The following is a 125,597-nucleotide window of genomic DNA, read 5'->3' on the forward strand; positions in this document are numbered from 1 at the left end:
ACTCACTCACTCACTCACTCACTCACTCACTCACTCACTCACTCACTCACTCACTCACTCACTCACTCACTCACTCACTCACTCACTCACTCACTCACTCACTCACTCACTCACTCACTCACTCACTCACTCACTCACTCACTCACTCACTCACTCACTCACTCACTCACTCACTCACTCACTCACTCACTCACTCACTCACTCACTCACTCACTCACTCACTCACTCACTCACTCACTCACTCACTCACTCACTCACTCACTCACTCACTCACTCACTCACTCACTCACTCACTCACTCACTCACTCACTCACTCACTCACTCACTCACTCACTCACTCACTCACTCACTCACTCACTCACTCACTCACTCACTCACTCACTCACTCACTCACTCACTCACTCACTCACTCACTCACTCACTCACTCACTCACTCACTCACTCACTCACTCACTCACTCACTCACTCACTCACTCACTCACTCACTCACTCACTCACTCACTCACTCACTCACTCACTCACTCACTCACTCACTCACTCACTCACTCACTCACTCACTCACTCACTCACTCACTCACTCACTCACTCACTCACTCACTCACTCACTCACTCACTCACTCACTCACTCACTCACTCACTCACTCACTCACTCACTCACTCACTCACTCACTCACTCACTCACTCACTCACTCACTCACTCACTCACTCACTCACTCACTCACTCACTCACTCACTCACTCACTCACTCACTCACTCACTCACTCACTCACTCACTCACTCACTCACTCACTCACTCACTCACTCACTCACTCACTCACTCACTCACTCACTCAAAATCATCAATTAAACGAGGCCACAGAACTCGTTACAAATAGAGGATTGTGGCGGCGGTTAGTTAATTCTCAGTGACTTACAGACTGAACGCTGAAATGCAATCTGAAGTTGGAAACCGTAAACGCTTTCCCTATCGACAGGGGGATTTATTAGGTATTTATTGACCGCATAATCTACTCCTTTGTGTGCGATCACTAAAAATTCTCCACAGAAAAAAAGAGTGTTGATCTGTTTCTTTGACAGCTTGTCGAGTACAGACCATTTGCTTGAAGATTTCTTTTTGGAAATTTGCCTTAACTACATGGTTCGAAGGTATGTTCGTACAGCTTGGAGAGAGTCAGCCAGAACCGCGTGGAGATGCGTGTAAGGAGACACAGTGATTGGTGTATTTCGTCTCCAAGACACATTAGTACTCCCACACGGTGTCAGCCGACGATCTAGTTACGACTGAGATTTTTATGTGGATCCATTAAAGCTAAGTATCCGTTGATACGACAGAATGTGGCGGACCGGCTCCAAAATAACTCTAGGAAGAGGAAACGTCTCACACAGATCATAGATGTGTGAACGAAATGTACATCTTTTCCACTAGTTTATTTTCTAGAAATAGTTCAAGGCTGTGTTATATCTCAACACATTACTGAAGAGTTTACAGTCAATCAACACTTAATTATCATGCCCAATTACCTTGAGTGAATACTTACAGTCATAATAAAATAATATACGAGGGTCGAGTCATAAGTCATGGCAACTATTTTTTTTCTCGCGAACAGGAGACAGCACGGAAAATCTAAGATATGCATTTGAAAATACAGGACATGTACTTATGCACAGAGCCTGAAGACAAATTCTGACTTCAGGAGATTCTCGTAGGAAAGTGACAGAACACAGGCCATTGGTAAACATTGTTTTTATTATGGTATAGACTGCATATACACAAGACTACGTACAAAGGAGAGCTCTCCACTGGTTACAGACCTTCGAAATAATCAACTTAGGTTTCCACTGTGCGTTGCCAGCGGTGGGGCAGGCGCTGAATACTATTCGCTGCATGTGTATCGCTAACGTGTGACACCTCTCTCCGAAATGCTGTTACGATGTCCTCTTTCTTAGCACCCACCTCGCCACTGTTCTATAGGGCATGGCATGAACACCTAGTGCTCCCGCAGCTCTGCATGGCATTGGCATGCAGAGCTGCCGCGGAGAACTGCTATTTAGTATACGATCGTTGCTCCTGCTTGTTGACTTCCATTTTGTGACGCTCTCACTCGCACACTGAACTTGGGAGCATGCTTAGACCCACACTGTTGTTTACATACTCCATCTAGTAGCTTCATGCGCAAGTACATGCCGTACGTTTCCAAATGCATATCTTAGATTTTCCGTGTTGTCTCCTGTTTGCGAGAAAAAAAAAACAGTTGCCATGACTCATGACTCGACCTATGTATATAAATCAGGACAACTACTTTTTATATCCCGAAAATGTGCCAGTGAAATCTAATAGACATTTGAAAGTGTGTGATGTATACTTCGTCACGTTCACACCAGAGTGTATCAGTCTTGTTGCCTCTTACGACAGGCAGGGGATTCCGTGGATGAATTCAACCACCCCCAGCCATGGAGGAGGCCATTCTGTCGCCTTGGTGTTGTTTATATACAGGATGTGGAGTGTTAAGGCACTGTAATGTTTGTTACACTGAACTAACATTTGTAAATACCCAGTAATACATCAAGTGAAAGAGCAACTCAAACAGTTTGTCCTACAAGTGTTCAATGTGAGCACCATTCGTCATAGCAGAGTTCTTCCCACACCTTGCTCAGTGTGCCAGGAGTAATTGTTGCAACAGCTAATTCAATCCTGTTTCTTAAATCAGTTATGTCAGCTGGCAGCGGAGGTACAAATACACGATCCTTGACGAATCCCCAAAGGTAAAAATCGCATGGCGCCAGATTGGGTGAAAGTGGAGGCCATGCGAAACAAGCTCTGTCATCCGGCCCCTTGCGGCCAATCCAGCGGTCGGGTACAACGTTGTTTAACCAATCGCGAAATGAGTTATGCCAATGATGCCGTGCACCAACTTTTATATCACCCATCTGTCTTCAATTTTCCAATATTTTCATATAAAAATATAGTAGTAAATCCTCATACGGCGCATGAAGTGGTAAGTGCCTGTTGTTTTGAGATGCAGGAATCTGAGAAAGCCTTCCTGAACTTAATATTAATTTCGCACTCCGGATTCCAAATTTGGCTCGTATATTCGAGTTTTGGCAGTACAATAGGACTGTACAAATGAATACATGTATTCATTTCCGCGAAAGACTTAATATTTCTGTGGTTTGCTTCTAAAAGAGCCAATGTCATTTTTAATCGAAATTGTGATAGTAAAAGATACAAACGCATTTTAGGGTATGATGCGCATAGGTATCACCCAAATATCACTATAAAATTTGTCACAAATGGAACATACAATTGCTCTTACACATATCAAGTGAAAAATCTCTGGCAAATTAAGAAATACCGTCGTTATTTGAGAAATATGAAAACATACTTAAGGCTTTAGACAGGACTGGTTTATGTCATATTCCGCTGCTGATGCCGTCCTTTGTTACTTTCTTGAGGTCCAGGGCTAGCACCGAGGAATGCGAGGGCTATGTCTGTGGATTCTCATCCTTGTCCATTCGCTGCTGGTGCCGTCTTTGTTACTTTCTTCAGATCCAGGGCTAGCACCGTGGAATGGGAGTGCTATGTCTGTAGATTCTCATTATCTTTGTCCATATGACTAGAGTGGCCAGTTCAAACAGCAAAATGGAGGTCAACAGAAAAATAGCATGATCCCTGGACCAATAAATATTTTTATTTCTGTTCGAACGAAAGTAGCTCGATCCCTGGACCAATACATCACCAGTCCACTGAATTTTTCTTATGTACATTGGCCATACCATTTTGTCGCCTATTAAATATTGTATATCGCGATACAATTCATGAAATGATGTCATTGACAAGTGAAGCAATGAAACGATAGCAAAGAACTTCAGTGAACACAGATATCACACACGAAATTGTTGAAAGTGTAAGACAAAAGACATACGTGTGTCACTGTGAGCACAACACCAAATGTACTTGTAAAGTGGAAGTACGTATACATAATATTCTCCAAAAATCAAATAACTTATTTCTTAATTTGCCAAAGATTTTTCACTTGATATGTGTAAAAGCAATTATTATGTTCCATTTGTGACAAATTTTATAGTGATATTTGGGTGATACCAATGCGCACTATACCCCTATTAAGCGGACAGTTAACGTTTAATTAAATAAACCCTTGCCAGTAATGCTAGATTACCGACAAAGATTTGAGACCTGGGAATTTTTAAAGAATACGATAGAAAAAAGAAGTATTTATTCAGTTGTTGCCATAAAGAAAGCGTAAACTTTTTAAAAGTTAGTTGTTGAAAGAAAGGTTCGAAAATTATAAGCAAAACTTCAAATGGCTCATAGCTCGAAAAAACAGATTTTTTTTTAAATTGGCCCCTTTAGAACTAAGGTACAGATTTATAAGTTCTAGGTACCCGTTACTTAACACTAATCATCTTGTTGTTTATGTGGCGATGAAGGTTAACTCATGTCTCTTCTTTCCGTTACTGCTTGCAGTGATTCCACTCCTAATTCGTACGAGTATCTGACAGGATTTTTATTACAAGTGAAATACATCGACACGAACTTGGGTATGTTAAAATGAAACTTATTTTCTACGTTCCATTACATTAATATTAATATTATCCATATCATGCTGGAGTTGAGAATAGTCTGCGAATATTGGTGTTTCAGGGTCACTGATATAAAATAGTATTTTTCCTTAAGCTCCTTCAAAAAAAAATAATTAAAACATAATTTTGTCAACAAAATTTATCTAAGTTATTTCTCTTTTTATAATCACTGTTCTACTTGTATACGAAGCTGGAAATAGGTCCTCGAGATTTAGTGTTGCATCTTTCATAACAAGCTCAGAATCACACATCTGTGTGTCTTGTATCTGCTGCTTAACTTTTCAGAGGGCTACAAATATTATACGCTGTCAGTGTGAATTGTTGCTTTGAAGGCCAAAAGAAAGATATCATCAGTCCTTCTTGATATTAATGAAATGAAGGCAGTTTTCTGACTCGTCAAGGAATGAAAATAACGGTGCTGCTGCTGGTGATGACTGGGGTTCGAATGGTAAGGAAATGTCATATTTTACCCCCCGTCATGCGCTTTGGCTGTTTGTTGGAATTAAGCACGAATTTGACGTTTATAAGCATATTTAGCCTTATTTGTACGGCATATAAATGCATTTTTTTACCTTTTCTATTGTTTTGGTCATTTTTTGGTCATTTCAGTTGTTTAAGGTCATATTTTGGTTATACAGGATGATCCAAAAGTCCGTAACATTTGACGAGACAATACTTCGCGGAATATTGGAGGTAGAGGGGTAATAATTGATACACATGATTGGCGTGATATGGGGTTTTATTGACATCAAAATAAAGTAAATAAAGCTCCACTAACAGTGGTTTGGTTCCGTTGAGGATTTTAGGCTATCGACCGATTAGGTCTTGAGAGCTATCTCCTTAACTGAGTAATACTAGACTGAATGGAGGATGGTGGAGGGGAATCCTGTTTCACGAATCATAATTGGTCAGAATATGACCTGCGCCCTTCGTTTAGGGGGCGACGCACTTTGGGGACCCTGTGTTGTACCAGGGTTTCATGAGTTCATTGATGATGGTTGGTGATTTGTTCAGAACTATGTTAGAGAAGTAAGCAGATGTGACGTGGGTCACCCATCCGGATGGACGCCACGCCCAATGTTGCTCAACTATCGGTGATGCTAAGTTGTTACGGTTCCTGAAGAAGAAGGTGGAGGAAGGGAGTATGATAGTTATTTCTGGGAGGGAGGGGGCTGATTAGGGCGATTTAGCAGGGGATAACCACGGTTACTTGACGGGATTTTTGGTACGTGGGCTAATGAACGATTAGCTGTCTACTGGGCATGAAAGGAAGTACTTGATTGGCTTGGGGGGGAGAGTATATTGATCAGTAGACGGAGGGGATTGATGGTTTCTTGGCTGGGCTGAGTGGGAGGGGGGATGGTACCATGGTAGGAGGGAGGAGTTTGAGGGTTTAAGTGGGGCGGGTGTTTAGTAGTGTTTATGTGTCGTGAGCGTTTGTAGTGCGCTTTAACTGCTTGTTTGATGTAGGGGCATCCAGGATATGAGGCGGCGTGACTGCCTTCACAGTTGGCACACCTCGCCTGGTCCCTTGGTATTGTGCAGTTGGTGAGGCGGTGAGGGCCTCCACACCTATTGCAGCGAGTGCCTTCCGTGCAGGAAGCAGCGGAGTGGTTGAGCTCTAAGCAGTTAAAGCATTGTGTGACAAGGGAGAAGGAAGATGTGTTGTGTGGCTTGGAGAGTGTAGGTGGGTTGGTGTGAGAAGTGAGCCTGGGGGAAGGTTTTCTACGCCTCCTCACGACAGCTCCTTTTATACCGTACACGAGTCTCGTGCGGCATCACTGACGTGTTGCTGTCCAGCGCCATCTCTTGGCCTGTTTGTGCATTCATTAATAGCGTCAATAAAACCCCATGTCATGCCAATCATGTGTGTCAATTATTACCTCTCTACCTCCGATATTCCGTGAAATATTGCCTCGTCAAATGTTAACTGACTTCGAAGGTGACTGCCCGATGTTGCTTGTGTAAATATGTTTGTGGCATTCTGACGAAACTTGAAGCTCAGACCTCAAATCTGAACAGCTGATGTTTACTGTATCGCGTCTGAGTTTACATCACTAGTTTTAGAATAACTTCAATCAATCAATGAACATTGATCTGTGTTTAGGGAGTTAATATAATGACAATAATATAGTCATAAAGACCACGGGACCTCAGCTGAGTCCTGGCATTGCTTCCACTTACTTGACCACGCTCCTCACTTTCATCTTTCCTATCCGACCTCCCTTCGTCAACACTTGTTCTTTTCCGACCCTGACGGTATTGCGTATGGAGGCCTAGGGAGTCTTTCATTTTCATGCCCTTCGTGGCCCTTGTCTTCCTTTGGCCGATACCTTCATTTTTCGAAGTGTCGTACCCCTTCCATTTTTTTCTCTGATTAGTGTTATACAGAGGATGGTTGCCCAGTTGTACTTCCTCTTAAAACAATAATCACCACCACCACCTGTCCTGCTCATCCCAAGGTGCTCGTTCAGGAGTAAAAGACAGTGCGCATGGTCATCTTGCCACCGAACTTAACATCCCAATTACAGCCCATGGACCAATGTGTGATTAAAAACTTGAAGCATTTCAATAGGAATAGGGCTGTTCAGAGAATTCTGACCGGGCGAGTTGGCCGTGCGCGTAGAGGCGCGCGGCTGTGAGCTTGCATCCGGGAGATAGTAGGTTCGAATCCCACTATCGGCAGCTCTGAAAATGGTTTTCCGTGGTTTCCCATTTTCACACCAGGCAAATGCTGGGGCTGTACCTTAATTAAGGCCACGGCCGCTTCCTTCCCACTCCTAGCCCTTTCCTGTCCCATCGTCGCCGTAAGACCTATCTGTGTCGGTGCGACGTAAAACAACTAGCAAAAAAGAGAATTCTGAGAGGAATTGAATCCGAGGAGTCATTAACGGACATTAATCTACTACAGTCCATAACAATGCTGAGTAAGTCGCGGGCTAATATGAAGCTGGAAACTATTATTGTAGACTGCTTCCGCGAAGCAGGATTTTTGAAAGATGACTCAGGAGCTTCAGAACACGAAGAGGAGGAAGTCGGTTACGTCTCAAAACCCACGAGTTTCAAAACTCACGGGCTAAAATTAGTTACAAATAGTATCAAAACTCACGACTACAAACTGGTTGCTAAAGTAAACATTCTAATGAGTCTCAAAATTCACGATTCCGGACAGCAGGTGCTTGCGATGACCGCAGGAGGGATGAGGTGCCCGGTGACTCACGCTTACTTTACGACAAGCAGGGGATACTGTGGATGTTATTCTGCCATCCCAACTCACAGGGGAAGAATAATAGCTGTTGTTTGAAAGAGACCGAGGTGTATTATTATTATTATTATTATTATTATTATTATTATTATTATTATTATTATTATTATCATTATTATTATTATTATTATTATTATTATTATTATTATTATTATTATTATTATTATTAAAATATTTTGCGGGGCCGATGACCTTCAGTGTTAGGCCCCTTAAAACAACAAGCATCATCATTATCAAAATATTTTGCTGTTGTCTTAAAGCTAACATAATGCATTTTTTAACTTTCACATACATTTATAATAATGACGTGTGGCCTCCGGGGAGGTCTGGTGCAGGTCTTTGGAGTAGACGCCGTATAGGTGACCTGTACGTCTGTGAGGATGACGCCTTTCCTAAGATGAAGGCTAATGCTGAAGACGGCACGAATACCCAGTCCCCGAGCCATAGGAATTAAGTAATGAAAGTTAAAATCACCGGCCCGACCTCAAATCGAACCCGGTACCCCCTGGGCCCCTTGGACCAAAGACCAGCAAGGTAACAATATTTATGTATGCAGACGGACGACATAAAATTAAAGTAGGTATATTGCCCATTGCTAGTTAAAAGAAACTGTTAGTTGGTAGTACTAGGACTTAGTTCCATTATGCGGCCAGAAGGCGGCATTTACTTCAATAAGGAATTTTATTTAGAGATATTAAAGATCAAGACAGTTAATTCACTCATTTAGTTTCAACACTAAAAAAGGCGTATTTCTATGTTTCGTAAGAGTTCATCTATTAGCTTATTTCAATAGATTGTCTAACCGACACACTTAAACCGAAAAAAATTCCTCATGACGCATTCGATTATTCTGTGCGATATAACTGAATGATGTTTGAAACTCATTCCATTATTTAAATAATCGGATGGAAGTTATTCGATTATTGACAGTATTCCATTATCCCATGACTAAAAGGGTGGACATTTATCCATTCAAAGAAGAACTGGCCCTGCTCGTGCGTTTTGGGACTCGTGAGTTTTGAGACGACACGGAGGAAGTCACCCTTGTTCCTGAAGAATGGGTGGAGTATCAGCAGCTTGCTAACTGCGAAGCTGATTTTGAAGGTTACATACACGTGGACTCTGACGTTACAGTGGCCGAGCCTTCCACAGATACCGTCAACACTGAAGAAGAAGATGTTTCCCAACCAGAAGTGTTGGAGCTTCCTTTTGTACCATCAGCAGACCAGGCGTTAAGTGCAGTGGCTATTCTTTGATCTTACATAGAGAGTCAGCTGAATGTAATTGACAGTGTTTTCACAGCAATAAACGTTGTTGAAAAGTGTGTGGAAGAAAATAAGTTTAACAGCAATAAACAGAAGAGACTAACGCATTTTTTCCAAAGATGTTAACGGAGGTATATTTCTTGTTTCACTACTTTATGTACTGTATCCTGTCTTCTAAAAAGTTACTACGTAGGTCGCAGTGGCGGTTTCTGGTATAGCGCAATGGAGCAATGAACCTCCAGTTTATATCAAATTGTACTCAACTACGTTATTTTCACAACTCCCTTGTCAATCTCGAAGCTCTTGCTAAATCCCTCTATCCGTAATATACTCCTACTGGCTTTCAATTCATGTGAGCTGCGCAAGGTCTGTGGCTGGATACTTGTCTGGAATGAACCCCCTTGCAAAGGCGATCTCTCCGTCCGTACATAGGCGAAGGGAGTGGCGAGGTGCGAGAGGACGAAAGCCAGCACTAAGGCAAGACCAGGATATCGCAGAAACGGATCTCTGTTCTTTACGCATGCGCAATAGGCCACTGTCTCAAGACTAGCTAGTCGTGTTGTTGGGGTTGGGGTATGAGCCTGCCATCTGTTGGCGTTACGAGAATTTTACTAGGCAACAGAATAGTGCACGTAACTAGCGCTAGTGTTGAAAAGCATCGTTACTACCAAAAGTCACATTAAACTGTCAAATTCCAATTAATATCTTGTCCCAAATATATCATTACTTACTAAACACCTATTAATTTGCCTTCTTTGGAATAATTACGTTTTGGAGAGAAACTTAACTCAAAAATCATTGAGGCAAAGAATAGCGGCAAGGCAATACCAATGAACATTTTTAAATATAGTTGTTACTATTCCCATTACATCGGAAGCAGAAAGGTGTTTCTCTACCCTGAAGAGAATAAAGACTTTCTAGCGCAGCACAATGACCGAGGATAGACTTATTGCTCTTGCTATGTTGTCAATTGAAAGGAACTTTGTTCGAGACTCTGCGGACTTCAATGAAGCAGTTATTTCTTATTTTGCATGTGGTAAAACTCGGCATGTAGGCCTACCGTATTTTCTGCTCCTCTCGTATTTGATCACATTTCTAGAACGTATGTCATCTTAGTTTAGGAGGTTACGGCCCACGACGGAAGAGAAGCTGGCGGAGTTGGGGAGAGGAGAGGTAGGGGGAGGCAATTTTTTCTTCTTTTGAACCCCCAGTGATGAAAGTCACGCGCCGCCACTGGTAGGTCGAGTCATAAGTCATGGCAACTATTTTTTTTTCTCTCGCGAACAGGAGATAACACGGAAAATCTAAGATACGCATTTGGAAATGTACGGTATGTACCTGCGTATGATGCCACTAGATGGTATACGTAAACAACAGTGTGGCTCTAAGCATGCCCCAAGTTCAGTGTGTGAGTGAGAACGTCACAAAATGGAAGTCAACAAGCAGGAGCAACGATCGTATATTAAAATAGGAGTATCAGGTGTTCTTGTGTGTTATCCACTGCGTGAGGGGCACACTGTCAATGCAGTTTGTTACAATTCCTTTTTGTTGTACCAATTGCGGCGTGCAGTGCGAACCAAACGTCCATATTTTTGGACAACGCCATAATCCCACACGATAACGCGACAGCTCACACAGCAGTCATCGTTCAGCGTCGCTTACAACGGTGGGGATGGGAGGTTCTTCCACACCCGCCTTATTCGCCTGATCTGAGCCCATGTGACTATGATCTAATCCCCAAAGTCAACAAGCCATTACGTGGACAACGGTTTGCTAACAAAGAGGACATCGTAACAGCATTTCGGAGAGAGGTGTCACACGTTAGCGATACACATGCAGCGAATGGTATTCAGCACCTGCCCCACCGCTGGCAACGCACAGTGGAAGCCTTCAGTGGTTATTTCGAAGGTCTGGAACCAGTGGAGACCCGTCCTTTGTACGTAGTTTTGTGTATTTTCTGTCTATACCATAATAAAACAATGTTTACCAATGGCCTGTGCTCCAGGCACTATGCATAAGTACATGCCCCATATTTCCAAATGGATATCTTAGATTTTTCGTGTTGTCTCCTGTTAGCGAGAAGAAAAATAAATGCCATGACTTATGACTCGACCCACGTATAATAAGGGTTATAATTAAAGTGATGCCGTAAAATCGAGTTTGTTTGTACCTATATGTTTAAATACTGTTAAAAATAATAAATTTTACGTTTACTTTGGACTTTTGTACATCCACGTTACAATAAAAGTGTATCATGAACATCAATGTTACTCATTTCAATGAAGTAGGGTCAACCTACCGTAGGTTAGTACAGTCCTTTAACTTACCTCCCGTGGACACAATAACATTTTTTTCCTTCGGTACAATTGCGGGTCTCAGGAAAGTGTTTATTTCTTTGCAAATAAACCTTCCACCTTCTTCAACACTACGCTGAATGTATTTTAGGGATGGCAGTTATTTTGTCACCGTTACAATATTTGTAACATTTAAAAGTAACATGTTAGTTACTTATCGTAATGAAAAATAAATTCCTAAAAATATGACTGTCTTTCCACGTCATGACTTATAACAGTGAAATTATGAATAGTTCTTTCCCCACTTCACCGTCCATTGTCAACTACATAGGGGCAAACATGTTAACCCGCTTCTCAATCATAACCGATCACATTCTTCTAAAAACCTTTAAATAAAAACTCGTATGTATAGTATTTAAACTGGAGCTAGTTAAACAAATATTTCGGTTACCAGTAAAATCAAGTGAAAACTACGTAAGGGGCTTCTAATAATAAATTTCTTCATCAAGTCCCAATATCATGTTACAAAAGTTATGGTGTCTTCAAATTTAGATTTGTTTAGTAATTAAGATATGAATATAGTATTCATTTTATAATAATAATAATAATAATAATAATAATAATAATAATAATAATAATAATAATAATAATGAGCAATTCAGTAACGATAACTTTACTATGAGGCATTTATAACATTATTTGAGCTTGTCCGTTATCACCTGTAACAAACGTTGGTTATAATTGGTTATAACTCAACATTGTAAAAAGTGTTATTTATAATCGTTATTTTTGTAACTGGGACACAGATAACGGTTACACGAAAATAACGTTTTCGGCCATCACTAATGTATTTCTTCCTCTTTACTTCGTCGTCCAGCAAGTCCCTGTGCAAAATAAAAAATCCTCCTACGATCACATGTAGACTGAACCCGCTGCTTGTTTCTTTCTTCCTCCTTTTCATCCACTATTTGGCAGTTTATCATGGAACAAGTAGCTACCGTATTAATTACATGGATTGCTGATTATGAGGTTGTCAGTCGCTTCGAGTATCTGGGATCTATTGGCACAAATACCGGAGACTGTGAACCTGTGATCCGTAAGCTCATTGCGATTGTGAGAAATTCAACAGCAAAACTTAGTCGCATCTGGAAGGACACCTCCATCACTTCCAAGGCAAAGCTCACCCTCATTCGAACTCTGATCTTCCCTATCGCAACCTATGCAGCAGCAGAAACTTGGACGATGAAGACGGCGGATCGCCGCAGGATTGATGCTCTAGAAATGTGGTGCTATAGGAGATTACTGCGAATACCACGGACAGCACACCGTACTAATGAATCGATCCTGCAACAGCTCGGCATCAGAACAAGACTGTCGACCCTTATCAACCAAAAACAACTGAGATATTTTGGTCGTATTGGCGGAAGACAGGAGGCAATGTAAATACTACTCATAGAGGGAAAAGTCGAGGGCCGAAGACCTAGAGGACGTGCACCGATACGATGGATGGACCAAATCAAGAGCTTGACCAGGATGAGCTTACACCAAACAAGTCGCCATGCCCACAACAGAGACTCCTGGAGGCAGATCACCAAAAGGCTTGTCGCGTGATGCCACTACACCCTTACGAAGGGTTGGACTTAAAGAGAGAGATAGAGATAGTGTCACAATAGACATGAAAAATTTATGTCGGAGAGGAAGGATACTGAAAACGCCGTCACGTCCTGGAGATGTGTAACTTGACTCGGCCCGCCTTATTCCTTCAGGGTAAGCCTTTTATTATCACCTATTAGCCTTTTGTAGACATTTTATGACAAATTTCCAGTTAAGGCGTACATACACAACATAATGAGGACGGTTTGCATCATAACAACTGAGCATATCTTCTTGCATTTTAGGCATTTTATGAACTTCGTGTAGAAGGTCAAATGCTACAGCTGTTTATTAGTAAAAGTGATCCTAGAAGCAAAAATGCAACATTGTTATTAAAATTTACTTACTTGATTCTGTCAGGCTTGACAGAATGTAGCTTGTTTATCAGTAGTAAAATTAACGTATTCCTCAATCCACTGCCTGTCAGATTCGTTTTTGGTAAGTCGAATATGTTACTATAAACTCCACACGCACTGCCTGAAAAAAAATTGTTAACTTTAAAGGCGTGAAAAGGTCTAACATAAAATATTTTTATTTCGTTACTTATTTAATTTTTATTTCATCATTCATTTATATTTCTTTATTTCTGTAAACAATAATTTTAAAATGAACTAATTGGCTTTAAGTAGCACCAACTACTTTTATGGTCTTTGGAGAAGCCGAGTTGCCGGAATTTAATCTGATAGGAGTTCTTTTACGTGTCAGTAAATCTACTGACACGACCTGACATATTTGAGCACCTTCAAATACCATCGGACTGAGCCAGGATCGAAGCTACCAAGTTGGGGCCAGAGGGCCAGCGCCTCAACCGTCTGACCCATTTAGCCCGGCTACATTAATTCATTAATTATTTCAACAAACATTTATTAAATACAGGGTACTGATCCGAGACGTTATGAGACATAAGGTTTAGTAATTACATGAATGTTTCTAGAAAATGTTAATCTGTATTTCTTTTGATCGCTACGCACTCGATTTTGGTCCTGCACAGCTATTTTCGGTCTCATTTTGTTTAGAATTCAGTTGTCATATTAATGGTAGAGTAATCGGACGTTTTCACTTGCTTTGTTGTGGTTTAAAGTTAGGGTGACCAGATGTCCTGCTTTTCGCAGGATACTCCTTTTTTAACACCCTATCCTGCGGTCCGCGAAGAGGCTCGAAAATTGTATAAATATCCTGCATTTTATAAAATATCCTGCAAAAATACTGCGAAATATTCTTGCATTATAAATGGTATCATTTCTTTTGCAGAATGTGGTATATGTAATTATTAATGTTTTAAACGAATCAAAGGGGACGAGAAATAACGAGTATTTAATTTAAGATGGCTACAGCTTCAAATATAAACACTCGTTTCCGGTTGTCGTTGTGGTCGTTACTTTCACGACGGGAAGAGTAGTTTGGAGCATTGTAGTTGTGTACTGGCGTTGTGACAACAGCTCTTTCACGGCTTTGAGTATGACGTAGGCAACGGTACTGGTGATTATCCAGATGATCGGATAGTGTGGTTTAAGCTAGCCGTGGTAATCATGCCTAAAGTTAAAGGTATTTGTGTACTAAATGCCAAATTGCAGTTTTTCTACCCGTTAATAGTACCAGATAGATCGAAAAGCGACTTTCGCTGCACCAAATGTTCAGCTTTGTTTTCAATAGCAAACGGCGGGAAAAGCGAGATTGTACGGCATTTGGATACTAAGAAGCACAAATTCGATGACAATGCTGCTGCATTCAACTCATTTCTCACTACTTTCCTTCGAGGAGCTGAACTGGGCTCAGCTGAACAGAAATTGGCAGCTTCTAAAGGCAGTTTTGCATTCCACACTGTTAAACACAACCAAACATTTCGCTCGGCAGACTGCACTTGTAAACTGCTTCAGAAGTGTTTCGAACCAAAATATTCGTGTGCTAAGACAAAGTGTGAAGCTATTGTCACTAATGTGAACTATGTCTCGGTCTACATAGACTCTTCAAATCATAAATCCACGAAAACTTTCCCTCCTTCTTGTTCGCTTTTTTATTTACAACAAGGGGGTACAGGAAAAATTGTCAGATTTTGAAGAACAGGTAGGGGAAACTGCTGACATTATTTCGTCATTTGTCCTGAAAACGCTAAATGATTTTCATCTTGAAAGTAAAGTGGTTGGACTTTGTGCAGACAACACTAATACTAACTTCGGTGGCTCATCTCGGAAAGGTTCTAAAAATGTTTATTGCAGCGTGCACAAGTCTCTTGAGAAATCGATTGCTGGTGTTGGTGGCAGTTCTCACATTGTTAACAATGCAATACAAACTGCTGTGGACTCTCTTCCAGTTTGACCTGGCGAGTTGGTCGTACGGTTAGCGGCACGCGGCTGTGAGCTTGCATCCGGGAGATAGTGGGTTCGAATGCCACTGTCGGCAGCCCTGAAGATGGTTTTCCGTGGTTTTCCATTTTCACACCAGGCAAATGCTGGGACTGTACCTTAATTAAGGCCACGGCCGCTTCCTTCCAACTCCTACGTCTTTCCTCTCCCATCGTCGCCATAAGACCTATCTGTGTCGGTGCGACGTACAGCCACTAGCAAAAAACTTCCAGTTTGTGCCCAAAGCGTAGTGCAGAAAATCTACTCATATTTCCACATTTACACTGTACGTGAGTACTCCTTGACTGAGTTTTTTGATTTCGTCGAAACTGAGTATTTCAGTATCAGCAGCTTAATGAGTATGGACGAGGCCGCGTAATAGGACTGCAAGAAGGTGGATGCTGTTTCCGCAATACTGCATAAAGACTGGGCGGGGATGTATCCACAGTCCATCGATGTTGACAGCAATGGTTACGGGAAGGCACTGTCTCAAGAAGGCCGTGGTCCGGCTGCGCACGGGCCACTATGGAAAGGGAAGACTGCCGTATTTGCCGTATGGCTGTGGTGGATCGTACGGAATCTACAATAGCTATTAGAGCTACAGCTGACATCAGCGTTCTATAGCCCCGAATTACTGCCATCTGCGACTTCAGCTGTGTCAAGCTAGAGCTTATTGGAGGGCAGAGTGGAGATATGTTGTATTGAGCACTTGGAAACAAGCTGTCTGAGGCGTCGACACACTGGAGCTACACCAGGAGTTATGGTCCGGGGATCGTTTTCCTTTGACATCAGGAGCACTCTCGTCGTTATCCCAAGAAACTTGACAGCGGATTTGTACGTGAGACTGGTGAGCGAACCGGTTGTACTGCCATTCATTCGCAGTATTCAAGGGGCTGTTTTCCAACAGGAGAACACTGGGCCTCATACCACTACTGTCACCCAACGTGCTCTAAAGTGTATCGACCAGTTGCTTTGGCCTACGATATCACCGGACCTTTCGCCCACTGAGCACTTATGGGTCATTATAGGACGACAAATCCAGCGCCATTCAATACCAGCACAAATCGTTGCTGATTTGGCTGACCAAGTACAACAGGCGTGAAACTCCATCCTACAAAATGACATACGGAACCTTATGACACAATGCATGAACGTTACATGTTTGCATTCACAATCCTGACGACTACAGCGCTTATTAAGGTACCATCATGGCACACGTTTCCTCGCGCGTACTTGAACCTGTAATTTGCATTAAGTCGCACAGATACAGACGATGGGGTAGGAAAGGGTTAGGAGTGGGAAGGAAGCGGCCATGGCCTTAATTACGGTACTTGCCTAGTTTGGAAATGGGAAACCACGGAAAACCATCTTCAGGGCCGCCGACAGTGGCGTTCGAATCCACTATCTCCCGAATGCAAGCTGGCAGTACGTGACCCAAACCGCGCAGCTACTCGCTGGGTAATCTAATAAGTATGCTGCCTATACAACTGCTTAGTCATGTTGGGATTTAATTTTCCGTCAGTGTAACTGTTGGTTCCACAAGGGTTCGATAAAAATATTAAGATTTTCCTAATGGATTCAGCGAAGAGTTGTTTTAGTCTTAAAGTTCAATTTAGCCCTTTTTAGGTTTAATAACATTCTCATGTTAGAATCTTGCAGGGATATGAAACAAAAACATAAGCTGAAATTTTCTTATTAGAATTCAACGAAAAATGAGATTAAAACCTAAGAATTCGGCTCCTACTGATTAGCCTGTATCTCAAACGCGTGAAAAATAAAGACTTTTGCCCCACAGCGAAAAAAGAGCTAAGAATTTACGCATCCGCGTACAGGATACAGTCTCCAGCTAGAGCTCATAAAATTGCTCACGTAGGTATTAACATGCCTGGTATCTTGAGTCATGGCGGTCCAGAATATGTCATGAGGTTTACGTGTGAATTACCAGGCCGTAAATTGAACGGGACATTAAGAGTGTGTAAAATCAACAGGGAAGGCTATGTTCGGGTCATTACGAGAGACTAAATATTTGAGGAACACGATGACGTCAGTTGTGTCGTTCCTAACTGGACGGCAGCCACTACAAAAAAAAAAAAAAAAAAAAAAAAGTAATGAAGGCAATTCTGGGAGTGTCTTGCTTCAAGTGATCAATATCTATCGATGGCATTACTATGTAAGCTCTTCTTAACATTATTTCATGTAACAGCATGTAACAGCATTTATGTGCATAGGCCTAGCATTTAGATTGTACTTCGTGATAGAATTGAAGTAACGTCATTATTTACCTCCGTACTTTTTTTATTACGTATTAGTATGTACCCGCGGCTTCGCCCGCGTTTATTAAATCTACCGCAAGATATTTTTAAATCATTTATTTAGAAGCAAAATAGAAAATATTGTATTTATTAACAAACACCGTTTTTACATAAAATGCATGAATTACACTATTTTAAATTACATTGTTACTTTCAATGCTTAAGGTACCGGGTTGGTGGATGGTACAAATAATATCAGAATAATATAAAAAGACCAGATTACATTAAAACACACTTTTTCCTTATAGAGCTCCCGGATAAACTATATTAATTGTCCTTCCTTTTGGAGTTAAGATGTATAGAGTGTTTGCCTTTTCAAATCTCAAACAAACCACGTAAGTTGACCATGGGAAAAGCACGGTTTCCAAAGATCTAGTCCTACAACTTCAAGCGACTGTCCTTGTGCCTTGTTGATGCACACAGGGAATCTGAAACAAACGGGGAACTGCAGACGTCTAAATTGAAACGGTATATCCGAAGGGGTGATTTGAATCTGAGGAATGAATACTAATTCGCCAGCGGCAAATCCAGTCAGGACGGTGGCTTCACGTCTTTACATGTACAAAGATTCATCAATGATTACACCTACGTTAAACATTTAAGATCTCGGCTCGCCGTACATTTGGCTGGGCATCGCACACATACAGACAGACAAAAACTTCCGGATATTGCGAACTGAACATGGCTCCTCGTACCGAAAATGGCTCATTTATTTATTTATTTATTTATTTATTTATTTATTTATTTATTTATTTATTGTCTTGTTTTATATGGCGGGACTCAGGCTATGAAGCCTGCTATTCTGTCCAACCATACATACACCTGCATGAAGAGTTAAATATACACTAAATTATCACAATTTAAGATCTTAAGGAATCAATTAAATGTTTTAATTAACCTAATAACTTAGCTATGATCTAATCCAACTATGTTGTGAATAATTATTATTATTGGGGAGGTGATTTGACACGCTCCTAATTTCAGCAGGTAGGGAATTCCAAATTCGGCTGGCGGCGATTACAAATGATCTACTGTAGCCAGTTGAGCGTGGAATGGGAATGTTTAGTACTGAGGTGGACGATGATTTGGTAGGAATACTAGAAGGTGATGCAAGGTAATGGAATTGTGTGGCAAGGTAATCAAGAATGTTAAGGTTCAGTATACGATGTAACAGAAAAATAGTGTGTCAATTTCGTCGCTCTCTTAAGCGTAGCCATGGAAGTCTACCAAATGCGGGAGAAATATGGCTAAACCTTGGTATATCTGAAATAAATCGAACACATGCGTTATGTGCCTTTTGGAGCTTGATGGAAAGTGAGGCGTTCAGGTTACTGTACACCAATTATTTTACTATAGACTGAAAATTAAACGAGCTGACATTTTATTTGAATAGTTAGACATGTACAAAAATGTTACATTCTTCATTTAATATGCAAAAATGTGTAATATTACTAAGAATATGTAAACATATGTAAAATGAAGCACAAGTGTTCACCGACAATTTTTAATTTTCAGTTGTCTACAAGTAAAGGAATGAGATATGTAATTACACAAGAATCAAAGCCCTAATAATCACATTTTCTTCTAAGACTTCTTCTTCTTCTTTATAATAATATATAAACAATTCCCGTATTTGTAACGCTTTGTTATATTTTTTATGAAAAGCGCTTCATAGATTTTTGCACCTCCAACGCCAAGTTGAAAAACGTGTTACGACAAAAGTATTCTGCATGCAATTTCCTGTTCTCTCAATCTATATATTGCACATAAAATTATAATTTTCTCTTCATACTTGATTTTTGTCTCATATACCGCTTTTATTTTTTATTAGGTATACTAAAGAAGAACGTCGGTTCTCTTCAATTTTGTATGTTTGTTAATGTGGCTGTTTGCGTGAATATCGCGGAAAAACGGATAAATAGAATTTTTTGTAACTCAATATTTAAATGTAGGGAAATCTAGAGTGTGCACTATGCTATATTCTGTTTGATTAGTACACAGTAGCGTAGCAATATTTATTAGATTACAACAGGAGATATTCGCGATAATTACATTTTTCACAAACTTCGAAATATCTCAGAAAATATTAGTTCTATCTAAAAACTATACACTACAAAAGTTATAGGCACTACAATATGCGACCATTTAGGTCCCATACAGTTTTACCAGACGGGTTATGATAACAGAGATATTCACAAATTTATATTTTTAGTGCGAAGTAAATCAGCACCGAACATTGCTGACACACACACGAACAAAAAGCACAAAACAGTGATTCCTGAGCAGCAATCAGATTGAAAGAGAAAGGCAGGCTATTTTTCCTTCAGTTTCAAACAGTTTTAGCGACAGGTCAGTCACTTCTTTCAGTAGGTGTGGCAGTCACCAAGTTGTTGGTGTTATTTTGTGATTCCTGTGTCTGCTATTAACGGAATACCTTCTCTCCGTTTGAGTTCCCTCTTCCCTAGTGTCGTTCCGGTAGACGACAGAGGAACAGAAATACTCTGCTCAGTGACGCACTAATTGTACAAAGCTGGATTTGTACTGATACACTCGCTTTCTGAAGAAACATACAACTAGCATTCAGTGATATATATACACACACACACACACACACACACACACACACACACACACCCACACCCACACCAATTTTCCACAGTTCCACATCAATAGCAGCTCAAGTATACTTAAAACTTTTTTAAGTACGTTCACTGACCGCCTTGATCGTGTCAATTTTCTCAAATAATAATAATAATAATAATAATAATAATACTAATAATAATAATAATAATAATAATAATAATAATAATAATAATAATAATAATAATAATCTGTAACAAAATACGGCACAATAAACAAGGTTAATCATTTCAAATATTTAGGTGAAATAATCGAACCTACAGGTACAGAAAGAATAGTACAAAAACACGTGAACTCAAAATGCGGATAGCATATGGCAAAACCGCAAACATCTACAACAAAAAATGCACAAGCATTAAATCTCAATTATAAAGGGGATCTCGAAACTATTAAAAAAGCTGAAAGGAAAATCATCCGAAATATCCTTGGCCGAAAACTTACAGATGAAGGATATCGTCTATAATCGCACAAGATCACAGAAAAATACTCAAACATTTAAACAGATTTCCGTAAACGACGATTGAAATTTTATGAGTACAGTATGAGGCTAGATGACAAGCGACTAACAAAGAAAATATTGATGTACTCACAAACATTAAGGACGACAACAGTTTGGATCAAACAAGTCCAAACTGATCTCAATAACGCCAACATCACACCTACAGATATCAAAGACCGCGAAACTTTCAAACATAAGGTCTACACTTGGGAAGTTGCTCCAGAAGATAAGCCCAGCAGATCTAGGAGGAAATGGACTGACGAACGTCGAGCTAAACATAGCGACATAATGAAAGAATTCTGGAATAACAAGAAAAACAACAACAAATCATAATTTGCTTTATGTGATCCTTTATGGGTCGAAACAAACTAAATAAATAGATAAATAATAATTGTTCCGAAGTATCTGTGGAACAGCAGATGTGAAAGAAGGTGCGGGCTGGAATGGGTCTAACTACAAGTCCGAAAGATGAATTAAAAATTTAAATAAAGGTTATATTTTCAATAGACAACAAAATTTAACAAATGTTACATATAATTTGAAAACTTAACGAGTACAACAAGTCAACAGCTATCCAATAATGAGGTACAAGACCAGAAAAGCAAGGATTTAGAGACAAATTAATGATCTAGGCTTCAAGCCCCACCTTTTACAATCTCTGAGCTCTCAGCTCACAACCACAAATTACCAAAGGGCAGAAAACCCCTCATTACATGGAGCACTTGCTCCCACATAGTAATGTCAAGCCTCCTAAAGGCACCTTTCCAAAACACCATAAAGAGCTGACCGCTCTCAATCTTTCAAGCCTATTAAAGGCCACAAAACTTTTGCATTGCCTGCCTCTCAAGGCACACTTACAAATGAACAGGGGTACCTTGTACCCATTCTACTGGACCGTAAATAAAATAAGGTTAATCTACACGGCCCAAAATACAAAAGCAATGGAGGCGAGAACTTGCACTCCTACATGAAACTAGTTAAAACCTTAGTGGCGCTAGGCCAATTCAACAGGGGCTATTCCCACACTAGGGAGGTGACTCGTATAAGAAAATTTTAATACATTAGGAAAGAGAAGAAAATCGGTTATGAAAACGTAGTCACCTCAGATCAAAATGCAGGGAAGCTCGAGAGGGTAAAGCACTCTCTATCCCCGATTTACAGTTAAAGTTACATGAAAATTTTACATGGAAATGCTATAGGTTACATCAAAATGGTTTCTGACCTTCCCCGAGGATTAAACTGCTGAGTTAGCAAGAAATTAAAGATGTTAAACGGCCATTACCTTTTTGAAGGGCTGCTTCCCGCCTCCTGCTATTCTTCCATATACTAAGCTAGATGTTGTACGAGTGGTCGAGAGACCAGAAAATCAGCAGCTTTTATACCCTCGCGGAAGATTCGAGACCTTTCATGAATAATTAAGACACACCCACATGCGTTTATTGGTCGGCTAAAAGTTACAAGACAAAAATGAAGAAGAAACCTGTGATTGGAGGGAAATTAATTACAGAAATTACTGATTGGGTAAATTCAAAACAGGCGGAAAGAAAGGATTAATATTGCCAACCCACCAACGAAAGAACGAAATTTAGTAAAGACAACAACTTATGAATACAAAATATCTTCAAGAAAAGTTCCTTCACTTCGTACCAGGGTGCATGATCATAGTTTTTGGTAGAGACATCTGTGAGAGAATGTCCACACTTCTTGATAATTAGTAAACAAAAACAATTCGAAATTAACACAGTGACATCTTCTGATAAACGGTTGAATTAATTCAGTATTAAAGTTCAGATTTCAGCTGTTGAGGAGTACTTTAAGGCGGAAAATTCAAATGTGCGGCGTATAAGTGTACCAACCGGTACAATAATAATAATCATTGAAATTCCCGTAATACGTGCAAACGGCTTTGAAAGATTAAGGAAGCTTTCTCCTCAGGAGCTCTTTAACGTGTCTGAAAGTAATGACATGGAGTTTTTGCATCTATACTAGCACAAATGCCATGGTGGAACCTGCTATCTCGCGAACAGAAGTACTAGGACTAATCAACTGTGGCGCGGAAGATACCTTAAGTGACTTACTTCAAAGAACATGAAATACACCATTAATTCATAGATATAACAAACCAGTATCATTTTCCTGATTTTTCCTTTCAAAAGATCTGTGCCAAATAATATATTACACTAATTGCTTTCTGTATGAAGTTAACATCAAAGCCATTATAACGAAGCCGTGCCAACTTGCACAGTTCATTCACGCCAGCCACATTTCCAAGTTGAAGTATATTAATTTAACAAATGAACATGGACAGATTTCGGTCACTAACAACCGGTTTCTCTCAAAATAAATAGAATGTCTCCACAGGACTTACAGTAAATCCCAATTTACTCCCTTTGTAACCACGGTGTGGCCATATTCAAGGTAGAACTTCTAATAACCCGATATTCCATATTTATTTATTTATTTATTTATTTATTTATTCACTGCGCACTATAGGCTTTTAAATCCCAATTATAGTGGCTATTGTTTACATGCGTTTATTTTTCTATGTTTCAAATCAGTCTAATAACCTAATATCTAAACTACTCTAATACATTTACAATGAGAAAGAAACAATATTTAATATCTAACCTTTACAAGAAACAAGTAGATAAATAACATTTTTTTACGATTTATTTTACGTCGCACCGACACAGATAGGTCTTATGGCGACGATAGGATAGGAAAGGCCTAGGAGTGGGAAGGAAGCGGCCGTGGCCTTAATTAAGATACAGCCCCACCATTTGCCTTGTGTGAAAATCGGAAATCAAGGAAAACCATATTCAGGGCTGCTGGCAGTGGGGTTCGAATCCACTATCTTCCGAATGAAAGTTCACAGCTGCGCGCCTTTACTCGCACGGCCAACTCGCCCGGTATAAAAAAAACACAATTACAGATCTAAACTAGTCTAATAACCTAATATCTGAACTATTCTAATAACATACGGGTAATACAATGAGAAAGAAACCGTATTTCATGTCTAATCTAATGTAATCTTTACAAGAAAGAGTAAATGAAAAAATGAAAAACGTAAATTCATATCTAAACTATTATTTTCTTCTAGTTCTAACACGTATAATTATATTTATCGGATAGGGCTTAATATAGGATTTTTAAAATAAATGTTGTGGTTCAAATTAGAATTACAAGTTATTTACAGAGTTTTCACAGAGATGATGAATTGTTTAAAAAACAGGTCTAGAGGTACATAGAAATCTAAAGAATTATTTTTGCATAGCCTGTAGAGTGGGGAATTTTTGTGAGCGGTTGTTCTGACATTTTTATTATGAAAAGTATGTCCTCGCAATAAAGCGGGGCACGTGAAAGCTCAAGAGGCATAAAAAAAATCAGGGTTGTCATCAATAGAATTTGCAGTCTTGTACAGAAACTTCATGGCATTCTTTTGTCTCCTCTGTTCCAAGCTTTCTATGTTAAAACTTAGGAGAACTTCCTTGTATGCTATGTGTACATAATTACCGTTTTTTTTAAATGTAAGTATTTTAAATATCTCTTTCGGATTTTGTCGATCTGTGCAATATATATTTTGTTTGCTGGATTCCATACAACGCTTACGTATTTTACTGTACTTTGGGCCAGGCGTGAGAGATACCGAGGTGTACACAGGTTTTTAGGCGTTTAAGGGTTTGACATTCCTCATCACAAATACTAATATACTGCATGACTCAGCAATTACCTTTTGTATATGTGGTGGCAGTTCCTAGTAATCATAAATACGTATAAGATATAGCCTATGTAGCATTTATATTTTGTAAATTGGTCTTTTAAGATAGTGATGCTCAGTAGCCTGGTAGGTTGGTGTTGAATAAAGATGTGTTTATAAAGAGCTGTCGGGGTACGCTCGCCACTACCAACCATAAGTATATTTGAGAACGGCTGCCAAGATCCAGAGCTGGAGCAACTTGAAACACTTCGTCATAGCTACTTGACTGTAGTATAATCCTGTAATCTACATTCGAAACCGTTTATAACTACACCGAACAGAACGTCAATTAACGGTAATTATAGGTGGTAGTCGCACAAACCGGTATTTTATTACTAAAAATGTCAGATCCGCAAGTTTTAGGCCGTGCAATTACATGGTAAAATAATAATAATAATAATAATAATAATAATAATAATAATAATAATAATGGACAGAGGAGCGTAAGCAGGCCCACTCACAAAGAATGAGGGAAATTTGGGCTCTAAAGAAGGCCAAGTTCAGTGTCAAATGCAACAAGACTTAACGTGGTCCTTGATGGCCCCAGCGAATTATATATAATAATAATAATAATAATAATAATAATAATAATAATAATAATAATAATAATAATAATAATAATAATAATCGTATGGCCGCAGCTACCGTGTGCAGACATTTCGATTTGACGCCATCTGGCTGTCTGCTCGTCAATTTCGACGTTCCGATTTACTCTAGGTCCGCTAGATGGCAGACAGAGTAAACCGGATCTCTCTTGGGCGTCTATGGCTGAGATTTACTTAATTTTGTCGGGTAAATACCAAATGTATCACCAGAGATCTTTCACATGCCGACATCGTACGACATGGAGTGTCGAATGGACTTTTTTTCCGCCCTTCAAAAATCCGACTACCTCTGCCGGGTTTGAACCCGCTATCTTGGGATCCGGAGGCCGACACTCTACCACAGATCCGCATGGTTAATTAACAGCATAAAGTTAAAAGTTCAGAAAGCATAAGTGAAGTGAGTACTGTATTTGCAATAGAGAAATGGATTGGGATTGAGAGGAATAATTATTCTCGTTTACACAGTACGTACACCAATAACAGGTCAGCAAAATACACCGAGTGGCCAAAAGTCATGGGAAGACACTGAATGTGACGTTAATAACGAGTTGCTCCTCAAATCGGCAGCACTACGGCGAGGTATCGACTCTACAAGGTGTTGGAATCGTTCAGGAGGGATCTGGATCCACGCATCTTGCACTGCCACCCATAATTTAGTTTGTGTAGTTGGTGCGGGGTTCGTGGACCGTTCACCAGCATCGACAGCACCCCGTAAATGCTCGATTGGATTAAGATCTGGGGATCTGGAGACCAATCCATTGTAGTAACTTCACTGGAGTGTTCCTCCAACCACCTGCGTGCCACCATAGAGCCGTGACATGGCGCATTGTCCTGTTGAAACATCGTATCTCCATCAGAGTACTCTAGAGCTAGAAAGGGATGCAGATTGTCTGAAAGAATGTCCACATAACGTGCACCTGTCAGCGCTCCTTGCAGCCAGACAATAGAACCTAAATGCGACCATGAGAACGCCGCCCAGATTGAGCCACCTCCCGCCTGAACACAACCTTGTTGACACGCAGGATCCATAGCTTTATGGAGCATACACCACACACTCACGCACCCATCAGCTTGATACAACTGGAACCGGGATTCATCGGACCATACCATACACCGCCATTGTTCCAGGGTCCATTGCTGATATTCGCGGGCCCATGCACGTCATTGGTCTCTGTGTCCAGGTGTCAGCGGAGGGGCACGGCTTGGTCGTCGGCTGGTGAAGTCTATGCGGTGCACCTGCCTCCTTAAGCCCCATTCACAATGCAAATGTAACGTAACGTAAACTTAAAATTAACGTTAATTTAGAAGTTAGCGGCCATCTTATCTAATGGATCCATTCACAAAGCGCCGACGTAAACTTAACTGCGAGTCCGTAAAATTAAGGGATTGCAAACTCCAAGCTCTTGCGGTTAATTTTACGTTAACTTTAAGAACCAGCCAATCAGAGCAGAGGTAAACATTGTGTGTTGTGCACGATATAATGACTTCTTTCGACGAAACACTTGTAATTCTCTTTCAAAATAATCTTTGTGTATAGGCTATGTATGATAGAAAGAAAAAGAATTACAAATACGCTGTACCGAAAAATAATAGGTGGAAATTAAATCCTGTAGTAATGAAATCTGACAATAAATGGCGGGAGATAAGCTCGCAGCGCTGGCAAACGGACGAGAGACAATCCCTGTCATAAATAAAACAGTGTCCCTGTATATTTCTTAACATTATGACGGACTACTAGTTTACGAAAACGATATCTTCCAAACAAATAGATCCAAATATCTCATCGGGGTGTGATAGATAGGGTCATAGATGTCGGTAAAGGAGACCTTTTACATTTCTTTTTATTACAAAAGGGGAAGCGAATCGTAAGAAAGGCGAACAGTTCAGGTTTCATCCGCATGTTCAAAACGAACTGATGAGGGTCATTTCTTACAGTAGATTAACGAAATCGCCCTGAGATAACCTTCTTTGATTCAAGGGATGAACCCATTTTCTGCACCGTTGTTTAGATCGCCTTTTCAGGTACCGTAGGCCTACACAGCTCCCAGGAGCAAAGCAATATATGTTAGAAGTAATATGGATTCCGCTACCTCGTTGTTTGATTCCATCGAGTTATTGAAATATAAAACTGCGAGATAGCCCAAAACCTGACTTCCGTACTAAATAACATGGCAGTGTTTTGATTGGCTGCTGTGTACTCTTTACGTTAATGTTACGTTCCTCCATTGTGAATACCACAAATTTTACGTTAATTTTACGGTTACGTTACGTCGTTAAGTTTACGGTTACGTTTGCATTGTGAATGGGGCCTTACAGTCCTGGTAGAAGTGGGTTCCCGACTCCCAACATTCAACTGGGCGGTGATCTTTACTCGCACTAGCCCATCGAGGGCCCAGCGCCGTAACTAAGGCCACGAGCGCTTCCTTCCCACTGCTAGGCTTTTCCTATCCCATATTCGCCATAAGAACTATGTGTCGGTGCGACGTAAAGCAAAAAGTATATATATCATAATATTCATCTCCAGGTTCTTAGGTGTAAATGAACGTCGGTTTTCACACAGCACATTGCGAAACATCGGGAAACTTATCTCCATATCAATGGATGTTAAGGTGTCATACGTGAAGCAAGAGCACTCACATCAAAATATTCTCCTTTCACTATTTTACTTATCTTGCACACAATTTGATACCCCTGTTCTTTTCAGCACTAGTTCCATTTTTCATTCCATTCCATTTCATTTTCTATCTTTTCAGATATGGTTCAAATGTTAAAGAAGTGATGGATGAACTAATGATGATTCGAACTGAGAATCGGCAGTAGAAATATAGTCGAAATGAGGTGAAGTTTCAATCAAAAAGCCGTTAAGACCTAAAAAAAAGGGGCTGAAAAGGAGCAATAAGCCAAAAACTCCCAAAAAGGAGAAAAAGGATAAATAAAACCCGCCATTTTCTGGCCTACAATGACCCACAATGGGCCTCGTCTTCGGACTTCTTCTCCTCCTTTTACTACCGCATTTTCCCACACCTGTGGGGTCGCGGGAGCGAGCTGCGTAGCACAGGACAAACAATCGAAGTAATCCGAACAATTCTCCCTGCAATTACACTTATTTTCATTGCTCTGCCATCACTCCGACTTCTTTATCTTCATGATGAATACCCTTTCTGGCTGGTTTTTATTCCAAGGATTTAATTTTAGAGATTGTTGAGTTCTGTTTTACGGCCGGATACCCTTCCTGGCGCCAACCCTATATGGAGGGATGCAATCACTACTGCGTGTTCCTCTAGTGGTTGGGAGTGTGGTATGTTGTCTGAATATAATGAGGAGAGTGTTGGGACAAACACGAACACCCAGCCGCGATTAAAATCCCCGGGCCGGGAATCCATCCCGGGACCCTCTGAACCGAAGGCCAATAAGTTGACCATTCAGCCAACGAGTCGGACTTGGGTCTCGTCTTCGGACATTCGAGGAAAAAAACGATTCTTCCTCCATTTCCCAGCCCTAGTAATGACAATAGTGCCGCAGTCTTAACAAACTCAGACTCACAAAATCTTCTCTATCTAGTGCTTTCACTCCACAACAAAGTCCAGCTCCACGGCTAAATGGTTAGCGTGCTGGCCTTTGGTCACAGGAGTTCGGGGTTCGATTCCCGACAGGGTCTGGAATTTTAGCCATCGTTGGTTAATTTCATTGGCACGGGGGCTGGGTGTATGTGTCGTATTCATCATCATCATCATCATCATCATCATCATCATCATCACTACGCGCACGTCGCCTACGGGAGTCAAATTAAAAGACCTGCACCTAGCGAGTCGAACATGTCCTCGGCCACACGCCATTTAAATTTTTTCTGCAAACAGAAGAGACATTCGTTACAGAAGAAAAGGACTATTCAGCTGTTGGAGTACTTGAAGTTCCTAGAGCATGTAGTTCCAGCATATTAAAACACAACATGCTTTTTTTACGAGTTCTTCTCACTTGATTTATATTGGAACAAAAATAACGAACATAACCTCTTCCCGCTGAGTATTATGTCTGAGATGAAGGAGGAGTGTGTCCATTTGGCATCGGTACAAGAGGCGGAGACATTCCTGTAAGAGTAGATAATTGATAGAGAGGACAGGTGCTCGCCAAACAATTGAACGTCGACTTGGCACAGGTATAGCATTGCTCGTCGGAGATATTCACAGAAGAGCCTACCACCCAGAATTGTCTGGTATTCAGCATCTCTCGCTTTTTCACTTCGTTTTCCCTTTACTGTACGAAAACTTCTGTACCGGGGGTGTATCTCGTACTCTCTCTTTATTGGTGTTTTTTTTTTTTCCTCATACAACATCCTTAACTCTCGGGTTTAAAAGCCTATAGATTTGCTGGTACAGGTCGGCGATTACAGAGTAGGTCTCGACCTAAACTCCCTGGCACGTAAGGGTACAACCTTACTCTCTCTCCCCTGTTAATATTGAAGGTAGTGATTTTTAGTTATTTTCTAACTGTTGGGTTCGATTCAGTGTCGTTAACCATATAGTATAGGAACTAGGGAGTAAAGAATACAGGGAGCTGCCCGCAACACTACTCTCTGTGGCTATCGCTTGAAGACAACGGCCACGCCCCTCATGGTTAACAAAACATGGCAATTCTTACGTTGTGTATATATACAAACTAAGACATTTTCTCGGGAGTGGGAAAACTTCGAATCGCTCAATTACGTACATCATCATTATCTAAAGGCTTTGCCTTGTCGCTGCAACCATTGATCTCTTCTTTCTGCGATCCTTTTCATCTCTCCATAACCTTGGCATCCCATCATCTCAACCACCTCTTCAATGATCTTCCGTGGTTTCCCTCTGCCTTTCTTTCCCATCACCTTGCCTTCCAACAAGTTCTTTATGAAGTCATTATGCCGGAGAATGTGACCAAAAACTGACGCTTTTCTCCTTTTTATCGTTGTTATTAAATGTTTCTGGGTGTTTATTTCTCTAAGCACTGCTTTATTAGTTTTCTTCTCAATCCAGCTAGTTCTTGTCATCTTCCTCCATAGCCACATTCCCACTGCCTCTAGTCGTTTCACGTCCTCCTTCAAGAGAATCCATCCTTCACAGCCATATAGCAGTACACTCCATATTAATGTTTTGATAAACAATTTCTTTTGTTCAGTATCTAAGAATTTATTAATTAAGAGCTGCTTCTTCTTCTCAAAGGCTTTCTTACACAGGGAAATTCTTCTTTTTATTTCCACAGTGCATCTGTTGTAATCGGTAATAACCGATCCTATGGTCCGCACGGCCTTACTTCTAAATTGAAGTTTCGCAAAACAAATGAGTATCGCCTTTCCTCTGTTGCCAGCGCGCTCCACCCGCGAGAACAGCTGATGCAATACGAGCCCGGTAAACAGCCCTTGTAAAATGCAATACCCTACTCAGAAAAACTACTGAATATGGATTGAAAACAAATTCACAAAAACTACACTAACAACATCTGACACTAATAAGAGAATATATTATTAAGAATAAAAGAGAATGAGGAAATAAAACATCACTCACCACCAATGGCTGACATAGGAAGGAGGTTACGGCTTACATAGGGAACACTCCACCGATCTCACAGTCACTTGAACCCTCCAGCAATATGAAAAACACACTAATTACTGAAGGAAAATGCAAAAGATCGCAAAGCGTACCGAATACCATACACGCTGAGCGAGATAGTTAACCACATGGCGAATGTAAATATTAGAGTTGGCAACTGGGTTTCGAGATCGTGCTCTGCCGATATAAATCGATATGAATGGCAGATTGGGATTGGTTGGATGTCTATGCTTCAACACATAACCACCAGACAGAGCCAAAATCTGACAAAAACGTCAATTTAGAAATAGAGCCGTGCGGAGTATAAGTAGCAGAACTTGTGCACCTGTTTTATTAAAATATTTCCAATTCTGAGCTGTGCCTCTGGCTTCATTTCAGATTTGCTTACAACCGTAACATTAGTTTTATTTACATTAATGTTAAGTTGGAAATCTTTTACGATGGATATTATTTTATTGAGCATGATCTGCATGTTCTTCTCATTGTCAGCCAGAAGTGCAATATCGTCGGCAAATCTAATACAGTGTACAGTTGTTCCATTTATTTTAATGCCGGGTGTTTTTGATTTAAAAATTTGCATAGCCTCTTCAATGTACAGATTAAATAGAAATGGTAATAACGAACACCCCTGTCTTACTCCTTTCCTGACCCTCACCTTGCATACTTTTTCATTACTTTCAATGTTTATTCTTTGACTGATTACGTACAATCGTTTTAAAATAACACTGCGATTAACTGTAACAAAATTTTCTGGCAAACAGACCTGTTAATGCTTTTATTATTATTATTATTATTATTATTATTATTATTATTATTATTATTATTATTATTATTTTTACTACGCTCTAAGGAAGCGTTTCTCATGACCCTCAGCCTAAAATCTACTCTCTCGCTAGTTGACTATCGGTACTATAAACAGAGCATCTTAAAAACAAGGGATGAAAATCTTCACCAGATATCAGTAAGGATAAGAAGTAGGCTATTAATAAGGGGCATACCGCAATCTGAATGCTTGAGGGGAATGCGCAATAAATCACCAAACTGGGCTTAGCAACATTGCTTACTACATATTTTGCAGTGGTGGTGGTGGTGGTGGTGGTGATTATAGTTTTAATAGAAAGTACAACCGTCACGAAAACCAACCTCTGCTACAAGTGGAAACAATGCAGGACTCAGTTGAGAGTCCCTTAGCCACCAATCCACACTCTGAAGTTAAGGGCCCCTTAGGCTACTTGAATGCAAAACCACACCCCGAAGCTAAGAGCCCAATTAGGCCTCCTTAATCGCCTTTTACGACACGTAGTGGTGATTATTATTTTAGGAGAGAGTACAACTAGGCAACATAGTACTCTAATAAATGAAATGAAGACATCGGCCAAAGAATGATAAGGGTCATGAAGGGCGAGAAAATGAAAGACTCCCTAGCTCTCGAATCCTCATTAGACTCGGGGTCGGAAAAGAACAAGAGTTGACCATCGGAGGTCGGGCATGACAGATTAAAATTAGCTTGGCACAAGTAAGTGGAAGCAATGCCAGGACTCAGCTAAGGGCCCCGTGGTTGCCAACCTACGCTCCCAAATTGAGAGCTCCTAGGGCCCCTTTCAGTCGCCTTTTACGAAAAGCAAGGGATACCGTGGGTGTTGTTCTACCACCCCCACCTCCACAGGGACTTTTACGACAGGCAGGGGATACCGTGTGCCTTATTCCACCGTCCTCAAACATAGGGGGATACATATTTTAGAGATGGCGATAGTGATTATTGTTTTAAGAGGAAGTACAACTGGGCAACCATCCTCTATTAACACTAATTAGGAGGAAAAACTGGAACGGATCCGACACTTCGAAAAATGAAGGTATCGGCCAAAAGAAGACAAGCGCCACGAAGGGCGTGAAAATGAAAAACTCCCTAGGCCTCGAGTGCTCTAATTCTGTGGGCAAGAAGGGAATCCTTCAAAAATAGTAGGTGCTGCATTCTCCTTCAAAACAACTTTCTTCATGGACCGATCAAAACAATTCCTGTTTGAAATGTGCTGAACATATTCTGGTGTAAGGAGAAGGTATCCAATTTTCCCTTCTAATGGCCTTAATCCACTCCGCTCTCCTTTCTTCATGAACAGGAAACCTCAGGAAAAATTGACGATAAACAACAAGTCTAACCCAAAAAATTCTTACGAAATGTGGACGGTGCTTCTGAGACTCCGAAATACTAGTAAAATAACAATGGAGGCAATACAATATACTGTACCACATATTACAAGCCATACTTACCTGTGAAATGTTATTCCAGAAATATGTTTTGTTTTTCCGATGCGTGCAACCGTATGCACAACATGACATTGTAAGAGCTACAAGGTCAACTAAATATTAGTATCTCTTTTACGTTTTAGCGTGTCTTACAGTGTTTGCATCTGAAAATTCCCGCGGTTACAATTTGCGTTCACCGTATTCACTTCAGTGAGCTGTGATAGATTTGACTATCAAAAAACAGCATGCGTTCTCGCGCCTATTTACGACCACGCTCCCTATGTAGACCACCTTTTCTTTTGCAAGTTGCTTTACGTCGCACCGACACAAATACGATGGTACAGGAAAGGGCTAGGAATGGGAAGGAAGCGGCCGTGGCTTGGTGTGAAAATGGGAAACCACGGAAAACCATCTTCAGGGCTGCCGACAGTGGGGTTCGAACCCACTATCTCCCGAATACTGGATACTGGCCGCACTTAATCGACTGCAGCTATCGAGCTCGGTGTGTAGACCACTGTCATTGGGCTTCACTCTCAGAGCTCCAAGGCATCTCCCTGTAATCTTTACTCCCCGATAGAAACTCTACTTGCCGATACGGCGTCTTACAGTTGGCACTATACAGTCATGGTCTATTTTGTGATTTGCGAGAATAACGTATTGCCACTTCCGAATTGTTAAAATCACTAGTGGGTTACGTAGCGCATTCCTGTCTACGAAATGTCACTGTAAAATTTGTCACAAATGGAACATAATAATTGCTTTTACACAAATGAAGTGAAAAATATGCGGTAAATTAAGAAATACCGTCGTTATTAGAGAAATATGAATACATACTTACGGCCTGTAGACAGGACTCCTTTATGTCGTATTCCGCTGCTGGTGCCGTCTTTTGTTAATTTCTTGAGGTCCAGGGCTAGCACCGAGGAATGGATTCTCATTATCTTTGTCCATATGATTAGCGCGGCCAGTTCAAACAGCAAAATGGAGGTCAACAGCAATCACGATGTTATTTCGTTACATGATCCCTGGACCAATAAATATTTTTTTAAATTTTTGTTTGAAGGAAAAAAGCATGATCCCTGGACCAATACATCACTTAATGAATCAGTTAGGGCAAAAGTCCACAACTCACCCGAACGATGTATCATAATATGTTCTTTTCCTCGAAATATCCATCCTTTTTCGTTCAACACATTTCTCCACCCATTTCCAGATACCTATAAATTTCGCTATTTTCTTAGGAGTTAGGACGTTACTCTTTCGTCTACAACCTTTCAGAAACCCTATGAAAAAGTCCATAGGACAACCATTTCTTAAAAAAACACTGTGATCGGTAATCTGTCTCTGTATTTCAGTTGACTAGTCCACAGAATTCTTCTTATGTACATTGGCCATAGCTTTCTGTCGCCAATTAAATCTTGTATATCGCGATACAATTCAGGAAATGATGTGATTTTTTCTTCCTTTACCGTGAATTGACAACTGAAGCTTAGCCTACAAGGAATACAAAGCCTGCCCAATAGCCACTCATAGCTGTCCGCCCTGTGGATGCTATATTTGCCGCTAGAGGCGCTGCAATTCAACCTCACATGAACACCTCGGTTGGCGGTATTTCTACACGTTGTATGCTTACTGGTGACGTTTACTACGAAAGTTGAATGTTAATACTGATAGAAATAATGAAACTCAATAATGATTTTGTTTTGTCCCAATCCTTGGCTGAATGGTCAGCGTTGAGGCCTTCGGTTCAGAAGGTCCCGGATTCGATTGCCGGCCGGATGGGTGATTATAATCACGTCTAATTAATTCTTCTGGCTCGGAGACTGGTGTTTGTGTTTCTTGATATAGTGATTACTAGACCCCGGATTTTTAGGTACTAAAATGTTATTTTAGCTGCCTAAAACAGACTCTCAAATAGGCTCTACAATATTTTTAGACAGCTGCAGTTTTACGTATCTTAATATGCATTATTTAAAACACTGTGTTGATTTTGCTAAATTGATAATAATTCGTTATGGGGAAATATAAAACAAGTTTCACTCACCACTTGCTGCAAACGTCACAGAATATAATTTTACCATCCGATGTGAAATGGGTAAACTCTTGTAAATTGAGGATGAATTGGAACCTGACACTTTCGGCTTAATTCACACACTAACCAAATGGGAATCAAGGTATTGTTAAAATACGTCAATCATATTACACTGGTGTACTGCTGCGTTCCGTTTTGTGAACAAGGCTCTAGAAATAAAGTTCTTGGAACTAGTTTCCATGAATTCCCTTGCTAAGAGCCAACTAGGGAATTATGGATTAAAGCAATAGGCCTAAGCAGACAAGGTATGGTACAGTAAATACACAGACCATGTGACGGCAAAAATTAGGTTACTTATTATTATTGCTCCTGTTCTGATGATAATAATTTCCTTATTCTGTTGTGTAAGTGGTACCAAGGATAAGTTATGGAACCCTAGTGACCGCTCCGTCGAGTGCTGCAATGGCATATATTGGAGGATATTTTGTAAGAGTTGTCAAAGACCAAATGCCATGTGAAGATTGTGTTGAAAAAATTAGTAGTATCCAGAGTCCATCTCCACTAACGTCATTAATAAAAATCAAAGTCTCAGGTATCCAGAGCCAAGTTTTGTTTCACTGCTGATGAAACTGGGGCAAGTAAGGGACGAAATGTTATCGGTAACTCTGGGCAGTCCAAAAATAGCACAAACATTAACCGAAATACTGTTGCCACGTGTTGCTAAAAGTCCTATTCTACAGTGTGGGATAAGTGATCATCCTGAGGAACAAAGCAGAATAATACTGCAGAAGTTTCTGCATCCCTCTGTCACTAACTACGCGAATGGCATGGTAGATGAGTATCGCCGAGAATACTTCTCGAGAAGAAAAACAATTTATGAGAAGAAAATATCAAGGAAAATAGTTAATGTCGTTCCTTTTCACTGAAAATCTACGGTGCGGTAGTAAAAATATCTAGTGCAGACCTTATATCCTTTTAAATGCTAGACATAAATTTCGACAGTTATGTGTGCCATCTGAAATGAAAATACACAGCTGAATTGAACTCCTAGGGGTAAAAGGTGAACATTTATTATTTTCTGCTCAGTAACGTATATAATACACAGGAAGTATAGTGTAGAGATAAGTTTGTGCTGGTTTTAACTGCCGTTAGCAATGCTAGTGAGTGCTGATGTGAGGTGGTATACTAGCGCTGCAGTGGTCAAGGCGCGCACTGCCAGGCGGACACTGTTTCTGAAGAGAGCACTGCGAATGAGCAGGCTTTGTATTCCTTGTAGGCTAAGACTGAAGCAATGAAACAAAGCAAAGAACTTCAGTGACACACAGACATCACACATACGTGTGTTATTGTAAGCGTAGCACCAAAAGTACTTGTAAAATAGTAAAGTAGGGATACATAATATTCTCCAAAAATAAAATTTGTCTTAATTTACAGCAGATTTTAGACTTCCATTTGTGTAAAACAATTATTATGTTCCATTTGTGACAAATTTTACAGTGACATTTCGTAGATGGGAATGCGCTACGTAACCTCACTGGTGTTACGTTTGCGGTTATAATTAAAACATATTTTCTTTTCCTGTGGGATTGTAAATCTTTTTGGGTAATACCAGGTAAGTAGAATTGTGGCGTGTTCGAATAATGCATTTAATAACGTAGTTGGTCTGAAATGACGAACGCAGCATCTTATTAATACTGCCTTATTTCGTACAATACTTACGTATATAATTCAATTAGGATGTCTAAGAAGCAAGAAAAATCTGCAAGAACTCCTCCGAAAAGAAAAGCAACATTACCTCATAAAGATCAGTTCAATTCAAATGGAATGAAATTTCATTACGAACCTAACCTAACCTAACTTAATCTTGTCTTGTCACCACTTTGGTTCTATTTGCAGATTTAGCCTGTGTGTATTCTTATTGACTTACGACATATGTACCGTACATGTAATATATTTGCTTGTGTGTACTATTGGAGTGTGGTTTCTCTTCAGCCCGACAAATAATAACAAATTTCATGAAGGGAGCTGAATTATTTACAGAAGGCAAACACCCGAGATACGTTATAGTAATGCGTATATCAAAATAAAGGCAGATATATATATATAACATTAAATTGAGTAAGGGTGAGAGAAAGAGTGTGTGTATTTCCTTAATTCCTGATTAAGCTTGAAAACCGACGTAATTATGAATATCTGGATTGATCATTTATTACAATTTACTTGGGTAAGGGAACCTCCATTATTGATACATTAAGGTTAGTTTGTTGATGGTTACGTCTTGAGATTTCAATATGTAACTAGTCAAGTTGACAGTAGTGATTAATCATTTTTTTTTAAAGGAGAATAGGGTGGCGATATTTGCCTTTTAGTGTACAACCTTACATGACGAACACTCCGACCAACCGAGCAGAGGAGGGGTGGCGGCTCTACCGTGGCTCTACACCTCTGGATTCGGGAAACAGAGAAGGGCTGGTAACCCCCGTCGGCTGCCCTGAGAATGGTTTTTCGTGGTTTTCCATTCTCCTGCACTAAGGCGAATACCGGGACGGTTCCTAGTATAGGCCACGGTCGCCAAACCTGTCACCTTCACCACACATCTCCTCCGATACAAATCTTCTGGCCTGAGGGACGGCGTCACCGTCTACGAGACCAGCCTCTTCCTTCAGGGAAGGAATTGTAGTAGTAGTAGTAGTAGTAGTAGTAGTAGTAGTAGTAGTAGTCTGGTACACGAAACACGCTCAGTCCATTTTGTTTTTAATTTTATTAAAATGCAATGAATGTATGAAAACCACCCACGTGGATTTGATACATATCAAATACTAATAATACTGTTATTGGCTTTACGTCTCACTAACTACTTTTATAGTTGTAGGAGTCGCCGAGGTGCCGGACTTCAGTCCCGCAGGAGTTATTTTATGTGTCAGTAAATCTACCGACACGAAGCTGACGTATTTGAGCACCTTGAATTACCACCGGACTGAGCCAGGATCGAACCTGCCATGTTGGGGTCAGAAAGCCAACGCCTCAACCGCTATTCAGCCTGGCTAGAAGAATTTTAACTGTTGTTGTTGTTGTTTGTACAACAGATGTGGAGAAGTTGTCTCATGATGAAAAAACGGGTACATTATATTTCGTCACCCAGTTCTATTGTATTATAAGTGAAACCTAAACGATAATGATAAAACTCGATAATTAAGGATAAAGGGTAGTTGATTATTGTCCTATAGAATCAGCATTTAAAAGGCTAATTATAAAGTGAATTGTCAAAAAAAGGTTTTTAGTAAACTTGGTGTAATAAAAAAGGATTAATCAACATCTAAAACGTAGTTAGACATTACATATTTGGTGTACGGGGTCCTAACCTAACATGTAAGATTTTTAAAATAAATTTTTTTATTTTCTACAGAGCAAATATATAATTTTATTCAATTGCACAGCTATTCCTAAATATTCAACTGTTTTGATCTAGTCTCTCCCAATACACACTTTTATTAAATTTGAAATTAATTGTATTGCGAGTCTCACTATGAATAACTTTGTTACTGACATAAGGAAATATTCATTTGTATTAATTTAAATTGCAACAGCTTTTATCTAAGTAAAATAGGAGAACCAAAATTGTGTTATAGTAATTTAAATTTTTTTGCATTTAGGAACGTGAAAAAATACTACCTATACTGTACAGACTTTTCAATCGATTATTTTAAAGATTTTGTTTCGATATTTGTATTAAAAACTGCTAAAAATATAAGGAAAGAAATAAATCTATAAATGTAAGGTAAGCTTAAATGAAGTTCATATTTTGGTTTGGAAACGTACATATTTTTGTTCTATAATGTTATTGTGTTTACGTCGCGATAACTACTTTTGACGGTTTTCCGAGACGCCGAGGTCCGGAATTTTGTACCGCACTTCTTTTATGTGCTAGTAAATCTACCGTCACGTGGCTGACGTATATGAGCACCTGCAAATACCACTAGAATGAGCCAGGATCGAACCTGCCAAGTTGGGGTCAGAAGGCCAGCGCCTCAACCGTCTGATATTTTTGTTCTGTATCTCTAAATACAAGTAAATATTCTCCGTATAAACGCTGTCTTGTTCTGTTTCTTCGTTTCACTGCCACGGTAGAGATGATGGTTGGTGGTAGTGATTACTGTTTTAAAAGGAAGTACAACTGGGCAACCATCCTCTAGTATCACTACCCAGAGGAAAGGAATGGGTACGACACAGCCCCTCACGCAAGCAACTCAATGTTGAAAACATCCTAGTGATATGAGCTACGAATTTTAGGTAAATAAAATTTAATAAAGTATGAGATTTGCCTGCTGCCATTTCTTGATGGATACAGTACTTTTGCATCCATCTCTTGGCACAGACCAGAGTAAGTGTAGCTTCCACTGAAGTCCCAGTCTCATCCATGGCTGTGACAATATGGAAGCTGCTGGGGTATGGGTGGTGCTGAGTAACGACATTCAGAGCACGACCTGTGCGTATGAATGTTATGAAAGGTGTTGCTCATAGGATCAGTCGTGCTGCAATAGCACTTTCTGACCCAGTGAGGAAAGCAATGGCAAACTACTTCACTCCTCATCTTGCCTAGTACGCCTCATTTTGGTGCTGCCATTGGTTTTTGGGGTTTCCTTATAACCGCATTATCTTTGGTGGTGCGATTTGAGAATCCAACCAGCCTCTGGGCTGATGACCTGACAGACAGACAAAGTATGAGAACATATTCTTTATTTATTCCGAGTCCGACTCGTTGGCTGAACGGTCAGCGTACTGGCCTTCGGTTCAGAGGGTCCCGGGTTCGATTCCCGGCCGGGTCGGGGATTTTAACCTTAATTGGTTAATTCCAATGACACGGGGGCTGGGTGTATGTGTTGTCTTCATCATCATTTCATCCTCATCACGACGCGCAGGTCACCTGCGGGTGTCAAATAGAAAGACCTGCACCTGGCGAGCCGAACCCGTCCTGGGATATCCCGGCACTAAAAGCTATAGGACATTTCATTTCATTTATTCCTAAAAATTACAATCCTTTTCTTAATCAACGTTATCCGGTCGATTAGATTAGCAGTTTGCCTTTTCCTACCACTACGAGCTCTAATGTGAGTCAATGCAGAGTAAGCCCTTATAACTTCATTCGGTGTGGATTTTTTCAAAAATCAAAAAACCGCCTGAGGGTATTGAACCAAGGAACACATTACAGAAAGAATTATGTAAATAAGTTAATTTGGCTAGGATGTGGATAAAAAAGAAAACGAGTGAAGAAACAAGTGATTTTAGGCTGCTTTTTCCGGAAATGCATTTAAGCGGGAAGTGATTTTTCGAAATTGTTTTTTTTAAAGTTTGATAGAGCTATCCAAGACTCACAATTTGAAAACTTTCCGGGCCCTTTTAGCCCTTCAACTTTCGGCAGAACTGAGGAAATTGCTTAATTTTACGTTTTTCGCAGTATGTGGATCCCTACTCTCTCTGCTGAGAAATTTTTTCAACATTAAAATGAAGATATCGGGCAAAGAAAGACAGAGGCACGAAGGGCGTGCAAATAAAAGACACCGCAGCCCTCGGAATCTAATAGCGTCGGGCTCCGAAAAGAACAAGAGTTGACCAAGGAAGTTCATATAGGACAAATGAAAGTAAGGAGCCTGGCACAATTAAGTGGAAGCAATATCAGAACTCAGGTAAGATCCCCGTGGTCACTAACCCACGCTCCCAAGTTGAGAGCCCCTGGGGCCCCTCTTAATCGCCTCTTACAACGTGCAGGGGATACCGCGAGGGTTATTCTACCACCCAACAACCACAGAGGAATGCCACGGTAGGCTTAGTGTGTCGGATATCATCTTCAAGAATAATGACTGCCGCAAAGCATCCGTTCGGGGCCAGGAGAGAAAAAGAGTTAGTTGATCAAGAGAACTCAGCTAAAAGACTCGTGTTTGCCAAACCAACCTCCAAAGTCGAAAGGCGCCGATGATGTTTATAAACTGACAATGGGATTATGCCAGTTAACGAAAACTAGAATTGTCTTTCACGGGGTAAATATTTCGTGAGAGGGAAGCTTGCTTATTATTTAAGTTCTACTAAAGTAATATAAAATTCTACTTTTGAGTTGTTACGGGAATCAAAAAGTCCAACGAGAGGAAATCAAAACCCTGATATTAATAATAATTATTATGTTATTTGCTTTACGTCCCACTGACTACTTTTACGGTTTTCGGAGACGCCGAGGTGCCGGAATTTAATCCCGCAGGAGTTCTTTTACGTGCTGGTAAATCTACCGATACGAGGCTGACGTATTCGAGCACTTTCAAATACCACCGGACTGAGTCAGGATCGAACCTACCAAGTTGGGGTCAGAAGGCCAGCGCCTCAACTGTCTGAGCCACTCAGTCCGGCAAACCCTGAAATTTACCGATGATATTATTTTATCTGACTCTCCGAAAGATGTGGAGAAATTGCTGAATGGTATGGACAGAGTCTTGGGGGAGGAATAAAAGATGAAAATAAATAAGTCCAAAACAAAAGTAATGGAGTGCGGTCGAACAAAGTCAGGTGATGCAAGAAATATTAGATTAGGAAATGAAGTCTTAAGAGAAGTAGATTAGTATTGTTACTTGGACAGTAAAATAACTAATGATGGCAGAAGTAAGGAGGACATAAAATGCAGACTAGCACAAGCAAGGAAGGCCTTTCTTATAAAAAAGAAATCTATTCACCTCGAACATTGATGTAGGAATTAGAAAGATGTTTCTGAATACTTTCGTCTGGAGCGTGGCATTGTACGGAAGTGAAACGTGGACGGTAATTAGTTCAGAAAGAAATAGAATAGAAGCTTTTGAAATGTGGTGTTATAGAAGAAAGCTGAAGGTGAGATGGGTAGATAGAATCACGAATGAAGAGATACTGAATCGAACTGGTGAGAGAAAATCGATTTATCTCAATTTGACCAGAATAAGAGATAGAATGATATGACACATCCTAAGACGCCCAGGACTTGTATAGCTGATTTTTGAGGGAAGTGTAGGTGGTAAGAATGGTAAGGGTAGACCAAGGTACGAATACGACAAGCAGATTATAGCAGATGTAGGATGTAGCCGTTATGTAAAAATGGAAATGTTAGCACAAGTTAGGGTGTTATGGAGAGCTGCATGAAGCTATGTTGTTTTATGGAGTTGAGACCTGGATTCTAAAGAAAATAGAATGGGCAGATTGGAAACATTTGAGCTATGGAATTACAGAAGGATTTTGTGATTGAGCTGGATAGATAAAGTCACAAATGACGAGGTAATGAGGCGACTGAGAGGGAGAAATGAAACACACTGGCGAAAATTAAATCCCAACACCAAGAATGAATTGTACTAGATAAACGAAATTCGGGAGGCGTGTTTGAACATCTGAAGATGAAGCCTGTTCAAATTTGCACGCTAGTCGACGAAGAGTGGTGGTAGTAGCGCCACTGTGACCTTGCAAAGCAAATTTGCTTTAAATACTTCCTGAGCGGAAGTCACCGAGCCTTCGAAGAAGACAGTATCAGCAGCTTACAGAGTTTGAACGAGGTCGTGTAACAGAGCTACGAGAAGGTAGATGTACTTTCCGCAATATTGCTGTATCCACACTGCATCGGTGGGTCAAGGAAAGGCGCTGTCACAAGAAGACCGCGGTCCGGCCGAACACGGGCCACTACGGAAAGGGAAGACCGCCGTATTCGTTGCACGGCTGTGGTGGATCGTACTGCATCTGCAGCAGCCATTAGAGATTCAGTTGGCACCACATTATTACAACAAACTATAACAAATCGATTACTTGAGGGACAGCTCCGAGCCCGACGACCTGTAGCGTTCACGCCATTAACTCCGAATCACCGCCATCTGTGACTTTAGTGGTGTCGAGCTAGAGCACATTGGAGGGCGGAGTGGAGATCTGCTGTGCTCTCATAGGTGGGCCGTTTCCGTCTAGGTACCAGTGATGGCCGTAGGTTGGTAGGGAGATGACTTGGTGAACGTTTCGAGCCAAACTGTCTGCGGTGTCGACATACTGGACTCACACCAGGAGTCATGGTCTGGAGAGCGATTTCCTTTGAAAGCAGGAGCACTCTCATGGTTATCCCAAAAACCTTGACAGCGTATCTGTACGCCAGACTGGTGATTGAAGCGGTTGAACTGCCATTCATTCCTAGTATTCAACGGGGTGTTTTCCAACAGGATAACGTTCGTCCTCATACCGCTGCTGTCATCCAACGTGCTCTAAAGTGTCAACCAGTGGCCTTGGCCTGCGGGATCACCAGACCTTTCGCCCATTGAGCACGAATGGGACATTATGGGACGACAAATCAAGCGTCATCCAGTACCAACATTAACCGCTGCTGATTTTAATGACGAAGTGCAACAGGCTTAGAACTCCATCCTACAAAATGACATACGGAACCTGTACGTCACAATGCATGAACGTTTGGATGCTTGCATTCAAAATCGTGGCGTCTATATCGGTTATTAATGTACCACCGTGCCACATGTCTTTTCCCGCATACTTTAACCTGTTATCTAGAAATTTTAATCAAATAAATAAGTTACCTAGACAATAGCTTAGCCTAAACTGCATTCCTCTAAACTAATGTCTTCTTGGTGCTGGGATTTAATTTGGCAGCGTATCAAATACTGCCAAAACCAGAAAACTCGGCCATGTGATGCGAGGAGAAACATATGATCAACTACAGCTGGTCATTCAAGGGAAGAACTTTCTTTCTCAATTCGTTTACCCTCCAGGGTTGGCTTTTCCCTCGGACCCAGTGAGGGATCCCACCTCTACCGCTTCAAAGGCAGTGTCCTGGAGCGTGAGGCATTGGGTCGGGGGATACAACTGGGGAGGAAGACCAGTACCCCTCCCAGGCAGCCTCACCCGCTAAGCTGAACAGGGCCTTGTGGGGGGATGGAAAGGTTGGAAGCGATAGACAAGGAAGCGGCCGTGGCCTTAAGTTAAGTACCATCCCGGCATTTGCCTGGAGAAGAAGTGGGAAACCACGGAAAAACGCTTCCTAGATAGCTGAGGTAGGAATCGAACCTACCTCTACTCAGTTGATCTCCCGAGGGTGAGTTGACCCCGTTCCAGCCCTCGTACCACTTTTCAAATTTCGTGGCAGAGCCGGGAATCGAACTCGGACCTCCGGGGGTGGTAGCTAATCACACTAACCACTACACCACAGATTACGGGAAGATACAAGGCAAAATGAAATTGCGTATGGCTTTTAGGGCCGGGAGTGTCCGAGGACATGTTCGTCTCGCCAGATGCAGGTCTTTTGATTTAACGCCCGTAGGCGACCTGTGCGTCATGATAAGAATGAAATGATGATGAAGACGTCACATATACCCAGCCCCCGTGCCAGCGGAATTAACCAATGATGGTTAACATTCCCCACCCTGCCGGGAATCGAACCCGGGACCCCTCTGACCAAAGGATAGCACGCTAACCATTTAGCCATGGAGCCGGGCATAAGGCAAAAGAAGACAGGGAAGAAGAATAATTTCCTGAATTGATAATCTGAAAACTAGGACCATCTAAAGCAAGAATCTCTGTGATGGAAACCAACCTTCTGAGAGGAGATGGCACTTTATTGTTGTTGGAATTAAGAGAATACCTGGTTCGACAGAGAGTGGGACATTCTTCAGGGGGATCATATACATATTCCTTTGGTTGATATTTTGAAGGACTGGTAATTTCGCGGTTTTTTGACTTGAACAAGACAATTACCACCTCATTGATTCACAGTGCATGGAAGTGGTGATGACAGTCTTCAGAGGGACTACAACTGGTCAACCATTCACTCTTAACACTAACAGGTGGAAAAAGAATGAAAGACGTTAGGCATTTCCAAAGATAAATGTAACAACAAAAGAAACGGAAGTGTCAAGAAGGGCAAAAAAATGAAAGACTCCCAAGGCCTCGCAAACCTAACACCTCGAGGTCGGAAGAGAACAAGACTTGGCCAAGGGAGGATGGATAGGAAAGTTAACCCTGCTACAAGTACGCAGAAACACTGTTAGACTCAACTGTGGAATCCTTGATTGACAACTCACGCTCTTAAGTTGAGTGCCTCTAGCGGTTGCCTTTTCAACCACAGGCTAACTGTATGTGGAAGGTTGCCATACAGTGTGTTTCACCGGCGTTGTATCTAGTCTTGATCAGTCAGTGACAAATAATGTTGGTTCCCAAATCACAGGTTCTGGCATGCGAACACTCTTAACTCGTTACCAAAGCATTTACAACAGATCTCTTTTGGCACGGATAATTGTTTGAAGAAGAATTCAAGAATTTATCCCTATCAGAGAGTTTACTGTAAACTGAAGGTCGAAACTTCCACCTCCAATACCACCTAGCATTGTGACCTTTTCAGCTTCCTAATCGGCTTTTCCTTGCAGTCATTTAACACAATGAATAACGATCTTATCCTATTCTTTCGTATGCTTTTCTTGGTCTCTACGGCTGTGTGTATTCGAGCCCATACGGTCAGGAGATCAGTTTAAATTAAACTGATAGTTGGGGCACCTCAATGTTTAAACCAGAGGTGCTCAGCTGGGCGTCGAGGCTAGCCCAGTGCAGCCGGGCTGGCCTGACGTAAATGCGGGCAGCTTACGTAGCAAGCATACGTCACAGTGAAGCGACAGCGGGAACACACTTGCGAAAGTAGTGGAGAGGTGAAGTTCTCCTCCAATACTCAAGCGAAAAGTTGATTGCGGTACCGTACAGTATTTAAAAAAAATACATTATAATGACCAGAAAACAGACGTTTTTCAACATATTCCCAGTTTTATTTATACTGCGCTCGATATGAACAGTTTTATTTTCTTATATTCATACATTCAAATAAAACTGACACGTTATAATTTTTATCTTGCAGTTTACAAAGATACAGGGTTTAAGCGCACAACCTACGAGATGGAAATGGCAGTATTTCCATTTAAAAAAGTAAAATTACCTTTATTTATTCAGCAAACCGTAATATATTTACACTTTTATTGCTTGAATTTGCACAGTGTTGCGTGACTTTCCCTGTTCACAGAATTTCTGAAAATAGTATCTAAATCTTATCAGGCGTCCGATGATAATAGTTAGCCTTTAAATTGAGAGGGATTTCATCACGAGTGAGGCCATAGATAGAGCCCTGCACGGATGCGGATATCCGCGGACTTAGTATCTTGGCGGATACAAACGGTTTGACAGTGCGGATAATTTTGCTGGTACTTGGCTTTGACAATATGAAAGTGACTGAGGTATGAGGGATGCTAGTAATGCCATTCCTTCTGCAGCCAGTCCCTGCTATGAATGGTGTGAAAATGTTGCTCATAGGGTCGGTTGGTGCATGCATTTCAGTGGGCTTGGCAGACTGATGTGTAATAGCAACTTCTGGCCCGGTGAGGAAAGCAACGGGAAACTACGTCACTCCTCATTTCCCTAGTACGCCTCTTCAGTGATGCCTAGGCCATCTATGACAGCTGATGGCGGAGCTGTTGAGGATCCAACCAACCTTAGGGCTGAAGACTGAACATACATACATACATACATACATACATACATACATACATACATACATACATACATACATACAATTTCTAAATAATGACGTTTATTGATATTCACTCAGGTATATTTTTCCTGGTGATTAAGCGACCCTCGACAGTGCTATGGAGGAATGGTGATATATAAAGAGCCTTGATACCATAAAACCATAAATCTGACCTAAGCCTATCAGGCTCCTGCCCGCAATTAATGAAGGAAGGAACAAAGGTCAATATGTCGGTAGTTGTTGCAACAGAAAATCCCTCATAAACCTGTGATTGTAGGAGTTCTGGTGCCAGGTGTCAGGCCTATTTTATTATGTTAACACAACTGTCAGTTTCAATACCTTGGGTGTAATACACTGTAGTTAAATATTTGCAATATCCGCGGATAACAATTCACGGATGAGGATGCGAGTATTATTTTGTATATCCGCGCAAGGCTCTAGCCATATATATATTTACTGTTCAAGATTAAAGTACAACAATGATCATGTATATACCAAATAAATGTACAGCATTCCTCCATATATATAATCTAACTGAGGTTATTCCCGATAAGCATATCGGATTATTTGTGAGTTTATCAGATCATTTAAACCCAAGCAAACACAAGCCACAGTTTTATCCACCTTAACTCCGTATCGTATCAGAGATTTTTCTAAAAGCACCTCTTAAAATATAATAGTGAAAATTGTAATTCATGACGTACAATACAAAAATATTTGAGGTTGTATGCCTAACTCTTTATACATAATCCTTAATACGCAATGAAAATAAATAAATTATTCCTTACAACGTAAATGAAAAATGACGTGGATATCCACCATCTTTCTTTCGTTACTTTTTGCCTCCATTTCAAACTAGGGTATCCCCACAGTGATCGACAGTGACTGGGAGAAGTTTGCTCGAACTTCACGGCTTGTGACGCAGCCTCAACGTCATTGTGGTTTAATAGTATTGCGCTCATCGCTTGCCTGCCCGCCCACTTACAGTACTGGGCGCCCGCCGGACGATATGCCCAGCGTGAACACCTCTGGTTTAGAAGGTGGCGTGCCAGATGAGACCGTGCCGCATGCGACCCGTGCCACTAGCGACCGCATAATCTGTAACCGTACCGGATGCAACCGGCGTTGACAAACAAATTGTCATTTGATAAGTTGTGTCATCACCCAAGATAAGGTAAGCTAACCGAAGTTCAATACCATTTCAATAAGTCCTATAAGCAACTACTGCCCCTACTTTACATAACACTTCTGGGGGAAACTCGTTTTACAATACGAAACATGGTGATGCGTTTACGTCTTTACCGGCCGAGTTGGCCATGCGGTTAGAGGCGCGCGGCCCTGAGCTTGCATCCGGGAGATAGTGGGTTCGAATCCCACTGTCGGCAGCCCTGAAGATGGCTTTCCGTGGTTTCCCATTTTCACACCAGGCAAATGCTGGGGCTGTACTTTAATTAAGACCAGGGCCACTTCCTTCCCATTCCTAGCCCTTTCCTATCCCATCGTCGCCTTAAGACCTGTCTGTGTCGGTGTGACGTAATGCCACTAGCATTAAAAAAAAGATCCTAATTCTCTGAAATTATTTACGACTTACGCCTACTTATTTATCGTGTCCTATTAATACCAGGAGTGTCCGAGGACGTGTTCGGCTTGCCTGGTACAGGTCTTTCTACCTGACTCCCTTGGGCGGCCTGCGCGTCTGGATGTGGGATTATGATAATGAAGTAGGGAGAGATGAAACCCGGTTTCGGCACGTAGCCTACTCCTCTCGAGTAATACCAAGGGGTCTGCTCAATGCTTTACGTCTCCATCAGACGGCCGAATCACCATCAACAGCACCATATCCCCTCACTCCATTTGAACACTGAGAAAAGGTTTGGATTTGAATCCCAACTTTTGGCATGCAATTTAGTGATTAGAAACTGTCTACCACCAACTTTCCTACCCTGTCGGCCAACATTCTGATGGTGATTTTTTTTTTCATCCATGCTAAGTGGCTCAGACGGTTGAGATGCTGGTCTTCCGACTCCAACTTGGCAGGTTCGATCCTGGCTCAGTCCGGTGGTATTTGAACATGCTCAAATACGCAGGCTTTGTGTCGGTGGATTTACTGGCACGTAAAATAAGTCCTGCGGGAATAAATTCCGCAACCTCGGCGTCTCCTTAAACCATAAAAGTAGTTACTGGGACGTAAAGCCAGCAACATTATTATATTTTTCTTTCGACCAACGGCATTTGAACCTGCTAACAACGGTGTCAGACCTTTATTTTAGAAAAGACCAAGTTAGCTACTTATAAGCAATCTGCCACTTGGTGACAGCCCTTAATGCAGATCAATTGTAAGTGATTGATGGGTCGCATGCGGCACGGTGATTATCCGCTCGGTCGCTATTGGCACGATAATGGCCGGGTCGCATCCGGCACGGTCGCATCTGGCACGTAACCGGTTTAGACCAGGCTTCGTCAATTGAGAGCTAAATGCCTTCGGAGCCAGTTTGTTCCCTGCTCTTGAGGAACGAGAGCAGCTTAGCGAGCAAGTAGGGGAAGTGCATGACGTAGAATGTACTGAAGGCCAGTGGCGCAAGTACAGGACGGCCACAGAATGCAACCCGCCTGACTGCTGCTCTCTTGTCACGTAACAAACACCCGTCCCGAGCGGAGCAAGTAACACCGGCTCCCTTGAGCAACTACGTGATGACGTCTGGTTTAGACTATGTTACGTTTATTTTTGCTAGTGGCTTGACGTCCCATCGATACAGATAGGTCTTATGGCGACGATGGGATAGGAAAGGCCTAGGAGTTGGAAGGAAGCGGCCATGGCCTTGATTAAGGTACATCCCCAGCATTTGCCTGGTGTGAAAATGGGAAACCACGGAAAACCATCTACAGGACTCCCGACAGTGGGATTCGAACCCACTATCTGCCGGATGCAAGCTCACAGCCGCGCGCCCCTGACCGCACGGCCAACTCGCCCAGTGAGACTATGTTACGTTGCCCAGGGTGCACTACGGCGAGGCTAGTCTACTATTGCATCCTCCAAGTACTGTAGTGTTGTTGCTTCACTGCCATTTCACAGGGGCTTCAAGGATCTCTGCAGCAAAAGACTGAAATCCGATAACTCGCCCATTAGAACAGCCAAAGACTTGACTCAGGCAGGATTCAACTTAGCAGAAGAATGGAAATACAAGAGGTCAAAAGGGGCTCCAGAGTGATACAGAAGGTTTAGGCCTAATCCCAATTTTTATCTGCCTCTTAGAACTTAGCCCTTACTGAATAGGATGCGAACAAAACATGGAAGATGTGTCTGCAGTTTAATATTATGTTATTAGCTTTACGTCTCACTAACTACTATGGTTTTTGGAGACACCGAGGTGTCGGAATTTAGTCCCGCAGGAGTTCTTTTACGTGCCAGTAAATGTACCGACAAGAGGCTGACGTATCTGACACCTTCAAATACTACCGGACTGAGCCAGGATCCAACCTGCCAAGTTGCGATCAGAAGACTAACACCTCAACCGTCTGAGCCACTCAGCCCGGTATAACTACCTACAGTTTTGCCAGAAAGTTCAGGGACACACTATAATTTGAACATAGATGGCCCTGTCCTTGTATTATTACGTCAAATAACAATGTTTTTAGCTGATAATTAACAATAAGAAAAGAGTATTTGTTTCGCCCAAATTAGGCGTTTCTACGACGATGCGTACTACTTCAAGAACATTTTACTGATTTTGAGCAAGTGAAATCTTTTTTATTTTTTACAATAAAATGCAAAATTACTGAATAACTAATTGTGACGAAATTTTGATTTATGTCTGGATTGTTTCTAACGTATTATATTTTAAATTAGCAAGGACAAAGTATGCCTTGAAAAATTATTTTGCGAACTGCCAAGAATATCCGGAGACCGACAAAAACGAAAAAAGCGACACGACTCATCTTCTTGACATAAATATGTCTTGTGGCTGGGGGTAATCTGCAAAATTTGGGTTGCGAAAATTAGCATGACGATGACGGAAGTGTAACCCTAGCAACCGTGCAGACTGGTCCTGTGGCTGGTGGTTATCTGAAACTGTTATAGCTAGCAGAAGTACCCGTTCTTCGTACGGATTATCAGAAACTGGCTTTAGTTACTCATACTATCGGCGTGAGTGACTTCATAAGATATTTATATCACTCGTGTACTTACGTAGGTAGAAATTATTTGTCATGTTTGAAATTACAGTGTAAGTATACTGCCGCTAGATAGTACCACAGATATAAATATTATTGAATGTACTTGTTTGATCCGACATTTCGAAACTATTACAAATGTGTACCAATTTTGTGTGGCAAATCTCGCTGCTGTAGAATCCTTGAGCTGACTGGTCGTTTCTTTATCGGATTACTAGAGCAGGGGTAGAGTGGTGCCAATATCTCCGTAACGGTTGGTTTCAGGGCCTTAAAATGAGCTTTGTCTCGTCCTTGTGCGACAAATTCGATATTTCGCCTATTATTTTTATATCTCCTCCCCGTCACCCCGCCCCCTCTAATTGTTTTGTAAATGTAAAAGTAGTCTAAGTTCCTCCTTATACCATCAGCTATCTGCCAGTGAAAAACCAGTCAAAATCGAGCCAACCGCTTCGGAGATCACCCGAAACAGACAGAAAATTTAAAAGTAGCCTAAGTTACTCCTTATACCTTCAGCTATCTGCCAGTAAAAGTCCCGTCAAAATCGGTCCAACTGTTTCGGAGATTAGCCGGAACAGACAGACAAAAATTGGTAAAAATTGATTTTAAGTTATGAGTAACGTATATACCGTATCATCATCATCATCGTGAGTCGTATAACTCATTGCTGAGCGTCGTAACCCCATTTGACTTCACACACTATTCTTGATTAAGCGGCGCCAACTTTGACGATATTCAGCTTCTCTTAACCCTACAATGCACAGTGGGTCTCACGAGACCCATACTACTTTTTGCATCCCTGATTAACTGAATAACCGTTCTTTCACATGAGGATGGTGTTCTTTGTGACGCCTGGACTATGCAGACATTTTAGTTCATAAATCATCCACCATAGACCAACAAAGGGATCACCTACAAAGAAATTTTAAAGAGTTTCCATGACAACAGCCATTACTCCAAATACCTGTGTTTCTCTTGTTGATAGGAAGTGCATAGTGTGACAAATTTCAGTTGTTAAAATAATTTCTGTGTTATTGAGGGCTTTTAGGATAATATACACATGGTGTTTTGTGGAATTATGTTTCTTTACAAAAGAAAATTTAGTGAAAACTGTTTGTTCCTTGTGAGACCCACTGTGCAGTCATGAATATTTTTATGGAGACCAAGTTTGAGGTTGTATAATTTCGTTATTATTGACTGGTTTTGTTCAGGGACCGAAATGAAGTGTTTTTAAATTGCTTGACAGTGTTTCAAAGTGTATTTATGCCTTAATAATATTTTTATTGTATTAAAATATCATATAATGACAAACTAACTGATAAAGAATTGTTTACTGCACTGGAAGAAATTCTTGCAGTACCTGAAAATAGTGAAGATGGACTGGATGATTCAGATGATAGTGATGAAGAGTTCAGGAAGGAAAATATACCCTTTTCTGAGGACATAACCCCTAAGGCTTTCTCCAGACAACCACCAATTGTCCCTGAGCCTAACCAATCAACATTTGGTACCGAACAACAACCACCTATTGAACCTTATTCCACTCAGCTACAAACATCTGTCAGTGTAGAGTCTGTCTCAGATGGTGCAAAACAGAATGGTCCTAAGCATAGGCCTATTCCTACCTTAGCAAATCAAACAACAGACAAAGTGACATTGAAATGTCATATGGAAAAGAGGATATATGTAATGGGCCGACGAAGATCTAAAATTTTCTGGCAAAACAGTGCTACCAGATGAAGTATGGGAGCTGGATCTGTTAGTCATAAATGCTTGGCTTTTGTCTAAGAGATGCCTAAATGAAGAAGGGATACAGCCTATTATGACACTTGTTGAATTCTGTGCTGATCTTGGTGTAATACTCTGCAAGTTTGGAAAACCCATTACTCCCTCGCGGGGAAGGCCTAGATCTGAATTTGAAGTGCAGCTACAGCTAAAGGAGAGGAAAGGCTCTACTACACCAGCACCATCACAAGATGTTCGGAGTGATTAACTTTCTCATTTTCCAGTATTTACCTAGAATCAACAGCGCTGTAAATTGCCTGGTTGTAGTGCTAAAACACATTCTAAGTGCATAAAGTGTGCAGTATATTTGTGCCTACACAATAAGAAAAACTATTTTTACAGTTATCACACTAAGTGCAATTGAGTAGGCACGATACTTCCCATTGAAGAGAAAATTTAACATTTATTTTCAAACTGATCCTTGCTGCAGATTATTTTACTTTTCTAAAATACTATTTGTTCGGGGCGTCGACCCATGTGGATCTTTTGCCTGTACTGGCACCATATTGTATGAACCTACATGTAATTGGAATGGCAGTAATGTGTGAGTAAAAGAAAATTAAGGACGTCACAAATACCCACTCCCCAGGCCAGGGATATTAATCATTGCAATTAAAAGCCCCTGACCCGGCCGGGAATTGAACCCGGGGCCACCGGGTGACAGGCGGACGCGTTACCCCCTACACCACGGGGCCGGACGTGAAAAAGCCTACTATCTGTGTGATAATTAGGCTTATAAAAGGAAATCAAACACATGTGCTAAATTTACCCGATTGTACAATGCATTATTCATAATCAGCGTGAATGTTCATTTTTCATATTATTTTTTATTTTTCAAACAATGTGTTTTGTACGTAGGCTACTGTATATTTGTGCCCTTTAGTTTCTCGTGCTTTTTACTTTGCAAGGTTAATTTTTTAATTACATCTTTGAAAAGATCCCTACAATAAAGTATTTATGTGTTCTAAGAGTTCTCAAACATTATTTTACCTTCAATGCGCAGTGTTCCTCCTGAGACCCAAACACCTTTTTAAGCCATAATCTTCACATTTTGTAAATTAATTTTTTTTTCCTATTTTTCCACAAATTACTACATTATAAGTATTAACATATATTTTTTTCATCAAAATATGAAAAATTGCGCAGTGAAGGGTTAAAGCCTGCTGAAGAGTCAAAGCGGTGGTACGTAGAACTTGATCAATCCACTTGCTCGATGTCCTTCCTCGTGGTCTTCTGCCTTCCATGATACACTTCTCCAGATTTTCACTATCCCGTCTTAAAGTATGTCCGAAGAATTGGACGATTCTTCTTATAACGCGAGAGGAGAGGCGTTCGGAGATATTCAGTTCTTGAATAATAGATGCATTAGTTCTTCTTTCCGTCCAAGGTACACGGAGCATCCTTCTCCAACACCACATCTGAAAGGCGTCGATACGGTACTTATCCCTTGCCTTGAGGGTCCAGGTCGCAGAACCATAAAGGAAAACAGAACACAAGAGAATCAACTAGCCTAATCTTTGTACTGTTTGTGACTGCTCTGCTCTGCCATATTTTTGTGAGCTTGCTCATGGCAACGCGCTCTACGGTGATACGTCTCCTAAATGACTTGGGGAACAATATAACATCGAAAATAAGATTGTATGCAGATGACATAATTGTTTATAGGGAAATAAATAACATTGAGGATTGTTCAGAATTACAAAAGGACCTTGACAGTATCCAGGAATGGGTTGAAGAAAATAATATGAAGATTAATGGAGGCAAATCAACTGTTACAACATTTACAAACAGGAGCTTTAAAACTGAATTTGAATATACTTTGGTTGAGGTAGTTATTCCAAAAGATGGCAAGTGCAAATACTTTTTTTTTTTGCTAGGGGCTTTACGTCGCACCGACACAGATAGGTCTTATGGCGACGATGGGATAGGAAAGGCCTAGGAGTTGGAAGGAAGCGGCCGTGGCCTTAATTAAGGTACAGCCCCAGCATTTGCCTGGTGTGAAAATGGGAAACCACGGAAAACCATCTTCAGGGCTGCCGATAGTGGGATTCGAACCTACTATCTCCCGGATGCAAGCTCACAGCCGCGCGCCTCTACGCGCACGGCCAACTCGCCCGGTAGTGCAAATACTTAGGTGTGAGATTTGAAAGTAATTTGCACTGGAAGGGTCATGTTGATGACGTTGTTGGGAAAGCATACAGATCGTTACATGTCATAATGAGGCTACTTAAAGGATGCAACAAAGAATTAAAAGAAAAAAGTTACTTAAGTATGGTTCGTCCATTATTGGAATATGCAAACAGTGTTTGGGATCCTCACCAAGAATACCTAATAAAAGAACTAGATGGTGTGCAGAGGAAAGCAGCAAGGTTTGTAACAGGGGACTTCAGGAGAAAGAGTAGTGTATCAGAAATGTTAAAGGAACTTGGGTGGGAAACTTTAAGTAAGAGAAGGGAGAAAAGTAGACTTATAGGATTATATAGAGCCTATACAGGAGAAGAAGCATGGAGAGATATCCGTGAGAGGCTTCGGTTGGATAATAATTATATTGGTAGAACTGACCACAAGTACAAAATTAGAAGGAATTTTAGCAGAAGCGATTGGGGTAAATTTTCTTTCATTGGGAAGGGCGTGAAGGAGTGGAACAGTTTACCAGGGGTAGTGTTTGATCCTTTTCCAAAATCTGTACAGATATTCAAGAAGAGAATAAACATCAACAGAGATAATAAATTAAATGTTAGAGGGCATTCGACCAGTGCAGGATATTGTAAATAATAAATGTGTGCGATTAAATTAATTCCATCCCCTGGTCTAAGGTGTTTGGACAGCCCAAGTAGGGGACTGCCTGTAGGGGTGAAGTACAGTGGGGACTTCGAGGGCCCTGGGACCGCTACGGTAGCTGTGAAGGCCCTTCAGGAACTCTGAAAAGTGGTGGCAAAAGGGGCTCTGGTTAAGACGCAGCAGGTCGTTATGCTACTTAGGTTCCAAAATGGGTAAAATATAAATATGTAAATAAATTCAATGTTAATTTTAATCTTATACCAGTTGTATAGTATTATTAGAAGTAATTTCACATACCATACTGTATATGAGTTGACTATGTTTGTAAGATATTATAAGTAGAATTTTGTAAACAATATAAATTTATTAAGGATGATGTGTGTGTTTAATAGAAAAAATTATTAGCGTAAATTGTATAATATTGTATTCTAGGAAAATTTTCTTCGTCTCCTGTTAATTTAAAATTTAGTGCTTGACAATAATGTATTTTAGTGTACCATTTGCCACCGAGGTAGACACCTCATTTGCAAATAAAGAGATTTTGATTTGATTTGATCTCTGTCAGAACTTCCACTATCACAGATGGTCGATCCAAGGTATATAAAGTCATTTACCATTTCCAGTTCCCTTAATCGACCTGTCAGCTGGATCTGTGCCGCTCTGTCAATTATCATTAGTTTGGACTTGCTCAGGTTGATCTCTAGCCCATATTCTAAACTTGCACCTTTCACCCTTGCTAGTAATTCTGCAAGTTCACTGCTGACAAGGAGAGTGGTGTCATCAGCAAAGCGCAGGTTACTGATTTTTTGTTCGCCTATTGTTTCATACAGACTTTTCAGTAATGGTATTAGATGTTGTGGAATGCCAAATTCACCAAGAACCTGCCATAGTTTATTCCAGACAACACAATCAAAAGCTTTCTTGTAGTCCAGGAAGCATATTAGCACAGGAACACAGAACTCACGAGATTTTTTCAGTTATTTGCCTCATATTAAAAATCTGTCCCCGTGTTTTTTTGACATTACAGACAGACACTTCAATTTTATTTAATTGGTATAGATAACCATAACCGAGAGACATGTTGACGTACAGTATGTCTTATGACTGGGGATCATCAAAAATTTGTATAACGAAACGCGACAAAATATATGACGGAATTGTAACCATAGCAACCACGCAGGCAGTCTTATGGCTGGTTGCCATCTGAAATTAACAGCCGTTGACGGATGGTCATGACCGAGAGACATAATTATTTATAATCATTTGATTTTCGCAAAAGGAAAAGTGGTTTCTTTCTTTTTTTCGATTAGATGTTGGTACAATATCATTTGTAGTTTTTTAAAACTTCATTTTCCATCGACATCGAGATTTCAAAGAGAGAGCTAACGCTGATAATTTCGTATTTTTCTCTATTTCATTTACCTTAATGTATACCTACCGAAGAGAACTTGAAAATGCTCAAATACACCAGCCTCGTTATCTGTAAATTTACTGGAACGTACAAAAACTTCTGCGTGACAAAATTTCGGCACCTCGGCGTCTCCGAAAACCGATAAAAGTAATTAGTGGGATGTAAAACCATTAACATCATTATTATTACATCCACTCCCCGAGTTGGCCGTGCGGTTAAGGGCGCGCAGTTGTGAACCTGTAGGCCTATCCGGGAGATAGTGGGTTCGAACCCCACTGTCGGCAGCTCTAAATATGGTTTTCCGTGGTTTCCCATTTTGATACCAGACAAATTCAGGGGCTGTACCTTAAGTAAGGCCACGAACATTTCCTTCCCGTTCTCAGGCCTTTCCTATTCCATCGTCGCCATAAGACCTATCTGCGTCAGTGCGACGTAAAACAAATTGTAACATAAAAAAATCCACTTCCGAACTCATACATAAACAGTTAACAGTCAACTTCCGTATATTGGTAATACCGTCCCGAACTGAATATGGCGTCTGTGTGTGGGAGCCTTAAAACATTTAAGAGAAGCCATCTTACAAAATAATTTATGTAAGTATTCATGTTGTCAAATAATGAAATGACTCAAATTACTGAGTAAGTATCGAGTCTCTAAAATGAATTACTGCCAGCAACTAATCGTTGCAACGTTACATTTTCCCCGTCAATCATTTTTAACTTCTCTGGTAATGACAGACTTGTCATTTTGCGAAGACATTTCATCCAGCTCATTAAAAGTGGACGGTCATTAGCCCTATGGACTTGAGGATGTCTCCCAACTGTTGTGTCCCCAAGTTGGAACGTTGCCCTGCCCTTTGTTATTTATGGCAGACTCCAAGCCACCAAAGAGGCTATCAATAGAACTTCCTAATTGCATCACAACAATCACCATCTCTACCTTCGTGGACCTCCTTGGGAAGTGTGATTCTGAAAACCAAACCCGCCCAAATAATCATCCAATAACAGTCTTATACTCGAAAGAATGTAAAGGAAATACAATTATAATAATCGTATGGATTCAACTAGCGCGTCCTTGAAACACAACCTGAATTACTTCTTACAGTCCTTTACAAAGTCACCAACTTCCATTCACCACCTGAAAGAAAACCTGAACCGCCTAAGAACTAAAGATTCAGGCCGCGGAAGCAATATGGTGAATTGGCTGTGCTACTGATACGAAATGTTACTGTATTGAAATCCACACTCCGAAATACAGGTTGCTTTAGGTCGCACAGACACAGATAGGTCGTATTGCGACGATGGGATAGGAAAGGGCTAGGAGTGGGAAGGAAGCTGCCGAGGCCTTAAGGTACAGCCCCAGCATTTTCCTAGTGTGAAAATGGAAAACCACGGAAAACTATCTTCAGGGTTACCGATAGGGGTTGTAATAAGGATGTAAAGGAGAGGGCGTACAAGTCTCTGGTAAGACTCCAACTAGAGTATGGTTCCAGTGTATGGGACCCTCACCAGGACTACTTGATGCGAGAACTGGGAAAAAAATCAAAGGAAAGCAGCACGATTTGTTCTGGGTGATTTCCGACAAAGGAATAGTGTTCCTAAAATGTTGCAAACTTTGGGCTGGAAAGACTTGGGAGTAAGGAGAGGAGATGCTCGACTATGTGGTATGTTTCGAGCTGTCAGTGGTGTATTGGCGTGGAATGACATAAGTATAAGAATAAGCTTGAGTGGAACTCTTAAAAATAGGAAAGATCATAATACGAAGATAAAGTTGGAATTTAAGAAGACAGAATGGGGGTAAATATTCATATACAGGAGAAGTAAGGGATTGGAATAAATTATCACGGGGAATATTTGATAAATTTCGAAGTTCGTTGAAAATATTTAAGAAAGAGATAGGTGAACAATTATAAATAAATGTAAGTTTTTTGTTTTTGTTTTGCTATTTGCTTTACATCGTACCGACACAGACAGGTCTTATGGCGACGATGGGACAGGAAAGCCCTAGGAATGGGAAGGAAGCGGCCGTGGCCTTAATTAAGGTAGAGCCCAAGCATTTGCCTGGTGTGAAAATGGGAAACCACGGAAAACCATCTTCAGGACAGCCAACAGTGGGGTTCGAACCCACTATCTCCCGGATGCGAACTGACAGCTGCCACCCCAAACCTCACTGCCAACTCGCCCGATATAAATGTAAATATGGGGTAGCCAACTGATAAGGAATCGGCCACCAGAGCGACCTTGCAAAATGCAGATCACTGACGACTGACTGACTGATTGACAATCTCACCGCTGCGCGCCCCTATCCGAACGGCCAACTCGCTCGGTGATTCCAGAGTACCCCATGATGGGTTTCACCTGCGCTCAGAAATGCCTCAATGTAACCTCTCCAACTGCAATCAGAGCAGCCGAAATCTGAAAACAAAAAGGACTTTCCCAGATACGGAAGAAGATAGTGTTAGCAGACATTTCGAGCGACAAGTAGACCGCCTGCGTGTCAATTTCGACGGTCCGTTCTATTCTGACAGATGGCAGTGAAACAGATCTCTGCTGGCCAATCGCTGGCTGTTTTTTAATTCATTTTGTCAGGTAAACAACAAATGGATCATCAGAAATCTTTCCGACATCATAGGACAAGAAGTGTCGGCGATGGACTTTTTTCTGTCCTTCAAACTTCGACTATCTCTGCCGGGCGTGAATCTGCGACCTTGGGGTTTGGAGGCCGCCATTCTACCACTGAGCCATACAGAGAGCTTATAAGAAATATATGTTTTACGTTCTGGAATGCAGAATGCTTCATAATTCGACTTGCGCTGTTCCACATAGCACTATGAAGTTCAAATGTAACAATATACAGTGCAGGTATAAAAATGAAGTGTAGTGGTTGGTCTGATTAACTGCCACCCCCGGAGGTCCGGGTTCGATTCCCGCCTCTGCCACGAAATTTGAAAAGTGGTACGAGGGCAGGAACGGGGGGCACTCAGCCTCGGGAGGTCAACTGAGTAGAGGTGGGCAGGATTCCCACCTCATACATCCTAGAAGTGGTTTTCCGTGGTTTCCCACTTCTCCAGGCAAATGCCGGGATGGTAGCTAACTTAAGGCCACGACCGCTTCCTTGTCTACACCTCCCAATTTTCCTATGCCCATACCAGGTCCCTGTTAAGCACAGCAGATGAGGCCATCTGGGAGAGGCACTGGTCCTCCTCCCCAGTTGTATCCCCGACCCAAAGTCTCATGCCCCAGGACATTGCCCTTGAGGCGGTAGAGGTGGGTTGCCTCGCCGAGTCCGAGGGAAAAACCAACCCTGGAGGGTAAACAGATTAATAAAGGAAGAAAGATAAAAAATGAAAATAGGTTTGAATTAATGAACTACTTCCAAGCATCCTACAAGCTTAAAATCCCTTAGATTTCATGGAGTTAAACAGTTTCCGAAAGGCAAAATTAACTTATCAAATTTCGAGGAAGTGTTAAAGAAAATTGCCGAGATACTAACCGAAAGAGAAGTTTAGCGATAAAAAAAAAAATATACGCATTAAAATGAAAATGGACATGAATTAATGAGGTACGTCCTGATAAGATATAAAGGAGAGGGCGAATATCTCACTGGTAAGACCTCAATTGCAATCTGGTTCCAATGTATGGGACCCACAGGAGGATTATTTCATTCGAGAACTGGGAAAGATACAAAGAAAACAGGGGCGAAACGTAAGGGCCTGCTGGGCTTGCAACGCAGACGGACCCGGCCCTTTAAGGGGCCCCCACACACTCTTCGCAAAAAAATAAAAAATAAATTTAAAAAAATAAATATTTATGCCAGTTTTGTAGAATCAGTATGTAGAGGAATTGCCATTTGGTTAAATCTAGCTGCAATTATAATTGTGCTGAGTGAAACACATCACAGCTTGCCGTCTCTCACAACATGCTCTTCAGAAAAGACCTGAATCAAATTATTTAAAAATAGTTACAGCAATGAAAATCGATGCGAACATTTTTTTTCGTTAGAAAATTACATTTTCTTGATGTGTAGTCCACCTGAGATCGTATTATGCACAAATTTTGCTGAATTTATTTATTCGACAACAATGTATAACGCTAATAAGAGGCAGTAAATTCAGTTTCGACTATTTGCGCGAAAGATACGGCTGTTGTGCTGTTTGATATTTTTCAGACTATATTTGAACAGGTTTTTAAATTAATTTTGTTTGTATATTTTTCTGTGTTATATTCGAATAAATTCGGTATCGGTTACAGAGTATAGTTTCGTAGTTACTGAAAAATGTAACCAATTTCAAGTACGAACAACTAAGTGGTGTATAATTCAGCAGCTTACTAGCCGATTGCCCTGTCCACCGACAGATGTTCATAAATGCGATGCCAGTATACATCTCTAATTTCAAGGTCCTTGAAAACCAGCTTCTCCCAAACATCACGAGGTCTTCCTCTTGGTCTCTTCCCAGGAAAACTGTGATCGAAATATGCTCGAGGAGTCCTGTGCGTATCCATTCTCTTCATGTGACCATAACATTGAAATCTCTTCAGTTCTAGAGTCTCCAGCAGGCTTCTTTCAAATCCAAGCTGCTGTCAGCTGCTTTATTTTATCCATTTCTGTTTTTCTGTAGACAAGAACGGAGGAACATCATTGTTGTTGCCTGAAGACGACTCTTTGTTGATCCGGCAAGTGTTGCTGCTTCCAGACCATATGTCAATATATGCACCAGATATACAGTGAGTGACCAACAGTCATGTGATGTTAATACCGAGTTGCGGTGTTCGAATCGTTCTGGAGGGATCTGGACCCACGCACCTTGCACTGCTACCCACAACTGGTCGTGTGTAGTTGGTGAGGGGCTCATGGAACATACTATACACCAGCATCGACAGCATCCCACAAATCCTCGACTGGATTAAGATCGGGGGATCTGGAGGGCCAAACCATGGTCGTAACTTCACTGGACTGCTCCTCCAAACATCTCCGTGCCACCACAGAGCGGTGACATGACGTATTGTCGTGTTGAAACATGGCATCTCCATCAGGGTACTCTAGGGCCAGAAATGGATGCAGATGGTCTAAACGAATGTCCACATAACGTGCTGTTAGCGCTCCCTGCAGCCGGACATTGGGGCCTAATTGCGACCATGAGAACGCCACCCAGATCAAAACTAAAACACCTCCCGCCTGGACACAACCTTGTTGACATGCAGGATCCATAGTTTCATGGAACATACGCCACACTCTCATGCGCCCATCAGCTTGATACAACTGGAAACGGGATTCATCGGACCATACCACACGCCGCCATTGTTCCATGGTCCATTGCCGATGTTCGCGGGCCCATGCACGTCGTTGAGCTCCGTGTCGAGGTGTCAGCAACGGGACGCGAGTTGGTCGTCGGCTGGTGAAGCCTATGCAGTACAGTTACCTCCTTGTAGGAAAAGGTTCCTGACTCCCAACATTCAACTGGGCAGTGATCTGACTCACAGTAACCCGTCGAGCGCCCAGTATGGTTCTGGGGAGGCGACGTGATGTCCGTTCGTTAAACACCTGTGCTCTTCCCGTGGGGCGGTTTACGCGGGTTATAACAGTATCTCTGCAATATTGATTATCCTCCCTCGACACTGCTGACCTCGGAAACCCGAATTCGCGTGTAATCTCCGCGATGCCATGATCCATGCGCCGTGCACCGATGATCATCCCACGTTCAACGTCAGTTAACTCGTGACATGGTGACGACAATGGTGTCTTTGACAGACTGCTCAGCTACGCCGCAGCTAGCTGCAACGCTCGGGGGTCATACACGGAACATTTTCTATTGGGACATCCCTTCCCTTGACGTTTGGCCAGTCAGTGTATTTTGTTCAAAAACATTAAAAAACAAACGAACAAGCAGCTCTCAATTTCTCGCAGTTCATGTGTGTGGCATAGACCCCCACCCCCTCACTGTGTGCTTCAATTTCCAACTATGATACCTACACTCTAACACATATCAGCCGAAGATATTCACAACTTTCTAGACAACATAATAATTGACGAGATTTTTTAATAATCTCTCTAATTTTCACAAGGTTGTGTTGAACTGGTACTCTCTATCTATAGGAAGAAATGTCTTTCTCTCCTTTTTTTTCTGGATGTCAATAGCATATAAGTCTATTTGCAAAACCACCTCTCTCCCAAAAACTGGAAATCTACTCCTTGTACTGACTGTGCTCTTTTTCAGGGTTTTCACAAGGTAGTACAGAATTAGCTACAAACTCGGACTGTAAACCAGTTTCCCTTACAAGTACAAAATTGAGCTTAGTTACAAATATGCCCAATACCAGGCATCTCCAGTGTCACTAGAGGGCAGAACAATAACCCGTAATGAGCATTTGGTTCATGGTGGTTACAGGATTATCAGATTACAACAGCATTGAGATTTTGAGTACCTATAGAATTGTAATTACAGTGAGAAAATGGGAAATAATATAAATGAAGTGACATATGAAAGTGGTAAAAAAAGGGCTCAGAAATCAGGTTTCTTGGTAAAAATGACAATGCTTGAGACTTTAAATAGAAAACAGAACCTTTTAAAAGTTCTAGACTACAGAAAAATGACACTTCAATTTAGCTGCTATTAATGGACAAAATCATAGAAGGCAATTCAGTGTTACTTTCAGGTGAACATAATTACAGAATGGAAACTTGAGCAGCATTAGGTGTGTGTGTGGAAGATAAAAGTGTTTATAATGATGATTTCAAATATCATCATCGTCACTGGTTCCTTCTGTGCAAAGCGTATAAGGCTGCAAGCTTCCACCTACGAGTCCCGTTTGAAGCGGTGTTCTTGATATCACCCCACATGAAGTTTAAGTTGTTTGCAGGTTTTCTCTGAACATTTGGCGCTATGTTTGCATACTCTGCCTGGCTTCCACCTATCTTGGATTCTATCACATAGCATTCTTCAAGTATGAGCTGTCTGGAAAGTGAAGAATGTAGCCAGTTAGATGTTTTTCAATGTTCCACCACAGTATCTTGTAGTTTTCAGGAGCCACTCTGTTGCAAAATGCCCTCGTTGGTGACTCACTTGTGCTAAGCGATGCCCAAAATTTTGCATAAGGAACGTAGGTGGAACATGTTGAGCTTCCATGATGTCTGAACCTCAGATGGCTGGCTATTAGTCATGTCTTGTAGAGAGGTACTAGTTTCTGCCAGCAACTGGACATGGCAAAATTGCGGTCAGTGTGCTGCTGGGTCATTTCAGAGGATTCCAGCTCTTGGTCCATTTATCGCCTTCTGCATAGCAAAATTGATGGTGAGAAGAAACAGAAAGGGTTATAAAATACAGCTCTATCTGACACCAGAATTGACAAAGTTCATTGTCCCGTTATCAGTCTCACAAAGCCACTGCAGTTATGATGTAGGCTTCTGAAGACGTTGATAAATCTATTTGAGATACCATAGCTTCTTACTATGTTCCACAGTGAGTCCCGATGTGTGCTATTAAAAGCTTTCTTCAAATCTGATAACATTGAAGGTAAGTGGCTTTTGGAACTTGATGCACTGCTCAATTATGTTATGCAGTGTGAAGATTTGTTTTATACGAGGGGAAATCAAATATAAACGGGATTTTATTTTGTATTTAAATTCATTTACTGAAAAACACAAGGCAATTACAATTTATAGTTTCCTGCTTTGGAAATGCATTTGTCCCAGCGTATGGGCAGCTTTTTAATGCCCTCATCGTAAATTTTTTTTTTGCTAAGGGCTTTACGTCGCACCGACACAGATAGGTCTTACGGCGACGATGGGATAGGAAAGGCCTAGGAGTTGGAAGGAAGCGGCCGTGGCCTTAATTAAGGTACAGCCCCAGCATTTGCCTGGTGTGAAAATGGGAAACCACGGAAAACCATCTTCAGGGCTGCCGACAGTGGGATTCGAACCCCCTATCTCCCGGATGCGAGCTCACAGCCGCGCGCCTCTACGCGCACGGCCAACTCGCCCGGTCATCGTAAAAAGAACTGGGTCGTGCTACCAGCCAGTTGCGCACAAAGTATTCCACATTCTCGTTATCTTCAAATCGTTGCCCTCCTAGAGCTTCTTTAAGAGGTCCGAACAAAGGGAAATCACAGGGCAATAAGTCCGGGCTGTAAGGAAGATGATTAAGTGTAGTCCAGTGCATTTCCTGTAGCTTGGAGACAGACCTACAGTATGGGGCCGCACATTGTCATGGAGGAGGATGACCTGTCGAATCAATTGGTCTTGTCTTTTGCGGCGACATGGAACCTTCGCCTTGTTCAACAGCTTGCAGTAGTAAGCAGCATTGATTGTGCGTCGCTCATGCAAAAAATCAATCAAGAAAATGCCTTACCGATTGAAAAAAAAACGGTTGCAAGAACCTTGCCAGCTGACCATCGAGTCTTTGCTTTCACTGGTGCTGCCTCCCCTTTTCACCGCCACTTCTGACTGCCTTGTTTGGATTCAGGAGTGTAGTGGTCAACCCATGTATCGTCGCAGGTGACGGTATGACTAAAAAATTGCAAGCTGTTCACTTCATGACTGTATTGATGAGTTCAATCAACAAATCAATTTAAAATACCACCTAATCGATACTTTATTAAATTGTATAACTACTAATTTCATAAAATAACACAGTAACAGGACAACATTATCTAAAGTGACAAAATTCTCCAAAATATGACCGAACAATTCTGCAAAATCAAAGAAAATGCTGTTAACATTTTTAAAAAGGAAAAAAAATAATGCAAATAATGCAAAATAAAAAGGATATATTTGTAATTCAGGTGACATGTACTTTATTAAAGTATCGATTAGGTGGTATTTTAAATTGATTTGTTGAACGACTCAAAAATGCATCATCTTCTTCCGCAAACCTTACTTTAAGCCACTGACAGACCTCCAAACGTCTCCAACTTCAGATTTTCGGTCAAAAGGTGAGGGATCCATCTGGAACACACTTTACAGAACTATAGGTCGTTTGTGATGATTGCTTGACAGTTCCCATAACTGATTCTGACTTGTTCTACAATTTCTGATACTCTTGCCCGTCGAACGTCGTCAATAATGTCTTGAACCGCACAAATGTTTTCATCTGTAATGCGGATCCGAGGACGGCGATCATGTTGCTGATTTTCCACAAGTTTTCGCCCTTCCTTGAACTTTTCATGCCAGGCAAACACACGCATCATTTACAATGTTTGATCACCGAACTGTGCGGTCAATCAAATTTTCACCACTGTAACTCCTTCACGAACAAGAAATTTTATAATTATGCATTGCGCAGTGGGGGTGTGCAGCTGTTGCTCCGATATCATGAGCATTACTGATGAAATGGTGGGAAATATCTAACAGCACGCTCTCCCCACGCCTAAGGGTCCTGCCTAAGCATAGCAGAAGCGCGGGACCAGTCCTACTAACTGTTGATGTTCAGGAAGAAAAGTCCTGTTTATATTTGATCTACCTTCGTATATATGGGTAAATAACTAAATGGTGATATGTCAAAGAGTTGCATTTCTACTAAAAAAATTACATACCAGATGAGGAAGATCCATAGTGAGGATTTTGTCAATAATGTTTAATTTTGGTTCTGCAATATTTTACTGAATTGAGTTCTTGTAGTTGCCTTGTTAAAGAAAGCAATTTCTGTAATTTCTGGTTGCTTTAGTTTGTTGCAAACCAGCCATCTCCAATTTGGAAATTTATATATTCCAAATACATAATTATATGACTGAAAAGTCAGTATTATGTCTCATTTATTAGAGAGTAGTTTATAAATCATAAAACTAACAAAACATGAAATCATCCGGGAGATAGTAGGTTCGAATCCCACTATCGGCAGCCCTGAAGATGGTTTTCCGTGGTTTCCCATTTTCACACCAGGCAAATGCTGGGGCTGTACCTTAATTAAGGCCACGGCCGCTTCCTTCCAACTCCTAGGTCTTTCCTATCCCATCGTCGCCATAAGACCTATCTGTGTCGGAGCGACGTAAAGCCCCTAGCAAAAAAAAAAAAAAAAAAAAAAAAAAAAAAAAAAAAAAAAAAAAAAATCCTTATTCATTAGGATTTAATTTTAATTTCCTGAAAAGTTCAAGAATTTGGAGATGGTTGATTTCACAAACAGATGACTCATAATCACAGAAAATGGACAGAGGACAATGTGAGATTGAAAAATATTCCTTAGTACATATTCATTCATTTATTCTTCCATCCATACGGACAAATCAACTTTAATATAGAAAGTGAATTTCAGACACAGATTTACAATCACACATGAATTGAAGCACACAGATACATAAAAATATGAATTACTATTTTATTCATACAGTCTTTCAAATTCAGGAAATTCTGTAGTACCGTATACGTTAATAAACAGCTTTGTACTCGGACCACACATCAGTAATGTGCAATACTGTTTCAACACTGAGCTTCTAATACTAGGGCAAACCGAACCATTCTGATACACCAAATAGGATATAAAATATTTGGTTTAAGTGGAAACAGATACATAAATATGATTATGTTTCATTGCTGAGCATTTCCATGAAAAAAGGAAGGACCTCCTGGCAGGTACCGAGTAATCAGCATTCTATGATGTAGTAGCAGTAGCAGTAGTAGTACATACAGTATGCAGCAAAACAAACGGTGAAATTACAAACATGCTCTGAACACTGACAAGGGAAGGGCATGTACCACAGAATCACGGATCTTATGTAAACTTTGCACACACATTAAATCAGCCAAGAATAACACCACTGTCAACATATTTCTTTTGGAAAATAACTCCTGTGACCTACAGAAAGTGTTAAAATACGCACGTCTGAATTGGCACGCAAGGTTGTGCAGGACTGCGGCGCGTGCCGAGTTCACTCGTTCAGGGACCGTGCCAGTGACCTCCATTTCTATTCTGTTAATTGCGTAGCACATTATGAAATGATGTTATAATAATAATAATAATAATAATAATAATAATAATAATAATAATAATAATAATCTTATAGCCTCAGCTAGGGTGTGCAGACATTTCGATTTGACACCATCTGGCTGTCTGCTCGTCAATTTCGACGTTCTGTTTTACTCTAGGCCTACTAGATGGCAGACCAAGTAAACCGAAATTCTCTTGGGCATCTATGGCTGAGATTTAATAAATTTTGTAGGGTAAACACCAAATGTGTCACCAGAGATCTTTTACATGCCAACATTGTACGACATGGAGTGTCGAATGGACTTTTTTCCGCCCTTCAAAAATCCGACTACGTCTGCCTGGTTTGAACCTGCTATCTTGAGATTCGGAGGCGAACACTCTACCACTGATCCACAGAGGCAGGTGTGAAATGATATAGGGACTTTAAGAGAATTTAATTCCTACCTTGATTGCGAGTCAATAAAGGCAATTATAGTGAAAATAAAGGTTAATCAGTATAACAAGGGATGTTACACAAGAAAGCAAGTTAATCCTTATAGTTTCTGCAACAATGACTTGTGGTAGAAACGATGAAAAAATAAAGCGGTTCTAAACCAACCACACCTAACGAAGCGAGGATAAGGGCTTAATATCAAATATTCCACATTTTTCTTCCAACACAAAAATAACTTTGCAACCACTCGTCCCATACAACGACTATAAGCGTATGTCTGCTCGGCCTCAAATCAGCTATTGGGCAGTGCGAGTTGCGGGTGGGGTATGGAGTAGTGGCCTGCGTAGCCGAGCGCGCTAATTCAAACGTACAAACGCTTAACGCTTTCTGTAGGTCACACGAGTTAATTTCTGAAAGAAGTATTTTGGCCATTGCGTTATTCTTCGCTCATTTAACATGTGTGCAAAATTTATGAAAGATCGGCGATTTCCCGGTATGCGCCATTCCCTTGTGAGATACGTCATTATAACATACAAGGTGAGAACGGCAACCTGTATCCAACTGCGTGGGTACAGCATGCGACCCAAATCTCGTGCATCATTCTTTTAAAAGAAATCATTTTAATTGGTCCACCTTTCTTTCCAATACAGTTAAGACAAACCACTTAACCTCTTAACCGGGCGCGATGAGTTAATTAGTCCAACAATCGTTGTTCCTGAATCGGGTAATGATGAGTTAACTCATCTAAAGCCTTTGAAAACTGTTTTCTGCTGGGTGGGACATGTTATCTCGTCTCTTTTTGTTGTTGAGTGTAGTTCTATGATAGTTTTATAGATATCAATGGGTTCCAGACTTGCTGCGCTACACTGCGCGCCAATATTTCATTGCATTTTCTTCCGTACATAATTGCTAAGCATGATTGTTTGGATAATGAAACTATTCCTCATCTCATTGATTCAGATAACGAATTAGATGACAGCTCTTTGGATAAAGAGGATAACATAAGTGGTGAAACTCACAGTGAGAGCTTGCATCTGTACCATCATAAATAGAGACTCATTCAAGAAAACAGATACCGTATAGTGTAATAATAATGTACTTCATTACAACAGTGACATCGTTGTTACTTAGTGTCAGACATAATATCATAATATAGTTGCAAGAAGTCAAATCAAATATTCAATTATGGTTCAAATTACCAAATGCAAATCGAAAGAAACCATTTTTCGCCTCGCGAAAATCAAATCAAATGATCATTATAAACATCTCTCGGTCATGGCAATCCATCAACGGCCGTTAATTTCAGATAACCATTAGTCATAAGACATAGCCTGCGTGGTTACTAGGTAAGACTGACCATCAATCCATACCTTACCTAACAACCTGCACAGTAGCTAGGGTTAAAACCACCCTCACAAATTTTGTGACGCTAACTTCCGTAACGCAAATTTTCAGATGATCACCATCCATAAGACATAGCCTATTTATGTCAAAATGGACAGGACTAGATAACTCATCTTCTGCAAAGGCATGCACACATAATGGGTGTGAGAAGTTACTTTGTCATTCGCGGAAGTGCACAATGGATGGGACAAGTTCCTTTGTCATTTGCGGAAGAGTAACGGGTGTGAATAGAGGTAACTCATCACCCACATCATGATAATGGGCATGACGAATTAACTCATTTTCAGTCAAAATATATTCCCCACTACGAATTTTCGTTTCTCAGTGGAAACTCCCTGGTTGAGAGGTTAATCATAAATGGAAATTGTATGAATATTTTACAACTAGTACATGTTTTAATCCACAATGGGTCATCTTCAGCTACTGATAATTGTGGTAGACATCTTAAAAATCTTAAATATAGGTGGTAACACTATGACATGATGATAATGACATGAGAAAAACTACACACATATTTTGGACTTCAGTATCAATATGCAGCATCTTTCTTTTGTCTAAAATATTTATTCTTACGTGTAAAAACCATTAGAGACAGTATCTTATGTATACAACAAAATACGTGCTTGTTAAATGAGGAGAAATGGACTGGTGGAACACCTCTAATCAATTGTTGTGATTGCATCTTACTTCTTTGTTGTAAATGTCCATCAAAGCAGAACGGTGAACATGTTATTTGGCAATAGCAGGAAAAATGTTATATTTTCTCTGGGACTTTATACTCAAAGTCCACAAAGGAAAAGAAAAGAACAAACAAAGAAATGCAGATGATATTGAAAAACAAGAAAGAAAACAAGTCCCGTGGATTGTGAAAGATATTGATAAATGCATGTTGCAGCAAGGATACAAAAAAATTTACTGTATTTTCTCTCGTAATTCGGGAAACTTCCAAGGTGTCACCTGAATGGACAATGGAAACTTTTAGCATGCCCCATGCTCAGGCATTTAGGAGCGCGAGATCTGGCGAGTGGTAATGATATGGGAATACCGTTCCACAATATACAGAACCGTTATGAACAATGTGTGAGATGTGAAGGTGCAAATTTTCAACACGTGCTGTACCAATGCAGTTAAGACACGTGCTTCTGACGTCACCTTGCATGTTATAATGGCATATCTTTATGTTAGATCATATCTGTGCTTTCAGAACTGTTTGTTGTATCGCATATTGCAATAATAATAATAATAATAATAATAATAATAATAATAATAATAATAATAATAATAATAATAATAATAATAATAATTAAAGCCCAGATGTTGATGACTTAAAGAATATTTTAAAATGCACTTAAAAATGTTAAAAATGACTATTAAATGACCTAAAAGTCAAGAAAATGCATTATAAAATGTAAAAAGTGATGTTCAAAAATTCCTCAGACAATAATAGGTTAGGCACAAACTTACGAAGTAAATAATATAGGCTTTTTTATTTGGAGCCTGCTCGGAGAAGAGTACACAATAAAATGAATAACATTTGAAAAAAACACAGTTTAAAAATAACTCGATATAATGAAAGACTCCTCTACAAAAACATTAAACAAAATTATAAGGGACAACTTGAGAAATTACTTTCTACTCCTTTCATCACCTCACTGCTGCACCATAGATATTTTAGGCTTGTACTTGCGCATTCATTGACTGTAACCTTCTGCACTGTGAAATATTTCCACCGACAGTTATTCTGTTAGCAAAATAATAATATATTGAAATGTTTTATTTCACTATTTGTATAAAGACAGTACTAATTTCATAAAATACCACAGTAACAGGACAACATTATCTAAAGTGACAAAATTCTCCAAAATATGACCGAACAATTCTGCAAAATCAAAGAAAATGCTGTTAACATTTTTAAAAAGGAAAAAAAAAAAAAAAATGCAAATAATGCAAAATAAAAAGGATATATTTGTAATTCAGGTGTCATGTACAGAGTTTGTACATGTTGGAACATTGAACCTGACCACTCAATAAGGAGTTGACAGGTCATCAACATTCGGGCAGCAATAATAATAATAATAATAATAATAATAATAATAATAATAATAATAATAATAATAATAATAACAATAAACATTGCAACCAGGTATCTGGAGACGGCTGATGAATAATAATGATGACTATAATAATAGTAATACATTATATCCCTATTTATTCAACTCAAACAGAACAAAGTCCAACCCGGATGACTGGAAATTTACATAATCCAGAAAATTTATTCTCAGCATAAATAATACATTTTATATGCATACTACTGGAGATGTTATATACTTGTACAACACCATTAACAGCATAAAACAGTATAAACATATCTAAGTGCAAATGCAGTACAAATATGACTTCAGTGGAGTACTATACGTCATTTCAATTAATACAAAGGTCAGAATTAATATTTTTGTTTCAACTTTTGAGCGATGCAACGTTTACTAGCTGCCTGGTCTCGTAGACAATTCAAATTTGAGTTCACGCATTCACGCCTGTTTTTCGTGGACAAGTGTAACAAAGAAGCGCTCTTCAAACAACTATTTTAATTCAAGAGAATTACATAGACAAACAAAATTCCTTAATTCAAAAATGAATCCTTTTAATTATATCAGAAAATCATTTCAGAATATTTTAGAATTATTGTCTTTGAATTTTAAGAAATTTTTGATTTGTATATGAAACTCCTCTAAAATTTAGAAGATGAGTTTAATGTAGAAAAATATTACCAATATTATCAGTCCAGATAAAATGGATTAACACAATCCAGATAAACTGGATTCTACAACAACAACAACAACAACAATAATAATAATAATAATAATAATAATAATAATAATAATAATAATAATAATAATAATAATAATAATAATAATAGAAAATAATAACTGGTTCTAAAGCAATTTAAAGTTCTAACATGAACAAAACGCATACACAACACCAAGAAGTCTCTTGTATCCACTTTAGAAACATTTGAACATGATCCACACAACACGAGACTTGCATATTTACACACAAACTTCAAATGAAGACAGAAAAAACATGTCAACAAGAATGATCTGTTTGCACTCCATCTTGGTAATTACTTTGCAAATCAGATGAGGCCAAGTAGTGCCTTCTCGTGAAGAGATTATTTACCAATGTACAGAGAGATTTTTAAACAACAAAATACTGGAAGACACACCATAAACATTTTAACTATAAGCTTACATTGGGCAACAAATGGTGAGCGAGTTGAGAGAATCTCTTCACAACACTCCACAGCATGAAAGCTAGTAGAAGATCCTCTCAACAGAAACACTGTACGTAATGCATTGCAGTCTAACTTACATTATTAAAAACCGTAAATCGTATAAATTTTACTGAAATTTCCAAGCTCTTCAGGCCTTTCCGTACGCAAAATTACCAGTATTTTGTCCCAGTGTGGCATTGGGCTCATCAGTTGGGTTCTGATGATGATGCTGCTTGTTGTTTAAAGGAGCCTAACATCTAAGGTCATCAACCCCAGTTTGTTTCTCACGTCTTTCAAAGACACTGGCAGTAGGGCACTGACGAGACACCACTGCAAGCCTCCTTTGAAGCATTTTGAAACGGAAATTTAGGCTAATTTCTTTTTGAATGGCCCTCATATATGGGCTTGTCAAAGTCCTCCGTGCGAGCATTTGTTAGCTTACTTTTTCAAGTTACCTTGCATTTCTAAGGTTCCCTGAAACTGGAAAGATTGGGAAACACTGATTTACTGGGCAGAAGAGTAACCGTAACTTTATCGGATGACAAAACCCACTGCTAACTTTCAACCTGGGAGCATGGAGTGGCTGTAGTGGATTCCCAGCCGAATCAGATATGATTTCTACTTACTTATGTTAGGCTCCTTATTATCCAATGATAAGCAGTTATTGTTCCAAGAAAAAATATGAGAACCATCCCATTTCCTCGCTTTCATCCCTCCTACTGATCTCTTTTTGTTCGCTGCTGACTTTGAAGGTCTTAAATCTGTCTGGATTACAGAGTCGTTCTCTTTCACGTATTTCTTGCCTCATTTCCCTTTCCTTTGCCAGTAACTTCATCAGAGATTTAGGGGTATATCAATTGTCTAAATCCCAAGCCATACAAACTGTTAAAAACTCAAAACTACAAAGTGAAAATGGGCGCATATCTGACAGGTTCACCCCAATGAAAGTTTTCAATATAAACTGCTGATATTTCAATCACAACTGACCACGAGCTAATGAAGATACTATATTGCACACAATTTAAAGCTAATTTTCTTTATCTCGAAATGCCTGCAATAGACCTTATGAAAATCACTTTTACAGAAGCACTGAAACACAGTACTGTAAAAACTTTTGAATTTTTTTTTACCACAATCTTCCAGATGACAATAGGAGCAATTTGACTGGCAGAATTATTTCTATCTTTTGTATAATTTATGTGAAAAGAATTTTTCAAAAAATGAATAATGTGAAATGATACTAGCGACAAGACCTGACCACATCATGCCGTTAGGATATATGCATATTTTCCGTTTCCTTCCATGCATAAACTTCATGGATAGATCATAGACAAGGAACTGGTCTAGACCAACTTGCCGAATCAGTACAAAATTTAAAATTTCCTAAATATGGCCTACCAACAAAGAGTTGAACGTCGAGTTCTTCGGAAAATTACAAAAGGGAATGTAACGGAAAAAAGAGACATGGACAAATATGAAAACAAAAATGGACACGGTCAAACTCTTGCATCCTCTGTGTCCTTGATAAGTATTGGACTCCTTTCTCTCTTTCCATTACTTGAAATATTACTTAAAAAATTAAGTTCTGTCACAGAATATTATTAGAAGATAATGTTTTGAGAGAAAATACAAGATATACACATAGAAGAGTATACTAAGTAATTGGGGGCCAGTGGCATGTATACGACTTTTCCTTCGGGTGGGGATATAATAATAATAATAATAATAATAATAATAATAATAATAATAATAATAATAATAATAATAATAATAATAAACACACTTTAAATGTGCAGGGGTCCATTTAAATACAACATACAGGGGGGAGATGAAAAATGAAAATGAAAATCCACAGCCTGTTTCCAGCCATTCGACCGGGTCAGGAATGGAATGAATGAAGCACCCATCTAGCGGCGAGGATAGAAATTGTGCTAGCTGCCGAAGCTTGTTACACTCATCTGGGGCAATGATTAATGACTGACAGATGAAATGAAATGAAATATCGGAGAGTGTTGCTGGAATGAAAGGTGACAGGGAAAACCAGAGTCTTTCTTCTTTTACTGCCGCTTTTCCCACACCTGTGGGGTCGTGGGTGCGAACTGTGTCGCACATGTGGATTTAGCCCTGGTTTTACGGCCGGATGCCCTTCCCGACGCCAACCCTCTATGGAGGGATGTAAGCACTATTGCGTGTTTCTGTGGTGGTTGGTAGTGTAGTGTGTTGTCTGAATATGATGAGGAGAGTGTTGGGACGGACATATACACCCAGTCCCCGAGCCAGAAGAATTAATCATAAGCGATTAAAATCCCCGACCCGGCCGGGAATCGAACCCGGGACCCTCTGAACCGAAGGCCAGTACGCTGACCATTCAGCCAACGAGTCGGACTCATGGCCGTATCAATGAGTATAATCAACAAATTAATCTAAAAAGCCACCCAATCGATACTTCATTTCTTTTGCCCTTGGCAAATTCAAAAATGCATCAACAAACACAGTACATGCCTCGACCACCCAGTGGCCATCCTCAGCTGCATATAAAAATCTTAGATGATAACATCCAAACAGCAAGCACAATACAGTAAAACCTCGTTGATTCAAAGTCGTTGGGACTCAAAAATCGGACTTCGAATTACGCGATTTCGAATTAACCGCCAATTCGCAAATCAGAAGTACCAACCCTCGCTGCGTTTCAAAATATTCTAAGGCCCGTTACTGCATGCAGTTAGCCTTGATTCACAGTTTATAAGGGCCCCATACACACGCAGACTTCTGGAATACTTACCTGCACAGATTTGCCTCCGGGAGGTAAGTCGGAAGTATGCAGGTGCACACACACGCTCAGACTAAATGATTATTTACCGAGGAAGTTGAATACGACGCGCTCAGCTGTTTTCTGTTTACGATTTTGCGCTTCGGATGGTTGAAATATATATACGGATTGAAATGAATTAGATAGTCGGTATAGAAGATGGGTTGTTATTTGGACGTAATGTACCGTTCTGCACAAAGAATACGCGCAAAAAAAAAAATTAAGTTTTCATATTTGTAGGTTACCGCGTTTACATTTATTGCCGCAACTCTGAGATAGCGCTTTCGCCGAAAAGTCTCCGGCTAATTTCAAGCAGCGCCAGAATGTCAGAGACTTGCCCAGGGGGGTGAAAATCTAATAGGGCTTTTGGTTCCAATCTGTAGCTAGCTTCAGGTAGTTTCAGTCTCTCCTCTTAGATGGCGCCGGAGGTCATTCATAACGTGTAAATAGTTATATCCACGTTCTGTAGATGGCACACAAGTAAGCATGAAATTACAGTGACTCTATATGTACAGTGTGGCCAACGAGTGCTTCGTTCTGATTGGCTCCGCCATGTTTTTGCCAAATGTTCAGTCAGCTGATGTAAACATATCGTCCCTGCTCTGGCAAACTAGCGAAACTGACAAACTAAGGAATCTGTAGTTCTGAAGTTCTGGTCTAGATTTTGTTATTTATATATTGTCTACCCTCTGACAAAGTCTCACATCTGCAGCTCATTCTGTATGGCTAACACATAAAACCAATAATTAAATATAAAAATTGATTTGACATGAGTAATCACAACTTCTTTCAGCTCTCCTAACCTTTTGACAATTTTCAGATCCGTTAGTTTGCCAGAGCAGGGACGATATGTATTCTACATAGTGTAAGATCTCCTTTGATGGCATTTCTGTGAAGTTTAAACTACATATTTTATCATTAATAATACCGATAATGTTTCATTATTAACTACGAAGGTTTATTAGTTTTGAAACGTGTGAACATCTATGGATTTAAGTGATCTGAGTTCAAAATAAGTAACATGCCTGGCTGTTGTGCTTATGGATGTACAAACAGACCCGAAAAGGGTTTTATAATGAAATCTTTTCCGCGGGACCCATCTCGAAGGAAACAATGGGGTGCTATGGTTAGAAGAGAAGGTTGGAATCCTACAAATTATTCCTACTTGTGCGAGGTAAGTACCTAATATGGCACAAAATTCATGAGATTACTTTTGTTTGTGTACTTCCTTCCAATTTGCCAAATGAAAACTAGTCATTATATACTATTGTTCGTATTTTTATAGGCTCATTTTGAAGCAGACATGTGGGAAAAAACGAGGGAAGATGGAAAAAGAGCCCTCAAATGGAACGCAGTTCCAACAATTTTTTTTCACACCGAGAACCACCGAAAATAAAAAGGAATCCTCCCAAACCTCGTAAACTTCCAAGCCCAAAAAAGCAGCTTATCAACACCTCAGGAAATGTAAGCGAAATATTCCCAGTGCCTGTATTGGATGAATCTGTAGCATCAGATATTTATTTTGTGTCTTTAAGTGATGGACAAAAAGTGAAGTGTTTAGAGAGTAAGCTTGAACAGTATAAAAATAAGTATGACAAGCTTTTGTTACAGAACCATAAGCTTAAAAATAGGTGTAGTAAATATAATAAACTTATAGAGAAACAACGTAAAAAAAACGACAAATACACAAAAGAAGGTTTTTGGAGATGACCAGTTAAACTCTTTAGGGGGAAAAGTATCAAGTTGGTGAAACACAACTAATCAAAAGGCACTTAAATTAAAGTTTTTATGCGGAAGGAATGGATATGGAGAGTTGTTAGAACAAAATTATCCTCTCCCTTCTTTAAGAACCCTCCGAAGGACAATTCAGAATCTCCCATTTCAGTCAGGAATTTTATATGATGTTTTCAAATTCTTAAAACTAAAAACCGATCTCTTTAAATCTCCTCAGGAAAGGCAATGTGTTCTTTTACTTGATGAAATGTCTATTGTACCAGGAAATGAATTTGACATCTCAACTAAACAATTTATTGGGGATATTACATTACCAGGTCATAAAGGTGAAGCTACACATGCCTTGGTCTTCATGTTAGGTGGCATATCGAGTAAATGGCTATTATTTAACAGGGGATAGCACTAATGGTGCAGTGTATGGAAGTATTGTTTCTGAAATTACAAAAGAGGCGGATGAAATTGGTCTTACCATATTAGGAATCGTATCAGACATGGGGTCACCAAATCAGGGCTTTTGGAGGAGTGTAGGTGTTAAAGCTGGTCGTTACTGTGAAACTGTTAATACATTTGTCCATCCTGTTGATGAAACTTCAAAAATATATTGTACCATTTCATTGCCTAGTTTGCGTCATGAACGGCAGTTACATCGCTGACAGTTGCCATGCATCACGATGGAATGATGAAAATTGTATGATAAAAGAATATATTACTAGGAAAATACACCGACATAAAGAATCAAGTAAGCCGCGGAATACAGTTGTGACGATCGGACTTGAGAAGTCCATGCAGCCGTGAACACGTCGAGAAAAATTGCAGACATGTCAAGTCGAGTAGGCCGTGAATGAATCTTGAGACGGAGAGACCTAACGAATCCATGCGGCCGTGAAAAAAAAATTGTATTGTTATCCCGAGCTAAAAAAACAACCACTTAAAAAAAACTTAAAGAAGTCAATTTCGGAACGAAGTATCGAACGAGATTCTATACAAGAAGAGAAGGGGTTGAAGCTGGAGAAGAGAAGTTATTAATACAGTTACGACCATATGCGAAACGTAAAGAAAATTTCACCAAATTTCACATACGAATTAGTAATATCTGGCGCAGAAGAAGAGTAAGGAAGGAAGATCTGATCTCGCAGAAGAAGTCGCCAAGTTAAACTCAAAGCAGATAATTAGAAGCCCTTATATATATATAAAAGTTAGAAGTCGCCAGTTTACATTTTGAAGTCAGCGACAAGCAGAAAACATTTTGACTACCATATAAAATATTACATCTTCAAAATTGTTTGCTAAAAAGATAGAGAATATACCCAGGATTCTTCAGTTCATAATTGAAATATGCATCCAATGACGACCTTCAATATGTTTTTTTTATTGCATGTAATCGACGGAGATATCATGGCTGAGTAATTCAAGGATATGGGGTCACAATCAGGAGGAACCCTAGCCAACCGTTCTGCATGCCCGAAGCCCGAGTCCAGTTACCGGCAATGACGAGCACATGAACGCGAGATGCTGTCCAAAGAAGACCCAGGATGAAATCCAGCCCAGCGGAATAGCGGAAGCAAGATAAGTGGAGTTCCTTGTGGTTATTTTACGTAGTTAAATTGTTAGATTTGTGTGAATAATAGTGTGTGTTTAAGTTGAAATATTTGTACAGCGAGGTTAATATCTGGTTCATCGAGATATAAACTCCATGAATAGTGTCTTTGAAAAATAATCCATGTAGTCGTTTGAGAACTCGGATCTAGGTAGTCTTTGACAAACCAAAAATTTATACTCCATGTATAGGAATGTTTGTTTACTTGAGGAAAGCTTTGAAATCAGTATTACAATGTTGTGACAGGATTATACGTCTTTCATAATGCAAATCAAGCTTAATACAATGTTGAACGAAATGAGATCGTACTCTAAGACAGAAGGAAATGACATAATGTTTAATCGTCACAAAAACGTGAGTAACATAGCCTGAATTATTAACACATGCCTTTAATTGCAGGAGAAATGTAGTTACTTGTGTTATTTAATATCGTAAACTTATGACATGTTATGATATTGCGTTTAGTGGAATATACGTACATCGTGACACTCGTAGAGCAACAAATGATGTAATTGAATGAGATTGTTGGTATGTACAATGAAATGAGGATATTGTGCGCAAGAATATAGGTTGGATTTATGGTAGAATATATGATTTATGAGGAATTATGATACGTAAGCTGCGTACATGGCAAAAATACGAGCATATATTAATAATTGGTGATATTTATGCAGCGTAACGACGATATTAGGTTAATGTTGTTGTTATTGTCACGTGATATATACGGTAGCATGTCATGTTGGGTTAAATGGAATATGAATACGACCATATGAGGTTTTTAAACTTACAGGCTGTTTATGGTGTACGATCATCGAGAGTATATCCTAGAAATAACGTATTTACGAGAGAAACTTAGTATTTTTCTAGAAATATTTCACATGCTAGGCTATCTTCAAGTTGATTTCCTGTCAAAGACATGATTGGAACTAGGAAATGTCTTCATGATCTATAAAACTACTGTCCGTGAATAGATGACCTTCATTTACGATTTTATTCGAAATCTTTCGCAGATAGATGATTGATTTTTTTTTTTTTTTTGAATCATGGTATGACACTATCAGTTGAATAACTTGCTTGTTGACACACGAATGTTGTATTAGGTTACTCCTACACACTTTTCAAAAAAATTATGGATTTTTAAGTTTATTTAATAGATACAATATTTATTTTTGAGGTGATTTACGACAGTATGATAATGAATGGTTATTTTTAAGCCATGATTTCTGGAACTCGCTTATGTTGCTTACGCTATGTCAGAAACTCTTGAGGAAAGATATTTAATTCATTTGAGAAAATTGAGGACACTTAGTTGGGATTTAAATAATATTTTGAAAATATGTCTACAGTTTTTTTTTTTCAATGTGTTATAATGATTCTAAAGGGCAATTGAACCATATGTAAACATCATTCTTGATATTTAACCTAAATTGGAATAATACTTAGACGTTATTTCTACAGTAATACAAGATGTTACAGCATCGATAATTGATATTTGAAAGATATTTAAATGGTAATTAATATTATTATTAATGATATTCAGATAATATTTTAAAGAAATATTTACAATATTTTGTTTAGGGATCGGAATTCAGTGAATACAAACGAGTATGTAGATGATTTTCTTTACTATTTTCCAAGTACTATCATTTTACTTTTCAATAAACTAGGTGATAAGAACTTTGATTGGAATTCTTACTATTTATTTATTTATTTATTTATTTCATAATTCGTAGAGGTATTTGGAGGTATACGAACTAGTTGATTGGTAAATGAACCTAGGGTTTTTCTTAGTTATGAATTACAATTGAGCTGTGATGGTTTACGAATGAACTTAAGAATGAGGCTGTGCATTACCTTCAGTTGAGTTCACGTAAAAAAAGGGAAATATATATATATATATATATATATATATATATATATATATTTTATCACAATTTTCATCCCTGAGAGGTATCGTGCAGTGAATATATATGTAATTGATATCATAACATGAAAAGTAAGTGATATTTCACAGAATAAGTAAAAATCAATGGAGACGAAGGAGTATTTATATCGGATGGGATGAAATATTCAAATATTAGGACAAGACTGGATACTTATATTCATATAAGGTCACAGAGTTAGGATGATGTACTCATGTCTCATTCCCATCCGCATGATAACTTGATGTGTGCGGGAATTCATTATATTTATTTGGCCGCCTAACATTAGATAATGGATTGTTGGCCGGAGTTTATGATAAAGTATTGGGAAAAGGCACGATACGAATAATGTACCCCCGTTGAGAGCATTAATTGTCAACCATGCGTGTGGCAAATAGAGAAAGTCACCACGGGAAATGTCGGTCGACAAGGTGCATTATTTGGCGCCCAACAGTGGAGCGAAACTGAGGATAGTCTGGAGGATACCTGGGTACATTAACTGATGCCCATTCGTGGAGCAAAGACTGAGGATACCCAGGATAGTTGAAGATATAAATATTGGGTGCACATCATTAATTGATGCCCATCGTTGGAGCGAAACTGATGATGATGATGATGATGTTTGTTGTTTAAAGGGGCCTAACATCGAGGTCATCGGCCCCTAATGATACGAAATGTAACAACAAAAAGGTCAAATACACCCACTGACCAAAATAAAATAAAAATTGTCATGAAGAATGATTTGATGGACATGAACCCAACAAAAAGCAACCAAACAAACAAAAAAACAGTGGATCAGACTAAAACAAGATCGAAAATAATAGTATTACTGACCAAGGGACCACTTATAAAGCACAAGGATGCTTGATGTCTAAAGGGGTGCAAAATCCACGTCTAAGGCCCCACAGAATGGTACATGTCACGAGTAAAGTAGAACCATGGTATTTGTCATGACGGGGTACTAATCAAAAGTAGCGAAGACTCACGGTGTTCAACATAAGAAGGTACTACTCACAAGGTTTGCACTTCGTACAGGGAACGCAGACCTATGGTGTTTCTCACACAATGGCGCCACTCATAGCCAACGCAGACTGATAAGGTTCCTCACCTAGGTGTACTAACCACACATCCCGTGGTGTTCCTCACAGAGTGGGTACCAATCACAGGCAACGCAGACCCACGGTGTCGCTCATATAGTGGTACAACTCACAGGCAACGCCCAGACCCGCGGTGTTGCTCACATGGGTACGACGCACGGGTACTGGAAACCCACAGGAGAACCCCCTCCAGCTGCTACTAATCACAAACTTATTTCATACCTAATACTACTCGCAAGTACAGGCAACCCATGGTGTTCCCCGCGTGATGGTACGATTCAAAATTAGTTTCATGGTTCTAATTCAGTCAGCCCTTGGTCGCCCCTTTTAGTCGCCTCTTACGACAGGCAGGGGATACCGCGGGTGTATTCTACATGTGCGTCCCCCACCCGCAGGGGGTACAGGGAAAACCAGAGTACCCAGAGAAAATCCTGTCACGCTTCCCCTTTGTTCAGCACAAATAGAGTGGATGGGACTTGAACCACGGAACCCAGCAGTGAAAGGCCAGCACACTACCACCTGGGAGGCTCTTACGGGGTGGATATGAATAGTATTAACAAAACACATTTAAACAGATGTTTCTGCAAATGGATGTTTTATTATCTTATTATCTTTTGGTATCTATTTATAATCAACGGTACAAGCGCCACATGGAAGAGGATCTATCCCCCTTATACTCCCCCCTCCAATCGTACCTACGCCACTGGGTCACTGGGGGCTACCTCTGTTAAAAGGCAATAGCATAATATACTACACGACATAATATCCTCGCCTCAATTCAGACTCAAAAATGACTGCGATGTAAAAAAAAAAAAAAAAAAAGAGGAGTTATGAATGAATTTATGAATTTAGAGTGGTCCTTTAAAGATGACAGAGTTGAAAATATCACTGCACTTAACACTCGAAATACCTCTTTTAGCTTAGAATCTGATGTAAGATACCCTCTAAAGTTCTCCTGTTTTGGAAAACATAAGCATTCCTGGGACGTTGTGATCACAGCTGCAGGGCTATCAGTTTTACATCAAATATAAACCACGAGGAAGCAACTGTTTGATTTTTAAAATCCCACCCACGGGCATTTACAAGGACTCAAACTGTGGCCACCTTGGTGGGTAGCTAACAACGATATCACTCAGTCTTTCAACTATCACAAAACAGCTGTTCTGGTTACTCTCCCATATTCCAAATCCTTAATGGCCACGAGAAAGAACAGTATATGGTATATAAAAGTGTGAGATACTATCTTCCTATTTGCTTGGCAGTTTTTCAGTATTTTGCTGGATAAAAACTATTCCAAGAGGTGCAATATTTTTATAAAAATTAACTTGACACTTGGTAAGAATGTTTTCAAAGATATTATTGGCTTCAACTTGCTCTGAAACTTTAAAAGTAGTGAAATTTTCCATGCATTTACACGTATGAAAAGACACAAACACCAAAACTTTGGAAGAAAAGAAGCTTGCCCGATATAAATCCTAAAAATTAGTCATATTTCCTCTTAACCTCATCACTGGCATGCCTGATAAATTCTCGGGCGCTGTTTGCTTGCCCATAACGTGACAGCCTGAGAAATTCTCATTTAGGTGCAGTACCTATTTATTTCATGATCGCCAAGTAATTTTTGGGGTATTGTAATCTCCGTGGAAAATGTTTCCCAGCATTATTAACAGAGCGCAGGAGGGTTTACAGCTGCATTCATGAAATCTTTAGCCTAAAATATCTTTTATCTCGTCTCCTTTATATACACTTCCTAACCAGCTGGCAAGGTAAACAGAAATGGCGAGCGCCACGAAAGAGATGACTGATTGAAAATAAAATAAAATAAGGGACTACATCAAAGATGAATCTCTAAGTGATATTAATATTTCCGCTAGTAGTGATAATGATTCAAACAATTGATGGTATTATCTTGTTGGTATTTCTAGTGAAACTGAAGAAAGTATTACGTTGGAAGCAATGGTAATGGTAGGAGATATACAACATAACTCTGTGTAGAAAAAATGTTAGCCTGGAAAAACGGCACAATCTAATATATAGTTGCATTTACTGGAAATCCTAGTGTAACGGTTGAATTATTACCAGAGGTCAGTGCAACTGACTGTTTCAAATATTTCTAATGGATGATTATGTAAGTTTAGTAGCTATTGAAACCAATTCTTATTCTAACAAGTGCGTTCAAAAACTTGTAAATAAAACTCTGCATACAAGGGCACGATTTTGGAAAGAAATCAAATCTTGTGAATTTTGGCAGTTTTTTGCATCAGTTTTGTTCATGGGAATATTTTGAAAGCTGAAGATAAATATGAATTGGTTACAAGACAGTACTCACAAAATACCAATGAAACACCAAAAGAAAAGTAAAAAAGTCTAAATAAATTGTAAAGTAAACTTCTAACAACCATTGAAGATTATATAAATGTGTTGGCTTCATTTTTCCTCAATAACTGCCACTGATTCCTTGCTTCCTACAAATATATAATTTCCTCTGAAAAACCTTTTTCTGGCATAAGAGCTCTGTGAGAACCCACCACTGAAGGGGTTAAAACCTTAAGCAGAGAACATTTCAGTAGCAAATACAAGCTTCTACTCAAAATAATTAAAAAATCACATAATTTTTAGAATGGTTCACTTGGAACGACATGAAAAAGTCAGTCAGTACACAAACAATTATAAATTATTATTGTGTTATCCCTGGAACAGGTATGTTCATGAAACAGGCCAACAGGAAACTGTAAAATCATTAATCATATTCCACTTATTCCCAAAACACTTTGTAATGGTATGGAACGATTTAGAAATGAAACTGAACTAAGACAGGAGAATGTGTTCTTGTTTTTTTCCTCTCTCTCTTAATGATTATGGATGAAATTGTAAAGGAGACAAAGGAAGCATATGGGAATAAGAAGATGAAGTTATTACTATTTGCAGACAATATTGTGGTCTGGGGAACAAACAGCAAAGAAGTACAAGAACAGCTTGATGCACTGAACAAGAAAATTGAAAAGTATGGTATGAAAATCAGTGCACAGAAAAGCAAGACAAAGGCAATATCAATAGTAGAAAGACATGGGAAAGGCATTGTGAAAATTGGTGATCAAAGCCTAGAAATTGTGGACAGTTTCAAATACCTAGGGAGTGAATTAATGTAGAATACAAGGCTGGACATTGAGATCAGCAAGAAGGTGCAACAGGGCAATGCATTCTACCAGAGTGTAAGAAACCTTGTCTGGAATAAGGAAGTACCAAGGAAGTGTAAAGAGATAATGTACAAAATGTATTATGAACACATACTGACCTATGCGGCTGAGACCTGGATTATGACAAGTAGGAAGGAGAGTAGAATTTAAGCCAGTGAAATTAAATATCTAAGAAATATGATAGGAATGAAAAGGAAAGATAGATTGAGAAACAAAGATGTGAGAAAGGTCAGAATGGTAAGCTTAAATTGAGAGAATTGATGGGAGTAAACTAAGATGGTCTGGACATGTAAAGAGGATGGAGGAGAAAATAATATCAAAACAGATGATGGAGATGAAGTTCGAGGGAAAGAGAGCGAAAGGGAGACCTAGAACAAGGTGGATTGATTCAATAAAGAAGAAGAAGAAGAAGCCTGGACTCGGACAAACTGATGGAAGAGGAATGGTGGAAGGAGAGAGGAAGGTGGAGAAGTGCCATACGTGCCCTGACCCAGCAGGAGCTGTATAATGGGAAAGGAGGAAGATGATAACTGATGGCTAGGTGAGATATATCCGAATGCATTTTAAAACATCCGACCGAATTTTGATGAACACACACAGATTAAATTACATTTATAGCAAACATCAACTGTCTTAACTGACCTCTCTATTATAATTAAAAATCTATTCTTTAAAATTTAAAAAGAAAGCGTTTGATGTTTACACTTAATATTTTTCAACATAAATCAAAAATTTTTCATATCTAAGTTAAAATCGTCTCACTATACAAACACACACACACAGTGTTTCATTTCAACTTCAAACATCACAGTACAATGCACCTCACCTCCTAAAAAAATTGTTGCTTCCCATTCTTTATCTCCAGTTGCCTCAATCTGGGTGTGCACGCACACAGATTCTGTGTAACGACTATAATGTTCTCATATATGACAATTTGTACTGTTCAGGACCGCCTCATGGTGAGCATAGTATTGATCTCCCAAATTATCCGTCTCATGTGATCGATAATCTCCTTCAGGTGTCTATTTTTCAATATCACTTGCTGAAAAGAAGAAAAAAAAATGAAAAACTCATCCACAACACATTATGGCAGGACCTACCAAATATTCATTTCAGTTCACAGTTATGGGTTTGAAGTCTCCACCTAATCAATACTATTACAATATCAAATACTGTACATTACAATCACAGTACCAGTTTCGATCCTGTTATGGATCATCTTCAGCTGTTAGTAATAACACTAATGGTCAAAATAGCAAAAACATCAAGTAAAACATTACTCTTCCTAAGATTTATGTACACAGTCCTAGGATCTAATAATAACATGGTTTTTGCTAGTGGCTTTATGTCGCACCAACACAGATAGGTCTTATGGCGATGATGGGATAGGAAAGGCCTAGGAATTGGAAGGAAGCGGCCGTAGCCTTAATTAAGGTACAGCCTAGTGTGAAAAGGGTAAACCACGGAAAACCATCTTCAGGGCTGCTGACAGTGGGATTCGAACCCACTATCTCCTGGATACGAGCTCACAGGCAAGCGCCCCAAACCGCACGGCTAAGTCGCCCAGTAATAATAATAATAATAATAATAATAATAATAATAATAATAATAATAATAATAAATGACACCATAAATTAAAATAGTAATTTCATTAGTTTGAAATGATGATGATGATATAATAATAATAATAATAATAATAATAATAATAATAATAATAATAATATAATAACAATAATATTTGTTTACGTCCCACTAACTACTCTCTTACGGTTTTTGGAGATGCCCAGGTGCCGGAATTTAGTCCCGCGGGAGTTCTTTTACGTGCCAGTAAATCTTCTACCGACACAAGGCTGACGTATTTGAGCACCTTCAAATACCGCAGGACTGAGCCAGGATCGAACCTGCCAAGTTGGGGTCAGAAGGTTAGTGCCTCAACCGTCTGAGCCACTCAGCCCGGCAGTTTAAAACACAGCTCTGCTTGGAGTTCAGATGCACAGTTTATGCTCTAATAATAGTGGTTACATTTTCTTTTAAAGAGGTGCAGTGAGTATGATTTGCAACACTGAAGAGATGTCAGCGGGAACAAATCTAAAGAAATAGAAAACAAACAGGTAGATCACTTCCACTACTTTGGATGTGTATTCTCCCACAATTCTAAGTAAAACTGAATTGAGTTGCAGCAAAACTAATGCTGTGAGCTCGCAGTTGCTGTCACCGGTATTATGTACGAAAGAAGCTGGTTTTTGGACAAAGTTATCTTTACATCGCCTCTGTTTCCAGATCGACTTTGCTGAATGGAAGTGAAAGCATGGTGGGTTCAGGACATCTCATACATAAGTTGAAAGTAACGGGCATGAAAATTAGTACGAATGACTGCTAATACGAACAAGAGGGAACGATAGCAGGAGGGCACTCAGAATGAGGAAATAATATAAAAGCTAGCTATGTTAGGAATAAATGTGATGAAGCTGTACACATAAACTGGATTTGGTGCTGGGGTCTGCGAGGTGAATGGAGGATAAATTACCTACAACCACAACTACAGGAAGAACAATATGGATTCAGAGAACACCAATCAACTACTGATCTCATATTTGCACTTAGAATACTGTTAGAAAAGCATTGGGAGAAGGGCAAGGACTTAACACAAGTGTTTTTGGATCTCGAAAAAGCATTTGATAGTGTTCCAAGGAAGACTATATGGGAATGTTTAAGAAAGAAGAATGTACCCAAAGGGCTTATCCAGAAAGTTAAAATGCTTTACGAAGACTGCTGCAGTGTGTACAGATAGGAAACGGTAATTCTGATTGGTTCCAAACCACTAAAGGAGTGCAACAAGGCAGTACCCTTTCACCATTACTTTTTATCACTGTCATGGATGAAGTCATGAAAGAAATTAAGCAGAAGAACAATATGGACATCAATGCATTTGCATTTGCAGATGATGTAGTAATTTGGGGAAATACAGAGAAGGAAGTCCAAGAGAGGCTGAACACCTGGAATAAACATTTGAAAGCACACGGATTAACAATAAATAAATCGAAAACTGTTACTATGTCTGTCAACAGGCAGAAGAAGAAAGGAAAAATAATGCTGGAAGGTACACAACTGGAAACAGTAGACCAATATAAATATCTTGGGTGCATCATTTCAAGTGATAACAGAATACAGCATGAGATTAACAACCACATTCAAAAATCAGCTCAGTTTTACCATCAAGTTCGGAACCTCCTCTGGAACGAACAAGTTCCCTTAAGATCAAAGCAGATTCTATTCCAATCATACTTCACCCCCATAATAACATATGGCCTAGAAACCTGCACAACAACCCAACAAGTGGACAGCAAACTACAAGCCGCAGAAATGAAGTTCCTACGAACTATGGTACAGAAGACAAAAAGGGACAGGGTAAGGAATGAAAGAATAAGGGAGCAAGCTGGTGTGTACCCATCCCTGAATGAAAAAGTGACAAGGGCCCGTTTGAAATGGTTTGGCCATGTCAAACGAATGGACGATGGAAGGACAGCAAAACAATGGCTACACACAGTCGTGGCCGGAAAACGACCGGTAGGAAGACCTAGGAAGAGGTGGCTGGACCAAGTGAAAGAGGACATAGGAACAAGAGGAATCAGCTGGGATGTCGTCTTGAGAGAAGAGTGGTACATGGACAGACAGAAGTGGAGAGTGCTCGTAAACCACACCCGGGCAACTGGAGTGGAAAACTGATGATGATGATGACTACTGAACTTGGCTATGGAGGGTAAAAGAAGCAGAGGGTGACAGGGACGACGACAATGGGCATAGTACTTGTCATGTAAGGCTATCCACTAAAATACAAATATTGCCACCTTATTCTCTTTTTTCAATGGGTCATCACTGCTGCCAACTTGACTAGTTACATATTGAAATCCTAAGACATAACCATCAACATACTAACCTCAATGTAAGAATCAATAATGGAGGTCCCCTTACTCACGTAAATGATCAATCAAGATTTTCATAATTAGGTCGTTTTTCATGAGGAATTAATGAAATACATGCTCTCTCTCACCCTCACTTAACTTAATGTTATATATTTCTGCCTTTCTTTCGATATACACATTACTATAACCGTATTCATTGGTGTTCGCCTTGTAAATAATTCAGCTTCCTTCTTGAAATTTACTATTACTTGTCGGACTAATAATAATAATAATAATAATAATAATAATAATAATCGTATGGCCTCAGCTACCGTGTGCAGACATTTCGATTTGACGCCATCTGGCTGTCTGCTCATCAATTTCGACGTTCCGTTCTACTGTAGGTCCGTTAGATGGCAGACAGAGTAAACCGGTTCTCTCTTGGGCGTCTATGGCTGAGATTTAATTAATTTTGTCGGGTAAATACCAAATGTATCACCAGAGATCTTTTACATGCCGACATTGTACGACATGGAGTGTTGAATGGACTTTTTTCCGCCCTTCAAAAATCCGACTACCTCTGCCGGGTTTGAACCCGCTATCTTGGGATCCGGAGGCCGACACTCTACCACGGATCCACAGAGGCAGCTACTTGTCGGACTGAAATGAAACCATGCTGTAATAACACACACAAGCAAATACTGTATATTACATGTACATATGCCGGTAAGTGCATACGAATACATAAAGGCTAAATCTGCAAACTGTACCAAAGTTGTGAAAAGATAAGGTTAGGTTAGATTAGATTAACCCATTGAGCCCTGCATATTTGTTGGATTGAAACTGCATTGGCGCTGGGATTATTTTGGAGGAAATATAGTGCCGCTTCATATCATGAGAAATTTCTTAGTTACAAGACCATTAAAGATTTAAATATACAGGAACACAAAAGGCTTCCATACCACAAACTGCGGAACAAGGAATACAGTAAAACACTTTATTTTATTAGCCACACGGGACCGTAGGCCTACTCAGTCCGCCTGCTGAGCTGTAACCCAGTTTTGACTTTGCACTTTCTCTTTGATTTCCACATCTATTTGTTATTCAGGAACATTGCTCACACTAGTACTAATATTACTACTAATTTCATTGAAAAAATTACATTCCTAATCATCATTACTTCCTATATCTGTAAATATCAGTTCTATACTGGCAGCCATCTTGTTTACAAGCGAATCTCAAAGGTAGAGATAGCCCACTTCAAACTAATATTACCAAGCGCACTATCGATATATATTACCAAAGAGCATATAACATTGCAAAGAAAGAGTCCCTACACAAATCACAAATGCAACTCACTCTGCCATCTCTTGAGGAAAAGTAGAATTACGTAGTAAAATGAGACAACGGAACAGTTCCGTGGTCCGGCGTTTGGTCCACCGAGACGAAGCACGGAACGGTTCCGTGGCTCGGGCCCAATGAGTTAAGTCGATAACGAAAGCTGCTTTCCTTTTCAGAGGAGCTCTTGCAGATTTTTATTGTTTCTTATACATTCTAATTGCATTCTATACCTACGAATTGGACGAAATGAGACCATATTATTAAAATGCAGCGTTTATCAGTTAACACCAACTATGTTATTAAATGTATTATTGAAACATGCCGCAATTCTACTTACCTGGTATTACCTAAACAGATTTACAATCCTACAGAAAAAGAAAATATGCTTCACTTACTCCCGCAAATGTAACACTAGTGATTTTCACAATACGGCAGTGGCAATACATAAATCTGGCAGGTCACGGAAAATACCATGACTATAACGTGTCAAGATTAACATTTACTTTAAGACATTGTATCAGCAAGTAAGATCCCTCAGCTATATGGTTAGTGACACTAAATCGAACCCAATAGTTAGAAAATAACAGGGGAGAAAGAGTAAGGTTGTACCCTTAGTGTATAGGCTTGCATGGCAGGGACTATACCCGGGGTATGAAGAGGAGTATAGACTCAGTTTTTAAAGACTTAAGGGCAGAAGTACGTGAATAGTACGGAAATTTCGAAAAAACTATTTTGCTCTTAATTTGAAAAGTGCGCCTCCCTGAACAAGAATTTGTATGATTTATATGCATTTTTATTTGATTTCACAAAGAAATTAAGAATAATGTGAAGCCTTGTTCTGAGACAGATGTGAGTGAAGCACAAACTTTGACTGCAGTTTCCCGAAAACTTTTTCTTCTTTTTTCACATTTAGGTACACATTGCTCCTAAACTATTCTACCTAGAGATATGAAATTTTGCACACTCATGTATGACTGTACTGCGATACTAAAACTCTAGAATTTTTAATGTTGCTTCTAAATTGTGTTTTTCATAAACCTTTTGTTGTTGCTAAAAGTTACAATATTTTAAAATAAAATTTTAATTTATAACTGAAGACATAAATATTTATCAAATGTTAAAATTCTAGAGTTTCAAGACTTTCATGCAACTATGAATGTGTGGTGATAATTTGGAAGCAGTGGTACCAATACTTCAGTAGTAATGTGTACCAACATGACGACATGTTTCAATAAGACCTTGAAAAATTTCTCCTATTCAAAAATTCCTTGCATGAAACTAGAAGTCTAAATACTATAAATTGCAATCCATTAGAATCAGAAGGGCTTTGACTTGACATGGTAAAATTGGTGCATTTCTATCTTTCATGTTATAATAGATATTGTGATAAATGTTATGGTAAGTTTCAGCAATATTTCAGTGGGCGCTCACGTACTTCTGCCCTTAATGATACAGAGCGTGGAACCAAACACGGTCATAGAGCTGGTTGCAAATAAAGGATTGTAGAAGTGCTTAGTTGATTTACAGAGGTTTGCAGGCTGAACAACGGAAAGGCATAACAGTCTACAATGAAGATGTATGTATGAATACATATGTATGTAGGATTACCCTTTTAAAATACATTAAAAAAAAAAAAAAACAACAGGTAACAGTGTTTGTACAGACAGGTATGAAAACTAGAGGTGGTGAAGACTGAGCTTACCTCCATTATTTCTTTATTCTCATCACAAGCTCCTCTATAGGACTCGGAAGTCTTCTTCTCGTCAGACTTCATATCCCATTCCTCCTTCAGTGGAATTAAACTCTGTAATTATACAAGAATGAAAATAGAAACTGAAAACCATAAGAAGTGACAGACTACACAGAATCGTTACAGGTATTTGTTGCAAGATGTTATTAAATTCTTCTATTACCCATCTTAAAGGACACACACACACACAGAAAGCTAAGCTAAGCTATACTACGCAACCCAACGAAAAAAGCGCTCCAATGAAGTTACATGGAATGGTACACACAGACTGTTATGCTAGGGTATGCTACCCTAAGCAATGCCAAGCTAAATTTTACAGATCGCCAAGGAGGCGCATGCACACAATCACTTTTTATTTTCCCCAGCATCTAACAAACAGACGTTTTATGTGTGTGGCTTTCGTGAATCGGCTCAATATAGTAGCTACTATATTGCTTAATTGTTTCTATGCTAGTTAATTATCATGGAAGGCAAACCAAAAAATAAAAAGAATGATTGAAGAGATACAAAAATATACTTGTCTGACAAACTATTAAAGAGATATACAGTAATCATGAAAGACAACTGTTGGCAACAAATAAATAAAACTCTGGAAATTGATTGTACGTATCATTTACTGCTTTTACTAACATTTTTACCTTACATTCTATAATTTGAGTACTTCATATTCATTTTTTAAATATCATCCTCGGTAATAGAGAAAAGTTCATGAAGCTGTTCCTGATTTAGATGAAGGAGATTTTTAATTCTTCATCATTTCCATGCAATGTTTGAATCAAATGATGGAATTCACCATGAATTATTCTCCCACCAATGTCATGTATACAGAGTCTTCTCCTCTTTCTTTGTGTTCAACAACAGCAGTGATAAAAAAAATAAAAAAAAAAAAAGAAAGAAAAAAGCTTCCTCCTCAATTAATCTGACATCTTTAAACGGCTGCCCAGCATAGTTTAGCTTATCTTAGCTTTCTGTGTGTCAATGGCCAAGACACCAGAATGGTGGAAATTCAATCACAAAATGGGTTCCTTAAAGTACCAGTAAATCAGTACAGTAATTCTCTTGAATTTTCACATTCTTTAATGTCACTGAATGAGCAAATTAATAACATTTTGTACATTGTCATTTTTTACAAATTTGAATTTACAAACTGTTAAGAAGCTATTTTCACTTATTTTGATGGAACTTTTAATTTAACATGTAATTATTATTATTATTGTTGTTTGTTGCTAGTTGCTTTACGTCGCACCGACACAGACAGGTCTTATGGCGACGATGGGACAGGGAAGGGCTAGGAGTGGGAAGGAAGCAACCGTGGCCTTAATTAAGGTACAGCCCCAGCATTTGCCTGGTGTGAAAATGGGAAACCACGGAAAACCATTTTCAGGGCTGCCGACAGTGGGGTTCGAACCTACTATCTCCCGAATACTGGATACTGGCCGCACTTAAGCGACTGCAGCTAGCGAGCTAATAATAATAATAATAATAATAATAATAATAATAATAATTATTATTATTATTATTATTATTATTATTATTATTATTATACTTATTATTATACTTATTATACTTTCACTACCAGCTATACAACATTCTAATAGTTATTTTATCTCTGCCAACTTACAATAATTTATACAACTGATCTCAGTCTACTGTTTTTTCCTATCTTTTTGTTCACCAAATGGCAGGACTGCTTGACGTACTATGCATAGAGCTTGTTGCAAGGCAAGATCACACTACCACATTTACAGTAAGCATGATCATCTCTGTAGCAAAGCTCCATTCTATGTTAGTGTACGAATGCTGCAGTCAGTCAAACCAAACAATGGAGCTCCCTGATGAAGGTGTAATGCAGTGAACATTTCAACTTACTGTTGTTTGTTTGTTTGTTTGTCCAACCCTTGTCCCGTTTCCCTACGGGTTCGGGTATGAGGTGAGATGAATCTGTTGTGGCGGGTTTTTATGACCGGATGCCCTTCCTGATGTCAACCTCATCAGAGGAGTTAATCAGATGAAATGAATGACATGTTATATGATAGTAGGGAGAGGGTGAAAACCGGTGCCGGCACATAGCCTACTCATGTCGAATAGCACCAAGGCTTGACGTCCCCATCCGACGGACGAATCACCATCAACAGCGTCATATGCCCTCACTCCATATGAGCACTGTGGAGAGGTTTGGAATTTAATCCAGGCTTTTGGCATGCAATCTGGTGATTAGACAGTGGTTGATACAGATACCAGGAACTCACCTCAATGTGTGTATACTCCATCCCCTGACAGTTCTCATTACACTTCTCGTAGATAAGTCTCAGTCTCTTGAAGAGTAATCTGATAGTACGTAATTGTTCCTGCACTTTAGCTTTCTTTTCAGTGCTCGTTGTAGCTCCTTGTGCGGTGCCATTCGGAGGCTGTAATGAAAAGATTGAAAATGCTGAAATGACTTCACCAAAATAATACAAAGTTACTGTAAACAAAAGAGCAAAAACACAACTCACTGCTGTGCACAAATCTGTTGTCATCCTATCTGCATGCTGTTCATTAATGGCCCCTAACATGACCTATACTTAATGCACTAAATCGACATGACGACTATCGCTTTAAGGCAGGGAAACTAGTTTATTATAAGCTCCTCTAATAATATTAAGTAGTAAACTAAAATGTAAAACATCAAGTCAAAATTTCAATAAAGAAATTTGGAAGAAAGAGCAAGGGAAAAAGAGAAGGAATTATTGCCTAATTCTTCCCATCATAAATCCAGGACCTCAGTAACAGTAAAATTGTTCTCATTATTACCAAGTTTGTGCAGGTAAATTTGTATCAAACTGGGCAGGCATATCTGCAGTACTGTAACATAATGATAGAGCTGTCGTTCTTAGTGCTTCTGGATTGCTGATGGTCAGTTCAGTACAGGAAATTCTAATCCATGTACCTATGCAGGGGTACCACGTGCAGGAATCGGCTTCACCCATGCAAAACAAAGTTGACAAAGCGCTCAATGAAACATGAGCTTGTTACAGGTTGTCTGAGGCCTACACCTCTTGTAAAACTCTATTGGTTTGCAGAGATTACATCACTAGATATTCATCGTGTGGTATCTGCCACTGCAGAATGAACTGAACATGTCCACTAGCAATCCCACCCGCTACATGCTTATGTATCAGCTATCCCTAGATTGAGAGCCAGGAGACGCTTCCTGAAAACCACTGCAGCCTTCCATACTACATCGGCTACAGCAAGAAAACAAATGTGGTTTTCACGACTTGACAAAAAATCTACCTGGCCTCTATGTTTTTCAGCAATGGGATCACACATGACTGCCACAGGTATTAAATTTACCAACATAGAACAAGACCTGACCATCATAAAAAAGTTTAAAAAAGGGCAGCTTAATGAACACACATGAAGATCTATACATTCATCTAGACCAACTTGTAAAGAAAAATGATAACCTTAATGAGGCTGTAGAATATAAGAATCCATTATATTATCAAATTCTAGTATATTTGAAAATGCTTGAGAAAGATCATGAAAAAAGAATTGGAATTTCTCCACCTACAGATAGCCCTACAACTTATTCCTCCTCAGTTGAAGCTATAGGTGACAGCAAGGAAGTTCTTGACACACCTATATCCCCTGCTCCTCTGCCTCCTCAGGTGCAAGAGCAAGGAAGAACGCATCATCAATATTACACCAGACGCAAAACTGTGAAAGAATGACAGGAGTTACTGTTCCAAAGGAAAGCAGGCTTAATAAGATATGACAACTAGGAATTAGTTATATTTTCATCTGCATTAATAATAAGAGCCACACTGTGATATCTGGATTTCTTCATTTCGATAATTACTTATAAATTGTATAATTTTTAATTTATAAATTGACCTTTTTTCATGAATTATTAAGAAAAGAATATTCATTCGGACATATTCTCTATGGAATATTGTACAAGTGTTTCCTTGACGACTGCTTTCTATTGTAGAAATAATTTATATATTTTCTCTTGAGTTATTTGTTTGTTTTAATGTTGTCAATCTTATGTTACTTTTAAGGACACTTCCTCTAAAGCATTACTTTTGTCAATTTATATATTTTTCATCTAAACAGTGTTATGTGGCTGAAGATGTTGATAATATACGAAGCATGTACCACTTTTGACCATTAAAAATTGCCTTAAGCAATCATTGTATCGACTAGGTGGAAAATAAATAAATACTTAATTGTGAATGGATTCTAGTTATGCGATCCTTATTAACTATAGAGTATGATTGATCAGTAAAAACTTCTTCGGTCACCCATAGCTAGACCATGATGATAAATTTTGCCATTAATTATATAATCATTCTTGTCTATTAAAACGGTGGTCCTTCCTTTGTCCGCTTTAGTAACTATGTATATTGTTATCCTTTATTTTGGTTTTCAGTTCTTGGGTTAACTTTAGGGAGGTGGGATCAAAATTTGTTTTTAATTCCTTAGTTAAAGTAGGTAGTTTCTTCTTTATCTCATACCTAGTTCGTTTTGTAACTCTAGAGGGAGTTACGATAAATTAGACACAACCTCCGCTATGGTCGTAATAATATTGTTTTCTTTCCGTGAACTAGGCCAGTTGAATTTCATACCTTTGCTGAGATGATCTATTTCTTTTGTTGTGAAACTTGTGTTTGTCAAATTGACTCTTGCAGGTGTGTTATTTACAGATAGGATTCTTTTTACTACTTCTGTGCTCTGTTTAATTGATTCTGAATGGGTTTCTTTTAAAAATGTGAGTTTCTTATCTAGTACTTATCTAGTGCTTAGTATGTTAACTAGTTGTATGTGTGTACTTGAAAGGAATTCCACTCTACAGGTAAGTATTGGGAGACAGTTAAGTTTGTTTTATATAACTGTAAGTTCAAGTGTGACTTCTTTTTGTAATGCATCTTGATTTTGTTTTTCAACCAGATTTCATTAATCTTATTTTGTGTTTTGGTCAAATTGGGTATTGATGAGCCTTTTCTTTGAACAATTTCAAAACATTTTGGAACAAGTTTAAGTCTTACACACTCTTTTAAAAATCCTATATCCTTAGTTATTTTGCTGATCTTGATTTTGAGACTGAGGTATTTATTTAATTTTTGACTAGCCTGGTTGGCCTTGATATTACATGTAATCAATCTCATGGTTGATCAGTACTAAATTTTATATAATTATAAAATATCACACACATTTAATAAAATCCACCTATTCAATATAATACAAAGTTGTTACAATTAGAATATTTTTTTTTTTTTTTTGCTAGGGGCTTTACGTCGCACCGACACAGATAGGTCTTATGGCGACGATGGGATAGGAAAGGCCTAGGAGTTGGAAGGAAGCGGCCGTGGCCTTAATTAAGGTACAGCCCCAGCATTTGCCTGGTGTGAAAATGGGAAACCACGGAAAACCATCTTCAGGGCTGCCGATAGTGGGATTCGAACCTACTATCTCCCGGATGCAAGCTCACAGCCGCGCGCCTCTACGCGCACGGCCAACTCGCCCGGTACAATTAGAATTTATACCGTATTATAAATCATTATTGGGACATGTTTCACCCACTAGCTGGGCATCATCAGCCATCAATTTATACCTCTTAATCAAAATACAGATCCTGATTTTGTTCACACTGTTACATAATTACTACGTTATAAAAATGTTAACAAGTCCATTCTTTATGACAATAGAGCAGGATCTAAAAATCATTAAAAAAGTAAACAAAGGTAAATGAATGAATGAATTTGAAAATTTTACATCTACCTAAACCAATATTACAACAGAAGTCAGAATCTCAATGATATAATTGAAGTTAAAAAAACCCTGTATGAAACAATTCCCAAGTTGTTACAAATATTGAATTTAAAAGACAACAGCCTATAAAACATATTTAAACCATCATTATTAAAAACTTCCACCAACCCAATAAACATAACTTCCTCCCAATCCGCCCCCACCAACCTCCCGTCTCTGACAGCACGCATATATAATGCCCTGCCCATCCCTCCTCCCCCCACCCTCAAACAGATACAACACAAGAAGCACAAGCATACTGACAGTCACTCAGTCCGACATTGCCAGTGTAACTAGTCGATCTTAAGCAGACGAGGGGGTAAGTGATAAACACATTATGTGGTCTTTCTTTTTCAGTCACCAACACAGTACCAATTTCAAACATACTCTTCCTCTTGTTGCAGACACCATCGACACACATTACTGCACTTAGAAGCAACACTTGCGCATCACCTTACATCATGACAGTGTCCCCTTTCGACCAGAAACATACAAGAGGCATCAAACTTAGACCTCAAACTTAAGGAATCAACTAAATTCGCTTCACAAAATCCGTTGTTTACTTCACCACGGAATTCGCTAAGGACACTGGATTCAAAATTTATATGTAATAATAATAATAATAATAATAATAATAATAATAATAACAACTCCAATATACTGTTTTTTAGTCATCAAAGCAACTATCAATAATGGCACACCCTAATTAAAGGGCAATTTTAAGAGACAGTTTAATATCCACAATTTGGAAATAATCAATGTTATAAATACTGTAAAGGCTATGGTTTGCCATGACCACAGCTTCGACAAAAAGTTTACAACCAGAATTTCTACTCTGCATGCAAGATATGAGCACTGCCTTCCAGTGCATCTTAGCAAATTTTAATGTATGGAATGGTTTTTTTATTCATAGACATTCAATCACGTTGAAGAACTGGTTATTTATCAATAAACTGTAATTCTTATTCATATGATCTCATCATTAATAAAATTTTTACTCCAACCAATCGTGTTTTATGTTTTTATAATTCATTAACTTCACACTATAAAATTAAAATGGACTTGTTAACATTTTTATAACATAATTGTGTAACAATGTAAACAAAATCAGGATCCCGATTTTGATTAAGAGGTATAAATTCATGGCTGATGATGTCCAGCTAGTGGGCGAAACATGTCCCAATAATGATTTATAATATGGTACAGGCCTAAATTATAATTGTAACAACTCTGTATTGTATTGAATAAGTGGATTTTAATAAATTTGTGTGTGATATTTTATAATTACATAAAATCAATACGGTTCAACCACGAGATTGATTACATGTACATACCACTTAGTCGAGCAGTTCGCCTCCTTTCTCCCAAGTCTTCCCAGCCCAAGCTTGGCAACATTTTTTAAACGCTACTCTTTTGTCGGAAATTAGAACAAAGCGAGCTGTTTTTCTTTGGATTTTTTCCAGTTCTTGAATCAAGTAATCCTGGTGAGGGTCCCATACGCTGGAACCATACTCTAGTTGGGGTCTTACCAGAGACTTATATGCCCTCTCCTTTACATCCTTACTACAACCCCTATGTCCGACTCGTTGGCTGAATGGTCAGCGTACTGGCCTTCAGTTCAGAGGGTCCCGGGTTCGATTCCCGGCCGGGTCGGGGATTTTAACCTTAATTGGTTAATTCCAATGGCCCGGGGGCTGGGTGTTTGTGCTGTCCCCAACATCCCTGCAACTCACACACCACACATAACACTATCCTCCACCACAATAACACGCAGTTACCTACACATGGCAGATGCCGCCCACCCTCATCGGAGGGTCTGCCTTACAAGGGTTACACTCGGCTAGAAATAGCCACACGAGATTATTTACAACCCCTATATACTCTCATAACCATGTACAGAGATCTGTACCCTTTATTTACAATCATATTTATGTGATTACCCCAATGAAGATCTTTCCTTATATTAACACCTAGGTACGGACAATGATCCCAAAAAGGAACTTTCACCCCATACGCTAAGGGGGCCTCAGAAACAAAAAGTTTGGGGAAACCTACCTTAGAGCAATGATGGAATGGAAGGTGACTGGAACAAGACCGATGGAGAAACCAAGGAAGAAGTGAATCACCAAATCAGAGGAAGCAGTGGAGAGTAGAGGTGTGACGTGGTGTTCAGAGAAGAATGGTGGAAGAACAGGCGGAGGTCGTAGTCACTGGTCCATTACCCCACCCGGCAGGGAGTTAGATAGAGGGTGCTTAAGAAGAAAATACTTCTCTGTAAATGTGACTGTAATTTCACTTTGATATTGTAAAAAAAAAAGATATAAATAAATAAATAAAAATTAACTATTAATCAAAATGACTCAAATTCTCTCCGTTTTCGCTAAACGTGCAAATCACAATCCCTAAGCCACAGCATGTGAAATCCCAGGCGCCAGGTCGCCATTAAACAGCATGTGTAATAATATACAACCCCTTGACATTCCATATGATTTATCGAACTCGGCCGAACATGAGAATGGCATTAGGTAATGGAGGAGATCTTGGTAAGTATGAGGGTTTTCTGCTTTGATAGTAATATTATTAGCATTTTAAATAACAATCAAGGCTACATTATACAAGCAACAGAAGAAAATTAACGTTTGGGTGTCGAGAAAACCTCTCGTAAATAAAATATAAGGTGTGATCCAAAAGTTTCTGTTTGAGGGTGTTGCTGCAGCGAACATGCAACTTAAAATGACTCCGATGCAGGCATATCAGCTTAGGCCCGGTTTCTTCAACGAATGTTAAGTGTTAACACTGCTGTTAAGGAGACTTAACACACAATTTAACAAAATGGTCGTCTCATCAAGAATTGTTAACTCTTAACAATTGTTAAATCTTGTGTTAAATTAACCTAGCAGCACCCCTGTGTTAAACCTCTTAACAGTTGCTAAAATTTCAAAATGGAGACATGTAGAAGACGTAAGTTTGAAGCTTTACTGCTGTATGAGGACTATTTATAAACTGAAGAAGGCAAAGGACGACCCATACTAAGAAATAACGACCTTTTAGAGTTGTCAGAAGAAAGATTTCTAATTACCGAAGCCATAATGAACAAGGTACCTACTAGACGATATAGGTTAGAGTTTCCAACAGATTGCTACTTACCAATCTCTCCAGTGCAGCAGTTGCTTATAGATTTTACAAGGATGGGTCAGACCTGCGTCCAATCGATTTCAACTAGCTTAATGTACCTGCTGAGGGATACTCAACAGTAACTTGTGTAGAAGGGTTTGGGTCAATACCGTACAGTTTCGGTTTCGAAATAAATGAGGACAAATGTCATGAGGCAGGATCCGCTTCGGACCACGTGGAGGGGATAGAACACTAAAATGCGAACACATTTAACTTGAACTTGTTAGGTCCGCAACGTAATAATTTCCGAAAAAAAATACGAATTTCTGATTGTAAAGCACCGCGTATATACTTGAAAAGTTGCATACTAGTCAAGTGTAATAGTGGCTAAGTGGTCATCGTACTTATCTACGAACCACGACGATGAGAGTTCGAGTCCCGCGTTAGATTACTTTTTTAAAAAAATTCAAATTTAATTAATTATTTCAGGGAATGTGAAGGTAAAAATGCGAATAAAAGTAATGATCAAATTGCAGTGGAACTTTATTTCCTACCTCAAATTAATATAGTCCGTCTCTGTGGTGTAGTGGTTAGTACCCCCGGAGGTCCGGGTTCGATTCCTGGCTCTGCCACGAAATTTGAAAAGTGGTATGAGGGCTGGAACGGGGTCCACTCAGCCTCGGGAGGTCAACTGAGTAGAGGAGGATTCGATTCCAACCTCAGCCATCCTCGAAGTGGTTTTCCGTGTGTTCCCACTTCTCCTCCAGGCAAATGCCGGGATGGTACCTAACTTAAGGCCACGGCCGCTTCCTTCCCTCTTCCTTGTCTATCCCTTCCAATCTTCCCATCCCTCCACAAGGCCCCTGTTCAGCCTAGCAGGTGAGGCCGCCGGGGGGGGGGGGGTACTGATCATTCTCCCCAATTGTATCCCCCGACCCAAAGTTTGAAGCTCCAGGACACTGCCCTTGAGGCGGTAGAGGTGGGATCCCTCGCTGAGTTCGAGGGAAAAACCTACCCTGGAGGATAAACAGATTAAGAAGAGATCCAGCAGTAACTGTGAGAACGTTTAGACCTATATTAATTTCAAGTAGAAAACAAAGTGTACCTGTACTGCAATTTGCGTAATATTTTTGTTCCCATTTTCGAATAACGTTCCCTGAAACGAGACTCGAACTCACGTCTACGACGCTCGCAGACAAGTACGATGACCACTATGCCACAACTCCTAAATATATACGCCTTGCATTGGAATCGGGGTTTCATCAATTTTTCAGAAGTTATTAGGTTGCGGACCTGACATGTTTAAGTAAAATTTGTTCGCCTCTAGTGTTATATCACCTCCACTTCGTCCGAAGCGGAGGTTTGTAACGACATCTGACCTCGAGACACTTTCCATGTAGGCCTAATTGTAGGGGCAAAAGATCTTCGTAGGTCGACGTCCCGAACAAATAGTATTTTTTTTTAAGAAAAAAAGGCCTAATTGTAGGCGACTATGTTCACGAGGGCAAGAAAAGAGTGTGCAGAATTCTACAAAGAATTCTTGCTGCCATTGCAGCATTAACAAGGTACTACATTATTTTCCCCGCAATAAAAGAATGCCCGAAAATCATTCAAAACATATTAATTATCACATTTTCCCGGTGATGTAGGAACCTTAGATTGCACTCCTAGAAGAATAGGCTATATCGAATGTTGTGATATAACAGTTCGTTATTTCATTTTTTTTGCACACTCGCATAATTTTAAATTAAAACTATAACAACATTTGTCTCGCATTCATCATATTAACGCTGTTGTTGCCTCTTACTTGACATGTTTACTTCTTAGCGGTCTCCGCTAACCATAACCTATAATAATGTCAACCATGTGTCTGTGTGACAAAATACTATTTCAACACGCCACTAGGAGCGCTATATGTAAATAAACAAAAGACGCTCACTGCCAAACGCGTTCCGAAATCTTACGGAAATGTGTTAATTTGTCTTTAACAATTGTTTCGTAACAAATGTTGGAAATGTGTTCGTGAAACAGGGAACTTTTAAACGAACTGTTAAATTAATAACAATTGTTAGATAACATTTGTTAAGCAGAATTTAACATAGAGTTGAAGAAACCGGGCCTTAGACATGTAGGCAAAGGGATTAGTGTGGCAGTCGTGTCGTGCCAAGGTGTGTGCGTTAAATGCAGCCACGTGAACTATGGCAACGTTATTACCAATTGCGTCCAAACAGGACCAACGTGCTGTTATTCTGTTCTTGACTGCCGAAGGACAAACACTGGTGGAATCCATCAGAGAATGAAGACTGTGTATGGCGCAGCATGTCTGTCAAAAATCACCATTGTAGAATGATGCACCAGGTTCCATGCATGTGACATTTCGACACAAGATACTGGTCGATCTGGGAGGCTGGCCTCATCCATTATGGACAACAACAAGCGGGCAGTGGATGAGGCAATCTCTCTTCATGCGATTATCATGTCTTCAGACCCCTCAAAAAAGGCCTTGAAGTGTCGATGCTTCCTGTTGGACGAGAATGTGCATCAAGTGGTTATGAACTTCTTCAGGACACGGTGTTTTATTACACAGGGATCTTTCAACCTGGTGCGTCGGTGGGATGAGTGCCTTAATGCTCACGGCAATTTTGCCTGATTGGCATCTCGATTCAGGACTGTACAGCCATCGAATGGAAACCTTTTGATCAACCCTATCAACATAGATTAAATTCAAATATACTTCTCATGTAAATGACATAAATAATATCCTGCGACGCTCCTCCACTATCAAAATACAATCTCTTTTGCTATTAAACCGATTTTTTTTGCTATTTGTTTTATGTCGCACCGACACAGATAGGTCTTATGGCGACGATGGGACAGGAAAGGCCTGGGAATGGGAAGGAAGCGAACGTGGCCTTAATTAAGGTACAGCCCCAGCATTTTCTTGGTGTGAAAACGGGAAACCACCTTCAGGGCTGCCGACAGTGGGGTTCGAACCCACTATCTCCCGGATGCGAGCTCACAGCTGCGCGCTCCTAACCGGACGGCTAACTCGCCTGGTAAACTGATTATTTTAACAGAGCTGTTATTGTAAAATGAAATAGAATGTATTCTCATGGAATTTATTTCCGTATATTGACAGCATATGAAACTCCCAGGCATGTGCATAGACAATAAAGATGTCTTGTTAAGTATGGGGTTGTTATATATATATATCTTTTATTCTGAGATAGGTCGATAATGTTTAAGCTTTTACTTAATAATTCTTTAAGATGTCAGACTAATATATACTAAGGAATTGTACAAGTTTGTGTTGTTGACAATAATACTCATTTTGCTACTTACATTTTACAAGTTTCTTAGAACAGTATCAAAATACAAGTATGCAACAATTGGCTAGTTTTATAAATTTGTATGCAGAGCAGCATGTCTTACTTAGTTCAGTGTTCTGCTGTTGGTACATTTTGTGGTAATCTGCTGTAGTGTATAACACAATAATTTCAAAATACTGCTATTACTACCATGTTTTCTTTTTCAGAAAGCTGGACTAGACACCAGTATATTAGCAATGGAAGGGCTAGAAAAAATTGCCTGGCTCCTAGATTTTAAAAAACATTTGTCATGGCCTGCCCTAAGCCATTATCTTATGCGTAAGAAACTCTATGATTCCTACCTGAATGAGTTTAAGGGTTGTAAAGACTTCCTGTGTTCTTGATACAATATCCTGCACAGTCTCTTGTCCAAATCTACAGAGCGATGCTGTGTTGAACTCTTTATTTTGAGCTGGTTGTTGCGGCTGCTGAGACTGTACTTGAGGTTGATTATTCTGCTGCTGACTGGCTGGATTAGCCTGCTGTTGCTGAACCTAATAACAGAAGGAAAAATCCCACAATATAACAACAACAACAACAACAAATATTCATTAGGACAGAAGGAAGGAGTAGAGGTGTGAAAATACTGAGGTTTTGTACTATTACCTGACATATACGACAATGAAGAGTACACTGGGCCTATATATGACTAGGAGAGCACATGACAAGCAGGTTTGCTTAGCGAGAATGATTGCTGGTCATACCTGACGTCATAGGGTGTTAGAGAGAGACAGGGAATTGATATCCAAAAACCCCAATGAGAGGACATAACTCTTAACAGAAACTTTACACAAAAGTCTTGATATTTTAATTGCTTTATAAAATTTGTATATATTGATGATGACCCCAAGGATCAAAACATGTCTATGCTTTAACCCATGCACATACCATTTAATTGAACTTATTTGTGCCTTGTACCATTTATTTTCATTACTTTACATGATATTATCACCGGCACTGAAAAAGCATGCTTTACAGCAACACTATTTATTTCACCAGTTGCGATGTATGAATGATGCTTTGGAGTAACACTTTCGTGCTCCCAGTTCCATTCCCTATTGTGTAAAATATGATTAGAAGCCGCTGGTGTGGCATCAGCTGTAACCTTAAAATTCAGTGACATACTTGATGGCAAAACAGCACTTTGTTCACTCCTATCAGCGCTCACGTCACTGTCACACGAACTACTTTCACTACTTTTATTGCCACTAAATTCTTCGTTGCTTATTTCTATATCAACGTCACTCTCTTCTAAAAATTCCCTTACAATCGCTTTGTCACTCAACTTGGAGGCAGCCATGATTTCGCTTACGATGAGGTTGCTAAGATACAGATCATTCTTTCCACAGAATAACTGCACAGGAGTGCTTATCGAATACATCAATGAAATAAAACAGGGTTACGGTACACAAGCCGACTATCTCCAGTTCACTCGTAGGTGCTGTCATATGCTATTAAATATGTTCATTAGGGTACAAGGAAGGAGTGCGGTCGAGAGCCGGGACGGAGAGATCCGTCTTTGTATGGGAATGGGTAAAACTATTCATGTGTTAGAGTTAACAACATTGTGTATTGAATAAGGTGGATAAAAATCCTATATTTTATTTGTAATTTATCAACATGGACTAAAGATGATTTTTATCACATGTAATGTAGAGAAAAATTTTCTGTGTAAGGTTATAAAATGAAGTTTCTTCTGGGGATGGGATGAGGGGCTTTCAGCATTGGCAATGAACACAATGAACACTCTCCCCAATAAGCATTTTAGGTAACATTCATATGGAACTGAAAATAGATGCAATGAGTATGATATGAAAATTAGCCTTTCCAAGACTAAACTGATGTCAGTAGGTTAGAAACCTGAAAGAAATGAATGTCAGGCTGGGAATATACAGCTGGAGCAGGTAGATCAGTTCAAGTATTTAGGATGTGTGTTCTCCCAGGATGGTACAAAAGTAAACGAGACAATTAAGGTGCAGCAAAGCTAATTCAGTGAGCTTGCAGTTATGATCAAAAGCATTCTGTAAGAAAGGAGTCAGCTCCCGGATGAAACTGTATTTATACCGGTATGTATTATCCGCACACTTTATCTTGCTGCATTTACACCCTAGTGCTGAATCGGTCGACCTCGGCGATCTTTGAGATTCGTACTGGCAACCTTTGAAACACAAACTATGAATCGCTTAAGCATCGTTGTGCGACATCTGGCGTACACTTTACGCACTAGTACTATTGTTTACACAACAAAGCCAAAGTATAGAATTCATGCTAGGAACAAGATTCGCATCGAGAAATGTTTTATAATGTTATATAATGTGTATGTAACATAGTTGTTGGCTTAAGATGATAACGGTTTAGAAATTTCATATCGATCGATCATATTCTCGATTCAATTCAGATTTCATTTTCATTCAGTTGGCAGCACCAGGCAGCACTATCAATACCGGGACAGCTCCCTCCTTACTCCTCACCCCCGTACACAAATGCACCAAGATAAAGTGTGCGGATAATACTTAACTTTAGGGGAGTGAAAGCTGGGTGAACTCAGGATATCATATTCTTAAGTTAGAAGTAACAAACATGAAAGTAGTGAGAATGATTGCCGGTAGAAACAGGTGGGAACGATTGCAGGAGGGTACTCAGAATAAGGAGAAAAAGATCAAGTTAGAAATGAACTTTATTGATGAAGCCAAACATATACACCGGTTTCAGTGGTGGGGTCATGTGAGACGAATAGAGGAAGATGGGTTACCTAAGAGAATAACAATCTCGGTCATGGAGGTTAAGAGAAGTAGACGGAGACCAAAATGACGATGGTTAGACTCGGTTTCTAATGATTTAGTAAATTCACAGAGGCGTGCAGACTAAACACTTAAAATTTTTTTTAACAGGACAGATGGACGGAAGGATGCAATGGATTTATTGATTGATTGATTTATTTATTTATTTATTTATTTATTTATTTATTTATTTGATCTCCCCAAGTAATGTGGGTTACGGTACACAATCACTCTATCTCCAGTTCACTTGTAGACGCCGTCATATGCTATTAGATATGTTCATTAGGGTACAAGGAAGGCGTAGAGGTGCGAAAATACTAGGTTTCTGTACTATTACCTGCCATATAGAACACTGAAGAGGACACTATATAGGACTGGTAGAGCACATGGCGACCATGTTTATTTGGTGACGGAGGGGTGATGACGTCATACCTGACGTCACAGGGTGTAAGAGAGACAGGGAATTAATATCCGAAAACTAAGTCCGAATTTTTGCTATTGCGCATGCACCACCAATGTAATTATTTAACATTTCACCGTGGACAAGAAAAATGATCGTGACGTCATAAGTATGATGTCACACCAACCTCTATACCTCCATAAATAGCACAAGTGATACACCACGAGAATGTGACGTCAGCCAAGCCCGCCTCGCGGAGGGAATGGGGTGTCAACACCCACGGTCCTGATGAGCATGAGTTCATCTAAATATGAACATGCTCATGGCACATAATGGAACATTGAAACTAATGCTAACCCATGGCGTATAACACTTGTGAATAGTATAAGTAAAAATATTTGGGAAACGATAATCATATGATGTATCTTGATTTACTAATTTAATTATCGTATTGATAGTTCACTAATATATAGATAAGAAAAGGTTCCACCTTATCAATACAATTTTATTATTAACTACAGGACCGGTTTCGACCCTAAACAGTCATCATCAGCTGTACATTGATACCTTTACATATGTCAAATAATAGCTAATGTGCCTTTCTAAATGGAGAAGCCATGGGGAAGCATTATGTCCAAGCGTCCAAATTGGGCATGTTTGAGAGTAAAATGGTTAATATAATACAATTCAGGTACTTAGGTGTGGAGTTATCTTTCAGGCCTAAAATTCGTTTGTGGAACTTAACTTAAACTTAATTCTAAATTACAAGTACATTAAACACTTTAAAATACATAGTGCTTGTATATATTAAATCTTCGCCAATAAACACGTAAGTAGTGCTATTAGGGGTTTTGTTCCACATCACAGAGCGGTATCCTCAATAAGGTGAGTAAGCTGCTTATTATTGTGTGTGAATTTATTGCATTCTGCGTCCATGCTATTGAAACAGGCCGCTGTTCCATCATCCGTGATGTCATGTCCTCTATCGCCAAGTGGGTACATTTGTTAGGTTGGTACTTCACGTGCGTAAGTGTAGATCAAAGAAGGATGGGCGGTCATTAGATGGAGCTCCAGTCGCCATTACCACGTGGTCGTGATACATGTGCCATTACTGTCAATTCACGTTTCAAATACTGATTTAATTAATGGTTCGTACATAAACATTGTGCGGTACTGTGTGCTTAACTCCATATATTCTGTGTGTATTTATGTGCGTTGTTCAAAATGCGATGGAACTAACCTTGTGACTGCTTTCAAATTCAAGTATGCCAGCAGTACATGCAATGGGTACCAAAATAACCTTCTATATTACTCGGTGAGTACCATCTGATGACACTACTTCCTATTCTTGTTACTGTGTGCACTTGCAATGTAATGCAGCCTCCGTTTTACGTTTATGTGAGTAATAACACGTTTTGTGGGTGGGTCGGTAGGTCACTGGCAAGCATGAAGGTAGTATCGCTCCTCAATGCTGCTTCATGTATCGTTTCATATCATTCGTACATGTTTTTCTGATACCTAAACATGCACGTGCGTTCGTAAATTGTGAACCGTAAATTGCTCTGTAGGATTGGGCACTCAGGCGGTATCGAAGCGATCTCTGATGTTTTCTTCCTGTGTTTTTAATTTCCAGTATTTGAATGGTTCATTGTGCTTTCTATGGCTAATTTATATCATAAGTATGCATTATGTGATGTGCAGAGCTCATTTTCTGCTGTAGGGGAGAGTGGGGCAGTTTCATACAGGGGCAGTTTCATACAGTTTTATTTTTCCCACCTTTAAGGGTAGAGAGTGCCATCTTTTTTATTCTTATTAACTCCTTTTGACTTCATCTACTTCCTGTGCAAGTTGTAGCATCATAGCATCTGTTGACGAGAAGCTGTGCTGAAAAGTTTAATTTTGGTGATTTTTTAAAAAATCTTCATGCTGTGAAATAGTTAGGTAAGTCTTTTGATTCACTGTGTTTGATTCTGAAATAAGTTTCACATCATACTACACTCTTCATTGCAACTTATGTATAAGTTACAGTAGTCTCCATAATTTATGAAAAGCCAGATGGCAAGATTAGTAAAATAACTGCCCAAGGGGCACTTTCATACAATGGTTTGGGGCACTTTCATACACCCCCTTATATCTATTTTTAAAGCAAAAAGGATATAAATGGGGCTCCTAGGCCTGGGCTGGGTTGCAGGAACATCTTTTCTTGAAATCATCAAGCATCTCCAAAAGATATGCAAGTCTTCTAAGGATGATCCCGTACTTGTCTTGTTCGACAAATTCGGTCCATTAAAGACCAGATGCAGGCAAGCATTAAATACATGGATCTATGAAAATCCAGGAAGGACCATATCAATTTATAACATACCATAACTGACAAATGTACCATTCAGTCAGTCATTTTTCAAGATCAACATTGTGTCTTCATTCAGGAAGACCAGACTTTGGTCTCCAAATTGTTTTGTCTTTACTGACAAAGACTTTGCTGCATCTTTGACAACAGATCGCCCATGCCCTCCACAGGATTGCACAAAAATTTCTACATCTTCAGATCCTGCCCATCGTGAGGAAGTCATGTCCAAGAACCATCCAGTAACATACCCACTTCAGCTTCTCCCACTTCCACGCCAACACCCAATTCCAAGGCAACCCTCAAAAACCTACAATTAAACCAGAATATATCCACCCTTACCCCAAAGCAAATCCTATAACACTTAAAGACACTGGACAAGCTAAAGGTAAGTCAAGAATTCTGACTACCACCACTCTTGAAAAAAGAAAGATTGGAGGAAATGATGAAGCTTAAGAATAAAACGAAAAGAAAGCCAAACAAGATGACATCCTCGAATCTCCCTAGACGAAAATTATTTAAATCTGGCAAGGAATCTGTAGGCTTCAATTCTTCAAGCAGTGAAGAAAGTGTTGCTGTAACAAGTGGTGAAAGTGAACTTGAGTTTAGTGACCAAGATGTTGACTTACCGCTGCTTGATAAAAGCAGTGATATTGAGCTTAATGACTTTGTTCTGGTTGAGTTTGCAACAAAAAGAACAAAGAAATACTTTGTTTGTCAAGTTGATGAGAAAATGAATGATTCAGAGTTTCTCAAACTTTTCACGTACAAATTATAAAAAGAAATTTGTTTTCCATGAAAAGAAAGATGTCAGTGAAATTTCTCAGGCTGATGTTTACACTAAATTTCCACAGCCTACCACGGTTGGAGGAACAGCTCGAGCAATTTCCTTAACTTTTTCTGTAGATCTGACTGAATTCAGTTTAGGATAGGCTAGTGGTGTTTTTGTATGTATAAAAGCATGTTTTGTCAATATTGTAGAACATGTATGAAAGTGCCCCTGCATGTATGATACTGCCCCATGTTGAGGTACTTTCATACAAATTACATGTTTATAAATATTTTTAAATTGTTTTATAGGAATTAACTAAATGAGTAATTACATAAGTCCAACTTGTTTCTAATATAACAATGTTTGTGTAACACTTGTTTTTAGCCATTTAGATTGCAAAATACAGCCACTAAATCTTCTTAAGTGTTAATAGGTAGAATGTGTATGAAACTGCCCCACTCTCCCCTAACCCATAAGATGCGTAGTTTGTGTTTGTATGTACATTTAAATGACAGATGTTACCTCGTGACGTCATAGTTTCATCATAGCTGACCTTCCACAAGTAGACGGAATGAACTATGTCATCAACATGGCTACCCTGGCAAAGAGAGTCGTAGCACTTGGCAAATATTGGCATTTAATAATTACGTACAAATTGCAAAAACTATATTTTGCATCTTATTTCCTTTTTTGGACATGGTAGAATTTGCCCTTTAGGTTAAAAAATTTCTGAGACCCGAACTGGAGATAGCGGGATTGTGTACCGAACCTGGTAATGTGTTACCTGTAGGACCAGATATGGTTATGAACGAGTAGTGTCAACAAAAAAAGGACTGGAAAAAGATATGATGCGACTTCGAGTTAGTGTGGGTGTGTTAAAATATTTAAAAACAATTATAATACGCGAATCTTTTGAGCTGTAGTTCCCATTCAGTACTATGGAGCTACTGCTACACTACTGCTATTAGCAGACAATCTAAACACAAATATCATACCTGCTGCTGTTGTTGCTGTTGCAGTTGATGCATTTGTTGTTGCTGCAACTGCTGATGCATTTGCTGTTGCTGTTGCATCTGCAGCTGTTGGTTCTGTTGCTGCTGCTGTTGAACTAATGCTTGCTGAGCATTTGGTGGTATTCCAACACCGTAAGCCTGCTGGCCAACAATACCTAAATTCAACATGAAACAAGGCCAAAACTCACTGCATTAAAGAAAAAGAACAAAAACCCTGTTCCTATTAGGCGTACCTGTTATTGATTGGAGAAAACTTAAACAAGCAAACAAATATACACACCAGTTTGCTGAGCAGATGCCATCAATCCTCCCAAGGGAGGTCCAGCACCAAACTGATTTCTCATTGCACCTTGCTGAGCATTAGGAAAACCAGTTGGAAATGAATGCTGAGGTCCAGCCATCTTCAATAACTTTTATGCAATCTGAAAAGACATATAATGCTGTTGGAAAATCTATTTTCTGCTCCAGTTTATCATAATTATCATGATGTGCAAGTCATTGGCAATACAGAGAACATAACAAACAAGTAAAAGGGGATGAAGGGCAGACATACAACAAAAAACAAAAAAATTCAACAACAGACATCAACAACTACGTCTTCCCCCCCCTCGTATAGAAACTTAACTAAATAGTCTCTGGTAAGACTGCAATTAGAGTAAGGTTCCAGTGAATGATATCCACACCAGGATCCAAAGGAAATCGGCATGATTTGCTCTGGGTGCCAGGCTGAGTGGCTCAGATAGTTAAGGCGCTGGCTTTCTGAGCACAAGTTGGAAGGTTTGATCCTGGCTCAGTCCGGTGGTATTTGAAGGTCTTCAAATACGTCAGCCCCAAGTCGGTAGACTTACCGGAACCTAAAAAAACTCCTGCGGGACAAAATTCTGGCACCTCAGCATCCCCATAACCCGTAAAAGTAGTTGGGGGACATAAAACCAAAAACATTAGGCCTTACTTCCTTCAGGCTAGCAACCCGTCGGAAGGACATTTGATTGCTTTCAAGTCTTGCAAAAAGTAAAATGCAAGACCGTAACGGGTCACATGGCCCAATACTTGGAAGGAAGATGATGATGATGATGATGATAAAAACTTCGTTGTAGGGAGACGAGTTGTTCTGAGCTGTCAGTAAAGAAATGGTGTGGAATGACATTAGTACCTACTCGAATAAGCTTGGGTGGAGCTTTTAACGATAGGTAAGATCAAAATATGACGATCAAGTTGGAACTGAAGATGACAAACTGGCGCAAATATTAATTTATAGGAAGAAGAATTAGGGACTGGAATAATGTATCACGGGAAATGTTCGATAAATTTCCTAAGTTCTTTGAAATAATTTTAAGAAAAAACTAGCTAAAGAACTGATAGGGAATCTGCTGATTGGGCGACAGCCCTAAATGCAAATCAGTGTTGAATGATTGGTTGAATTATATGTTATTACGGCAAGGAAGTAGGTGTTAAAGGTTATGAACACTTCCAGGTTTTTAAAAGAAAAGAGGTTAATTTATTACGTTTGTCTACAGAATAAACATCATGCACAATAACTTCATAACAGAAAACATACTTTTAACAAGTTACACACCACTGACATAAAAAAATTAAAAAGGTAATGATTGGTAATTACCTCCTTATTTCAACTGCGCTTTTTCTTTTTTTCTTTCGTTTATAGCCAATATTGACTTAAAAATACCTTCACGTAACACTAAAAAGGAACTTCAGGTCTCCACTTCCAGATTCAAGACATTACACATAATCATCATACCCCGGCAATCTTTGATTATAAAAATTTCCTTCGCTCGTGTTCCATTCCGTCAAAGAATATGCCGCAACAGTCTCGCCAAACATGTAGAAATGAAATTCCCATCATTTTGCTCAAATGTCCCCAATCTGTCAGGTTTTTTTTTTTTTTCACCCTGCAAAAACAAAATAGTCAGAACTGGACAGAAACAGCGATTGCTATAATATCCATAGCCTAATAAAGCATTTCTCCCACTTCTCAGGTCATACTTCATCCCTCTTTGCAGGCGGGACATTTAATCAACTTTCAGGTCTTTGATTTAATTCAGGACTCAGATTTTAATGATCTAGTACCGGTAAATGACCAAAAATGTAGCATCTTAAGATAATAAAAAATTACTCCAAAACAGTAATAAAAAGATCCAAAAATTGAAGTAAGTTACGGTACCAATACGGTGTTCGTTTCCCGAGAACCATGTGCTAATACAACTGTAAAAGAACCTGAACGTAAATAATACATAGGTTTATATAATACATCAGCAGCGGCTGCTGTGGGGAACTGGCGGAGGGGCACAATACTTTCACAAATTTACGTTCTTACTAAGCACAAATGAGTAAAGAAATGCATACCCGAATACATATCATACAATGTTAAATACTTGATCATTACTCACCTACTTCACTGTCATATTCTTCATTTTAAGAGAAACTGTGGAATGAAATGTTGGTGTCCATTCGAAGAAGGCAGCGATCCAGGCTCTTCATCACCGTAAGTATCTTGAACTATTTAAATGTACAGTACCTACTGTCACTAATGTATCTTGAACTATTTCAATGTACTTACTGCCACTGAAGTCTATCTGAAATACGTTCACAGCGCTATATACATTATGGAACTACCGTTGGATGGCCTTGTAATCCAGAAGTCCATTAAAATTACTGTACCGACTGATAGGCTTACTACTGAGTCTACAGGACGAATGAAGCACAGTCTACTCGCCCTGGCCATACAAGTGGAGAATACAGTAGGGCCTTGTTCAACGACCGCAGTGTTATCCCTTTATTTAAACACGAATTCCATTCTTCTATGCCTTAAATTCACAAACTTAGAAATGACTTTATCGTCAAAGTCAGACATATCGTAAAGAAGGTCTTTCGCAATAGAAATAATTGCCAGAGCAGATAGTCGTTCTTCGGTCATTGTGTTGCATAGAAATGTCTTAATACGAGCCAGTATCGAAAAACGGCGCTCTGCTTCGGCTATGGACATGGGTGTTGTCACAATTATCCTGAGAAGCTTTAGCGTTTCTTTGAACGTTGATTTCAGATTATTTTCTAAAATAAAAGTGAGGAGTGGTAGAGCTCCTTTGACTTGCCTGAAATCTGTCCGTTGATAAATCACTTCTAATTTCGTCTTTAGCCTTTCATTCTGCAACTTTGGATAATGTAACACAGCAGAATTTAATACATTTTGTGGAAAGTTATAGAGAATTTGTCAAATGGTCCTAGTGTCACTTACTCTACGTCTTTTATCGAAATTATTGTAGTCCGTGAGATCACATGAAATTGTATGTATTTCTTCACGTTGTTGTGTTACACACTTTGCGAAGTCAGAAATAGCCTTTTTTATTTGGACTGAATCTGTTTCGCGTTTTTGTAGCTGATTGTACAAAATATCAACATGCGGCATTAATTTGTGAAAAATAGACAACCAGAACATGAATATGGTATCCTCAAGAGCACGTCGCAGTCCACTGTCTTCATTTACGCTAACAGATGTTTTACCTTCTTCTATTCTACGAAAGCACTCAATCAGTTTATCTCTATTCTCGTAAACTATATTCGCCGTACGAATGTTGTAGTTCCAGCGAGTAGTGATTGTCCGAGGGAGTCTAGTCTTCATTATTTCATTCAAGAGGTCACTTCTGTGAGATGAGTTGGAAAAAAAGTTGGAATTGCGGACAGGTTACAGAAAAATAATTTGACTTGGGGATTGTACGAACAAGCCTTCTGCAATGTCAAATTTAGCTGGTGGCCATAACAATGAATGACATGTGCGTTAGGGTAGTGTACTTTCAATTTCGCCTGCACACCCCCTGTCCTTCCGCTCATTACGCTGGCTCCGTCATAACTCTGACAAATAAGTTTATGTGGTGTGTCCCTTAATATGGGATTAATTTGCTCTAACAGACATTGACTCAATCCATCCGCTGACCTGTCGGTTGGATTCATGAACCCCCAGAATCTTTCATGGACGTGACCCTCTAATGCATATCAAAAAGCAAGTACCAATTGGCATTTGTTTGAAACATCCGTTGTTTCATCTGCTTCTATTGCAACGAATTGGTATTCCCCAATTTCTGAAGAAATTTGTTCCCTGCACACATTCAACATACAGTCAAGAAGCTCGTTCTGAATGGTCTTTGAAGTACCTTTAAATACAGAAGCTTTGGCCAGGTGTTCTTTCATAGCAACGTCTATTTCAGCCGTAAAATTAATGAGACCTTTGAAAATTTCAGGATTTAAAGAATTTTCTGTCTCATCATGGCCACGGAGTGCCACTTCAAATACGCCACAGAATTTTATGCACTGAATAATTTTGCGTAATATGTGCCTACTTTTCCTAACCTGATCATTGTGTTTGTTAATGGATTGGCGATAAGCAGAATCCAGTTGAGTCACTATATTAACTTTCCCTAGCACAGCTAATTCCATGCATGAATTGATATGTTGGGAGGAACTTTCGTGTTTTTTAATTTTTTCTTTCAAATGTTTGAAATCTGTTACTCCGGTTTTCGTCCACGTCAGGTCATGTCCGAATAACATGCACGGAAAACAGAAAAACGCATTCCTTGAATCACAGCCACACAACCACTCGTATTCTGTATACACCCCTGGCTGGAATCTACGTCGATATTCTCGCCCTTTATATTGTCCGACTTTCTCTAGTTGTAAATGAGGCGTTGGTCGACCGAGTGTCTTTATCTCAGTCTTTTCCATTAGGGACAGCTGAGAAAAAGGTCTATTTAAATTATTTACTTACAGAATTCATTGTACGTAGCCTACAGGTTAATCATACCTGTGTGATATACCTTAAGCGACTCTTCATAGGGATTCTGTATGTCCGCACACAAAACACGACAGACTTACTTTTAACGACACCACACTAAATATTACGAGATAGGATTCTGACTGATTTCATTAGCCAGTACAGCATGTTTATCAGACCGCTGATGACAGACTTGGAACACGATGTTCTGCTCTGCGCGATAAGCCTTCGTGTATTTTCGGAATCGTAGCGGGCTGGCTTCGGCAATGACCCAATCTCCCATTCAGTTCATGTTAAAAATTAGTTCCACGCATGCGTGACCGAAAATTACCTAAGAAAAAGTCGGCAGCTAAGGGCACAGGGCCCAGCATGACCGGCCAGCGTAGAGCCCGCCGGAGGAAGCAAAGTACGTGTATGATGAAAACATTGACGCTCTAGCTGCATGCGGAGCCTAATATCAAAACTGAATGCATCACCATTCAAATTGTCAATATTTATAAAACCATGCATTAACAGTTACTTAGCTGGAGGGGCACGTGCCCCTCTGCCCTTTAGAGCGAGCCGCTACTGTAATACATACATCTTCATTATACAGTACACTGTTTTGCCTTTCAGCATTCAGTCTGCAAGACTCTTTGAATTTACTAACTGCCCCCACAATCCTCTAATTTGTAAGTAGTTCTGTGGCCTCATATAGTTCTATACTTCATACCCTTAAATCATTAGAAACTGAGCGTAACCATCGTCGTGGTCTTCCTTTACTTCTGTTACCCTCCATAACATAGTCAAACTATACTTCTCCATTCACCTCACATAATTTTACCAACAAAGCCCATTTATGCATACAGCTTCATCCATCAGGTTCCTTCCTAACTTAGGTAGGCCCTATCCTTTATCTCCTCATTCCAAGTACCCTCCTGCATTTACTCCCACCTGTTTGTACCAGCTACTTTCTCACCACTGTCATGTCTCTTACTTCTAATGTGTGAATACAAGATCCTAAATCCACCCAGCTTTCACTCCCATAAAGCAAAGTTGGTTTGAAAACAGACCGATGTAAAGATAGTTTTGTCCAGGAGCTAACTTCCATCCTACAGAATGCTGTTGACTGCAACTGCGAGCTCGCTGCATTACCTTTGCTGCACCTTGATTCAATCTCACTTACTCTGCTACCACCCTGGAAGAACATACAATCATCCTAAACACTTGAAATTAGATACCTGTTCCAGCTTTGTACCCCAATCTGACTCTGTTGATATTTTCATATCATTTCCCTTTTCTTTGAAGAGATAAAAGAATGGCTGAGAGAGGCAGGTGTAAGGACTGTGGGCGTGAGTGGGAACTAAGGAGGATGAGTGAAGAGATGATAGCGAATTTGAGAGAGATAATTAAACCTGTAATGGAGGATAGGAATGTAGATAAGTCTCTCTCAATCAATTTACAGGATAGAGTAGGTACGGAAGTGGGAGGCGATGGAATGGGAGATGTTGTGGAAGACAGGTGGGCTAATGTCTTAAGGTCAAGGACAACGAGGGTTAAGGGTTTTCCCTATTAAGTAGGCCCAGGAGAGGTACTGGTAAGGAATCGGTATGAATCACTGTAGGTTGATCAGCAGAGGGAAGATTGAGATCAGGGAAGTGTTATAGTAGAGGGACGGGACAGAGGAAAGAGAAACATAGGGTAGAAGATAGGAAGAAGGAGGTGGAACAGAGTAGTGAGAGGGAGAAAAGGGAGGAGGAAGAGTTCTGCAGACATCAGGGAAGTTAAGGGAGACCAGGAAAGGAGGGGGTCTGATGAGGGTGGGGTTGAGGTTCTGGTCATGAGTGACTCAATTGTCAGGCATGTGGGGAAAGTACCCATGTGAAGGAAAGGGAACCAAGGTAGAGTGTTATCCAGAATTTAGGTTAAGGCAGACGTTGAAGAAAATAGAAGGGAGGGAGGAGGGTAAGAAGGTGGTAATTTACCATGTTGGTACCAATAACGTAAGGCACCCAGTAATTAGTTCTAACATAGTTGGAGATGTTTGGGATCTGGTGACAGCAGCACAGAATAAGTTTAAGGAAGCAGAGATTGTTATCAGTGGGATACTGTGTAGGAGGGATACTGAATGGAGATTAATTGGGTATTTAAATGAGACTATGGAATGGTGAAAAAGAAAAGCTAGAGATTTCCCCCTATTCAATACTATTTGTTGTAACCTTTAAAAAGTTACATATATTTGTTGAAACTAGTTTTGGTCTTACTAGAGACCATCATCAGTCAATGTCAATAAAAGTTAAGGCAAAACATGGATTATAGGCCTATATAAAATTTATGAAGAAGCATGTGTTGTTGAAATTCAGCGCAGGACAAGTAAAGATTTGAAAAATGCCCATCACAACCACATGTCCTTGCAAGCTCACAAAAGAGGGGAATTCCTCAAGTTAGTATTATTGGACCTTTATGTTTAATTTTATATATAAATGTTATGAGTAAAGAAGTGGAATCAGAGATAAGGCTTTTTGCGGATGATGTTATTTTGTATAGAGTAATAAATAAGTTACAAGATTGTGAGCAACTGCAAAATGACTTCGATAATGTTGTGAGATGGGCGGTACACAATGGTATGATAAATGGGATTTAAAGTCAGGCTGTGAGTTTCACAAATAGGAAAAATCCTCTCAGTTTTAATTACTGTGTTGATGAGGTGAAAATTCCTTATGGGAATCATTGTAAGTACCTAGGTGTTAATATAAGGAAAGTTCTTCATTGGGGTAATCACATAAATGGGATTATAAATAAAGGGTACAGATCTCTGCAAATGACTCTGAGGGTGTTTAGGACAGTCGCCCAGGTGGCAGATTCCCTATTTGTTGTTTTCCTAGCCTTTACTAACCGTAGCCGTGTTGAAACACCGGATCCCATGAGATCACCAAAGTTAAGCAACATGGGGTGTGGTTAAGATTTGGATGGGTTGCCAAGCGCTGTTGGTGGGGGGTAAGGGAATGGAAAGGAACTGGCCACGCTACCGTACATAAACTCTGGCTCAGGCACACCTCTGCGGAGGTTCGGACCTGCCTTCGGGCAAAATACACCCTTACCTTACCTTACTTAAATGATTTCAAAGAAATTGGAAATTTATTGAACATCTCTCTTGGTAATATATTCCAATCCCTAACTCCCCTTCCTATAAACAAATATTTGCCTCAATTTGTCCTCTTGAATTCCAACTTTATCTTCACACTGTTATCTTTTCTACTTTTAAAAACACCACTCAAACTTATTCGTCTACTAATGTCATTCCGTGCCATCTCTCCACTGACAGATGGGAACATACCATTTACATTAAATCAATTAAATTTCCACCTGTTTGATGCTATATATTTGCTTGAAGAAAATTAATTATTTGTAGTACATGTTTCGTTCCTTGGGAACATCATCAGCTACATTACATTTCATAGGTGAAATTACAAAGAATTTTTCTTCTTCTCAAAAAAACATCTTAACAAGTACCTTTTTATGCTTAAAAACAATATTAATTTTGTAGTGTTAAAAATAAGTTAAAATCTGTGAAGAAGGTTGTGTGGTGTGGTGAAATGTGAAGGAAAAATGGATCTACTTATGTTCTAACCTAATTTAAAACAATTTCTATTCACCTGAATGGATGTTAAAAAAAAAAATTTTGTATCCAGCACTTTTGTTCACTGTGATGTGTATATTTCCTAGCTGTTTATTATTAAAAATGTTCTTGAAAAAGAAGTTTTTCTTGTCGATGTTCCGTTTTGATTTGATTTGTTGCAAACATACTGCTTAGTTGAGCAGCTCGTCTCTTTTCTCCCTAGTCTTCCCAGCCAAGCTTTGCAACCTTTTTGTAACGTTACTTTTTGTTGGAAATCACCCAGAACAAACCGAGCTGCTTTTCTTTGTATTTTTTCTAGTTCTCGAATCAAGTAACACTAATCAAGACTTGATTATATATAGTGTCTAAAATATTTCAATCATATTTTAGACACTTTATATTTTTATATTATATTTTAGACTCTTTATATAATAAAGTATTGATTAGGTGGAAAACTCTCATTCTTTATATTTGTGTGCTCAAACTATCAATACGGACGATGAAGCTGATAGATTATAATCAAGTAATCCTGGTGAGGGTCCCATACACTAGAACCATACTCTAGTTGGGGTCTTACCAGAGACTTACATGCCCTCTTCTTTACATTCTTGTTACAACCCCTACATACCCTCGTAACCATGTGCAGAGATCTGTACCCTTTATTGACAATCCCATTTATGGGATTACTCCAATGAAGATCTTGCGCTGGATTTAATCAATGAAGGTTAAAATCCCCGACCTGCCTGGGAATTGAACCCTGAACCTCTGGAACAAAGGCCAGCACGCTAACTATTTAGCCATAGAGCCGGACATAATAGTACCAGTCCTTTCAGCATTGAGTGTACTGTATTTCTTCCAATAAAAATACTTTAATACCTGCATGCTATCATTGCAATAGCATTCCAGAAAGAAAACCCCCAAAAAAGTGCTGGCTAACCCTAATGCAATATCTAACTAGGCCTAGATCTCTGTGCATTGCGCAGCTCTACTGCTCAGTACTTACCTTGTTCTGCGTGGCAATAGATGAGTCACCTTTCCACAGGTAAAATAGCATTGGTTGTTTGCCATCACATGTTTGTTCAGTTTTAATTGGTTTCACTTTGTCATACAAACATAGTCTTACAAACAAATAGACATAATTTATACACTTTCTTGAATGTCCTTGTCTAAAAATATGGTAACAAGTTGCATATTGGTAGTTCTATAATAACGCAAATTGCTACGTTGAATCTTGTAAAGCGGCGCCCTGTGTTGGTTGAGGGCGTTAAAGAAAAGTTTGGATCCTAAACAGTTCAAACGTCAGAATAGTGATGAAGAATGTTGCTGATTACTCCAAGTGGAGTTTAAATACATTTTAAAGCTAGTAATGAGACGTTTCTGCCGCTCACTCAAATTATGCTGTAGGGGCAAGGGAAATGCTTGATACGATAAGTGGGGTTTATAATAACATATAAAGTGGTTAGATTGTTGTAAATCTCGTGTGAAGAGATAAATCTGTAGTCTTCTTAAAGCACGAGTGAAGAAGAGTGCTCAATGGTAAGCAGCTGTGTTAAATATTAGCTGGAAGGAGTGACTGTAGCTTCTTGTATAGTTGAAAGGGAAATTTGGTTTGAAGTCTCTTTATTAATGTTAAATTGGTTAATGTAAAGTTGAGTTGGAGAGAAGACGACGTGTGTAATTTTAGACAAGGACATTCAAGAAAGTGTATAAATTACATCTATTTGTTTGTAAGACGTTATTAAGACTTCATTTTTAAGAATATCTTACTATTTCCTACATCATCCTCACATTCATTTGCAATTTATTTTAAAAAAAAATCAACCACAATTAAGAAAAATCAGGATCCTGATTTTTTATCCTTCAGATTGAGATTTAGGCTGAAGATGCCCTTAAATAAGGGGCGAAACATGTCCCTATAATTTTTAAAATCACTTTTAATGTATTGAATAGGTGGAATAAATAAACATTAATATTTCTTTGACTTTATTGTACAATTCAATACGGACCAAAATATGAGAATTATAACATGTAAGTCTGGACTTCTCGGTAGTCATTCAACATTTCCGCAACGTCCAATAAAGCGGCCCAGAAAAGCACTGCCAAGCCATTCTCGCGAAATCATTGCAAAATGGGGAGGTACCCCATCGTGCATAAAGTGCACATTGTCCACTTAGTCCCAGGATGAAACAGTGGGAAAAACAAAAGTTTGTAGCATGTTGCAATGGTCTGTCAGGAACATTGGGCTCCGACTACAATGGTGTGCTGCTAACGCTGGTGCCAGCGTTGAAATATGAAATGGCAAGGACAGTAGTACATAACAGAATTGAAAGCAACCATGTAACATTGTTAATGACAGAATAGTAGTGAAATAAAAATAGGAATATAATTGTGGATCTGAACTGTGAAGATAGGATGGGAGTGGGAGGAATTCAATATGGCATTTATTTCTTGAAATTGATCAATAATGGGAGTCAATTTAACTGAATTCACTCTTCTCTCTTTTTTATAATAATTATTCATGACATTTGAGCTATGTGGCTGTGAGTACACTAAGTTACTCTGCAGCACTCTTTCTAATTTCTGTAAGTGTCTGTGTATTTCTAAGTGCACTCAGGATCAAGAAACAGAGAATAATATCAGTGACAACAGTATGATCAACAACGGATGTGTCATAATCTGATTTTTTGCAACAGAAAAATATTCCTTCATAACTTGTTCATTCATTTAGTCCTTAAAATTACTAAGAAGCGTAGATACAGAAAACAGTACACTTGTATGTCTTCCGAACAAATAGGGCTGATTGCGGAAACGGTATTTAAACGACGTTTACGATTAAACAACGTCTAAGTATAGCTGCTGCATTGCAAAGACATTATTTATCACTTAGGCACTGTCTAAAACCGATGTTCAATCGGTCATGTTTAAACACTGCTGAGAACACTTTTTAACCTCAAATTTTAGGAGTGAATCACAATTACAGGTTATGTACCAGGAAACGTATGACACAAGGTACAGTCCGGTAACTGTCAGCTTGACTAGAATTCTTGGCAACCGATACATTTTATTATATTTGGGATAATCTCTCTGGAATTATAGGTCACTTCGACCACATCCATATCAGAATAACTTGTCCTGATCATCAGAAGGCTGTCACATACATCAATCTGGGGAGATTCAGTTATTACATTTATTACCAAATAAACACGCAAAAGTAGGTTATGCACGCAAGAGATTTGTTTGTGGATAATCGTAGCGGTAATTCAGGTAAGTTTTTGGAAACTATGAGAGAGGAAAGAGCTGTGGCCAATAAAAACAGCCCCAATATTTGCCTGATGTAAAAAGGGGGAAAATACAGAAAACAATCTTCAGGGCTGCCGATGGTGGGTTTCAGTCTCCAGCAAGCTACATCTATATGGCCCATACAACTCATTCGGTTACACAGTAATATAATTTCATCTTCCCTTCCCAGAAGCGATTTCAATTGCACTCACCATAACAACACTATGTCTGACTCGGCTGAATGGTCAGCGTACTGGCCTTCGGTTCAGAGGGTCCCGGGTTCGATTCCCGGCCGGGTCGGGGATTTTAACCTTAATTAGTTAATTCCAATGGTCCGGGGGCTGGGTGTTTGTGCTGTCCCCAACATCCCTGCAATTCACACACCACACATAACACTACCCTCCACCACAATAACATGCAGTTACCTACAAATGGCAGATGCCGCCCACCCTCATCGGAGGGTCTGCCTTACAAGGGCTGCACTCTGCTAGAAATACCACACTAAATTATTATTAACAACACTATAATCAAAGCTACATGTTCTCGTACGGTGGTGTGGCGCCTTTAGTGTCGATAATATCATGAGATTTTATTTCTATCGAAAGCGATATTCTTATCTGTGGGCAAATCATGCTCATGCTTAGCCATATTTGAGTAATGTGTAGGAAGACGACAGCTGACTAATATCCTCCTCAGTCCGTATGTAGCATATGCCCTACATGTGGTTTTCTTTACTTATAATAATACAAAACAATTTAAAGCAAAAATAATAATGGTAGGAAAGTCAACTCTGAGTCCTGATGTAGCATTTATGCTACACGTCATAAAACAACTTAGTGAAACATACTACATTCTTTGGTGAATTTTTAAAATTTATTTGAGAAAACTATAATCCATCGAATGCTAAAACAAGCTCGGGACTGAAGAGGATATTGGTGCACGCGCCAACGTATTTCATTGGTTGCAACAAGCAAAGAGTTGCATGGAAGATACTTCTATTTCCATTTTTGAACCAATATTGAAACTTTAAACGATGTCTGGCTATTTTTATGCAATGGAAGATCGTGAACGACTTAGACGTTGTTTAGGCAGTCGTTGTTTAAGTCTTAAAACTAGTCATCGTTTCTGCAATTGGCCCATATTTTCTAAAAAAAAATGTACCGAACAATTTAAAATCCTTCTATTTCTGAATTTACCAAAATTAAATAATTTCAATTATATTTCCCACAAAATATGTAATTATTGAGTTGTCACTTTGTATTCACAATGCCTCATATTTCCTGTCATTTAGAACCAGTCTCAGAACAAATATTGTTTCCTGAAATCTTCCATTAATTTGACTTAAGCTAGGGAGACAAGATCTAGAATTAGGAAAAAAAAAACAGGGCACTTTTATTGAACACTTCAATGATCTCATAAGGTCAGTGACATGTTACAACTCAGAAAAAAGAATGAATGAATAATGAATAACCACACACGTAGTAATTTTACAACAAATTAAACAATATTTTATTCACAAAACAGACACATCAAGTTCAACATAAAGCTTTTATACCAAACAAGTAGGATGTAACTGGATTCAAACCTATTTTATCTGAGTTACTCCTACATTTTTTGTATTTTTTTCTACTGAATGTATGCTGACTGCTTTATTACTAAAGAAAATAAAAACATAAAAAGGTCTGATTTAGCTATAAAACAGCTAATCTTCCTACAATGTCAAGACATCTTCCTTTTACATAGCCTTCTAAAAAAAAATAGATGTTGACAAAATACTTGCCTCATCAATAAAAGAATAAGCACGGCCGACTTGAAGCGTCGCTCTAGTGAGCTCCTTATCGGCCTTGACAATCGGGTCCATGCACTGTAATCGGGGTAGTTTCATAGCTGGACACATGGCTCTGGCGGCCTAAGTTTTTGCGGTAGAAATGCATACGCCTCTATGGAAAAGATAAGGACTTTGATTGCCGATTTATCGCAATTTAGAGGTATGGAGAATGTTAAAACTATTAACCCTAAAGGTTAGTTTAGTTGATATTTGCCAAAATAATGTCATGAAAAGAAACTGCAAAGAGATGGAGTAGTCCAGCTGATGTTCTGATATTAACTTTGATTGCCGATTTATCTTAATTCAGAGGAATGAAGGAGTAGGTTACATTGACTAATACTGTTAAAGTGAAACTGC

General features: G+C 39.4%; 1 protein-coding gene across 2 annotated transcripts; it reads right to left on the bottom strand.

The window, feature by feature from the left end:
* Positions 1–13,454: 13,454 nt before the first annotated feature.
* On the bottom strand, positions 13,455–113,544 carry MED30 (Mediator complex subunit 30). Of its 2 annotated transcripts, XR_010861177.2 has the most exons (8): positions 113,374–113,544; positions 112,036–112,177; positions 111,738–111,910; positions 104,746–104,937; positions 94,415–94,573; positions 92,118–92,219; positions 85,999–86,214; positions 13,455–13,556 (listed from the first exon to the last, which is right to left on the bottom strand). XR_010861177.2 is itself a non-coding variant. In XM_067155080.2 (7 exons), exons 2-7 carry the CDS (start codon positions 112,154–112,156, stop codon positions 86,116–86,118), a joined length of 846 nt encoding a protein of 281 aa, XP_067011181.2. In that variant the 5' UTR covers positions 112,157–112,177; positions 113,374–113,544; the 3' UTR covers positions 83,930–86,115. The 2 variants fall into 2 exon arrangements, 1 of the variants encoding a protein (XP_067011181.2); XM_067155080.2 differs by lacking the exon at positions 13,455–13,556 and having other exon boundaries at positions 83,930–86,214.
* Positions 113,545–125,597: the final 12,053 nt, after the last annotated feature.

This window comes from Anabrus simplex, chromosome 10 (assembly GCF_040414725.1).
Source record: "Anabrus simplex isolate iqAnaSimp1 chromosome 10, ASM4041472v1, whole genome shotgun sequence".
In the NCBI taxonomy this organism is placed as follows: domain Eukaryota; kingdom Metazoa; phylum Arthropoda; class Insecta; order Orthoptera; family Tettigoniidae; genus Anabrus; species Anabrus simplex.

What these genes read in the sequence shown, in the direction of transcription:
- MED30 (XM_067155080.2), bottom strand. Translation starts at nt 112,156, where the DNA reads ATGGCTGGACCTCAGCATTCATTTCCAACTGGTTTTCCTAATGCTCAG. An exon ending in GGCATCTGCTCAGCAAACTG is followed by an intron (nt 111,911 to 112,035) that starts GTGTGTATATTT and finishes TGTTGAATTTAG; the next exon opens with GTATTGTTGGCCAGCAGGCT. An exon ending in TGGAGTATACACACATTGAG is followed by an intron (nt 92,220 to 94,414) that starts GTGAGTTCCTGG and finishes GTATAATTACAG; the next exon opens with AGTTTAATTCCACTGAAGGA.